Source organism: Dryobates pubescens, chromosome 12, assembly GCF_014839835.1.
Source record: "Dryobates pubescens isolate bDryPub1 chromosome 12, bDryPub1.pri, whole genome shotgun sequence".
In the NCBI taxonomy this organism is placed as follows: domain Eukaryota; kingdom Metazoa; phylum Chordata; class Aves; order Piciformes; family Picidae; genus Dryobates; species Dryobates pubescens.
Window position 1 is genome coordinate 2,064,956 of NC_071623.1, and position 139,344 is coordinate 2,204,299.

At 47.8% G+C, this 139,344-nt stretch overlaps 3 protein-coding genes across 3 annotated transcripts in view; 1 reads left to right on the plus strand and 2 right to left on the minus strand.

Moving 5' to 3' along the window:
* Positions 1–2,229, plus strand: part of CRYBG3 (crystallin beta-gamma domain containing 3) — a 43,457-nt gene extending 41,228 nt beyond the window's left edge. The window contains exons 15-16 of the mRNA XM_054166140.1: positions 1–58; positions 1,489–2,229. The exon at positions 1–58 is cut by the window's left edge and continues 102 nt beyond it. Of these exons, the coding sequence (XP_054022115.1) occupies positions 1–58; positions 1,489–1,577 (147 nt within the window). The 3' untranslated portion in view covers positions 1,578–2,229. The remainder of the gene's footprint in view (positions 59–1,488) is intronic.
* A 2,765-nt stretch (positions 2,230–4,994) lies between these two features.
* On the minus strand, positions 4,995–29,645 carry RIOX2 (ribosomal oxygenase 2). Its single transcript, XM_054165919.1, has 10 exons — positions 29,569–29,645; positions 24,242–24,677; positions 22,705–22,824; positions 20,809–20,937; positions 15,489–15,592; positions 12,697–12,799; positions 11,436–11,606; positions 9,982–10,089; positions 6,477–6,584; positions 4,995–5,233 (listed from the first exon to the last, which is right to left on the minus strand). Exons 2-10 carry the CDS (start codon positions 24,671–24,673, stop codon positions 5,075–5,077), a joined length of 1,434 nt encoding a protein of 477 aa, XP_054021894.1. The 5' UTR covers positions 24,674–24,677; positions 29,569–29,645; the 3' UTR covers positions 4,995–5,074.
* A 21,149-nt stretch (positions 29,646–50,794) lies between these two features.
* Positions 50,795–103,312, minus strand: GABRR3 (gamma-aminobutyric acid type A receptor subunit rho3). Its single transcript, XM_054165866.1, has 9 exons — positions 103,151–103,312; positions 93,341–93,453; positions 70,072–70,139; positions 68,211–68,434; positions 62,476–62,558; positions 61,443–61,583; positions 54,589–54,741; positions 52,393–52,589; positions 50,795–51,131 (listed from the first exon to the last, which is right to left on the minus strand). The coding sequence occupies exons 1-9, from the start codon at positions 103,273–103,275 to the stop codon at positions 50,829–50,831; spliced, it is 1,407 nt and encodes a 468-aa protein (XP_054021841.1). The 5' UTR covers positions 103,276–103,312; the 3' UTR covers positions 50,795–50,828.
* Between the last annotated feature and the right edge of the window lie 36,032 nt (positions 103,313–139,344).

Genomic DNA, 139,344 nt, shown 5'->3' on the forward strand with positions numbered 1-139,344 from the left:
AATGAGGATGGAACCATCAGTTCGTACCTCAGTGACCAGCTTGTGCTTGATATTAAAGGTATGGAAAAAACAAACTAACCAAAAAACCCCACTAAAAACAAGCACAACTAAGCCTTACATGTTCTAAGGGCATTTTTTGATTGAGGTTAATTCCTGTGTTCCAGTTCTTCTTGTACTTAGAGTTAAATACCAAGTCCTGTCTCTCTGGTTCAGTTTATGTCCAGCTGCTTGACAGCAGGACAAGAAATAACAGGGCAGGGCAGAACCTTACTCTCGATCCCAGGGTTTTGTTTTATTCTGCTTCAGGGAGTTCAGTAGTGCTGATGGCACGAAATTAAAGTTACAGAAGAGAAAATGGTGAAGAGAAAGCAACCAGGGAATATCTGTGGCTCAAGAGCTCATTCCTGACCTTTTCAGGCTACTGAAAATTATTATTGCTCAAGTGCTAGGCTTTCTAATTATCCATCATGGTAGAACGAGCTCTCTGAAGAGCAGCTACTCCTCACACACAGTTTGTTTAAGCCCTCCTGCTCCTAAGGTTTTATTCCTAGGAGAGGTAGTGGGGCAGTGGCTGGTTATGAGGTTGGGGGCTCCAAGGTGCTGTCTTCGCAGATGGAAATCTGAAGTAAATTAATTGATAGGCTAATGCACCTGCAGGGCTTGGGCACATCCCACAGGTGAAGTCATCAGCTTCTCCAACCAATGTCCTGTGGACCATGATGCATCTGACCTCTGCAGCTCAAACAGTGGCAATTAATCCTCAGCCCTGTGATGCTGAATTAATAGGGCATTCCTGCTTCTGGAACTTAGGATTTTATCTGCCATTACCAATTCTCACAAAGTTACTACAAAGCCATTAACTGCTACCTGGTGACACAGATGACAGCTATGGAGAGTATCCCAGAGCTGTGCTTCCTAGCTTACTGCAAAATACAATGTTAAAAGCTGGGGTGGCAAGATACCACTTGACAGCTCCTCATAAAACATTTCTTTGGGTTTCTATTTAGGGTCAAACAGGGCATTTTTTTATCATCACTGCAATGCCACATGTATTTGTAGGAGAGAAGTTTTCTTTCAAGGACTTCCTAAGTTTGTTGCTGAAATGGATATGCTGTGCCAAATAATCTCACATGTGTCTGTGAATCTGGGTATTTCTGCTGCAGCAATATGCTGCAGTAAAGATCCAGACACAGGCAGCTCAGTGCCTGCCAGACATAAAATCTCTTTAGAGTGCTGTTTCTGTGCCCCAAGGTACCTTTGAGGACTCTGGTTTGTGGTACACTCTGCTTCCAAACTAATGGAGCTCTTCAGGGCCTACGCTGACAAGTGATTGTGTGAAGGGGGCAGAGGGGCAGACACCAGCCTTCTGCCTCAGGGAATTTCAAGTTTTCTGTTAGTTTTCCCACTGAGTCACATTTCTTAAAGATTATGCAGAGGCTTTTCTGGGCATTTCTTTTTTAGAACTTTTTTCTTCTTTTCATTTTTAAGGAGGAAATCATTACGACAAGAATCACATCATTCTGAATCAGCAGACAGACGGCAAGCTGTCACAAAGATGGGACGTTGAAATATTGTGAGGAAGACCTGCTGCACAGATGGACCTCATATGGGTTACTAATATCTAGAGGGGGAAAAACAAACCTTCTGAAGTCTGCCTTCGGCAGCAGCTCCTCTCCACTTTCATTCATACCAAGCACCAACTCTTAAGCGATTGGATTTTGCACAGATCTGGAAGATGGGAAGCTGACCTTGGGTCTTCCTGCGGGGAAGCTGATTCTTTAGAGGCTGCTCCTATGAAAGCCACTATTTCTCTTCATCTGAAGTGTGAAAAAGGAAATGCAAGAACTAGAAGTAAGTTTTGCATGATGCAAACTGCAAGAGATAACATGGGAAAGGCTCTTGAGAAGCTTCCTCTCAAACTGGTGGAGGTTTACTGAAGAGTGAAGGCACTGTGTGTGAAAGAGGTTGAATTGGACTTTATGGCCCAAGCGAAACTGTGTAGGCTCCAAGCAGTCCTGCAGCTAATCATACCTCTTGCTAAAATGCAATTTATTTTGTTCATAAAGACAACTTTGAACTGGAATTACCAGCTCAGCTTGTGAAATGAGGCAATACACAAAGCCTGACTTCTGCTCCACTAACATTATTGGTAGACCTCTATCTTCATTTAACCGTACCAAATCTCCAGATTCAAGAACCGGTTTTGCACTGAGCCACAGCCCGTTTCCAACCCACAGGATTCTGAAGCATCACTGAAGATCACCTTTAACATGGAGCCCCATGTGCATGTATCAAAAGAAAATAACAGTCCTGGGTCAGGCTAGACTTCTCCAAGGGCTAGCTGCATTTAGAGCAGTAATGATTTTTAACTATTATGTCTCGATGTATATAGATTAATTTAATACAACGCAGTTTGGTCTTGAAATCGTGTCTTCCTTCAGAAAATAGCTCACTCCAAAGGTGCTAGCAGCCTGTATTTCAATGTGTTTAATGGTAAAAGAACAGCATAACTGCATGTTAATGTTGCTGTGGCTCATCAAAAAGATGCAATGTTTTAGCCCAAAGGCTAAGGACTTAGACTGCGGTCCAGACGTCGGCGTGCTGGTGCTTTGCTCACTTTTAGCACTGTGCAACCAGCCTACTTAGCTATTACTTGAGACAGAGCCAAGTAACTTCTTGGACTTCAGTTGTAGGCTTGAAAAGCATCTTCCTTACTCAACACTGCAAGTGCAGAAGGGCTGTGAACACCTGATGTGGAGGATGGTCCCTTAGATCACTGGTATTTGATTTCAGCATCACTGAATTCTTCTACTTTATTGAAAACCAGTTGGGATTGGGGGAATTGGGGGGGGGTTGTTTATATATTGAGGGCATGGATTTCTAGAACTATTTAAAGAGTTTAGGTTACCTAAGGAGTTTAGGTTACCACATGCTTCTTTAGGTTCCAAAACCTGTAAATATTGCAGGACTCAACCCCAAACAAACAAAACCACATAGCCCTAATTTTGCCACAGAATTAAAGTATATGGATGTCTATTTTTATATGAAATGGAGTTCTATAGAGTACTATTTAAAAGAGAAAATGACTTGCACTTACTATTTTACATTCTCAAGTTACCACAAATCTGCTGTTTAACTAACAGATCTTCAAATGTATGCATCTATTTTTCCAACTGCAGCACTTGTTTGGCTTTTTTGATGTCAGTGTTCTACACCTGGCTGGCTCTCCACATGGGATTGTAAAAGCCTGTGTAAAAAACTTTTGTCTTTCAGACCAAGGATGACTGCATCCTATTTGGCCTATCAGTGTTACACAACAGAGTAAAGCAGGCTTCTGCCCTGAAGAGGTCTTGAATGTAAAATGCTAAGCATGTATATTTTAATTGTATAAAGCCTTTTTGAGAGGAAACATTGTGCTTGTTTCTTTTGTAAAAGCTATTGCTCTGCTTAGCGTTGTACCAGGTGTCAAGCACGCTCCTGTAAAATGCTCTCTTTCAAATGAGCAAAAAAGAGAAGTGCACTTGAAAATGTGCCAGTGCTGCTGCATGAGTGACACTGACAGCCAAGTATGAAGATGCCTGCACTGCTCCCATGAAAACCCACTCCAGTGAGCAGTGATGTGTTTGAATAGAATAGAATAGAATAAACCAGGTTGGAAGAGACCTTCGAGATCATTGTGTCCAACCTATCATCCAACACCACCTAATCAACTAACCCATGGCACCAAGCACCCTGTCAAGCCTTGCCCTGAACACCCCCAGCGACGGCGACCCCACCACCTCCCCAGGCAGCCCATTCCAATGGGCAATCACTCTCTCTGTGTAAAACTTCCTCCTAACCTCCAGCCTAAACCTCCCCTGACGCAGCCTGAGACTGTGTCCTCTTGTTCTGGTACTGGCTGCCTGGGAGAAGAGACCAACCTCTGCCTGACTGCAACCTCCCTTCAGTTAGTTGTAGAGAGCAATAAGGTCACCCCTGAGTCTCCTCCTCTCCAGACTAAGCAACCCCAGCTCCCTCAGTCTCTCCTCACAGGGCTGTGTTCCAAGCCCCTCACCAACTTTGTTGCCCTTCTCTGGACACGCTCCAGCAAGTCAACCTCCTTCCTAAACTGAGGGGCCCAGAACTGGACACAGGACTCAAGGTGTGGCCTAACCAGTGCAGTGTACAGGGGCAGAATGACCTCCCTGCTCCTGCTGGCCACACTGTTCCTGATGCAGGCCAGGATGCCATTGGCCCTCCTGGCTGCCTGGGCACACTGCAGGCTCATGTTCAGCCTACCATCGACCAGCACCCCCAGGTCCCTCTCTGCCTGGCTGCTCTCAGCCACTCTGACCCCAGCCTGTAGCTCTGCATGGGGTTGTTGTGGCCAATGTGCAGAACCCGGCACTTGGATGTGTTCAATCTCCTGCCCTTGGACTCTGTCCATCTGCCCAGCCTGTCCAGGTCCCTCTGCAGAGCCTCTCTACCCTCCAGCAGATCAACTCCTGCCCCCAGCTTGGTGTCATCAGCAAATTTACTGATGATGGACTCGATGCCGTCATTGTTCACCTCATTGGTGCTGGGGGGAAGCAGAGCTGTGCAGCAATGTTGTTTGTGTAGTCTAGGGTTGGGAAAGAGATTTTTCTTGGGCAAAGTCTTACCCCTTGGGAAACAACACACACTGCTTTTACTGAGAAGCCTTTGTTCTCCCAGGGCAAACAGAACAAATGGATTTTCTTGCAGTGAAAACCCAAGTTAGTAGATTTCCCCCCAGTCCTGAGGCCTGCTCCATGCACACCACTGGATGTCCAGAGCAAAGGGGATGCCAGAATGCCGGAGTTACTGCAAGTGACCTCATCTGTCCAGACAGGCAGCTGTAGCTCACTGGACACGGAGCAGCTGTTTTCCCTAAGTGAAGGAAGCAAAGCACCACTTTGCACCAGGAAGTAGCAAAGTATGTATGTTACTGTGCTCTGCTAAACAGCAATACAAACCAAAGGCTGCATGATAGAAAAGTAATTTAATAAGCCTTTCTCTCCAGAGATTCTTAATGTCCAGAAATATTACTTACAGGAACAGCTCATTCATAAAAGCATCAAATAACTTCAATTAGACATTCGGTCCATAGGGACAAAGCAAGGTTTTCTTTCTCTTCATCTGAGATAAGGTTAAGCTCTTTAACATTAACTGTGCTGCCACTCCAGATCTGCTTCAGGGCATCCAAGTATGACAAAGGAAACCGCAGTCCATGAGTCTCCTGGGGGAGAGAAAAAGTGATTTACCAGCAGTCCTTCAGCTGAGTGCAGCATCCCTTATTACACAATCGTGCATGAGGCTATAGCAGCAGGGGTGTGCTCCTTTCTTCCATCACACTGCTATTTCTGAGAGCAGTGTCCAAAAGATGCAGTATTATTCCACCAGCTTTCTGACCAGAAAGCAAGCTGCAATCTCTCCTCTGTTGTAGCACACAGTATAAGGCAGGGAGATGTGTGGCTTCCACACTGAAGCATCAAATAACTTTGCATTTACACTCTTACATGACCTTCCAAAAATAAGGGGTTAGGAAAGTGGGGTTTTCTGTATGCCACACAGTCTCTGGACACATTGTCACAGAAGCACAGAGGGCTGCCATTTCCATGGCAGGAGTAGCTCAGGGCAGGCAAGTATCTTCTGGAACTTGCACATACTGTACATGTGCCCCCGTAGAGCCTCAGTTTGCTGTATTATCTGCTCTAGATGATGAATGAGGTTAGTACCTGCCAGACAAAAAGCCTTGCTCTTAATTACTGTGACAGGAACAGGCTCTGTTCTGTTTTGCCTCCACAGTGTGTTTGTGTAGGTGTGTATTCAAGTATTTTAAGTCACAGCCCTAAGATAAAGTGTCTTGCTATCAGAGTGGAACATAAGGTACCAAAACTTACAGCTTTGCAGGAGTACTTATGATTCAAGTGAAAGCACACTGTAGGTAATGAGTAAGAATGGAGAGCTGCAGCCTTATAAAAGTTCCCTCCTTAGATATCAGTGAGAGTTAACTCTTTACTGCCACTGCTGACCCAGTACCCTGAAACAAACACCCTTGTCCTGTGCTCATGGATCTAGAATCCTCAACGTGGCACAAACGTGGTACACTGATCCCTGCTGCCATGTGCTAGCATGCCAGTACCCAAATAAAGGATGTTCTACAGGACAGAGAAGTAGGAGACACTTCTAGCCCCTCCAGTAGCTTTGCTAGTTAGGACATAAAGCATGTGCAAGAAATGGCTTTCACCATCTCAAACATTTAATTAAACATGAGCTGACAGTACTTAGTTCTACTGTTAACTGCCTCTCTGTTGCAGCCTCAGTTCCTCTGGGTATTTGGGGATAAGCAGAAATGCTTTGGGTACTGAGCAGTACAGCACAACCCAGGCTCCTGCTACCATCTCAGTCAAGCTCATCTAATGCAGCAACACCCAGCATGGCAGTGTGGCTTTTGGTGTGTGTTTGTGGGAACAAACCTGTACTGTGCCTTCCTCACTAGTATCATCTTCTGTCCCCATCATGTGAGTTTCTCTCCTGTTTCTCAAAGAATGATACACATAAACCATCTCTCTGCGAATTTCATCCTGAAAGACAGGAGGAAGAGAACAGTTACTGCTGCTCCATACCCTTGAATTCATCTCACTCAAGCGACAGTTAATGCCAGCTCATTAAAAAGCTGTCAGAAAGTGCTGGGTGCTAGGTGCAGGTGGATGAGGGGGCTTTCTGGTAACAGGCAGCCATTGTCCAAGCACAGTCCTGCCAGGACTCAACAGCTCTCACAAGCAAGGCTGACACAGCACCAAGTGGGCATTGCCAAGAGAAACCATGGGCTATTGAATCACCAGCAGCCCTGAGCGCCACAAGCAGGGCACCAGGCAGACAAGGCCGGGCACAGCCATCTGCGTAGTGTTCCACACAGGCAGGACACTAAGACACAGCTAGGGACAGGTGGTAACCACCCAGCTGAAGCCATGGCCCCCCTGTGTTCTGCAGCCAGCAGGGCCCATGCCGCTTCCCAGACAGCGCTGCAGCCCGAGCGTGCTGCCAGCCAGCGTCACGCTGCAGGCTGCGCGCCGCTCTTGCGCCGGCAGCGGTGTGCACAGCTGCGGGGGGTGTGCACAGGCGAAGGAGCTCCTCTGCCTCCTAATGCAGCTCCAGGAAGAAGTCAGCTATCAGGGAGTGCAAGGAAGAGATGGACAACTGGAGACACAACCTGACCTCCCTGAAACAAACCCCTCAGGCAGCTCCCACCACAGAGGCCTCCCTATCCCTTCTCTGCCTGCCCAATCATGATAACTTAAGAGGATGGGGGGCAACAGCAACACGTCCCTGCCTGACACAGCCTCCCAAATCTCCTTGCAAACCAGGCACAGTACTCTGCAAGGGGACACAATGACAAATAGGTTGGCCTGGCTGAACAGAGAGCTTTGGTTGGCTCTCAAGAGGAACATCTCTGGGCTTTGGTAGAAGAGGCAGGCAGCACAGGATGACCACAAGGAGGAAGAGAGGTCATGCAGGGAGAAAAAGAGAAGGGCTGAAGCCCAACTAGAACTTAATTTGGCCAAGTCTGTGAGAGGTAATAAAAAATGTTTCTGTGAATGTATCAACAACAAAGGGAGGGCCAAGATAAACCTCCACCCTTCAGTGGACACAGGGGGAACCACAGTGACATAGGATGAGAGGTTCCTATTGCTTACTTTGCCTCAGTCTCCCTTTAATAGTAAGAGCCTTGAACACCCAGCCCTGGGTGCCAGAAGACACAGACGGGCAGCAGAACGAAGCTCCCATGATCCAGGAGGAAATGGCCAGGCACCTGCTTTGCTACTTACACACACACAGGTCTATGGGGCCACACAGGATCCACCCAAGGGTGCTGGCAGGGGTGACCTCCAAGCCCCCTTCCATCATCTGTCAGCACTCCTGGCTCACTGGGTGAGTTCCCCTTGCCTGGAGGGTGTAAACAGGTGCCGCGTTCGCCAAAAGCGGCCGTAGGAAGGATCCGGAAACTACCGAGCTGCCAGGCTGGCCGCGGTGCTGGGGAGGGTCAAGGAGCAGAGCCTCTCAAGAGCCATCATGCAGCACATCCAGGGGGATCAGGCCCAGTCAGCATGGGTTTATGCAAAGCAGGTCCTGCCTGATGAACCTGATCTGTAACAAGGTGACCTCTCAGTGGATGAGGGGAAGGCTGTGGATGTGTGGAGCAGGACTTTGACACGGCTCCCCACAGCATCCTTCCTGGATAAGGCTAAGTACTGGATCCTGCACTTTGCTCACAAAACCCCCATGCAGCCCTACAGGCCTGGGGAAGAGTGGCTTGAAAGTTACTTGGAGAGTTGACAGACAACTGAATATGAGCCAGCAGTGTGCTCAGGTGGCCAAGAAGGCAAACACATCCCGGCCTGTATCAGGAATAGTGTGGCCAGCAGGAGCAAGGAAGTGATTGCACCCCTGCACTTGCCACTGGTGAGGCTGCACCTTAGTTACTCCATCCAGTTTTGGGCCTCTCACTACAAGAAGGACATTGAGGTGCTGGAGTGTGTTCAGAAAAGGGCAACAAGGCTGGTGAGAGCTCTTGAACAAGAGTCCTGTGTAGAGCAGCTGAGGGACCTGGGGTTGTTCAGGCTGGAGAAGAGCAGGAGGTTGAGGAGAGACCTCCTGGCTCTCTACAACTACCTCAAAGGAGGTTGTAGCAAAGTAGGGGCTGGCCTCTTCTCCCAAGGCAGCAGGATGAGAGGAAGTGGCCTTAAGTTGTGCCATTTTTTACTGTTTTTTTAATTAAGCCAAGAAAAAGCACTTCTACAGATGCATACCAATACACCTTCAGAGACAAGAAGTAGTCTGAACACAACAGAATCCAGGATGCCAGCATCTATTTTGTAGAACAACTGAGCAGCACCACTGGCACCTGCTTAGGTATGACAACTAAATCCAATATACAGACTAAATGCAACCACAGCAAGCTGTAACCAACAGACTTCCCCCTCTTGGGGGAATGTCCTTTCATAATTTGGAGGCTGAGGGAGCTGGGGTTGCTTAGCCTGGAGAAGAGGAGGCTCAGGGAAGACCTCATTACTCTCTACAACTATTTGAAGGGAGATTGTAGCCAGGTGGGGGCTACAGGCACCACAACAAGAGGACACAGTCTCAAGCTGTGCCAGGGGAGGTTTAGGCTGGGTGTTAGGAAGAAGTTCTTCCCAGCAAGAGAGATTGGCCACTGGAATGTGCTGCCCAGGGAGGTGGTGGAGTCACCATCACCGGAGGAGTTTAGGAAGAGCCTGGATGAGGCACTTGGTGCCATGGTGTAGTTGATCAGATGGTGTTGGGTGATGGGTTGGACTTGATGATCTTGAAGGTCTTTTCCAACCTGGTTCATTCTATTCTATTCCATTCTAAAATGCTGGAACAGGTTGCCAGGGGATGTGGTTGAGGCCCCATCTCAAAGGTCCCCGAGCGAGTCATTCACCATTGGGATGTGCTGCCCAGGGAGGTGGTGGAGTCACCATCCCTGGTGGTGTTCAAGAGGGGACTGGATGTGGCACTTGGTGCTATGGTCTAGTTGTGAGGTCTGTGGTGGCAGGTTGGACTCTGTGATCCTCAAGGTCTCTTCCAACCTTGGTGATACTGTGGTACTATCTTTTCCAACCTGGTTAATTCTATTCTATTCCATTCCAAGAATAAAAGACTCCAGAGCTACAAAGGCCATTTAGCAACCAGAATGATCCAGCCACCTAACCACAGATGAAAGCCATCAAACCACCATGCAGAGTCACACAAACTTAGCTCTGTAGCTCTCCTCCAGAAGGAACCAGTGTGCCACAGTACTGCTCGACAGCAGCACCATGATCTCCTGACAACCCCTAATGGATTGCAGATCCCACTAAGTAAATCTGATGGATCCTTTCAGAGCAACAACTCACACACTGCCCACTTCCCGCTCCTACCCTGCGCTCCCACCCCCAGCCTACCAGAATTCATACTTACAGAACCCTCTTGATCTGGCTCCACTGTAATGATGGCATGGTCTCTAAACTGCAGCCTGATTTTGCTATCTATCTTTGGCAGCTTTCCACCTAAGAAAAGAAAAAAGTGCTCCATTAGAAAGGAAGGAAACCAGATGAAGAGAGCACCTTCAGCCCTCTGTGCACTGCCCACTTTCCTGTGGCCAGGCTTTGCTTGTTAACCAGTATTTGATCATGTTCTCAAACTTGAAGGGGTGGGAGGAAACAAAGATACTTTATAATTCTATCATAGAAACACAGAAGTAACCAGGCTGGAAATAGACCTCAGAGATCACCAAGTCCAACCTGTCACCCAGCAAACACCTCATGACTAACTAAACCATGGTGCCACGTCCAATCCCCCCCTGAACACCCCCAGGGATGGGGACTCCACCACCTCCCTGGGCAGCACATTCCAATGGCAAATTACTCTTTCTGGGAAGAACTTTCTCCTCACCTCCAGCCTAAACTTCCCCTGGCACATCTTAAGACTGTGTCCTCTTGTTCTGGTGCTGGTTGCCTGGGAGAAGAGACCAACCCCCACCTGGATACAACCTCCTGTCAGGTAGAGCAAGAAGGTCTCCCCTGAGCCTCCTCTTCTGCAGGCTAAGCAACCCCAGCTCCCTCAGCCTCTCCTCACAGGGGTGTGCTCCAGACCCCTCCCCAGCTTTGTTGCCCTTCTCTGGACACCTTCAAGTGTCTCAATGTCCTTCATAAACTGAGGGGCCCAGAACTGGACACAGGACTCAAGGTGTGGCCTAACCAGTGCTGAGTAACAGAGGCAGAATGACTTCCCTGTTCCTGCTGGCCACAATCTTCCTGATGCAGGCCAGGATGCCATTGGCCTTCTTGGCCACCTGGGCACACTGCTGGCTCATGTTGAGCCTCCTCTCAACCAGTACCCCCAGGCCCCTTTCTGCCTGGCTGCTCTCCAGCCACTCTGACCCCAGCCTGTAGCTCTGCATAGGGTTGTTGTGGCCAAAGTGCAGCACCTGGCACTTGGACTTGTTGAATGCCATCCTGTTGGACTCTGCCCATCTGCCCAGCCTGGCAAGGTCCCTCTGCAGGGCTCTCCTACCCTGTAACAGGTCAACACCTGCTCCCAGCTTGGTGTCATCTGCAAACCTTCACAGTCTACAACTAGCTGTAATAGCAAGCTAGAGCATAAGGGCAAATTCTGCCAGTTAAATATTCTCAGTGCACAGCAGTGTAGTAAAGCTGCCAGTTTCCATGTAAGAGACTTTTGAGAGACACCAACCCTTCTGCCAGACACAGGGAATTAACCAAAAGATGTGCCAATGCACACAGAGAAGCTAAGCACAACATGAGGGTGACACCACCTACCGTACCACAGCCTACCATAATACACCACAGTCATAAGAGGCAGAGCAAGCAACAGCTCTGCCATCACATCAGCCAGTTTGGTAGTTTCAACACTCTACCTGGAGTCAAATGCTCAGAGTGGGGTCCCAGGCAAGGCGGCAGGCGGTGCGTAATGAAGTCCTTCTTCATGTGCGACGCCCTCAGCTCTCTGCTGCTCTCCAGCCGGTCTGCAAGCCTTCGCAGGAGGCTGCTCAGTTTCTCTGTCGAGTCACCTACATCCACCTGCTAGATATTGACAGAGCTGCTCTCACATGAACTCAAGCTAAACATGCTAGCCTAGAGAGGTGCAGTAATGCAGTGAAAATCAGGACACTCCTCTTCTAGAATCATAGAATCAGTAAGGTTGGAAGAGACCTCAGAGATCAGCAAGTCCAAGCTGTCACCCAACACCTCATGACTAAACCATGGCTTCAAGTGCCACGTCCAGTCCCCTCCTGAACACCTCCAGGGATGGGGACTCCACCACCTCCCTGGGCAGCACATTCCAATGGCCAATTACTCCCTCTGGGAAGAACTTTCTCCTCACCTCCAGCCTAAACCTCCCCTGGCACAGCTTGAGACTGTGTCCTCTTGTTCTGCTGCTGGTTGCCTAGAAGAAGAGACCAACCCCCACCTGGCTACAGCCTCCCTTCAGGTAGTTGTAGACAGCAAGAAGGTCTGCCCCTGAGCCTCCTCTTCTCCAGGCTAAGCAACCCCAGTTCCCTCAGCCTCTCCTCACAGGGCTGTGCTCCAAACCCCTCCCCAGCCTCGCTGCCCTTCTCTGGTCACCTTCAAACAGACAGCAAGGGCAAAGGGCAACGTTTACTCTCAACAAACTGGGTTTCTTTTACATACTCTTCATGAGATGTTCACATACCAAAGCCAATGCTCACCTGCCCCCACTCTGGGACTACCTGCAACACGAAAGGACTTGCAAGTGTAGTTGAAAGAGAGCCTCCTCCCTTCTGCGTGCCCATGAGCTAATCAGCAGCACAACTCCACTACCATGAACAGGTCACAGAACAATTTACAGCTTTGCTAACTGTTAAAGATTCAAAAGTGTGGCCTGACAGGAACTGTGCCTGCCTGACAGCTCCAAAGCCAACACCAGTCCTTAGAGAATGAAATCAGCCATACCAGGACACTGTGATACGAAACAAAGGCAGCTCAGTGAACAAAGCAGTGCTTCAGGTGAAACAAACCTCTGAAGACTTCAAAGCAGTGTTTGTGCTGCAGACAAGACAGTGCCATTGCAGTGAACCTTCAGAGCAGAACAGGAGTTCCCACGCTTGCCTCTCAGTGCTGTGCAGTTACTCCCATAGTCCCAGCTACTTACCATAAGCAGCTGCCTTGGGATGCTTGTGCGCAGCGCCACATCTTCTTTTGCTGTCTCAAACACCAGGCCAGGAATTGCATCCAGCAAGAAATCTCCCCAAGAGCTGAGGGACAGGAAGTGAAAAAAGACCCTCTTATTAAAACAGTCACACTGAAACAAAACAGACATCTTAACTGATGTCAAGAGCTGGAAACATAGTGCTTCATTTCCACATCTTTATGCCTTTGGCCCTTCCATTACCACCCTGTAGCATCCTACAGCAGCTGACTCTCAGCTGTAATGGCACACCTACAGAAGAAGTAACTGACCTGAGAAGCATCCAGTTTGCTCTGCTCCAGGTGCTTGCCATTTATTATCTTAAAGCTGACCTCAGTGATGAAGAAATTCCCACTGGGGCCATTATCATCCAACTGCAGGTACACAGAGCCCCACTGCACACAATGAAGTGGAGCGGGCTGTGTAATTTAACATGCTTTTGAGACACTTGTATTGAAGGAGGAAATGTACCCAGGGTTACAGAATCCAACAGAGTATCAGTTTTTAGCTTTGCTACAAATTTAATGGTGACCCCAGAAACAAGATCACTTCATGTCATACAACCATAGAATGGTTTGAGTTGGAAGGGACCTTAAAGATTATCTAGTTCCAAACTGCCTGCCATTGGCAGGGACATCTTTCACCAGATCAGGTTGCTCAAAGCCCCATCCAACCTGGCCTTGAACACCTCCACCTCTTACACTTCAGTAACAACCACCTGAAGGGATGATGACTCCACTTTTTATCCTTAGAAGAACAGCACTTTTCAAACTTTTCCTTTTCCCTGTTCTTCATTCTGACACAAGGAGCATGGTCCCCTACAGCACCATGACTTACCACCACTGGAATGTGCTGCCCAGGGAGGTGGTGGAGTCACCATCACTGGAGGTGTTTAGGAAGAGACTGGATGGGGTGCTTGGTGCCATGCTTTAGTCGATCAGATGGTGTTGGGTGATAGGTTGGACTTGGTGATCTCAAAGGTCTCTTCCAACCTGGTTAATTCTATTCTATTCTACTGATGTAATACAGTGGGCTGGTGCTTGGCTTATGCTGTCACAGAGAAGCTACACTGACTCTACACAAGCCTGTCAGATCTCCAGCATCCTTGTTACAAGCAGCTGAATTCTTGACTCCCCAGCACCACTTGCCCACCAGCTCTTTCTGGATCAAGCAGGACAAACCCTGTCCTGTGAATTCAGAACTCCTAGTCAGTAAAACATCACTCCAGCCAAGCCTCCATCAACATGCCAAACACCCACTTCTAGCATCACTCTCGCACACAATTCACTGAACCAGGGATGAGAAGCACCACTTCAACACAGGGAAGTGGTGGAGCAAAGAAGGCAGGGCAAGAGGGGAGGAGCAGGATGTCCCTTTGAAGGTCACTCCCTGCTGGGCACTCTGAAATTTGCCCAAGCAGTTAACACCCATATTCCCTCCGGCACAACTCAATTGTTCTTTGCAGCAGCAGTCAGTGCTTCCAAACTCTTTTTTTCCCTTTCTGAACTTTTTTTTTCCCCTTCAGCCACTGGTGAGAGATTTTTGAAACACAGCTCTGGAGTTTGCAGCTGCAGCATTATCTCCCACATTGTAGTCTACAGCTAGTCAGTAATACAACGAGCCCTTAAAAAGCAGTCAAGCCTGCTGTATGAAAACAGGCTGCTTCAAACCACAAGGGTCTCACTCCCCTACTGCCCCCAAGCCCCAAAGTCTCAATTACTGTCACCTGAACAGTATCTTAGATTACAGCACTAACAGCAGGGCACACAGACAGTCACAGAATGCAGCTGGTGGGAAGAAGCCTCAAAGATCATCCAGTCCAACCACCGACCCAGACTGAAGGGGCAGCACTAAGCCGTGTGGAGTGCTTACATACACTCCAGGTCACCACATCTCCCAGGGGAGGTGACATGGCCTATCCCTCTGTTACAGAAACCAAGTCACACAAGGGCTAAGCAGAACACAGGAAAGAGCCAAACAGAGCTCATTACAAGGTAGTGTTTTTAAGGAACAGGACATCACTTCTTTGAGTACTGGTTTCATGTCTGTACACCAGACACCACAGAATCAGTAAGGTTGGAAAAGACCTCAGAGATCATCAAGAAGAGACCAACCCCCACCTGGCTACAACCTCCTTTCAGGTAGTTGTAGAGAGCAAGGTGGTCTCCTCTGAGCCTCCTCTTCTCCAGGCTAAGCAACCCCAGCTCCCTCAGCCTCTCCTCACAGGGCTGTGTTCCAGACCCCTCCCCAGCCTCGTTGCCCTTCTCTGGACATGTTCAAGAGTCTCAGTGTCCTTCTTCAATTGAGTGGCCCAAATGTGGACACAGGACTCCAGGTGTGGCCTAACCAGTGCTGAGTAACAGAGGCAGAATGACTTCCCTGCTCCTGCTGGCCACACTGTTCCTGATGCAGGCCAGGATGCCATTGGCCTTCTTGGCCACCTGGGCACACTGCTGGCTCCTGTTCAGCCTACTCTCAACCAGAACCCCCAGGTCCTTTTCTGCCTGGCTGCTCTCCAGCCACTCTGTCCCCAGCCTGTAGCACTGCATGGGGTTGTTGTGGCCAGTGTGTAGCACCCAGCACTTGGGCAGAGTCCAACAGGATGGCATTCAACAAGTCCATCTGTCCAGCCTGGCAAGGTCCCTCTGCAGAGCTCTCCTACCCTCTAACAGACCAACTCCTGCCCCCAGGATGGTGTCATCTGCAAATTTACTAAACATAGAAACAAAAAAAGGGAGAAGGTAAAGAATAATTACTTGTTCTGGTAGGTACTGATGGTCACATGTGTAGAATGGGATATCCCAAGTGGAGTGTCAGCTTGGTGAATAGTCCCTCTTGGGAAGTACAGTAAGTCACCTGGCTGCAAGAAAATTAAAGAGAGTTTATGTATTTAGGGCACCTGGACAAACCTTATGGTAGTCAAAACAGAAAAATCCTCTCTGAGCAGACAGACTGAAAGCGTGTTTCTGAAAGTCACAACACAGTGAGATGCTCCATTAGTTGAATAACATCAAGCACTCTAAGTCAGAAGCAGGATACCTTGCACTTCCCAACCTTCACCTTTCTGTCAGCATTGACTGTACACCTGTCTGAACAAGCAAAGCAAGCTTTCCCTATTAGAGAACATGAACACCCCAACTCAGCTGCATGAAGGGGACAAAGAAGCAGCCGAGATGGACCTGCTGACAATACCATGGGCTGGCAGAGGAACAGTGAATTTGGTGAGATCACACCCAAAGAAAAGACCAGTATTCCACCAGAAAAGACAAACCTTCCACAAAGACAATAACCTGTACAGCACTGTTTGAAATTTGCAGTTAAAATACTTTAAGAATAAATGCCACCTTTGTCTTTCTTCTCCCCTATCTAAATTAAATCTCCACACTGATAAAAACTTACATTAGGAAAGTCAAGATAAAAGAGAAGTGCAAAGCACCTGAAATGCACCCAAGAAGGAACAGCCAGTTCATTTATGGCTTCTCCTACAAACATCTCTGTAGGTGGACAGCACAGTCAAACAGAAAATTCATGAAGAGAGAGTGATGCAATTTGATTCCATTCTAATTTTACTGTTCCTTATAGGTCACATCACCTACCACAAGCCTACCAAACCACACTTCACACAGACATCTTTGAAAGAAATAGCGCTCACTTTTTCACCAAATTGAAAGGTCTTTTTTGATTATGAGGCTTCACAGGGCTTGACAAGATCAACTCTCTTCATGCATTTATAAGCTGCTTATAAATCAGCTACATACAACTCACTAGTTCTGAAGCAGGCCTCTCTCTGCCATTACTAAACTGCCTTCCTTACCAGTGTAGGAACACCTACATCTACACCAAAAGCATTAGGAGTTCTCTTCATTTATTACACTTCACATTCCCAGCAAGAAAACAAACTGCAGGAAGAGTTACACAGGGGAAGAGCCCTGAACACCTACCAGAGTGATGACAAACAAGTCTGCAAGCTACTTCATGCCCACCACTAAGAAGCTGGGACCATGATTTTTGAAAGCAGTCTCTTATTCACCTGATCTGCTCAGCACTCTCATCAACACCACACACAGGAGGCAGCAAACACAACACAGTATCACAGTATAACTAAGGTTGGAAGAGACCCCAAGGATTATCAAGGCCAACCTGTCCCAACAGACCTCACAACTAGACCATGGCACCAAGTGCCACGTCCAATCTCCCCTTGAACACCTCCAGGGACGGTGACTCCACCACCTCCCTGGGCAGCACATCCCAATGACGAATGACTCGCTCGGTGAAGAACTTCTTCCTCACCTCAAGTCTAAACCTCCCCTGGCACAGCTTGAGACTGTGTCCCCTTGTTCTGGTGCTGGTTGCCTGGGAGAAGAGACCAACCCCCTCCTGTCTACAACCACCTTTCAGGTAGTTGTAGAGGGCAATGAGATCACCTCTGATCCTTCTCTTCTCCAGGCTAAACAATCCCACACTGCAGTTAAAACAGACTCCAGATGGCAACAGCCATATAGGGGCAGGACAGAGCATCTGACAAGAGACAAGAGGGATATGATCACGCTACTGTCTTCTGAACTGGAGGAAGGAAAGGCAGACAAGGGAGGAACACCAGCAAATTAAATGGAAAATCATACCTGAAGAAGGCTGGATAGCCACCTAGCAAGTCAGCTCTGTGCTTGACATCAGGAACAAACCAGCCACAGCCTGCTGCAGTGGCACAAAAACACTCTGCAGCTTGGGACCTTACACACAAAACTGTATGCCTTGGTTGTCAGTCAGCTAGCAGTTCTTGGTGGGGAGAACACCACCAACATAGTCACTACCTGGTCAGTTTGCCTGAGGATGGCAGACTGCAGAGAGAAATGCAAAAACAACAAAGGAAATACTCTAGAAACATGTTTAGGGAGGAAACAGAGGTAATCATCTGCCAGTGTCCCTGTCACAGACAGCTCCACACAGGTAACCCGAATCTGACAGCGGTCACCCAAAGAAACGGGTCATGAGAAGTGAAGCTCATCAAACAGAAGACATTTTAAAGCAGTCCATCTTTAAATCCTTCAGAGCTCAGTATTTTCACTCCACTAGTATCAGTGGAATGGCTTGTGGAACTGTGGTGGGTTCAGGCTATGCCTTTAAAAGTGAGCTACAGATTCCAAGCAGAAAAGTAGAAAACTATAACCCAATCACTCTCGGGTGTGAAAAGGACAGCAAAAGATCACTCCAAACAAATTCACTGGGTATCACAGTATCACTAAGGTTGGAAGAGACCTCGAGGATCATCAAGTCTAACCTGTCACCACAGACCTCACAACTAGACCATGGCACCAAGTGCCACGTCCAATCCCCTCTTGAACACCTCCAGGGACGGTGACTCCACCACCTCCCTGGGCAGCACATCCCAATGACGAACGACTCGCTCAGTGAAGAACTTTCTCCTCACCTCAAGTCTAAACCTCCCCTGGCACAGCTTGAGACTGTGTCCCCTTGTTCTGGTGCTGGTTGCCTGGGAGAAGAGACCAACTCCCTCCTGTCTACAACCACCTTTCAGGTAGTTGTAGAGAGCAATAAGGTCTCCCCTGATCCTTCTCTTCTCCAGGCTAAACAACCCCAGCTCCCTCAGCCTCTCCTCACAGGGCTGTGCTCAAGGCCTCTCCCCAGCCTTGTTGCCCTTCTCTGGACACCTTCAAGTGTCTCAATGTCCTTCCTAAACTGAGGGGTAAATACCTGGAGTAAGAGGAGCTGCACCATAACAATTCTTCCATTTTCTCTTCTGAGCTCAGCTGGTTTTGCTTCACTCTAACCTGCATGCTTTGGCTGGCCTTGCCTAAGTCTAACCTGCTGCTTCTCTCTCAGGACAGTGTGGGGAGGACAGTGGAATGGCTTCCCTGGTCTCTGACCAGGGGGAGTTTCATGTTTGCTAATTGTAACTATCTGTACAATATTGTAACTCCTGTATGTTTTGTACACATTCATTGCATTCCATTGTAGAGTGTAGCTCTTGCTTGTAAATACAGCTCCATTGGCTTCTGAGTTGGTCTGGCAAAAGTTAAGGCTGGGGGGAAAACTTCAACCCACCACATGGCAGGAATGTATCCCTATTCAGTATAAAACAAAGGCACTGAAGTCCAGCCCAAAGGGTTCCAGAAACTAAAAAGGGAACTCTATTTTACTACCCTTTGTATCACACACACCCCCAGACTACTGAGCACAACCTTCTCTCGAACAACACAGCTGGTGGAACACAGCCCTGTGAGAAGAGGCTGAGGGAGCTGGGGTTGCTTAGCCTGGAGAAGAGGAGACTCAAGGGAGACCTTCTTGCTGTCTACAACTACCTGAAGGGAGGTTGTAACCAGGTGGGGGTTGGTCTCTTCTCCCAGGCAACCAGCACCAGAACAAGAGGACATAGTCTCAAGCTGTGCCATGGGAAGTTTAGGCTGGAGGTGAGGAGAAAGTTCTTCCCAGAAAGAGTAACTGGCCACTGGAATGTGCTGCCCAAGGAGGTGGTGGAGCCACCATCATTGGAGGTGTTCAGGAGACTGGACAGGATGCTTGGTTGCATGGTTTAGTTGATTAGGTGGTGTTGGATGATAGGTCGGACACGATGATCTTGAAGGTCTCTTCCAACCTGGTCTATTGTATTGAATTCCATGTGTCACAGCATTCCCAAGCTACCCACAGACAAAGGCAGGTGTGAACACTGGGAAGAGCAGAGACCTTGCAGAGAGAAGCCCTGTGACAGGCCACAAGGCAGGGAAATTAATGAGGCTTCCAACACAGCGCAGCGCTGTCTGTTGGATAAATAACATGCTTTGAAAGCACAGGCATGTAGAGGAGAACAAGACAAGCAGCAGAGGCCCTGCTGTCAAAGGGGCTGCACTCATTAATCTTCATGAAATGTTCTTTTTATTTCAAACAAAACAAATCAAGCAAACAAACCAAAAAAAAAGGGGGAAAGGGAAAAAGCCAGCCAAATACTTGATTCTCAGGCTTGAGTAAAGAAACAACAACTGGTACAGCAAATTCATACAGGGTTTAGTTCAGGCTTTTGTTTATCAGCCAAGGATAAATATTTAAATCTAATTCACCAGCACAGGGACAACCTGCAGTAATGCAATTAAGTCTTAGTGCTTAGAAGGATTAGCTTCACTGTTTATGGACAGCAGGTAAAAGCGGGAAACGTTTCATAGCCATATATAAACCAAACAGGTTCCCTGCACATGACTCCATGGGACAGCAACGTGCATTCCTGGCCAAGAAGGCCATGGTGTCCTGGGGTGCATTAAGAGTGTGGCCAGGAGGTTGAGGGAGGTTCTCCTCCTTCTCTACTCTGCCCTAGTGAGACCACTATGGAGTATGGTATCCAGCACTGGGCTCCCCGGGCCAAGAGGAACAGCAAAATACTAGAGAGAGTCCAAGAGGGCTACAAGGATGATTAAAGGACTGGAGCAGCTGTCTCATGAGGAAAGGCTTAGAGACCTGGGGCTGTTTAGTCTGGAGAAGAGGAGGCTGAGAGGGGATGTTTACAAACATCTGAAAGGTGGGTGTCAAGAAGGTGCCAGTCTCTTTTCAGGGGTGCCCAGTGATAGGTCAAGGGGCAACAGGTACAAACTAGATCACAGAAGTTCCAGCAAGGTGCCAGAGCACTGGAACAGGCTGCCCAGAGAGGTTGTGAAGTCTCCTTCTCTGAAGACCTTCAAGACCTACCTGGACATGTTCCTGTGTGGTCTGCCCTAAGTGATCTTGCTTTGGCAGCGGGGTTGGACTAGATGATCTCCAGACATCCCTTCCAACCCGTACCATTCTATGAGTCTAACTCCACAGCCATGAGCCAGGGTGTCCAACTTGGAGAATGTTGGAGAATTGCCAGAAATGACTGATTTCTAACAAAGGACACCTCTGAGAAAGGATAGGTTAGATGGCTATGACCCAAACTTCTCATGCTCACAGTGTTTTGTGCACCAATGCTCCCCTCAGTTTAACAACCACAATCATTCAAAGCACTTGTCTTCAAGAAATGGACCCTTTTAAACATTACTACTTTTCTGGCAGCCACACCCTAGACCACAGAAAGCCAATCCATTGCAATACCTTTAATGTGAATTCATGTGTGGGACTCCCAATCCTGTGTTCTGGTTCAACGCTATACTCCCGAGCTAAGGGCACCGTTGGTTTATAGAGTCGCCAATGCTTCTCTCCTTCTAGCTGAAGAACAAACACCTGCAAAAAGGCCACAAATCCAAAAGCATAAGGAACCCTTGCTGCACCTCATTCACCCACCTGATCAGAAATGAAGTCATCTTCTTTCTTGGTCTGTGGAACCATGCCAGAAATCAGGGATAGGAAGCAAACGGCTCATGTTCAGCTGCTGTCAACCACTACCCCCAGGTCCCTCTCTGCCTGGCTGCTCTCCAGCCACTCTTGACCCCAGCCTGTAGCTCTGCATGGGGTTGTTGTGGCCAATGTGTAGAACCTGGCACTTAGATGTGTTCAGTCTCATGCCCTTGGACTCTGCCCATCTGTCCAGCCTGGCAGGGTCCCTCTGCAGAGCTCTTCTAACCTCCAACAGATCAACTCCTGCCCCCAGCTTGGTGTCATCTGCAAATTTACTGATGATGGACTCAATCCCCTCATCCAGATCATCAATGAAGACATTAGAGAGCATGGGGCCCAGCACTGATCCCTGGGGCACACCACTGGTGCCTGGCTGCCAGCTGGCTGTGGCACCATTCACCACCACCCTCTGGGCTCAGCCTCCAGCCAGTTCCTAACCCAGCTCAGAGTGCTGCTGTCCAAGCCAGGGGCTGACAGCTTGGCCAGGAGTTTGCTGTGGGGGACGGTGTCCAAGGCCTTGCTGCAGTCCAGGCAGACTACATAGGATAGGAAGCAAACGGTAGCAACCTTGGTTGCTTTCCCAACAATGAAGAAACAGATTTCACCTTCCCTGCTCCCAGCTACTCCACTGCATGGCAAACAGGATTCCTCTCAAGTTACTTTTTGGATGTCTACTATGCAGAAATTTACATTACAGAGGCTCAACTTAGAGGCAGCAGAGAGAAGAGTTGTGAAGTGCAGTTAGTTTTATCTTAAGGTAGGCACCTGGAAATCCTTGTTTCTCTCCAGTCGCTTCAGTGCTAGAGAACAAACTCAAAAGTAACACCGTCACTGGAGGTGTTTAGGAAGAGCCTGGATGGGGCACTTGGTGCCATGGTTGAGTTGATGAGATGGTGCTGGGTGATAGGTTGGACTTGATGATCTCAAAGGTCTTTTCCAACCTGGCTAATTCTATTCTATTCTATCTGCCACAAACTCACTCAAAATGTCAGGTGAGAAAGGTCTTATCACCGTTTACCCACAAGCAGCCTCAGAAACATCTAGGGGATGCTGCGAGGGCTGACAACACACAGCAGACCATGCAGATTGTAGGGCTGTAGGGAATAGGAAACTCAGGTTTATTTAATGGAAATGAAAGTCATAAAAAGCAGAAAAACACATGTGAGGGGTTGAGTCCTCTTGGTTTGGTTTAAGTGGGACAGCCTTTAATGCAGTGTCTATTTGAGTGTTGCTTTCAGAAGCTATTTTAAAATGCATCTGGACTGCAGGGCTTGTAACAGCAGCTTCTTACAGACAGTAGGACCAACAAATGGGAAGCAGAACCACCAGCCTGTTTTCACTGCCCAACTGAAGAGCAGCAAGCGAAGGAAAAATGACTTCTACAATTTTGGGGTCTGAATGAAGTGAAAATGAATAAAAGGTGCCAGAAAGCTTCTGCAGCTGGGAACACACTCACACCTTGTCAGTAAATATCACAGAAGAAAAACAACTACAAAGAAACATTTGCAAACAAGTTTTCAGTGAGGAAAAAAACCCCCACATTTTTCTAGAGTAAGTTAATCTATGAGAGAGGGGGGAGAGAAGAGCACTCGCAGGCATTCACCACCACCGGCCCACACACACAGTTTCACAGGCAAGGTTGTGCAATCCTACCTCAACATCATCATAGTGAGGAGGAAGGCCCTGTGACCCCTGGGGAGTAATGTAAACATTGGACCCAACCAGAGACCCAAAGTAGCATTCCAGCTTCTCCTGAATCTTCCACAGCTCCTCCTTTAAAAAGAAATGATGCTGTTATTACTGAGGAGCTCAGCCAAGCCCGACTGCCACCGAGCCCACAACCCTCCCTCACCATCACTTGAGAGGTTCAGATGCTCTGTATGAGTGTTTCTCCTCAACACAAGCACCACAGACCCAAAACAGATCTGCCATGAAGGTAATCAGTAAGCCAAGAAGCCTGCTGCCCCAACAAGGCACTGGTATTTGTTCTCCTCCCTACACCATTTCTAGGTTGCAGAAACAGATAAACACAGCTAGGTCGATGAAGACAGACCACTCATCATCCCACAGACAAAACATCTTAAAACAATAACCACATGCAGGACTTGCATTATATGCCCTAGCATCGGAGTACACAAAGTTTCAGAGACCTTATTCCACTGACTCCAATTGCTTGGGCATATTAGAGAACAAACTCCATGTATCCACATCTGGTGCACCAAAGGGTATCAGATGATGCCAACCACCAGACCTGTGCAAGTGCAACTTCAACCAGAAGTTATTTAGGCTCAGCCCAAGCTCTAGATTTCAGCACAAGCCATGCAGCATTTCAATTGCACCTGCAGACCACACTGCTACTGGCCATTACGGCTGCATTCAATACTGAAATCAGCCAGGAGCTCTGTACCTGGAAGTGAGCTGTGCATTTCAGGCCACATGGGTCACTTCACAACCAAAATGTGTTGCCACCATGGGACAGAAAACTCCAAGCAAGCTGATGCAGTTGGAGATGTCCAAGCTTACTGCAAAGGCGTTGGACTAGAGGATCTCTAGAGGCCCCTTCAAATTCAGTGCATTCTACAACTCCCTAAATGCAGTACCTACAGTATCTGAGTCCTTTACTCAACAGTGTAGACACCACTACCTCATTCTGCATACATGAAGGGAGAAGAGGCATCAAAAGAACAAGACAGAGACACTCAGCTAAAAGGGGTGCTACACTTTCCTGGTGCAACTCCAAGACAGTCCATTGTCAAGAACAGTGGAGTGTCCTGGAAATATTGTTTCATGGTTTCACAGGTTTTTTTTCTTCATATCCATGGTTTCACACCATGCCCTCCAATACAGAAGAATGGTAAAGCCTCCACTGGCACAAGGAAACATCGAGGCAGAAGGGCTCACGAGCAGACACATGCATAGTCACCAACCTTGTGCATTTTTTGTGACAAAGTAATTTTAAAAGGAAAATACTTCATATTATAGCATTAAACAGATTTTGCTCTGATGGACAGCACCATCAGAAATAAACCATGGTTTAATGAATATAGTTATAGATTTCAGCAGGTCATCAGTGCCAGATACTTCCCCTGGATTTACTAAGGCTAGAGATGAAGCTGTGCCTAGCATCAGTCAAGCAATGTATACCACATTATAAAGCATGCATTAGTTATAGTCAATGAAAAGACCCAACCTTAAATCTCTGAGGTTGATGAAATTGTATTGTTGCCTTTTTCTGGTCAAAATCCTTCTTCAGCTGCATGTAATTCACTTTGCCTTCTTTATTTAAAACTTTCTTTTTCCCGCTCACACACCTGCAGACATTTACATCCCGGCCATAGTACAAACCCTGGAGGCACAGCTCCTTCAGATCTGACAGCTGAAACAGTGACTGGTAGTAAGCAGCCAGCAAAGGATCATTTCTCTGAACCAGCAGTGGCTTTTGCTCCCAATATTCCCTGAAAAAGGTGTCTGGTTTGACGGGAGAGATCAAGCTTCCGAAGAGGCAGTCTGGGCTCTGGAAACTCATGAGCGACGGAGAACAAGCTGCTTCCACCTTTGCTCGTTTACACTGCGCCTGCGTGTCCTTTCCCATGTCAGCATGCTTCCCTCCTTTCTTGGGCATTTTCCTGCTCAAGAGAAGAAAGAACCAAAGCAGTCATCCAGTAACACAGCCTCAAGAGCTCACAGGCCTAGCGCAGCTTCTCCTGCTGTATCCGACGGCACAGAGCAGCATGCTAGAAACGGCTCTGCTTTCAGATGCTTGCTATTAGTGCCAAGCCCTCCACAGGCCTCCAGCCCTGTCTCAGACCTCTGCAAACTCTGAAGAGCTCTACTTGGAGCCATTGTTCACACAACAAATCCCACAACTCAGTTTATACTAAAACATATGAAATGAAACCCAGTGGCTGCACAACAGATCTTTCAACGTGCAAGAATCCACCCACACAAGGAACCTGTGGGAGACTGCTCTTATGCATAAAGAGCTGCAAGCTAACGAAAAATTAACTCAGCTTTAAGAGACTTGATGACAGTCTGCAGAGAGGGGTGGAGAGAAGGGACAGGATCAGAAATTTGTGCCCATTTTCTTGAGATGCATTTACACTGGGGAGGAAAAAAAGCACAACGAATACTTCCCAGTGCCTTTCCAGCCAGAGCACCATGGTGGAGGATGTATGGTGGCATTTCAAGCGCAGAACCCAAACAGTTAAATGCAGTGGCTGGTGTGCTCTGTGTTGACATAAGCTTTCCTATCAAGTTGACTTACACCTTGAGTACTGTGTCCAGTTCTGGGCCCCTCGGTTCAAGAGAGATGCTGAGGTACTGGAACATGTCCAGAGAAGGGCGATGAAACTGGTGAGGAGCCTGGAACAGAAGCCCTATGAGGAGAGGCTGAGGGAGCTGGGGTTGTTTAGCCTGGAGAAGAGGAGGCTCAGGGGAGACCTCTTTGCTGTCTACAACTACCTGAAAGGAGGTTGTAGCCAGGTGGGGATCGGTCTGTTCTCCCAGGCAACCAGCCACAGAATGAGGAGACAGTCTCAAGTTGTGCCAGGGGAGGTTCAGGCTGGATATTAGGAAGAAGTTCTTCACAGAGGGAGTGATTTGCCATTGGAATGGGCTGCCCAGGGTGGTGTTGGAGTTGCCATCCCTGGAGATCTCCAAGAAAAGACTGGATCAGACACTTAGTGCCATGGTCTAGTTGATTGGATAGGGCTGGGTTATAGGTTGGACTGGATGATCTTGGAGGTCTCTTCCAACCTAGTTGATTCTATTCTATATCATAAACCCAGTGTCTACACAGCTGTACCTGCCACCCACTTACAGCTTCAGCAGGACCTACACAGAAGGCAGTTATGGCAGTGAGAGGAAACCGACACCAGCACAAAGGTATGCACTAAGGAGTAGGCAAGAATAGAGGGAACAGAAAACACAGAGAAACGGAGTAGGGAAAGAGGGAGGCAAAGTGAAAGAGAATAGATTGCTGTGAGGCAAGGACTATTCAACCAGTTTCAGGGGGCAAGGATGATTCAGTCGGCAGGAACATTAAAACTGCTTCCAAAGAAGCAGGAAAATCAAGAGCAGGTGAAGCAGATTTTAGAAACATGAAGGACCAATACCTGCTTAAGGTCTCAAGGCTCTCAGAACAATTTTTTGCTCAATGATGTGGAAGTGCCATATGTCTCTTTAGAAAAGATGTTGAGCTGCTGGAATGTGCCCAGAGAAGGGCAACGAGGCTGGGGAGGGGTCTGGAGCACAGCCCTGTGAGGAGAGGCTGAGGGGCTCCATCACTGGAGGTGTTTAGGAAGAGCCTGCATGAGGCACTTGGTGCCATGGTTTAGTTGATGAGATGGTGTTGGGTGATAGGTTGGACTGGATGATCTCCAAGGTCTTTTCCAACCTGGTTCATTCCATTCTAAAATGCTGGAACAGGTTGCCAGGGGATGTGGTTGAGGCCCCATCCCTGGAGGCATTCAAGATCAGACTTGATGTGGCCCTGCACAGCCTGCGGTAGCTGGAGCTGTCCCTGCTGACTGCAAGGAGGTTGGACAAGGTGACCTTTGAGGATCCTTTCCAACCTGATGCAATCTATGAATCTGTAAAGATTTCTTCCAGGGAGCCTCAGAGGAGTTCTGAAACAAGAGTTTGGTTCAGGAAAAAATAATGCAGCTACAGCCCAGGCACTTTGTGTGTGTGAAGTAAAATGGTGGTAGAGTCACCATCCCTGGAGGTGTTTAAGAAGAGCCTGGATGAGGCACTTGGTGCCATGGTTTAGTTGATTAGATGGTGTTGGGTGATGGGTTGGACTTGATGATCTCAAAGGTCTCTTCCAACCTGGTTAATTCTGTACTCTGTTTAGTGATGCTCACCACAAAGTGACAACACCTGACAGCCCAGCCTCTGTCAGGGTCTCCACCCTGTACCTTGCATAGCCAGGTTGAGCAAAACTAAGTTTACAAAAGACAAGAAACACTGTTTGGCCTCTGTTGATGCTATGCAATCACACCAAAAGCTAAGATTCTGCCTTAATTTCTGCAAATCTGTCAAGCTTTGTTGTTTATGTACAATAAAAAGTATTCTTTCACCCACTGTCTAGTTTTAAAGTTGGAAGTCTTTTACTTTTGTTTTTCCAGGTAGGTAATATGCTTGTCTAGCACCATGTAAAATTAAAACACATAATTCACAAAGGAATAGCTGCCAAGTTCCCAGGCAAATTAAAGCAAACATGAAGTAACAGTAGGTCTAACACCACAGTATGTGCAGACGTGCTTGCCTTGACTGGGTCTGCACCAGCATTTCCTGCACCGTGCTAGCCCAGAGCAGCAAGCAGCAGTAAAAGCCTGTCTGAGACAGTAAGTATCCTGACAATGAGCTAGTACCAAGCCCTCTAGCACCACAGCTTGCCTGCTAGGTCTGGGTTGACCAACTCAAACTGGCTCTGGGCACATCTGAGTACGTTTGTGAAGCCAATGCATGAGGAGTTAGAGCCTGCTTATGCTTTCATTTGTAAGTAAAAATGACAGCTTTACTCTCATAAGTAAATGCTCTCATTTATTAGGATGCTTTTATTTACACAGATGCCTTAGCATGAAACCTGAAGTCTAGTTCTAGTGTTTTCACACAGCTCTCCAGTGCTGCAGCAGGCATGACACCCTCACCGATACACTAACTCCTGGGACAAGTGTTTCACCAGCCCTCCCTGTAACAGCCCATAGCTCAGCTGTAACCCACAGCCACCTCAGCCCTGCAGGAGGGGATCCCCACCATGGATCCACACAGACATTCCAGGCTGCAGCAGCTGCAGCTCTCCATGAGGCAAGCAAATGTCTTCCTTTTTTAAAACACACCAAAAACACAACCAGTGCCCAACTGCTAGCAACATCTGAAGATGCTGCCAGCACCAAGATCTACAACTCACACCCCCAAATGCCAGCAACACAAATGCTGCAGGCAAGCCTGAAATTCTGGGTTTGAATTCCAGACCTAAATCCCTATCAACCTGTCAGCTCCCTGAAGTATGGAACAAAGATAAAACACTATTCAGAGAATGCATCTTCATTTGCCCAGAGTGCTGTTTGTAGTGTTTTGTAACTTATTACAGCACTTACAGGATGGCCAGGGGATCAGGCCCAGCCAGCATGGATTTAGGAAGGGCAGGTCCTGCCTCACCAACCTGATCTCCTTCCATGCCCAGGTGACTGCCTGACAGGCTGTGGATGTAGTCTGCCTGGATTCAACAAGGCCTTTGATACCATCCCCCACAGCAAACTGCTGGCCAAGCTGTCAGCCCCTGGCTTGGACAGCAGCACTCTGAGCTGGGTTAGGAACTGGCTGGAGGCTGAGCCCAGAGAGTGGTGGTGAATGGTGCCACAGCCAGCTGGCAGCCAGGCACCAGTGGTGTGCCCCAGGGATCAGTGCTGGGCCCCATGCTCTCTAATGTCTTCACTGATGATCTGGATGAGGGCATTGAGTCCATCATCAGTAAATTTGCAGATGACATCAAGCTGGGGGCAGGAGTTGATCTGTTGGAGGTTAGGAAAGCTCTGCAGAGGGACCCTGCCAGGCTGGACAGATGGGCAGAGTCCAAGGGCATGAGACTGAACACATCTAAGTGCCAGGTTCTACACGTTGGCCACAGCAACCCCATGCAGAGCTGCAGGCTGGGGTCAGAGTGGCTGGAGAGCAGCCAGGCAGAGAGGGACCTGGGGGTGCTGGTTGACAGCAGCTGAACATGAGCCAGCAGTGTGCCCAGATGGCCAAGAAGGCCAATGGCATCCTGGCCTGCATCAGGAACAGTGTGGCCAGCAGGAGCAGGGAGGTCATTCTGCCCTGTGCTCAGCACTGGTTAGGCCACACCTTGAGTCCTGTGTCCAGTTCTGGGCTCCTCAGGTTAGGAAAGATGTTGAGGTGCTGGAAGGTGTCCAGAGAAGGGCAACAAAGTTCCTGAACAGTCATTTCAGATCAGCACTTCTCAACTCGGACTCCAACTGGAGGTCTCTAAACTGGCCAAACGCTCATCTTCCTCCGAAGCTACGGGGAAGAAGGCAAACCGACCCCGGGGCCACGCAGCCCCGCCCGCCGCACGGCCCTTCCACAAGGGACAAACGCCGACACTCGTGTTCCTGCCCCCGCACCAGGGCGCAGCCGGCAGCCTTGCCCCCAGCCAGCCCCACGGGCGTGGCCGGGCTGCCGGGACCCCACTCCACTTGGACGGAGGCGCAGCGCCCAAGCCGCTCTAACTCCTCCGGTGCCCCGGGGGGTCGGCTCCGCACCCGCCGGGCCCGGCGCTGCCACGGCGTGCCCCGCACCCGCACAAGCCGGCGGCCCGGCGCTGCCACGGCGTGCCCCGCACCCGCCGGGCCCGGCGCTGCCACGGCGTGCCCCGCACCCGCCGGGCCCGGCGTCCCGGCGCGGCGAGCGGCTCCTTCCCCCCGCCGCCATCCGTCCAGCCCAGGCCTCCCTCTCCCGTACGCTCCCCCCAGGCCCCGCGCGCGCGGCCCCCTCCCCGCGGCACGCACTCACCCGAGCACGCGGGCTGCAGCGGGCGGGGCGGGGCCGGAGGAGGCGGTCGGCAGCCGGGAGGAAATGGCGGTGGAGCTGAGGGGGCGGTGCCCGAGCGGGAGGCGGTGCCCGAGCGGGAGGCGGTGCCCGAGCGGGAGGCGGTGCCCGAGCGGGAGGCGGTGCCCGAGCGGGAGGCGGTGCCCGAGCGGGAGGCGGTGCCCGAGCGGGAGGCGGTGCCCGAGCGGGAGGCGGTGCCCGAGCGGGAGGCGGTGCCCGAGCGGGAGGCGGTGCCCGAGCGGGAGGCGGTGCCCGAGCGGGAGGCGGTGCCCGAGCGGGAGGCGGTGCCCGAGCGGGAGGCGGTGCCCGAGCGGGCGGCCGGCGGGGCTGGCCGGTCAGCAGGCGGCCCAGTCGCTGCTGCGCCGGCGTAGGAGCGGGGGGTTGTTGCTGTCGTGTTGGCTGTCACGGGAGCCGCCAGTTCGGGCGCCCACAGGAGCCGTCCCGCGCCCTTGGCCGCGTCCCGGGCGAGCGGGGCGGAAGGGTCTGCTGCTGCCTGTCCGCCTGTGCGCCGGCCGCCACCGGGGGGTGGGTGCCGTGCTCCAGGTGGTGGAGAATCCTGATTTGCAGCGGTGAAGGTTTTGTGAGGGCTGCCGAGGATGAATCAAGAGACACGTGATAAGCGGTGGAGAAGCAGTAATGCCCGCGGGGGCTGGCGGCCACCGCCCCGGGCCGTTCAGCCTCATTTAACAGAGCCTCATTCCGGGCGAGGTCAACCATTTTTTAATCCCCACAGAGAAAGTTTTAAAGCAATCACCACTTAAAAACACAACCTGGGCAAGAATTATTTCTCCTTCAAGTATGTGTGAGGGGAAAATATTTTTTAAACCAGTAGGAAATCAGCAATACCCCCACCGAAGACACCACACTGCTTACATGAGAAGATACAACTCTGTGCTGATATTTGTGTAACATTTTACTTCACACACACAAAGTGCCTGGGCTGTAGCTGCATTATTATTTCCTGAACCAAACTCTTGTTTCAGAACTCCTCTGAGGCTCCCTGGAAGAAATCTTTACAGATTCACAGATTGCATCAGGTTGGAAAGGATCCTCAAAGGTCATCTTGTCCAACCTCCTTGCAGTCAGCAGGGACAGCTCCAGCTACCGCAGGCTGTGCAGGGCCACATCAACTGATCTTGAATGCCTCCAGGGATGGGGCCTCAACCACATCCCCTGGCAACCTGTTCCAGCATTTTAGAATGGAATAGAATAGAATGAACCAGGTTGGAAAAGACCTTGGAGATCATCCAGTCCAACCTATCACCCAACACCATCTCATCAACTAAACCATGGCACCAAGTGCCTCATCCAGGCTCTTCCTAAACACTTCCAGGGATGGTGACTCCACCACCTCCCTGGGCAGCACATTCCAATGGCCAGTCTCTCTTTCTGGGAAGAACTTCTTCCTGACATCCAGCCTAAACCTCCCCTGGTGCAGCTTGAGACTGTGTCCTCTTGATCTGGTGCTGGCTGCCTGGGAGAAGAGACCAACCCCCACCTGGCTACAACCTCCCTTCAGGGAGTTGTAGACAGCAAGAAGATCTCCCCTGAGCCTCCCCTTCTGCAGGCTAAGCAACCCCAGCTCCCTCAGCCTCTCCTCACAGGGCTGTGCTCCAGACCCCTCCCCAGCCTCATTGCCCTTCTCTGGACACCTTCCAGCAGCTCAACATCTTTCCTAACCTGAGGAGCCCAGAACTGGACACAGGACTCAAGGTGTGGCCTAACCAGTGCTGAGCACAGGGCACAATGACTTCCCTGCTCCTGCTGGCCACACTGTTCCTGGTGCAGGCCAGGATGCCATTGGCCTTCTTGGCCACCTGGGCACACTGCTGGCTCATGTTCAGCTGCTGTCAACCAGTACCCCCAGGTCCCTCTCTGCCTGGCTGCTCTCCAGCCAGTCTGACCCCAGCCTGTAGCACTGCATGGGGTTGTTGTGGCCAATGTGTAGAACCTGGCACTTGGATGTGTTCAGTCTCATGCCCTTGGACTCTGCCCATCTGTCCAGCCTGGCAAGGTCCCTCTGCAGAGCTCTCCTAACCTCTAACAGATCAACTCCTGACCCCAGTTTTGTGTCATATGCAAATTTACTGATGATGGACTCAATTCCCTCATCCAGCTCCTCAATGAAGACATTAGAGAGCATGGGGCCCAGCACTGATCCCTGGGGCACATCACTGGTGCCTGGCTGCCAGCTGGCTGTGGCACCATTCACCACCACTCTCTGGGCTCAGCCTCCAGCCAGTTCCTAACCCAGCTCAGAGTGCTGCTGTCCAAGCCAGGGGCTGACAGCTTGGCCAGGAGTTTGCTGTGGGGGACGGTGTCCAAGGCCTTGCTGCAGTCCAGGCAGACTACATCCACAGCCTGCCCCACATCCACCAGGCAGTCACCTGGGCATGGAAGGAGATCAGGTTGGTGAGGCAGGACCTGCCCTTCCTAAATCCATGCTGGCTTGGCCTGATCCCTTGGCCATCCTGTAACTGCTGTGAGATTGCACTCAGGATGACCTGTTCCATAATCTTGCCTGGCTCTGAGGTCAGGATGGCAGGCCTGGAGTTTTCTGGTTCCTCCTTTCAGCCCTCACCTTTATCACTCTCATTGTAAAGAACTTTTTCCTTATGTCTAACCTTAATCTACTCTGCTCCAGTTTAAAACCATTGCTCCTCATCCTATCACTACAGTCCCTCCTGAGCTTTCCTGGAGTTCCCCTTCAGATACTGAAATGTAGCTATAAAGTCTCCCCAGAGTTTTCTCTTCTCCAGGCTGAACCGTCCAAATGCTTTCAGCCTGTCTTCATAGGAGAGGTGCTCCAGTCATCCTTGTGGCCCTCCTCTGCACCTGCTTCAGCATCTACATCTCTCGTGATGGGGGCCTGAGAGCTGGACACAGTATTGCAGGTGAGGTCTCACCAGAGCAGAGGAATGGGAGCATCACCTCTCTTGACCTGCCGGCCATGCTTTTGCGATTGGCCTTCTGAGCTGCAAGTGTGCATGGTTGGCTCATGTCCAGCTTCTTGTCCACCAGTACCTGCAAGTCTTTTTCTGCAGGGCTGCTCTCAATTTCATCATCTCCCAGCCTGTATTGATAATGAGGATTGCCCTGACCTAGGTGCAGGACCTTACACTTTGCCTTATTGAACCTCATGAGATTCTCCTCAGCCCACCTCTCTAGCCTGTCCAGGTCCTTGTGGTTCACATTCCATCCTTCAGCCTTATCAACCACACCACTCAGCCTCATACCATCTGCAAATCTGAGGGTGCACTCAGTCTTGACCTCTATATCTTTGTGCTGGGTTAACACAGCCCGCTCTCACTGCCCCCCTTCTCTCCACACTGATGGGAAGGAGAATAACAAAAAATCCTCTGGGTTGAGATAAAGAGTTGAGATAAGGAATTTTACTGGAAATGAGGTAACACAATGCACAATTACCTTAGCCTATTTGATGAAAATCACAGCAAAATGCAGAAGCAGCAGCAGAAAGCAGGAACCTGCCTCCTATCCCATCCCAGCCTGCAGCCATCCCAGTGGAAAAGAAGCAACAACCCAAACCCAGAAAGTGAAAGCAGCAACTGGAACAGGAAGCCTCTCCTGTTACAATCAACTTCAAGCCCCATAATGCTTTGCCCCAGCCAGCACTTTCATTTTGAAGCTGACACGACACAGCATAGTATCAATGTCAGCAGCAGATTCAACTCAACCCATGACAACCATTGATGAAGATACTGAACAGCACTGCTCCCAGTACAGACCCTTGAGGGACACCACTTGTCACCATTCTCCATCTGGACATTGAGTCATTGACCACTCCTCTTTGTATGCAATCCCAACTAGTATCTTACCCACTGGTCAGTCCACCCATTAAATCCATAACTCTCCAGCTTAGAGAGAAGAATGTTGTGGGGGACTGTGTCAAATGCTTCGCAGAAGTCCAGACAGATGACATCTGTTGGTCTTCCCATGTGCACTGATGTAGCTACACCATTGTAGAAAGCCACCAGGCTGGTCAGGCAGGACTTGCCCTTTGTGAAGCCATGCTGGCTGTCTTGAAACATTTCCCTGTCCTCCATCTGTTCCAGTATAGCTTACAGGGGAATCTGTTTCATGATCTTCCTAGACACAGAGGTGACACCAGCTCTCCATTCTCACTCCTCAGAGGGAGAATGCTTACTTTGGCCTTTCTTTGTTGGCTAATGTACCTGTAGCAGCCTTTCTTGTTGTTCTTTGTGTCCCTTGCCAGGCTCAGCTCTAGCTGTGCCTTATCCTTCCTGACCTCTCTACACAGCTGGTCAGTGTTCCTATACTCCTCTCAGGTTACCTGTCCCTGCTTCCACTGTCTGTGCAGTTCTTTATTTTGACCAGCTGGTTTTTATTCAGCCATGTGTAGTGGTTTGAGCCTTAGCTGGGAGTTAAAAGCCCAGATAGGGGAAAGGCTGAGAATCTCTCCCCCACTTCCCCTCCTCCCCACAAACAGAGAGGGGGGGAAAAAAAAGGGTAAGAAGCAGATCCACTAAACAATAATCTGGAGTCGGCTTGGAAGTAGAGAGGTGAAGAATTTTCTTTAAACTATATATATATAACAATAACAGGAAAGGTTCACAAGGGCAAGGAACAAGGATGGATGGGAGGGGGACAAGAGAAAAATAATACAAAACCAGTCTTTTCTCTGAGGAGGTGTGGAGGCAGCAGGGAGAAGGATCAGGTCCGGCCACGTGGCTGAGGAGCAGGAGGGCAGCTGCAGTAGCTCTCATCCAGCAGAAGCAGGAGCCAAAAGGAGCCCCAACAGCTATGATGTCCTGCTTTTGATACCCTAGCTGGGCAGGGAAGGGGGAGTGGAACAGACTCAGCTTCCCAGGGGAAAACGCCCTGCAGGGGAGGGTAAAGTAGCCCAAGCCCTCCACCCAGCTTTATTTTTCAGAAAAGGGCATTAACCCACCACAATCCACCCCCTCTGTTCCACTTCCTCTCTCCTGCCACAGCCCCTTCATGCAATCTTGACACGTGGTATTTGAATCCTTGGCCCAAGTCCCTTGTTATCCCGGCTTGCTCTCTCCCAGGGCAGTCTCTCTCTCCGGTGATGGTCAGTGTAGGTGTGCTTGAACTGGGCAGGCATGTGGAGAAGAATCAGTGATCAGTCTGTCTTTGAAAGGGAAATTAAAACATCAGGAACAGTCCACTGCTGTAGGGACATCAGGAATAGTCCAATGCTGCAAGGATATCAGGAACAGGTGAGGTGAGATGATGCAGGAGCTCTCTGGGTTGGTGTGCTGTGTGTACGTCGAGTCCTGGATGCTAGGCCAGTATTAAGCTAGGAGGGGGAAACTTAGAACAAGTTATAATTATTTACACAATGACTATGATACATTGATGAGTATTGCCCCCTCTGAGTTCATCCCCTCTCAGCTAGAGTCATGTTCCTCTGTGGGATGCATTGAATGTCCCCAGTTTCTAACATAACCCAGTAGGTGTGACCAGGACCCTCAGCTGAGACCACCCCTCGGGTTGGTTTGCCCCCACCAGCAGCAGGGAAAACCCACACTGACTTCCCCAGCAGGTTCTTCTCAGCAATCACAGGAACTCCATCTCCATCCACTGTTTGCAGCAGGTCAGACTGGGCAGGACCAGCTGGGTTCACAGATCCTCTGCTGTTCACTAACCAAGTGGCTTGAGCTAGGTGCTTTTCCCAGTTCCTGAAGGTCCCACCCCCATGGCTTTTAGGGTGGTCTTTAGCAAGCCATTGTAGCGCTCGACCTTCCCTGCAGCTGGTGCATGGTATGGGATGTGGTAGATCCACTCAATCCCATGTTCCTTTGCCCAGCCCCTTAGGAGATGGTTCCTGAAGTGGGTTCCCTTGTCCGATTCAATCCTCCCAGGGGTGCCGTGTCTCCACAGGACATGTCTCTCTAGGCCCAGGATGGTGATGCGAGCGGTGGCATGAGGTACTGGGTAGGTTTCCAGCCACCCTGTGCTTGCCTCCACCATGGTCAGTACGTACTGCTTGCCGCTGTGAGACCGAGGCAGGGTGATGTAGTCGATCTGCCAGGCCTCTCCATACTTATATTTTGACCATCTCCCCCCATCCCACAGAGGCTTCATGTGCTTGGCCTGCTTGCTGGCAGCACAGATGTCACACTCATGGATGACCTGTGAGATGGCCTCCATAGAGATGTCCACTGATCTGTCCCGAGCCCACCGGTATGTGGCATCTCTCCCTTGGTGGCCAGAAGTGTCATGGGCCCAGCGAGCTAAGAACAGCTCGCCCGTGTGTTCCCAGGCCAAGTCTGTTTGGGAGATGTTAGCAGCCCGATCTGCTTGGTGGTTGTGCTGGTGTTCTTCATTGGCTCTGCTCTTGGGGATGTGTGCATCGATGTGCCGTACCTTGGTTGGCAGCCTGTCCAGGTGGGCAGCGATGTCTTGCCACAGGTCAGCAGCCCAAAGAGGCTTCCCTTTTCTCTGCCACCCTTTCCCCCTCCATTCCTTCAGCCACCCCCACAAGGCATTGGCTACCATCCAGGAGTCAGTGTAGAGGTACAGCACTGGCCAGTTCTCTTGTTCCGCTATATCCAGGGCCAGCTGGACAGCTTTTACCTGTGCGTACTGACTGGATTCACCTTCTCCATCCCTTGCTTCTGCCACTTGCCTTGTCGGGCTCCAGACAGCTTCCTTCCATCTCCGCTTGCTGCCTACAAGCTGGCAGGACCCATCTGTAAATAGAGCATAGCCCTTCTCATTATCAGGGAGATCATTGTATGGGGGAGCCTCCTCAGCACGGGTCACTGTCTGCTCTGGTGGCATTCCCAAGTCAGCACCCTCTGGCCAATTGGTGACCACTTCCATTATGCCAGGGCATTCGAAGCTCCCCATCCGAGCTCGCTGAGTTATCAGGGCCATCCACTTACTCCAGGTAGCATCTGTGGCATGATGTGGGGTTGAGCCTCTTCCTTTGAACATCCAGGTCAGGACTGGGAACCTTGGAGCTAGAAATAGAGGCGTCTCAGTCCCAATTACCTCAGAGGCAGCCCAGACACCCTCATAGGCAGCTAGGATTTCCTTCTCTGTCGCGGTGTAGTTGGCCTCGGAGCCTTTGTACCCCTTACTCCAGAAACCTAGGGGCCTGCCCCTGGCTTCACCAGGGGCCTTCTGCCACAAGCTCCACATAGGACCACTCTCACTGGCCACAGTGTGCAGCACATTCTTGATCTCTGGCCCAGTTCGAACAGGTCCCAGAGCCATAGCCTGGACCACCTCTCGTTTGATCTGCTCGAATGCCACTTGCTGCTCAGGTTCCCACACAAAATCATTTCTCTTCCTTGTTACATGGAAGAGAGGCTTCACAATTTGGCTGTACCCAGGAATGTGCATTTTCCAGAAGCCCACAAGCCCCAAAAAGGACTGTGTCTCCTTTTTGTTCGTGGGCTGCACCATAGTGGCTACCCTGTTCACCACCTCCTGAGGGATGTGGCGACGGCCATCCTGCCATTGAACACCCAGGAACTGGATCTCCCTTGCAGGCCCTTTTACCTTACTTCTCTTGATGGCAAAGCCAGCCTCCAGCAGGATATTGATTATCCTTTTACCCTTCTGGTAGACTTCCTCTGCTGTCTCACCCCATACAATGATGTCATCGATGAACTGCAGGTGCTCAGGGGCTCCACCTTTCTCTAAGGCAGTCTGGATCACCTCATGGCAGATGGTTGAGCTATGGACCCAGCCCTGAGGCAACCCATTCCATTGATACTGTACCCCCCTCCAGGTGAAAGCCAGCTGTGGCCTGCATTCTTCTGCAATGGGAATGGAGCAAAAGGCATTAGCAATGTCAATTGTGGCATACCACTTGGCTGCCTTCGATTCCAGCTCGTACTGCAGCTCCAGCATGTCCGGCACGGCAGCGCTGATCGGAGGAGTCACTTCATTCAGGCCAGGGTAGTCCACGGTCAGTCTCCATTCCCCATTTGCCTTCCGCACTGGCCATATCAGGCTGTGGAAGGGGGAGTGAGCCTTGCTGATCACCTTCTGGCTCTCCAGTCGTCGAATCAATTGGTGTATGGGGTGCAGAGAGTCTCTGTTGGTCCTGTATTGCCTACAATGTACTATGCAAGAGGCAAGAGGTAACTTCAAATCCTGCACCTTATGGCTGCCCACTACGGAGGGTCATCCAACAGCTCGGGCATGGTGGGCAGCTGTTCTTTGCCTGCAGTCTCCACAGCTGCCACCCCAAACGCCCACTTGTGCCCCCTGGGGTCCTTGAAGCATCCCTCCCGCAGAAAGTCAATGCCAAGAATGCAAGGTGCATCTGGACCAGTCACTATGTTGTGCTTTCCCCATTCATTCCCGGTCAGGCTTATCTCAGCCTGCAGTACAGTCAGGTCTTGTGAGCCCCCTGTGACTCCCTGAATGCTTATGGGCTCAGCTCCTTTGTACCTCGATGGTATCAGGGTGCATTGGGCCCCTGTGTCCACCAGAGCTCGGTACTTCAGGGCTTCTGAAGTGCCAGGCCATTTCACACACACATCCCAGTATACTCTGTTGTCCCTGGCCTCCACCTGGCTGGAGGTAGGGCACCTCTAATGCTGGCGGCGATGCCCACACTTGTCACAGGGTCCTGTGTGACTAGGGGAAGGGTCTCTTGAGCGAGAAGGACCACTCTGGGAAACTGGGGCAGCCCTTCTCCTGGATGACTTATCCCCATGGTGCCCACCTTGCAGTTCCCACACTCTGTTCCAGAGGGCAGAGGTGGGTTGGCCATGCCAGGTGTCCATGTCCTCTCCATGGTCACAGAGGAACCTCCACAGAGACACCCTTGACATCCCCCGACTGGCTTGGGGTGATCTCCTAGGGGAAGGTCGCCTGTTCCTGATTGCCGAAACCTGGACCCATTCTGAAGGAGAAGGGGCAAAGGAGGCATCGCTCCCCTTTTTCAGTTCAGACATGGAGGTCTTGATCTCTTTGACAATGTCTTTAGCCATAGTTTCTATGGCTGAGATCAGGGGTTTCTGATTTACGCTGTCCTCATATTCCCTTAAATCACAGGGAAACTCACAGACAGTTTTAGGGCTCCCATCCTGTCCAGTCAGGAGTATCCCTCCTAATGTGGGAGTATATTTCTGAGGAGCACCCTGGGTGAGTTTCTTTACGAAGGGCCGTCTCATGGGCACTTCATCTGGGTCTGAAGGGAGCTGGCCATCCCCATAAATTATTTCCAGCACAGCCATCTGCCTCAGATACCGAATGCCCTGTTCCATAGTTGTCCATCTAACTGGGGCCCAGGGCAGGTCATCTCTTGAGCAGTACCGGCTCTTGATGGCATTAAGTATCCGGGCCCAGAGAGTGTGTATTCCATCAAGTTTGGCTAACTCTTTGTCCAGACCAGCATCACGAGTCAGGGAGCCTAAAAGCTTCACCTCCCTCTTATCCAGGTCCACTGTGTCCACCCCCTTGTCCCAGCATCTCAGGGCCCAGCTTAGTATTGGCTCACCCGCTCTCCTTGCGTAGTCCAGACGAGTTTGCCTTAGTTCCTTTCTGGGCAGCGATGTAACAGTTATTTCCTGGTCTGACTCATCTTCATCCACCGCTGGGTTCTGTGAGGTGCTGGGGCCTGCTGAGGTTCCTTCCTCACCATCTGTGCTAGGTGATGATTTTTGACTTCTTTTCCTGCGTGTGGTGACCGGTGCTAGAGAGACTGCATTGGCAGGAGCATCAGGGGTTAAGTGTGGAGCTGCTGGTGGTGGGGCAAACCCTTGTGCCTGGGGCTCAGGCTGAGATCTGGCACACTCATTACAACCTGACCCCTCCCTCTTTCCGTTTACAGAGTGCTTACAATGCCCACAGCAGACACGCCCCCAGTCGTTAAAGAGTGCAAAGGAGTGTGTTATCACCCTCCAAAGAGCTCTTAATGGGTTAGCTCCTCCCCCACCCAACACGGTCACAGCAAATGCCCCTATAAGGATTACATTTAAGCATATGGAGTATATTGCAATGTAAAGCAACTTTCCATCACAGGCACCTTTATCTACACCATTGGCTTCATAGCCTGCTTCAGGAAAATTTCCTATGTTAGAAAAGTTACCACTGGCAGTGAAATTCCACGAATTCAAGAGGTACATGCCCAGCTTCATTGGTAAAGTTTTTATCCAGTTGAGTAGCATCTCTATCATTAACCACACCACATGGTAAGTTATTAATTTGTAGATGTGGGTCCAAAAGATCCAGCCAAACACCCATGCAAAGGCTTGGGCTATCAGGTTCTTTTAAATTGCCGTCTCTACTTCCAGTCCCTTTTTCAGGCAAAGTATTGCTCTCCCAATGCAAGATTAATTTCCAAACCCCACGTTGGAGGCGCCAAAAATTGTGGTGGTTTGAGCCTTAGCTGGGAGTTAAAAGCCCAGACAGGGAAAGGCTGAGAATCTCTCCCCCACTTCCCCTCCTCCCCACAAACAGAGAGGGGGGGGAAAAAACGGTAAGGAGCAAATCCACTAAACAATAATCTGGAGTCGGCTTGGAAGTAGAGAGGTGAAGAATTTTCTTTAAACTATATATATATATATAAAACAATAACAGGAAAGGTTCACAAGGGACAAGGAACAAGGATGGATGGGAGGGGGACAAGAAAGAATAATACAAAACCAGTCTTTTCTCTGAGGAGGTGCAGAGGCAGCAGGGAGAAGGATCAGGTCCGGCCACGTGGCTCAGGAGCAGGAGGGCAGCTGCAGTAGCTCTCATCCAGCAGAGGCAGGAGCCAAAAGGAGCCCCAACAGCTATGACGTCCTGCTTGTTATACCCTAGCTGGGCAGGGAGGGGGGAGTGGAACAGACTCAGCTCCCCAGGGGAAGACGCCCCGCAGGGAGGGTAAAGTACCCCAAGCCCTCCACACTGCTTTGTTTTTCAGAAAAGGGCACTAACCCACCACACTATGTCAGCCTCTTCTCTTCCTTACCTGATTTCTTACATGCAGGAATTGAGAGGTCTTGCACTCTAAAGAGAAATGTCCTTAAAGATCTGCCAGCTCTGCTCTGCTCCCCTGTCCTTGAGAACCTTTTCCTACGGGGCCCTACTGACTAACTCCCTAAGGAGATGGAAGTTTGCCTTCCTAAAACAGAAGAGTCCTGACTCTGCTGCTTGCCTGTCCTATATCTCTTAGGACTGCAGACTCCACCACTGCATGATCACTGCAGCCCAGGCTACCCCCAGGCTTGATGTCACTTGATGAGTTCACTTGCACTTGTGATCATCATGTCCGGTACTGCATTCCCTTGGGTAGAGCTATTATCTGGTTCAGGAAGTTATCATCAAGGCAAAGCAGGAATCTCCTTGCTTGCCTACAGCTTGCTGTGCTATTTTGTCAGAGTAGTTAAAGGCCCCCCAGCAAGACAGGAGCCTGTGAGTGCAAAGCCTCTTGTACCCAGAGTAGGAGGGTTGGTGGGCTCCCCTTGATCAGGTGTCTGTAGTGGATGCCAACCACCTTTGTTGCCCTTGTCTCTAACTCTTATCCATAAGCTGTTCTTGACAGCTCTTAAGGAACAATTCTTCTCACTCTATCCATTTCCTGACATAGAGGGCAACACCTCCACCACTCCTTCCTCACCTGTCCCTTCTGAAGTCTGTAGGCATCAATAGCCACACTCCAATCATAGGACTCAGCCCCCCAAGTCTCAGTGAAAGTTATCAAGTCATAGTTTCCTAGCTGCACCACAGCTTCCAACTCCTCTTCATTGCCTGTGCTGTGTGTGTTTGTGTAGAGGCACTTCAGCTGGGCAGTTGGCTGCCTCACTTTCTTGATTCCCTTTAGGTATTTCACTGGAGTTTCCTTGCTGACTTTTACTGTCTCAGGAGCTCCCAGTGAGTTTATCACAGGCAAGCCTGATTTCTTCCCACTTCCCCTTCACATCCCCATGACACTTTGAATCTAGTTTAAAGCTGTTCCTATAAGCCCTGCTAATTCTTGTCCCAGGTTTCTTTTCCCACTTTGAGACAAGTTGACACCATCTGTTGCTAGCAGGCCTGGTGTCTTATAGACCAGCCCATGCTCAAAGAACCCAAAGTTCTGCCAGTGACACCAGGCTCAAAGCTGATCAAAGACCATCTGGTGGCCCATCTTGTCAAAGCCCTCATCACCCCCTGCAATCTGTGTGACACAGAATACTACTTGCACTCCTAGTCCCTTCAACAGCTGTCCCAGGGACCTGAAGTCTCTCTTCATTTCCCATGGACTTCTTGATTTCAGTTCATCACTACCTACAAGAAAAATTAGTAATGGGCAATAATCTGGGGGCTGAGCCAGGGTGGGAAGTTTTCTTTTTATGTCTTTGACCCTTGCCCTGAGGAGGCAGCAGACTTCCCTAAAATGGGGGGCAGGTCTGCAGGTCTGTCCCCTTCAAAAGTGAATCCCCTATGACAAGGGGGTACTCTTTCTTTACTGAGGAAGTTTTGATACAAGGCTTAGTCCAACTTAGTACTGGCAACTCCAGTAAGTCAGCTGAATCTTCACCCTCGTTGGTACTTGCTGAGCGGTGCATCTATTTTACAAGGGCATCTGTGGAGCTGTGGTAGGAACTGAGGTGACATGCCCATAACACGTGGCAAGAACTTGTTGCCACTTGCCCTTATCCTCTAAGTCAGCCTGTGCAAGTGAGCTGGAGAGAGGATGGGGAACCCTCTGCTTCCTTAGCTCTCTGTGCCAGTTGGGACCATTTCAAGGAAGGTAGAGTCTGGCTCCGCCAGTATATCTCCCTCTCACACTCCCTTATAACCTTCATCCTTTTGACCTCCTGTTTCAGCTCAGCCACCAGGCAGAGCAGGTAATTTACCTGCTCACAGCAAACATAAGTGTTGTCTCTGCAGTCCACCACTGCAAGTGAAAGACTGTCACTCTCTGCAGCCAGGGGCCTGGACAACTACCTCTATGTGCAAGACCATTGGCTAGCTTGCCACATTTCTTTTACCACCAGCTATTGGCAGGGTTGCCAACACAGCTGTTCCTTCTCATATGAGTAACTGTGCAAACTGCCACAAAACACCCAGATGACCACTTCTTCAACCTTGATCTCTGTCTGCCAAGCTCTGCCACTCAGCCAAAATGCCTCGGGGACAGTTTGACTCCCGAGGCTGATCTCAGTGGCTGATCTCTGCTCCCTGACCACTACAATCAGTTTAGAGGCCATTTAAAGAGCCCACTGAAGCTCTGGCTCCATGCAGAACTCATCCAACTGTTTCTCAAGAGCTGCCTGCTTGCTGGTGAGGCGTTGCTCTGCTCACCACCTGTAACCCAGCTTTGGGAAAACAAAAGACAAAAGAGGAGACAAATCAAAAAACAAACAACCCCCCCAGTCCTGTCTGCCTGTTTCTGCCACTCTGCCGATCTCCAGGCAGTTCAGCTCCGGAGGCTGTGGTCAGAGGCTGATTGCTGGTACCTACCTGATCACCACAATCAGTTCAGAGGCCATTTAAATTGCCTGCTGAGGCTGCAGCTGCGTAGACATCACCCACCTACCTCGCGAGAGCAGCCAGTTGATGAGGAAGGGTTGCTCCACTCGCCACATGGGAAAAGAGGCCCTGTCTGCTGAGGTCTGTTGCCTGCTGAGGTCTGTCGCCTGCTGAAGTCTGTCTTCTGCTAAGGTCTGTCACTCTGCCATACAGTTGTGGGGACGCTGTGGCTCCAGAGGCTGATCTTGGAGGATAATCCCTGCAATCTGACCACTACAATCAGTGTAAGGAGCATTTAAACAGTGTGCTGAGGCTGCAGCTCTGCCCACACCTCAACCACATCCCTCATGGGAGTGGCTGGCTTGGTGATGGGTTGCTCCCACTTGACTCCTGTAACCCAACTTCAGGAATAAAAAAGACCCTATCCAGTGAGCTCTACCGAGCTGGTACATGGATGGCTCAGCTCTGAAGGCTGATCTCTTGAGACTGACCACTACCATCCGTGCAGAGGCCATTCAAACAGCGCGCCAGGGCTGCGGCTCCACTCACGCCTCGGTTGCTTCTCTTGCGAGGTCAGCCAGCTGGGTGACTGGGTGTTCCTCCACTTGCCACCTGTAACCCAGCTTCGGGGGGAAGAAAAGACACCATCTGCTGAGCTCTGCCACTCTACCAAACTGGTGTGGGGACAGTTTGGCTCCAGAGGCTGATCTCTGTAATCTGATCACTTACAATCAGTTTAGAGAGCACCTCTCCTATGTAGACAGACTGAGAGAGTTGGGGCTATTCAGTGTGGAGAGGAGAAGGCTCCGAGGAGACTTTATTGTAGCCTACAAGAAAGCTGGTGAGAGACAATTTAGGATGTTGGGTAGTGACAGGACTAGGGGAAATGGAACAAAACTAGAACTGGGTAGACTCAGATTGGATGTTAGGAAAAAGTTCTTCACCATGAGGGTGGTCAGACACCAGAACAGGTTGTCTAAGGAGGTGGTAGGAGCCCCATCCCTGGAAGTTTTTAAGGCCAGGGTGGATGGGCTCTGAGCTAGCTGATTTAGTGTGAGGTATCCCTGCCCATGGCAGGGGATCTGGAAGTAGATGATCCTCAAGCTCCTTTCCAACCCTGACAATTCTATTATTCTAAATAGCCTGCCAGAGCTGTGGCTCTCCCAGTGCCTCACCCACATCTTTCACGTTAGCAGCTGGATAGGTGATGGGGTGTTAGTCTGCTTGCAATGTGTCAGAAGACCCTGTCTGCCAAACTCTGCCACTCTGCTTAACTGCCACTGGGACAGTTCGGCTCCAGAGACAGATCTCTGCAACCTGACCATTACACAACACACAGAATAGAATTAACCAGGTTGGAAAAGACCTTCAACCAGCACCAGAGCAAGAGGACACAGTCTCAAGCTGTGCCAGGGGAGGTTTAGGCTGGATGTTAGGAAGAAATTCTTCACAGAAAGAGAGATTGGCCATTGGAATGTGCTGCCCAGGGAGGTGGTGGAGTCACCATCCCTGGAGGTGTTTAAGAAGAGCCTGGATGAGGCACTTGGTGCCATGGTTTAGGTGATTAGATGGTGTTGGGTGATGGGTTGGACTTGATCTCAAAGGTCTTTTCCAACCTGGTTAATTCTATTCTATTCTATTCTATTCTATTCTATTCTATTCTATTCTATTCTATTCTATTCTATTCTATTCTATTCTATTCTATTCTATTCTATTCTATTCTATTCTATTCCATTCTATTCTACTCCATTCCATTCCATTCCATTCCATTCCATTCCATTCCATTCCATTCCAAGCAGAACTACTAGTAAAAGGTGAATTTTAGAAATCTCAGCAGCCTTTGAGTGCATGATGAATGCAAGCAGAAGGTTATATTTGGCATGTTAGCTACTAGAAGGACCTTTCAGTGACAGATAAGAGGGGTGACTGTATTCTATCAACAACTTATAAAGGGTAATAATAATGGAGCCTCTCACATTAAAATACTGGTTTAAATCCCTTTACAGAAAGTGGTTATGCAGTGCTGTGCCTCCTTGCGTTGTGGCTGTTACTCACACAGTAGTGACTCCTGCTTCCTTGGCACTAGCTGGGTATCACAAACATGTGATTCCAGTGGGTCTAGTGTTCATGAGTGCATCCAGCAAACTCCTGTTTGCTGAGCAGAGAAACTGGCAAAATGTAGGGTAAAAGGGTGTGGAGGAGAGAAAAAGGCAAATACTGCTCATCCAGTGCAGGCCTTCTGCCTTTATCACCTGGGTCACTTTCGTCATGAGCTGACAAAACCCTTGTGGCCACTTGATGATGAAGTACAGATTAATCAGCATGTTTCTCCATCAAGTATTTTTCTTTTCTTTTGAAGAAAAAAGACATTTTCTACATTCTCACATTTTCTACATTCTCACATTTTCTACTTTCTCACATTTTCTACTGTCTCACTCGCTTGTGGCTCCTCCTGGTGTCGCTCAGCATTCTGGACACTGCACAGTTTATTAAACGCTGAGTGTTTTAGTGTAGACACCCAGCAATAGTTGGGGTGTTCAAAGGCATGCATTTTTTGGCTCTCAAAAAAAGATCACAGAATGGAAATTCTGCTTACTTTTTTTTAACATGAGAATTGTGAAGCTTAGTAGAATGAAGTAGTTCTCCAGATGTAAAAGCTTGTATTTACCTGCATGAGCACTTACAGGATGTTTTCTTACTGCCAATGGGTGTAGCAGCAGATGCTATAAATAGGGAAGCTACATCCTGCACTTCAGCTGACCACAGAAATCATTGCAAGCTGTTACTTCTGTTCCAAAAATCCACAAAGTACTCTCAGCACAATTGCCTGAATACCACTGAGATGAATACTCAAAGAGGTATTTACAACATGGCTGTGGTATTTTAACTTTTAGTAAATGCTGTGGGAAGTAAGCTCCACACATTTAACTGGCTGCAAAACCAGCCACAAATAACAGCAGGAGCAGGGAGGTCATTCTGCCTCTGTACACTGCGCTGGTGAGGCCACACCTTGAGTCCTGTGTCCACTTCTGGGCCCCTCAGGTTAGGAAAGATGTTGAGTTGCTGGAAGGTGTCCAGAGAAGGGCAACAAAGCTGGGGAGGGGTTTGAAACACAAGCCCTATGAGGAGAGACTGAGGGAGCTGGGGTTGCTTAGCCTGGAGAAGAGGAGGCTCAGGGGAAACCTTCTTGCTCTCTACAACTACCTGAAGGGAGGGGACGAGGGGACAAGGGGACACAGTCTCAAGCTGTGCCAGGGGAGGTTTAGACTCGAGGTGAGGAAAAAGTTCTTCACTGAGCAAGTCGTTCGTCATTGGAATGTGCTGCCCAGGGAGGTGGTGGAGTCACCGTCCCTGGAGGTGTTCAAGGGGAGATTGGACATGGCACTTGGTGCCATGGTCTAGTTGTGAGGTCTGTTGGGACAGGTTGGACTTGATGATCCTTGGGGTCTCTTCCAACCTTGGTTATACTGTGATATTGTGATACTGTGTAGCCAGGTGGGGGTTGGTCTCTTCTCCCAGGCAACCAGCACCAGAACAAGAGGACACAGTCTCAAGCTGTGCCAGGGGAGGTTTAGACTGGATGTTAGGAAGAAATTCAAGAGAGAGAGAGGGAGGTGGTGGAGTTGCCATCATTGGAGGTGTTCAGGAGGAGACTTGATGGGGTGCTTGGTGCCATGGGTTAGTTGATTAGATGGTGTTGGGTGATGGGTTGGATATGATGATCTTAAAGGTCTCTTCCAACCTGGTCTATTCTATTCTATTCTATTCTACTCTACTCTACTCTACTCTACTCTATTCTATTCTATTCCATTCTATTTATTACCATCCCTTTCTGGAAGACAAGACAAGCTTCAGATGGGGATCATGTGAGTTTTAGTCAGCCCTCTAGCATTAAGCAATAAATGTTTGTTTTTAATACTGTTTATTTTTCACTTGTTTATACATAAAATAGATTATGTTTCTTTTAAGTAATAATTGATCCTGATATCATCCCTGTCCACTGGATTAAGGAAATAAAAATGATCAGCTTTGCTGTAAAGGCATGCAGTTGAGTTTCATCATTCTAACATGCATTCTTACTCATTATCATAATACCTAATGCTATGTAGTACTCCCCAGGGGAGACAGTTTGTCAGTGGGTATCACAGTATCACAGTATCACCGAGGTTGGAAGAGACCTCAAAGATCATCGAGTCCAACCTGTCACCACAGACCTCATGACTAAACCAATCTCCTCTTAAACACCTCCAGGGACGGTGACTCCACCACCTCCCTGGGCAGCACATTCCAATGGCGAACGACTCGCTCAGTGAAGAACTTTCTCCTCACCTCGAGTCTAAACCTCCCCTGGTGCAGCTTGAGACTGTGTCCTCTTGTTCTGGTGCTGGTTGCTAGAGAGAAGAGGCCAACTGCCTCCTGGCTACAACCACCTTTCAAGTAGTTATAGAAAGCAATGAGGTCTCCCCTGAGAGCCTCCTCTTCTCCAGGCTAAGCAACCCCAGCTCCCTCAGCCTCTCCTCACAGGGCTGTGCTCAAGGCCTCTCCCCAGCCTTGTTGCCCTTCTCTGGACACGTTCAAGTGTCTCGATGTCCTTCCTAAACTGAGGAGCCCAGAACTGGACGCAGTTGAAGGTGACTGTTTCCTCAGTCAAAGCAAGCTGTACAGCTTTCAGGCACCTGTATGGGACATGCCCATAAGGTAATTGTAGGCAAGAATCTCTTTTCCTCCTGTGATAGTTTCAGGCTATGCCTTTAAAAGTTAGCAGAAGAGTAGAAAAAGTATAACTAATTCACTCTTGGGTGTGAAAATGAAAACAAAAGATGATTCTAAACAAATGTCACTGGCCAGAATGTGTGGGATGGACACAGAGGTACCCTAACAATCTTGCACATTTCACTTCTTTCCCATTCCTTTTCCTCTAGCTGCTTAGCTGTTCTGCTTTGCTGGGGAGAACATAATCACTTTTAACTGGCCTTGGGAAACAGTTAAGATTAACACTGATATTCTTCCAGCTTCTCTCTCTTTTTTTTTGGTACAAGGAGGGTTTGGGAGGTTTGGGGGGCGGGAGACACACAGTGGAGCAGCTTCCCTGGTCGTTTTGACCAGGGGGCTTTCTGTGCTATCTTCTGATTGCAAATATCTGTATATTTTCACAGTATCACAGTATCACCAAGGTTGGAAGAGACCTCAAGGATCATCGAGTCCAACCTGTCACCACAGACCTCATGACTAGACCATGGCGCCAAGTGCCACATCCAATCCCCTCTTGAACACCTCCAGGGATGGTGACTCCACCACCTCCCTGGGCAGCACATTCCAATGACGAACGATTCGCTCGGTGAAGAACTTTCTCCTCACCTCGAGTCTAAACCTCCCCTGGCACACTTGAGACTGTGTCCCCTTGTTCTGGTGCTGGTTGCCTGGGAGAAGAGACCAACCCCTTCCTGGCTACAACCACCTTTCAGGTAGTTGTAGAGGGCAATGAGGTCACCCCTGAGCCTCCTCTTCTGCAGGCTAAACAATCCCAGCTCCCTCAGCCTCTCCTCACAGGGCTTGTAATTTTGTACATATTTTGTACATATTCATTGCATTCCATTGTAGTTTTTGCTTTGTAAATACAGCTTCCATTTGCTTCCAGCTGAGCTGGTCGTGCTTAGTTAATGTGAGTGGGAAGCTTTAACCCACCACACCTCCACACTTCCACACGTGGGTCTGTTTGCTGCGCTGTGGGGCTTCTGCTGCAGATCCCGTAAGAAATGGAGAAGTGTGAACTGGTTTGGGTCAGGAAGCACATGGGTATTTTTTTCTGTTGGAGGCTGAGGATTTGTTGTTGGCTACACAACAAAATACTTCTTCCTGTAAGGTGGATTAAAAAATTGCACGAAAACAAGGGTGTTGTGTTAGCTCGTGTGGAAAGTTTAGGACGCACACATCTGGAGCAGTTATTAGATGGGATCTTCTCAGGCAATCTGGAACATCTGTGCAGGGTGCCTCCATAATGGCAGTGCAATAAAGAGGCTCTCATGGTCATATTTTATGCATCTGTATTACATATTTCCTCAGCTTGATGTCTAGTGTGATGCTGCTGTTGCCAAAGCTGCACGTCCTTTGGTTTTCCCAGTACTGTCATTCCTAGCACAGCTCTGCTTTCCATGACAGGATTTCATGGCAGAGTATCAAAGCCATCTTAGCTCTGATCATTTGTTTGGCAGTGAACTGGCTTCCAAATGTTCCACTCACTTCATCAGCTTTCAGTTAGCTGGCATGCAGTGTGTGAACATCTTCTCCAGCTCTGTCACTGTGAGCTTGAAAAACACAACTTTTTGAAAGAGACATCACCATGCTGTGAGCAAACAGTATGGGCTGGAGCAGGAAAATCAAATAAACCAGGGAGTGGTTCAGGCTTCCAAATTTATTCCCATTTCCTCATCTTGACCAAGCAGTGACCAAGCATTTGCCTTGTGACATTTGTGCCACCACACATTATCATTTTGAATTGACTTTGTACATGTAAACTCACTGAATTAAATGACAGACAAACCCAAGGAATTTAAGTGGGAAATGCTCCTTATTGTGGGAAGGTGACAAAAGTAATCTTGATTCTCTTCTAGAGCTGTGAACACTTTCTCTGTGTGTCCCTGAACATCTTTAATTCATCCTCCTTAGTCTGAACCTAAGGCTGTTTCCATGGAGGATTCATGTGGGACCAACACAATTCCTGTATTTGGGTCTGCTTTGGCACATCTGCTTCCTTTTGTTTCCTGTGATATCCTGAACTGTGCACAGGATCACTGCTGCAAGCAGGCATCTGTAGCTTCTCCACACTGTAACATTTGATCTTAAAAGCCACAGGGAAAGGGAGGGGGCAAAATCCTACACTGGTGCATGCAGTGCACAGCAGAAGCAGCGGATTCTGATGAAGACAAAGTTTATTTTCTTGACAAAGTTGTCTAAAATCCCTTCCTCAGAGCCTGTGTTTCTGAAATGAACAAGTATATGGAAAGCAGCTTGCTACAGCAGTCTACATGAGGCACAAGTGTGTAGATGTGCAGGTGGTGTTAGTCATCTACCTGGGAGGTGGCTGTGAAACACTGCCTGCATAGGGTCTGGGACATTGTTTCTGTGCTGACTCAGGGATTAGTGAGCGAGATTTCTTCAAAGTTGAGGCCCTTACCAATTGTCCTGTGGAAAGTCAGGCACAGCTAAACAGGCTAAGGGGATTTCTTGAGGTGTGGATGGTGTGCAACGTACAAAGTCTCATCAGCTTTGCTTCCTGCTTTCTGCTGGCCCCTACCTCACTGATAAGCTGTAATCGCTTTCCTCCTACTTACCATCTGAGGACAAATGCTGCTGAGGTGACTGGCAAATTCAAAATGCAACAAGTGAAATAAGGGTAGGAGATATTTGAAGGTGATTGGTGCTGCCTACTAAAATGGACTACAAGTGGAGAGCAACCAGAAAGGCTGATCACAGAGGAATGGTTAGAATGTAGATAAAAACTGGATGATACCTGAGGTGGCAGCTGCTGTTTAGGTGGGTGACAAAGGGCTCCTTTAGTGAGCAACCACTTCTACGCTACTGTAGTAGTCCTATGTGCATTAGATTGCCCCTTTGAAGCATTGCACAGTCCAATTGAAAAGGAAATCAAACTTTTTTTCATTAAATAATTGTGCTGCTAACCAAACAAGTCCTGGTATGATGCAGAAGTCAGTTTCAGAAACTTTTCACCTTCTCCTCCACTGCTGTTGCATTCCTTTGGAGCACGATGCTACCCTCATACACAAGTAGTGTCTAGCTTACGGTGGCTTTGTTCATATGTACAAACCCCAGTAAAAAACATTGAACACAATATACACACTGGGAAATATAATCCTGGAATATGTGTCTATAACATGATTGTTCTGCAAAATAATCCTGCCCACATTTCCCTTCAGAGACCTCTTCCTCTTTATGCGCGTTGTGTCCGTACTGGAGACACCTGCTGCGTGTGCCCGACTCTCATCCTGCTCACAGCGCTCTGAGAAAGCAGCCAGCTCCATGTCCACATCCGTGTCGTGAAAGCAGCCATCGAAAGCCATTGCTTGCACTGCATCAATACTATACATTCCTGAAGCCTGGCAACAAAGAACAGTTATTCTGTGTCTAGCAGGAGCCATCTGAGTAAGTTATAAGTAAATAAAACAGACAATAAAGAAAGGTTACTCTTCGGTGTTGGTCGCTCTGTGGAGAGCAAATGGGGAACAAGGCTACCTCACAGTTTTGCTCCCTTGGGCAGGCCAAGAGCAAGGAAAGGGGATGCATATGATAAAACACTCTTGTCTGACTAGTTATTGCCAGATTCTGGCTGGCAATATGTGCCCCAGTTTCTGAAGCAGGAAAAATCAAACTCTGCCTGTCCTGTAGGTCTCTGGGCTGCCCAGGGAGGTGGTGGAGTCACCATCTAAGGGGAGACTGGATGAGGCACTTGGTGCCATGGTTTAGTTGATTAGATGGTGTTGGGTGAGAGGTTGGGCTCAATGATCTCAAAGGTCTTTTCCTACCTGGTTTATTCTATTCTATCCTATCCTATCCTATCCTATCCTATCCTATCCTATCCTATCCTATCCTATCCTATCTTACTTCAAACATTTCCATGAGTAGTTTTTAAATGGAATTATCAAATCATGTGAGCAACACAGGCACCATTTTTCTGTTTCCCCTCTTGTGATTTTTCAAGAAATGATTTTACATGGCAGATATTCTTGAAGCAGAGGTTTTAAGTGAGTGCTTCATAGAAGGCAAATATTTAATGTGGCTATTTCTGCTTCAGAGAAACTTTTCTTAAAATGATCATTCATCTGATCTTGGGAGAAAAGGCATCATTAAACCCATCTTCCTAACGGAAAATGGTGAAGCAGGAGAAGGAGAAATAGACTCAGGAAGGAATCCTTCATAAATGTTTCAGAGAGAGAAAAAATACCTTGATCAATAAATATTTGAGAATAGAATGAATGTTGCCTTCCTCTGGGCAAAAAGAGAAAAAAGGGGGAGAATAAATAAAGCAGGAAGTGTACTCCCTAATCTCTGCCACAGGAAAATGAAGGGAGGGAAAGCACAGACCTTTTCAAGAGGATGATATATTTCCTCCCTTCAGCCAAGTGAGATATAGAGTGGAGTCACAGAGATGGTTACTGTATTGTTATCACAGCATGTATCGGGATTATTGTATTGGGGTGCTCGGTGCCATGGGTTAGTTGTTTGGGTGGTGTTGGATTGGTTGATGGGTTGGACGTGATGATCTTGAAGGTCTCTTCCAACCTGGTTTATTCTATGTATTCTATGTATTACTCTGGTTTCTGTGCTGCTTTCTGAAGGCAATAAAACAGAGCATTGTACCTTGCCCCTCTTTTGGAGTTGATTTCGCTCTTCAATTGTGGTGAGATAGTTCACTGCTGCATATTCGATGACAGACAGGAAGACAAAAAGGAAGCTGGTCCATAAATACACATCCACAGCCTTTATGTAAGACACTTGAGGCATTGAGGCACTTACTCCTGTCATGATAGTTGACATTGTCAGCACTGTAGTTATACCTGCCAAAGAAAAAGGGGAGGTTACCACAATGCTGGCCAGCTGCTTCTGTTTAGCTCATCATCATTGCTTGGAAGGCACAGCTATGTGAGGGCATATGATTGACACTGCCTTTAACTTCATTGCACATGCTCTGCAAAGTGGAGTGAACCATGAAGGACTTATCACATACAATACTGAAACCAGTTAATCATCCTTCTGCTCAGTGAGTGCAGTTAGAGCTGTGCCACACCAGGTTCTAACAGGAGGGAGACAACACTGGTGGTTCTGCAGCGTAAGGAACACAGTTAGAAAGGGATCTGAGGTAGCTACAGTCCTATTTTTTTCTGGATTGTTACAGGCACAGGCAAACACTGAAGCTCTCTCAGTACACACAAGTGTGTTTCTTACACAAGTTCCTCAAGTTTTCACTTGTCTGAGAAATGAAGCAACATAGAGTTTGCTTCTCAGCATCAGTGAGAAGAAAGAACAGAAGCTTTTTTGTTAAGTCTTAAGTCAATGGTTCAGGACTGAGCTGCATTATATTTCCATTAGATAACAAACTTCCATCAGATCTTGACAGAGGTGCTAATTAACCTTTTTCTCCTGAGCTGTGGTGTTCTAAGCTAGATGTGTGAGAGCAGAAACATGCCCAATTTACTCTTTAGTTTCCACAGGTGCCTGTCTGCCTTACAGAGATAAGACACCAAAGCAAATATTTTCCAGGTGCCTAGCAAAGAAAGACTTTGCTGCATGGGACAAATCAGGAAATGGTTTCAGGTTGGTAGGAAGATATCAAATGTTTGTGGAGAAGAAGCAGAGCTGCAAAGCTTTTAGATAGATTGTGCTGCACCTGTTAAGTCTCTCGCACAACCATGGATGCAGGGAGGATGACTTGTTAGTACCTGTTAACTGCTGATCAAACATCTCATTTCCAAATCCTGACATTGACTAAAGAGGTTTGTGGTAGTGACAACAGTGGCACTAGCAGTGTTGTTCAGGCAATTGCCTGATAAACTTCATAGAATCATAGAATCAACAAGGTTGGAAAAGACCTCAGAGATCATCAAGTCCAACACCTCATGACTAACTAAACCATGGCTTCAAGTGCCACATCCAGTCCCCCTCTGAACACCTCCAGGGATGGGGACTCCACCACCTCCCTGGGCAGCACATTCCAACGGCCAATCTCTCTTTCTGGGAAGAACTTTCTCCTCACCTCCAGCCTAAACTTCCCCTGGTGCAGTGTGAGACTGTGTCCTCTTGTTCTGCTGCTGATGCCTGGGAGAAGAGACCAACCCCCACTTGGCTACAACCTCCCTTCAGGTAATTGTAGACAGCAAGAAGGTCTCCCCTGAGCCTCCTCTTCTCCAGGCTAAACAACCCCAGCTCCCTCAGCCTCTCCTCACAGGGCTGTGCTCCAGGCCCCTCCCGAGCCTCGTTGCCCTTCTCTGGACACATTCAAGAGTCTCAATGTTCTTCTTAAATTGAGGGGCCCAAAACTGGACACAGGACTCAAGGTGTGGCCTAACCAGTGCTGAGTACAGGGCAGAATGACTTCCCTGCTCCTGCTGGCCACACTATTCCTGATACAGGCCAGGATGCCACTGGCCTTCTTGGTCACCTGGGTACACTGCTGGCTCATGTTCAGCTGGCTGTCAACCAGTATCCCCAGGTCCCTTTCTGCCTAGCTGCCCTCCAGCCACTCTGACCCCAGCCTTTAGCAAATGAACAGCAGCTGCTCATCATAAGGCAAACTCCTTTTCCATTTTCCCTGTAAACAGAAACCATGGCATAGAGAGCAGAGAGGTGTGGCATGTGCCCATATTACTAAAACACTGGATTAAAGCACAGACAAGATCTACAGTCAGATCTAGCAATTCAGGCTGCCCTCCAACCACTCTGACCCCAGCCTGTAGCACTAACTTCTCTCGCCCTGTCTAAGTAAGTAGCTGTGGTAACTGCAAAACCTCTCCCCTACCCGTTCTCTAGTTCCCAAAAGAATATACATTAACGGTTTACCTAGTGACACCCTGGCAGGAACAGCTCTTCTGTCAATCCAAAATGAAACCCAAGACAGCATCACCATCAGCATGGCAGGGAAATAGGACTGTAGCAGAAAAAAGAAAATGTGTCTCCGGAGCGCAAAGTTTATAAAAAGCCGATTGTACCAACCTGCGCGAGAGAGAGAGAGAGAGAATGGGCTGGGGAGGAGGAGGGCTGTGTCAGCTGTGAGCTCTTTGCACTGGCACCCTGCCTCCAGTACAAATGGGGTATCCACATCTCTAATACTAAATGCCTAAGATGTATTGCCACCACCTTGGTTTTACATACTGCTTTACAAACTGTCCCACCTCATTGAAATAGCACTGCCTTGGGAAGGGAGCATCACGACTGCAGAAACAACATACTACCTTATTACTGAGGTTAGAGAATTAGAGGAGAGGAGAGGTTCGGAGAGGTTCGGAGAGGTTCGGAGAGGAGAGGTTTGGAGAGGTTCGGAGAGGAGAGGAGAGGAGAGGAGAGGAGAAAAGAAAGGAAAAGAAAAGAGAAGAAATGAAAAGAGAAGAAAAAAGAAAAGAGGGAAGGGAAGGGAAGGGAAGGGAAGGGAAGGGAAGGGAAGGGAAGGGAAGGGAAGGGAAGGGAAGGGAAGGGAAGGGAAGGGAAGGGAAGGGAAGGGAAGGGAAGGGAAGGGAAGGGAAGGGAAGGGAAGGGAAGGGAAGGGAAGGGAAGGGAAGGGAAGGGAAGGGAAGGGAAGGGAAGGGAAGGGAAGGGAAGGGAAGGGAAGGGAAGGGAAGGGAAGGGAAGGGAAGGGAAGGGAAGGGAAGGGAAGGGAAGGGAAGGGAAGGGAAGGGAAGGGAAGGGAAGGGAAGGGAAGGGAAGGGGAAAAAAATAGAGAAGAGTAAAGAGACTGCAAATTAAATCCCCAGGAGAATACAGACAGTATGTAATTGTCCAGTCCAGCTAGGATAGTGAAGCCATCTCCCTGCCTCCCTTAAAAAGAATAGCCTGCCTTCTCTCAAGCTACAAATCCCAAGGGACAAGCTGCACGTCTTTCCTGGCCGTCAGGCGTGTTTGCCTGCTCAGCGGTGACTTTAGAGGAGCGGCTGCCATCTAGTGAGCTGTTCGGCATGCTCTGCCTGTGCGCTACACCTGCTGCCACGGGAGAGAAATCAGTTTACAGTGAAGTGAGAAGAAGACAAAAGTGGCCGGTTGGGCAGCATCTGCCTGTCCAGCACAAAGCCAGACATTGATGAGCCTGTGCTGAAGCTGTCATGCTATCACAAAGAGAGACTTTGTAAGAAAGACTATCTCAACAATTACTCTATCAAATGTTTAACCTGCACTAAGTGTTTTCAGTTGTGGACAGCATTTTTTGCTTAAAAAATTATTGTCTTAAAAACAGATTGACATTATTGTTCCTTTGGATGCCAAAGAACTCCAAAAGCCTAAATGCTACGCTTGTGCAGTCCACAGAGATTCACAGGAAAGGATATGCAGAACCTAAAATGTAGAGAGCTGCTTTGTGATCATCATTTTTATGCCTTTTTGCTCAAGACTCATCAGGAGGATATGTATTCCATTAGAGTTGAGCTGATTGATCCCCACTGTTACTTCAGAAGGCAGGGTCTGTGTGTAATTGTTTTCTTCCAATAAGAAGCAAAATAAAAGAACAAGAGAAAGTGGAGTGTCCTAGATCATAGAATCATGGAACCAATAAGGTTGGAAAAGACCTCAGAGATGATCAAGTCCAACCTATCACCCAACATCTCATGAATGACTAAACCATGGCTCCAAGTGCCACATCCAATCCCCTCTTGAACACCTCCATGGACAGGGACTCCACCACCTCCCTGGGCAGCACATTCCAATGGCCACTTACTCTTTCTGGGAAGAGCTTTCTCCTCACCTCCAGCCTAAACCTCCCCTGGCACACTTGAGACTGTGTCCTCTTGTTCTGGTGCTGGTTGCCTAGGAGAAGAGACCAACCCCCACCTGGCTACAGCCTCCCTTCAGGTAGTTGTAGAGAGCAACTAGATGAAACAAAACCTCCAAGACAAATAAAAGTGTGTGTCTATGAAGGGCATTGCTCTAATTAACAACCATGGCACACACAATTATTCTGGTACTTCCCAGTGGGACTTTAAAGAATCTTTCCTCTTACTTTTACCTTACTGGGTAAACTCATCATCAAAATATCTGCACATACATTTTAAGCAGTTAAACTTTGCAAAGACAAAGGTGCTATGAAGGTGCTGCCAAAGGCTGGACAGGGGGTGGCATGAGGTTCCCCTCTTGTGCCCTAGGCTGTATTTGCTTACATAAGTGTTGGGGCTTTGTTAAGGAGAATAGCAAGGCAGACAGAAGTCAGCTGAGTTCCCAGGACCCAATTTCAACAAAGTGATGGCAATTTGGTGGAAAATATCCCAGTCTCCTTCTTGCAACAAGGACAAATTTGATGTAGCTCTCAGCATGGCAGTTCTGGGCCCCTCAGTTTAGGAAGGAGGTTGACTTGCTGGAGCGTGTCCAGAGAAGAGCAACAAAGTTGGTGAGGGGTTTGGAACACAGCCCTGTGAGGAGAGGCTGAGGGAGCTGGGGTTGCTTAGCCTGGAGAGGAGGAGACTCAGGGGTGACCTTATTGCTCTCTGCAATTATCTTAAGGGAGGTTGTAGCCAGGTGGGGGTTGGTCTCTTCTCCCAGGCAGCCAGCACCAGAACAAGAGCACACAGTCTCAAGCCGTGCCAGGGGAGGTTTAGGCTGGAGGTTAGGAGGAAGTTCTACACAGAGAGAGTGATTGCCCATTGGAATGGGCTGCCCAAGGAGGTGGTGGAGTCACCATCATTGGAGGTGTTCAGGAGGAGACTTGATGGGGTGCTTGGTGCCATGGGTTAGTTGATTAGGTGGTGTTGGATTAGTTGATAGGTTGGACACGATGATCTTGAAGGTCTCTTCCAACCTGATCTATTCTATTCTATTCTATTCTATTCTATTCTATTCTATTCTATTCTATTCTATTCTATTCTATTCTATTCTATTCCATTCCATTCCATTCCATTCCATTCCATTCTATGATAGTAAGGTATCACTCTCTCTCCTCTCATATGACAGTGGCTCTTGAAAGCTGGAGCTGTTCTTAGATCATACACCAGCAAGAGATAAGCATGAAGAACATGATCAAGCTGTGAATTCCTCACTGCTTAGACTGCACCATAAGTTAAACTGGGATTTCTGCACTCATATCAGGCACTGAAAACATGAGTGGCTCTTTTTAAAATGCAAAAAGAAGCTATTCTGTACATAAGATACAGTCAATAACTCTATCTACAGCTTCCCTGGATGTCTTAAAGGCTTTTTTAAAGAGTGATATGCATGCCACTGTATTATATGGGATAATTGCTATTCTGTTAATCCACCCTGACATAGAGGGCAATATCCACACTGAAATGAGTCAACTCAGGACAACAGCAAACATGCTATTTTATCTGGTTAAAAGTATATGTTCTCTTTAATATCTTTATTAATGATCTGGATGAGTAGATTGAGTGCTGGTTGGGTGTGTCAATCTGCTGGAGGGTAGGGAAGCTTTGCAGTAGGATGGGGATACATTAGACAGATGGGCCAAAGATAATTGTATGAGGTTCAATAAGACCAAGTGCCAGGTCCTGCACCTGGGTCACAACAAATCCATGGGTAAGCTACAGACCTTGGGATGTGTGGTTGGAAAGCTGAAACTTGGAAAGGGTCTTGGGAGTATTGGTTGATAGTCAGCTGAATCAGCAGTGTACCCATGGAGGTGATTGTCCCCCTGTACTCAGCACTGGTGAGGCCACACCTTGAATATTGTGTATTGTGTTCAGGTCTGGGCCCCTTGCTATAAGAAGGACATAGAAGTGCTGGAGCATGTCCAGAGAAGGGCAGTGAGGCTTGTGAAAGGCCTAGAGCACAAGTGCCCAGCTGAGGAAATTGGGGTTGTTCAGCCTGGAGAAAAAGAGGCTGAGGGCAAACCTTATTGCTCCCTACAGCTATCTGAAAGGAAGCTGGAGCAAGGGGGCCAGCACCTACTCCCTAGAAGGAAGCAACAGGACTAGAGGAAATGGATACAAGCTGTGCCAGGGGAGGTTTAGGCTGGATATTGGTCAATATTTATTCACTGAAAGCATTATCAAACATGGAAATAGTCTGGCCAGAGCAGTGGTGGAGTCATCATCCCTGGCACTTAGGGACATGGATTATTGTTGACCCTGCTGTGCTGGGGCAAATGGTGGAATAGATGGCCTTGAAGTATGTTCTGTGATTCTGTATGGTTAGACTACTTTCAGAGAGAAGTATTTCAAAATTAACAATTGCATGTACAAATACAAAGAAAATAAAGGCCACCTGGAAGGAAGTTGAACTATGATAAACTCCTCAGGCCTTGGGCAGTTTGCCAGAAAGTAGAGTTAAGGATCTACAGGGGGAAATAACAACCTGTCTGGGGAAGATACCTGTGTTTAAACAGTGCAGCACTGACATCATGGGATTTCTTTCCTGCAGCTTTGTGTATAAACATGGAGCATCAAGCAAACCATGGGTTAGAGCTCGATAGGTTATAAAGGATCTTATTGTCACTAGACTTTTAATGACATCTTACAACTCCAAAAATGAGGAGATTTTAGACAATAAACCAAGCTGGAGTTCCTGTTGTTTGCTTCCTAGTACTTCATCCTTTGCATTTTCAAGCTTTTCTATATAACTCAACACTCCAGTGGCCTTCAGAGAACTGTAATTTTGCAGGAGCTCACAACAGCACATATTTGGTTGTTGTACCTTTTTTCTCCCCCCCTCCCCTCCAGGTTCTTATTGTCAGACAGACCTCATTGTAACAGATCTCTCTGCAGTAATGAATACATAGAATACATAGAATAGACTAGGTTGGAAGAGACCTTCAAGATCATCGCGTCCAACCCATCAACCAATCCAACACCACCTAAACAACTAACCCATGGCACCAAGCACCTCATCAAGTCTCCTCCTGAACACCTCCAATGATGGTGACTCCACCACCTCCCCAGGCAGCCCATTCCAATGTGCAATCACTCTCTCTGTATAGAACTTCTTCCTAACATCCAGCCTGAACCTCCCCTGGTGCAGCCTGAGACTGTGTCCTCTTGTTCTGGTACTGGCTGCCTGGGAGAAGAGACCAACATCCATCTGTCTACAACCTCCCTTCAGGTAGTTGTAGAGAGCAATAAGGTCACCCCTGAGTCTCCTCTTCTCCAGGCTGAGCAACCCCAGCTCCCTCAGCCTCTCCTCACAGGGCTGTGTTCCAAGCCCCTCACCAACTTTGTTGCCCTTCTCTGGACTCGTTCCAGCAAGTCAACCTCCTTCCTAAACTGAGTGTGGTCGTTTGAGGCTGTGCCTTTAAGAACAAACACTGCTGGAACACACTGGCTAATGTTTTTGGTACTAGAACCAAAACATTCTGATATTCTAAACGAATTTCATTGGTTGATAAACAAAAATGCAGCTTTAGATTGTGAAGCAGTTGGAAATTTTTTTTTCCTCAGGTCAGTTCGGTTTGGGAGTTGGAGTTGGAGGTTTCAGCCTGTTCTCCCTGCCTGCTTCTTCTGCGAACTGCTGGAGTTGGCCTTCAGATAAGCAAACACTAATCCTGCATGGGCTTTGGAAGCTTGCTAACAACTCTTCTCCTTAGTAACTTGCCTTTCTCTCTCTCTAACCCCTTTTTGGGGAAAAAGGGAGGTAGGGGGGGGAGAGAGGGGGTTCCAAGGAGGAGATCCCTCCCTCGGGGAGGGATTTTTGTTGTGTTATTTGTCTTTGCTGTGTATTTCTGTGTATATATTGTACATACCTGTATATATTGTGTTATATATAACCTGCTTCCCATATATGCTTGTAAATATATAGCTTTTGCTCTTCGACTGAGTTAGCTGTGGTTTCTTACTCTGTGGAGGAGGGAGAGCTAAGCCCTCTCTCAACCTACCACACTGAGGGGCCCAGAACTGGACACAGGACTCGAGGTGCGGCCTAACCAGTGCAGTGTACAGGGGCACAATGACCTCCCTGCTCCTGCTGGCCACACTGTTCCTGATGCAGGCCAGGATGCCATTGGCCCTCCTGGCTGCCTGGGCACACTGCAGGCTCATGTTCAGTCTACCATCGAGCAGCACCCCCAGGTCCCATTCTGCCTGGCTGCTCTCCAGCCACTCTGGCCCCAGCCTGTAGCTCTGCATGGGGTTGCTGTGGCCAACGTGCAGAACCTGGCACTTGGATGTGTTCAATCTCCTGCCCTTGGACTCTGCCCATCTGCCCAGCCTGTCGAGGTCCCTCTGCAGAGCCTCTCTACCCTCCAGCAGATCAACTCCTGCCCCCAGCTTGGTGTCATCTGCAAATTTACTGATGATGGACTCAATGCCCTCGTCCAGATCATCAATAAAGATGTTAAAGAGCATGGGGCCCAGCACTGCTCCCTGGGGCACACCACTGGTGCCTGGCTGCCAGCTGGCTGTGGCACCATTCACCACCACTCTGGGCTCAGCCTCCAGCCAGTTCCTAACCCATCGCAGTGTGCTCCCATCCAAGCCATGGGTTGACAGCTTGGCCAGGAGTTTGCTGTGGGGAACGGTGTCAAAGGCCTTGCTGAGGTCCAGGCAGACTACATCCACAGCCTGCCCCACATCCACCAGGCAGTCACCTGATCATAGAAGGAGATCAGGTTGGTCAGGCAGGACCTGCCCTTCCTAAACCCATGCTGGCTGGGCCTGATCCCTTGGCCATCCTCTAAGTGCTGTGTGATTGCTGTGTGAATTTGGATGTGAAAGACATTCTGCATTATTGCCTCCTGTGCTCCTCTTTCTAAGGACAGAGGCTTACTATACCAGTGCTGCTGTAAAAGGCTAGGCCGCTGGAAGCACTGAATTCTTCGATGAAAAACTGCGAGAGGGAGATGTGCTCATCTGTGCTCAGGGACTTGTTTCCATGTTTCCAGTACAACATCAGATCATCTTCATTGTATGCATCTATGAGAAAGTAAAAGCTTAATCACCTGCTGGAATAATGCTCCTGTTTTCCTTACTTTCCCTCCTTTGTTTCCTTCTTTCCCCTCCTTTCTTTCCTTTCTTTCTTAAGTCTCTTAGGGATAAGAGACCACTACAGCAATTTAGGAAAACCCCAAAGAAATATTTTTTTCACAGCAATTTGCCATTTAGTTGACATAGGAAAAATGGCCAGAGCCATATTCCATCTTGGCCCAAATGGAGGCCAGTCCTGTGCCCTGCCACCTGCTTACCTGACAGATGGAGGACATGGGCGTGCTCAGGGTCATAGGGCACATGGGACCAGAACTCTGGAGCTGCTGTATCGAGCAGACTGCCCAAGTGCTTGGGATTTGTTCTCTTTTCCAAGACTAAACAACAAGCCAGCATCCTAGTTTCACTCACAATCCAAGTAAGAATATAGTTTAAGACATTAAGAGGCTTTGCAAACAGAATTACCTTTTGTTGTCCTGCTTTACAGTTTACTACAAAGAGCTGAGTCAGGGCTGAGAAAGCAGGCATTTCACAGTACCACAAGCACTCATTCTTGTTTTTCATGAGGTCAAATATCAACATTTGACTTTTAACTTGCACTTTCTCCCCCCACCCCCTGAAAGAAAGCCATGATTTCTGACAATGGAAGCATTTTCAGATTAGGCCTTGGAATATCAACCCAGTAAAACAAAGCAGGGTGCATCATGGGTTTTCTGTCCTCCCAAAGCTCATCAAGCTGTGGAAAGATCCCAAACAAGCCACAGTTTAATATGCAGAGGTTGAATGGTTCAGGTCACACACCAAAGTAAGTGCAAAAGGTATGATGAACAAGATGGAGTGCTGGTAAGAATGCATGTGAAGAACAGGAATGAATTGAACTTACAGCTCTCCAGCTCTAAAGAACAGTTTTGAGTGTCCAGAGGAAACCTACTGAAATCCATGAAACACATAGCAGAGACTGTTATTCTGCAGAGAGGATCAGAAAAACAGGCATTAAGTCAAAACATTCACACTTTCTTGGGGCTGTGCAGACCACTCCCCAAACAAGCTGCTGTTTAGAATCCTAATGACTGAGTTTTTCTACTTCGTTTCAGATGCTTCTAAAATTACTTCAAGATAGTGAGATAAATCTACATCAGTAAGAAAGCAAACCTTGTTAAACATAACTGGTCTTTCTTGTTCAGTACATTGCTTTCCATTTTTAAACCTTTTACTGGCCTGATCCTTCATTAGGCTTTCACACATTTTGCTTTGAAAGGCTACACTTAAATCGGTTAACAAACACAGTTCACATGTCGTGACTGGGTTTTTCATAGATTGAGGTAGATAATACTCCAGGGTAGAGCAAATATTACTCCAAGTGTTATTTTCCCAGCTAGAATGGTTATGAGATTTAATTGCATAAAAAATATAAACTGCAATCTCTGGAAGCCTTTGCTCCTCTTCAACATCATGGAAATGCCTTTTATTCTAAAAAGCTTGAGGAAGTATAGGTAAAGATGTTATTTTTCATCCCACCTGCTTCCCCACAAGTGTTCAGAAGATAAATAGCCCTTGACATTTTAACCAACACACAAAAGTAAGACTAGAGGCAGGAACTGAAACACAGAAAATACTGGCAAATGTCCCTCTCCTATCCCAGCTTGCATGTCATTGCAATTTTCAGTCCGAATTTTCAGCTTTCCCCAAACTGAGTGATTTAAGTGACAAGAGATGCAAGTGGGTATGTAAGTGTTCCTTGAAAACTTGTGATCAGTAATGGGCAGAGTCCAACAGGATGGCATTCAACAAGTCCAAGTGCCAAGTGCTGCACATTGGCCACAACAACCCCAGGCAGTGCTACAGGCTGGGGGCAGAGTGGCTGGAGAGCAGCCAGGCAGAAAGGGACCTGGGGGTACTGGTTGACAGTAGGCTGAACACAAGCCAGCAGTGTGCCCAGGTGGCCAAGAAGGCCAATGGCATCCTGGCCTGCATCAGGAATAGTGTGGCCAGCAGGAGCAGGGAAGTCATTGTGCCCTGTATTCAGCACTGGTCACACCTTGAGTCCTGTGTCCAGTTCTGGGCCCCTCAGTTTAAGAAGGACATTGAGACACTTGAATGTGTCCAGAGAAGGGCAACAAGGCTGGGGAGAGGCCTTGAGCACAGCCCTGTGAGGAGAGGCTGAGGGAGCTGGGGTTGCTTAGCCTGGAGAAGAGGAGGCTCAGGGGAGACCTTCTTGCTGTCTACAACTCCCTGAAGAGAGGTTGTAGCCAGGTGGGGGTTGGTCTCTTCTCCCAGGCAACTAGCACCAGAACAAGAGGACACAGTCTCACACTGTGCCAGGGGAAGTTTAGGCTGGAGGTGAGGAGAAAGTTCTTCCCAGAAAGAGTAATTTGCCATTGGGATGTGCTGCCCAGGGAAGTGGTGGAGTCACCATCCCTGGAGGTGTTCAAGAGGGGATTGGACGTGGCACTTGAAGCCATGGTTTAATCAGTCATGAGGTCTTGGGTAATAGGTTGGACTTGATGATCTGTGAGGCCTTTTCCAACCTTATTGATTGATTCTGTGACTCTGTAATTGAATTTTTACAAGTATAAGATTTTACTGGCTTAAAATGAGACTGTAAGAGTGCTACATCTTCAAAATTATGCATAGGACTTCCATCTATGCAAGTTGTTTCTATCTTCAGGCTATTGACTGAAGGGTTAGGGAAACAAGAAAATGTTGACTGAAAAAAAAAGGAGAAAGGCTATTTTAGCAACAAATCTGAATGTTCATTCCATTTAATAAACCCCTGGATTCTAAGCACTGAATCACAACTGTGGACTATGCAGATTTCTTGGACATAAGCATTTAGACTGTAGGTCAAACTGACAGTACAAAAAGGATATTTTCATGAACATCTGATTCTTTGAGAACACACACATTAACTCGGGGGTCCTGGCAGATAAGAAGCTGCCACTGTACACATGCAACCCAGAAGGCCAACCATATCCTGGGTTGCATCAAGAGAAATGTAGCCAGGAGGTCAAGAGAGGTCATTCTTCCCCTCTACACTGCTCTCATGAGACCCCACCCTGGAGTACTGTGTCCAGTTCTGGCACCCCTATTACAAGAAGGATCTGGATGTGCTGGAAGGTGTCCAGACAAGGGCCACGGGGATGATGGGAGGGCTGGAGCTGCTTGCCTATGAGGACAGACTGAGAGAGTTGGGGTTGTTCAGTTTGAAGAGAAGGCTCCAAGGAGACCTTATTGTGGCCTTCCAATATCTGAAGGGGATGTACCAGAAAGTTGGCAAAGGACTCTTTAGGGTGTTGGGTAGCAATAGGACTAGGAGGACTGGATCCAAGGTAGAGGAAGGTAGATTTAGATTAGATGTTAGGAAGAAGTTATTCCCCATGAGGGTGGTAAGACACTGGCACAGGCTGCCCAGGGAGGTGGTGGAAGCCTCATCCCTGGATGTTTTTAAGGCCAGGTTGAATGTGGCCCTGAGTAACCTGATCTAGTGGAAGGTGTCCCTGCCCATGGCAGGGGGGTTGGAACTGGATGAGGCTCCTTCCAACCCTGACTATGCTGTGATTCTGTGATTAACATGACTCAGGCTAGAAACACCTTGTTTCACTAATCATTTTAAAATCTGGCTTCAGCAGCCTTTAGGTCACTCCTTTCCCTGCTTCTCAGTTTGATAAGGACTGATAGAGAAGGAAAGGAAGAGGATATGACACCTGCCCTTTTTGCTTTTATTGAGGAAGAAATCCACAAGTTTGGGAGGAACTTTGGGGCTCTGCTATTCACTGGCACAGGAAGGTGGGTCTGGCTGCAATTTAACCTGTCCAAGCAAGGAAGAGTCATCCAGTACACACATCAGGGCTAGGGAAAGATAACTGTGAAAGCAGAGAGGCCAAGGGCACGGAGAAAAGTGGAGCACTAACTTGCAAACATGATGCATGCCACTCAGCAAGGGATGCCATCACAGAGGGGGCTCCATGCAACAAGAAAACTTAGCAAATTGATTCACACTGTATCTGCCCCTTGTCCCTACTTCCCTCCTTCCTATCCTTTCCATCTCACTTTTCCCATTCTCTCCATTTCTGTCCTTACCATCGCATCCTCCCTTTGGTTTATAACTATTTGTGCACATTTTTTTTACTGTTAATTTTGAGGACACTTTACCTCTCCAGCAAGCTGACAGAATGTGTTCACCTATCTCACGTCTCAGTGCCACTCTTCCTTCCCCTTGCTGATTGTGCATCATACCCCTCACATGGAGAGCCACTGCTCTAAGCCTCAGGGTAACAATGTAGGTCCTCTGTTCCCTTCCTCTCTCTCATGAAGCATGGAAATGAATACAGCAAGAAAATACATATGTCACCCAGTTGCTTCTTACTGGTCAGTGTGATTTTTGACCATCCACTGTTCTAAAGTGGTGTGCAGCTGTTGTGAGGGTTTCTGCATGACTTCATGACCAGCAGATAAATTCATTACTTTTTGGAACCATAGCCAGATTTTCAACTACTTGCATAAATATTCAAACTATCCAGAGGAGGTGAATTATTCACCTCTGTGCACAGGCCTGCTTAGTAAGAAACTGGAGAGCCCTAATTTCTGCAATGCCCAGGCCTCAGGGCCTTGACCCTAGGGCAAAAAAATCCTCCATAAAAACTAATCCTGATACATTATCCAAATGTGTTCATAAAGAAAAGAAATAGCATAGGGAGACATATTGGATGACCTTGCTCCAGTCCTGGAATTGCTGTTTGGCTATCCAGTTCCTTGCAGTAACACAATGCCCCTGTCCAACACTGCTGGTATCATCAGCAACAGTCTGCTCTCCATGTCTATCTGAAGCCTCAGTTAACACCAATGCTGTGTTTTTCAGGAGTATCCCAGGTGCAGTGGGCTGACTTTGCCTGGGCTCTGGGTGCCTACCCAAGCCACTCTATTCCGTCCTCCGCTGGACAGGGGAAAGAAAATGCAATGAAAGGCTCATAGCTCAAGATAAGGAAAGGAAGATCACTCACCAACTACCATCATGGGCAGAACAGGCTCAACTTGGGGAAAATAAATTTATTACCAATCAAATCAGAGTAGGATAATGAGACATAAACTCAAATCATAAAACATCTTTCCCTCACCCACTCCTTTTTCCTGGACTGAACTTTCCCCCCGAATTCTTTACCTCCTCTCCCCTAGTGGCAGTGGGGGGACAGGGAATGGGGGTTGCAGTCAGTTCATCACACATTTTTTTCTGCTGCTCCTTCCTCCTCACAGGGAGGACTCTTCACACCACTCCAGCATGGGGTCTTCCACAACATTCTCCAGCATGAGAGTCCTTCCCACGGGCTACAATTCCTCATGCACTGCTCCAGTATGGGTGCTTTCCGTGGGGCACAGACCTTCAGGAACAGACTGTTCCAGTGTGAATCTCTCACAAGGTGACAAGTCCTGCCAGCAAACCTGCTCCCATATGGATTCCTCTCCTCACAGGTCCACAGGTTCTATTTAGGAGCCTGCTCAAGCATGGGATGCCTGTGAGGCCACAACTTCCTTCAGGCATTTATCTTCTTTGTCACAGGATGCTCCACAGGCTGCACATAGGTATTTGCTCCACTGTTAAACTCCAAGGGGAGCAAGGGAGCAGCCTGCTGCCTCACCAGAGCTGCCAGGGAATCTCTGCTCTGGCACCTGGAGCACTTCCTCCCACTCCTTCACCAACCTTGGTGTCTGCAGAGTTTCTCTCATGTATTCATATGCCTCTCTCCAGCTGCTGTTGTGCAGATTTGCTTCCCCTTATGAAATACATTATCACAGAGGTGCTACCACCATTAGTGATGGTCTCAGCCTTGGCTAGTCGTGGGTCCATCTGGGAGATGACTGACAGTGGATATGGGGGAAGCTGCTAGCAGCTTCTCACAGAAACCACCCCTGTAGTTCTCCCACTGCTAAAACCTTGCCATGCAAACCCAACACAGCAGATTTGAAAGGCTGTATTAGGACAGGTTAACGTGGCAGGTATTGGTATGGGTGAACTGGGAAACGGTCCGTGGTTGGCCCATGAATATTTTTGACTGCACAGGCAGAACACACTGCTCTGAGATAAGGAACTGGCAGGAGGGAGTCTTGAAGGCAAGGCTGATTAAGAAAGCATGCAGCTGGAACTTTACAATGACCCCCACTGGTGCCTGTGGCCCCCCAAAGCTAGCAGATGCACCTGCAGGATCCTTCACTCTGAGGTAGGTGGAGGTGGGGTTTGGCATCTCTCCCTGCACGTTCTGGCCACACATGCAGGGAGAGGGGCTGGACCACCACTCAATAAAAGGGGGGACTTCTCCCCTGCTAAAATCACTGGCAATGAATCAATCTTGACAAGCTTCAGTGCCATTTGCAACAGATGAAAGAATGCCATTAACCTGTGACAGGAACCAGTATGTGAAGGATGTTATCTAGATGTTACCAATCCAAAATTTATCTTCCCACTAGTAGGCTGGTAACCAGTTTCTGCTATCAGATACCAGGGGATTAATGCCAGTTCAGCATCAGAATCTTAACTGCAGGTATTTCCAGTGATTTCTCACTGCACACACTCTTGGTCCACAACTGTTAAGTGATATATTTCCTTATCAAAGGTACTGTTCTTACCGTAGACTGAAGAGGACGTTGCCGTCAGGGTATACTCGCAGCATGACGTTTTCCACAGTTGTATCGTGGATGAAAGATCTTTTGGAGTGTACAAAAAACACATCAGGTACCCAGATCTTTTTTATCAGTCTTCCATCAAAAGTCATACTTTTGTTTTTGTTACTAGGAAACGAAAGTCTCTCATCCTTCCAGTAATGTCTGAGGTATAAAGTCATTGTGAAGTCCTTTGTTTAATTAAAAATAAAAGAAGACAATGCTTGTTTTATTCACATGCAGGAGGGAACAGCACAATGTCATCAACTCATGCAAAGGATCATTTTGTTTCCTCTGGACATCATCTGCTAGATCCTCAAAGAGAGGAATCAAATGCCACTAAATACAGACTAGAACTCTCTCTGAGATACTGGCTGCTTGTCTTGTCACTGCTGTCTAAGTCTGAGCTTTATACTTCATTGATGTTCAGATAAAACTTGCACAGATTTCAGTGGCCTGATTGGGCCATCAGGGAAGTGATAAAGAAGCTTGAAGATTAACCAAAGGCAAAGGGAAACAGATTTCCTTGGAATCTCTTCACAAGCTTTTCCCAGAATCAGCTGTGGTTTCCTTACAAAGAGAGCCATTTAAGTTCCTCTTGAGCGCTTGGTCAGTCTGTAAAATCCACTACTTGCTGTGCTTTGTGCACAGGGTTTTAGATTAGTATATTCATGAAAGAAATGCACCATGAAGAAACAATATTATTAATAGCACAGGAGCCTAGAATTGTTTCACTTGGAAAATGTTAGAGAAACAACATGGCTGCAAGTACACATGTGGAAAGAGATGGAGAGGATGCTGCAGCCCAGCCTGAGCTTCTGCACGTACTGACTGCTCTGTACTCACCCACAGAACTTTGCATCATTAGGCAGACATCTTTTATCTCAGTAGAAGAATTGCTTCTGGTGAGAGGATTGGGAAGACATTTAGGTCTTCCCCTGCAACGGGGTTTTTCTAATTTGGGTGTGTTTGCAGGGGAACACAAGGGTTCATACTGTGGTGGGTTTAGGCTGTGCCTTCAAAATTTGGCTGCAGATTTTGAGCAGAAAAGTAGAAAAATATAAATCAATCACTACTGGGTGTGAAAAGGAAAACAAAAGATCATTCTAAACAAATTCATTGGGTACATGTCTGGAATAAGAGGAGCTTCATTTGCTTCTAACTGAGTTGGTCTGGCTAGAGTTAATGCTGGGGGGAGATTTCAACCCTCCACAATACTGATGTTGCAAAATCAACACTTGAAGAGGAGCTACAGTCACTCTGAAACGACATTGTAAATGAGAGCTGTTTGCAAAGTTAACATGCCCTGGTGCTCTAGGATGGAGAAACCTGGCACTGATGTCTGGGTGGGTTTATTAGCGGCAATTTTGGCTGAGGAATGAAAAGTTTATGTTGCAGTGCCACACACCTTTGGTTGCAGTGCCTTGTGCCTAGAACCGTTTCTGGAACTCAGTCTGTTTATTTCCATTTGCTATGGCCACAGCTCCACCCACGACAGAAGCTGTGGGGATATTCAGCCCTGCAAAGGCAAAGGACGTGAGGCCTCATCATCTCATGTGGAAGCCTATGGGGCTTACTGAATGCTTGACATCTTAAAACCAGAGCACTGCCCATTCGAATCTGTTCATCATGCCCAGAGAGAGATTCAACCTGTGCTCTCATATGACACTAGTTTAAATGAAATAACTTGCATGCTTCGAGGCAAGGTTTTGCTCTTTAAGGGTTTGCTTTCTTTTAAGTGTATGATTGTAGATCATCCAGCTGGAGGTTTTTTTAGCCCCTGAATTTTGGCTGAAATTCCTTATTCCAGTTCTACTAACCAACTTACCATGTCGACTTCGGATATGCTGTCAATGCTTTCTACCTGCACATCAATGCCCACAGGAATTGGAGACCCTTTAATGTAACAGAGTGAAAGACTGATGAGGAACATAAATCCTTTTTTTCAAAGGAAAGACTGTTTAGTAACAACATACAGAGGACCCCATCCCAGCAGTCACTATGGTCCATCAGCTTTAGTGCACTGAATGAGAAAATCCATCATAAAAAAGTAGAATAGAATAGAATAGAATAGAATAGAATAGAATAGAATAGAATAGAATAGAATAGAATAGAATAGAATAAACCAGGTTGGAAGAGACCTTCAAGATCATCGTGTCCAACCTATCATCCAACACCACCTAATCAACTAAACCATGGTACCAAGCACCCTGTCAAGCCTCGTCCTGAACACCCCCAGCGACGGTGGCCCCACCACCTCCTCGGGCAGCCCAAGACTGTGTCCTCTGGTGCTGGTTGCCTGGGAGAAGAGACCAACCTCTGCCTAACTACAACCTCCCTTCAGTTGTAGACAGCAATAAGGTCACCTCTGAGTCTCCTCTTCTCCAGGCTAAGCAACCCCAGCTCCCTCAGCCTCTCCTCACAGGGCTGTGTTCCAAGCCCCTCACCAACTTTGTTGCCCTTCTCTGGACACACTCCAGCAAGTCAACCTCCTTCCTATACTGAGGGGCCCAGAACTGGACACAGGACTCAAGGTGTGGCCTGACCAGTGCAGTGTACAGGGGCAGAATGACCTCCTTGCTCCTGCTGGCCACACTGTTCCTGATGCAGGCCAGGATGCCATTGGCCCTCCTGGCTGCCTGGGCACACTGCAGTGTAAAAGTAAAACCCAATGCTAAACTGTTGCAAAAATAAGTACGAATTTTTCAGCTCCTTTTGCAGCCAGGCTGGCTGTTGTTGGCACTGCAGTCTGGGCAGCAACGACAGCTTCCCAATGGACTGCTCGGAGTGCTGCTTAGAACTGTGACAGGCAAAAGCTAAGCTAACATATCAAATACAGCAAAGACTGCAGAGCTTTCTTACCAGCTCCAATGCTTATTCCCACGCTTACAGACAAAGTATCTATTACAGCCCATGACCATCTTTAGTTGCTTCTCTGTGTAGAGTTTGGAGTAGAAAATGGTGAAAAAGGATTGATCAGTACCTCATGTGGGGAAAGCTGTACACTTGCTAAGCATGTTCTGTGTGCTGTGTATTACCGCCTACATAATGTATTAACAAGTGCAACACATACTGGACTGCACTAGGTGACTTTGTTTTATATGGTACCCCACTACTTCATGCTACTGAAAAAGGCAAGGAGTTTATAACACAGTGGGATCTGAATGAGAACCCAGCGCGTGGCTGAGGAGAGAGGAGGCAGCGGCGAGCAGCTCAGCACTGGGAGCTTGGCTTGGCTTGGCTTTGCTTGCCTTGCTTTCCAGGCACCAAGGCCTTGGTGGCTCCAGACCTCCGGAAGAGGGGAGGGGAGGCAGCAGGCTCGGGTTGCCTACGGGCCTGAGGGCAGCAGGGGGAAGGGTTACCGTGGAAACTGCACGACAACCAAACAGAGCAGCTAGGCACTGGGTGCTCACTCAGAACTGGGTGCTCAGCACTGGGTGCTCGCTCAGCACTTGGTGCTCACTCAACAATGTGTGCTCAGCACTGGGTGCTTGCTCAGCACTGGGTAATCAGCACTGGGTGCTCAGCCAGCACTGGGTGCTCAGCACTGGGAGCTCTCTCAGCACTGTGTGCTCAGCACTGGGTGCTCACTCAGCACTGGGTAATCAGCACTGGGTGCTCAGCCAGCACTGGGTGCTCAGCACTGGGAGCTCTCTCAGCACTGTGTGCTCAGCACTGGGTGCTCACTCAGCACTGGGTAATCAGCACTGGGTGCTCAGCCAGCACTGGGTGCTCAGCACTGGGAGCTCTCTCAGCACTGTGTGCTCAGCACTGGGTGCTCACTCAACAATGTGTGCTCAGCACTGGGTGCTCACTCAGCACTGGGTAATCAGCACTGGGTGCTCAGCCACTGGGTGCTCACTCAACAATGTGTGCTCAGCACTGGGTGCTCACTCAGCACTGGGTGCCCAGCACTGGGTGCTCGCTCAGCACTGCATAATCAGCACTGGGTGCTCAGCACTGGGTGCTCACTCAGCACTGGGTGCTCAGCACTGGGTGCTCACTCAGCACTGGGTAATCAGCACTGGGTGCTCACTCAGCACTGCGTGCTCAGCACTGGGTGCTCAGCACTGGGTGCTCACTCAGCACTGGGTAATCAGCACTGGGTGCTCACTCAGCACTGGGTAATCAGCACTGGGTGCTCAGCACTGGGTGCTTGCTCAGCACTGGGTAATCAGCACTGGGTGCTCACTCAGCACTGGGTAATCAGCACTGGGTGCTCAGCACTGGGTGCTTGCTCAGCACTGGGTAATCAGCACTGGGTGCTCGCTCAGCACTGGGTAATCAGCACTGGGTGCTCGCTCAGCACTGGGTAATCAGCACTGGGTGCTCAGCACTGGGTGCTTGCTCAGCACTGGGTAATCAGCACTGGGTGCTCACTCAGCACTGGGTAATCAGCACTGGGTGCTCAGCACTGGGTGCTTGCTCAGCACTGGGTAATCAGCACTGGGTGCTCGCTCAGCACTGGGTAATCAGCACTGGGTGCTCAGCACTGGGTGCTCGCTCAGCACTGGGTAATCAGCACTGGGTGCTCAGCACTGGGTGCTTGCTCAGCACTGGGTAATCAGCACTGGGTGCTCACTCAGCACTGGGTAATCAGCACTGGGTGCTCGCTCAGCACTGGGTAATCAGCACTGGGTGCTCAGCACTGGGTGCTCGCTCAGCACTGGGTAATCAGCACTGGGTGCTCAGCACTGGGTGCTTGCTCAGCACTGGGTAATCAGCACTGGGTGCTCAGCACTGGGTGCTCGCTCAGCACTGGGTAATCAGCACTGGGTGCTCACTCAAAAATGTGTGCTCAGCACTGGGTGCTCAACACTGGGTGCTCACTCAACAATGTGTGCTCAGCACTGGGTGCTCAGCACTGGGTGCTCACCCAACAATGTGTGCTCAGCACTGGGTGCTCAACACTGGGTGCTCACTCAACAATGTGTGCTCAGCACTGGGTGCTCAGCACTGGGTGCTCATCTAGGCCTGCTCACTGACGGGTCAAAAAACCCCAAACCAACCAAAACAAAGGGTGCGGGGTGTAGAGGGTGGCTCCTGAAAGCTGGTTACTGCTGAAACAAAGGCCAGTAGAAGAACAGTGGGCACCCAAACAGACCACACACAAGCATGCAGATGTTCAGGCAGGTGGCTGCAGTGAGTGCCAGAACCTAGCACTTGATATGGAGGATGGAAGGAACAGCTCCTGTGTTAGGTGGGAGCAGATCAGGGATCTGATGAGCATGGTGGCTGAGCTAAAAGAAGAGGTGGAAAGGCTAAGAACTATAAGAGACTGCAAAAGGAAAATTGACTATTGCCATAATCTAACCTCTACAAAACCAGAATAGGAGGTAACTCTGAGTGGAACAGGGAGTGTGAGACCCTCCCATCAGCAAGCCTCTCAGCCTCCCTGCAGTAACCCACATGAGCAGGGCCAATGGGAACAGGGCTCTGCCCGAGAGAAGAAATGCAAACGGAGAAAGCCTGCTACTTTGAGCAGCACACTGCCTGCAGGGCACCTACAGAACAGGGATGAGGCTGTGCAGGAGGAGCAGGTCATAGGTGAGGATGAGGACTCAAGAAGGTCAGAAGCTGCACCAGTGACAGGGATGAGGCTCTGCAGGAGGAACAGGTCATCGGTGAGAATGAGGACTCAAGAGGGTCAGAAGCTGCACCAGTGACAGGTATGAGGCTCTGCAGGAGGAGCAGGTCTTTGGTGAGGATGAGGACTCAAGAAGGTCAGAAGCTGCACCAGTGACAGGGATGAGGCTCTGCAGGAGGAACAGGTCATTGGTGAGGATGAGGACTCAAGAAGGTCAGAAGCTGCACCAGTGACAGGGATGAGGCTCTGCAGGAGGAACAGGTCATAGGTGAGGTTGAGGACTGAAGAGGGTCAGAAGCTGCACCAGTGACAGGGATGAGGCTCTGCAGGAGGAACAGGTCATCGGTGAGGATGAGGACTCAAGAAGGTCAGAAGCTGCACCAGTGACAGGGATGAGGCTCTGCAGGAGGAACAGGTCATTGGTGAGGATGAGGACTCAAGAAGGTCAGAAGCTGCACCAGTGACAGGGATGAGGCTCTGCAGGAGGAACAGGTCATCGGTGAGGATGAGGACTCAAGAAGGTCAGAAGCTGCACCAGTGACAGGGATGAGGCTCTGCAGGAGGAACAGGTCATAGGTGAGGATGAGGACTCAAGAGGGTCAGAAGCTGCACCAGTGACAGGTATGAGGTTCTGCAGGAGGAACAGGTCATCGGTGAGGATGAGGACTCAAGAAGGTCAGAAGCTGCACCAGTGACAGGGATGAGGCTCTGCAGGAGGAACAGGTCATTGGTGAGGATGAGGACTCAAGAAGGTCAGAAGCTGCACCAGTGACAGGGATGAGGCTCTGCAGGAGGAACAGGTCATTGGTGAGGATGAGGGCTCAAGAGGGTCAGAAGCTGCACCAGTGACAGGGATGAGGCTCTGCAGGAGGAACAGGTCATTGGTGAGGATGAGGGCTCAAGAGGGTCAGAAGCTGCACCAGTGACAGGTTGGCTCAGGCCAGCCATCCAAACTAATCCCGAAAAGAAACCTCGTAGGGTCATCGTTATAGGAGACTCCCTACTGAAGGGAGCAGAGGGCCCAACATGCAGACCAGACCCATTCCATAGAGAGGTCTGCTGCCTCCCTGGTGCCCAAGTAAAGGACATTGTAGGTAAAATTCCCAACCTCATGAGTCCTTCAGACTACCACCCACTTCTGGTCTTTCAGGTGGGCAGTGATGATGCAACAATGAGAGGCTCACAATCAATTAAAAGAGATTTCAGAACCTTAGGGCAACTGCTAAAGGGATCAGGAGCTCAAGTTGTGTTCTCTGCTATCCCTCTAACATCAGCAATGGATGAGAGAACATTGAGGAAGAGCCAACAGGTCAATTCATGGCTCCGGGGCTGGTGCCATCAACAGGGCTTTGGGTTCCACAATCATGGCTTGGTTTACAAGGCACCAGAGCTGAAAACAACTTATGGGACACACTTGTCCCAGAGGGGGAAAAGGATCCTGGGTCAGGAATTGGCAGTGCTCATTGATAGGGCTTTAAACTAGATTTGAAGGGGGAAGGGGTTAATAGTCTCCTGCTGGCCTGTGACAAACAGAGGGACAGCTCACCAGAGGCAGAGGGATGGAGAGCTGGTGAGGGCTCTCAACTTGCTGCCCTGAGGCAAGCCACAAATGACACACCAGGACACTCTGTGGAAACCAAGGGGAATTGGCACAAGAGGACAACAGGGCCAGCCCAGCTGAAGTGCCTCTGTGCACATGCACACAGCTTGGGCAACAAACAGGATGAATTAAGGGCCACTGTGCTGCTGGGATGCCATGACATAGTGGCTATTACTGAAACCTGGTGGGATGATTCCCATGACTGGGATGTAGGGATAGACTGGTATAAGCTCTTTAGGAAGGACAGGCAGGGAAGGAGAGGAGCAGGTGCTGCCCTCTGTCAATAACCAGCTGGAATCAGTGGAGCTCCACCTGAGGAGGGATGATGAGCTGGTTGAGAGTGTATGGGTTAAAATTAAAGGCAAGACAGGGGAAGGAGATATTACTGTGGGAGTCTCCTACAGGCCACCTGACCAGCAGAACCAAGCAGATGAGGTCCTGAACAGGCAAACAGAAGCAGCTGTCAGCTCGTGGCTTGGACAGCAACACTCTGCGCTGGGTTAGGAACTGGCTGGAGGCTGAGCCCAGAGAGTGGTGGTGAATGGTGCCACAGCCAGCTGGCAGCCAGGCACCAGTGGTGTGCCCCAGGGATCAGTGCTGGGCCCCATGCTCTTTAACATCTTCATTGATGATCTGGATGAGGGGGTTGAGTCAGTCATCAGCAAATTAGCAGATGACACCAAGCTGGGAGCAGATGTTGGTCAGTTAGAGGGTGGAAGGGCTCTGCAGAGGGACCTCGACCGACTGGACAGATGGGCAGAGTCCAACGGGATAGCATTCAACAAGTCCAAGTGCCAGGTGCTGCACTTTGGCCACAGCAACCCCATGCAGAGCTACAGGCTGGGGTCAGGGTGGCTGGAGAGCTCCCAAACAGAGAGGGACCTGGGGGTGCTGATTGACAGCTGCCTAAACATGAGGCAGCAGTGTGACCAGGTGGCCAAGAAGGCCAATGGCATCCTGGCCTACATTAGGAATAGTGTGGCCAGCAGGAGCAGGGAGGTCATTGTGCCCCTGGACTCTGCATTGGTTAGGCCACACCTTGAGTCCTGTGTCCAGTTCTGGGCCCCTCAGTTTAAGAAGGACATCGAGACACTTGAAGGTGTCCAGAGAAGGGCAACAAGGCTGGGGAGAGGCCTTGAGCACAGCCCTGTGAGGAGAGGCTGAGGGAGCTGGGATTGTTTAGCCTGGAGAAGAGGAGGCTCAGGGGTGACCTCATTGCCCTCTACAACTACCTGAAAGGTGGTTGTAGCCAGGAAGGGGTTGGTCTCTTCTCCCAGGCAACCAGCACCAGAACAAGGGGACACAGTCTCAAGCTGCGCCAGGGGAGGTTTAGACTCGAGGTGAGGAGAAAGTTCTTCACCGAGCGAGTCGTTCGTCATTAGGATGTGCTGTCCAGGGAGGTGGTGGAGTCACCGTCCCTGGAGGTGTTCAAGAGGGGATTGGATGTGGCACTTGGTGCCATGGTTTATTCATGAGGTCTGTGGAGACAGGTTGGACTCGATGATCCTTGAGGTCTCTTCCAACCTTAGTTATACTGTGATACTGTGATTTCAACCACCCTGACATCTGCTGGAGGGACAACACAGCAAGGCACCAGCAACCCAGGATGTTCCTGGATTGCATAGAGGACAACTTCCTCCTCCAAATGGTAGAGGAACCAACAAGAACAGGTGCTATGCTGGACCTTGTTCTCACCAACAGGGAAGTGCTGGTAACCAATGTGAGGCTCAGAGACAGCCTTGGCTGCAGTGACCATGAAGCAGTTGCATTTAATCTCCTCAGGGCAATCAGGAGGAAGTATTCTAAGCTTATGACCCCAGACTTTAGGCGTGCAGACTTTGATTGCTTCAGGGATCTGATAACCAAAGTGTCCTGGGACAAAGCCCTGGAGGGAAGAGGGACCCAGGACAGCTGGTCAGTATTCAAGGACCACCTCCTCTGTGCCAAGGAGCTATGTATACCAACAAAGAGAAAAGCAGGAAAGAATGCTAGGAGGCCTGACTGGATGAGCAAGGAGCTGCTGGACACACTATTACTTAAAAAGAAACTCTACAGGCAGTGGAGGGAAGGACAGCTAGAACAGGGGGGATGTAAGGAAGCTGCCCGAGCAGCAGGAGACCTGGTTAGGAAAGCCAAAGCAGAGTTTGAATTGAATCTAGCCAGGGAGGTTAAAGGGAACACTGAGAACTTCTACAGGTATATGAATGGGAAAAAGAAGCCTAGGGAAGTTGTGGAGGAAACTGGTGACATGGCCACAAGTGATGAGGAAAAGGCTGAGGTACTCAATAACTTCTTTACCTCAGTCTTCACTGCAAGGGCCTCTAGCCACACTCCTGGTGTCATGGAAGACAATGCCAGGGACGGGGAGGAAGAACTGCACATCGTAAGTGAAGATCAGGTTGGTGATCACCTGAAGAACCTGAAAGTGTTCAAGTCCATGGGACCCCATGGGGTACACCCACGGGTGCTGAGGGAACTGGCAGATGAGGCTGCTAAACCCCTCTCTATTCTATTCCAAAAGTCATGGCAGTCTGGGGAAGCCCACACAGACTGGAAAAGGGGAAACATTACCCCCATTTGCAAACAGGGTAAGAAGGAGGAACCAGGGAACTCCAGGCCAGTCACTCATCTCTGTGCCCAGAAAGATCATGGAGCAGATCCTCCTGGGGGCACTACTGACTCAGAAGAATAGTGAAGAGGTGACTGGGAACAGTCAGCATGGCTTCACCAAGGGCAAATCCTGCCTCACCAAGGGCAAATCCTGCCTGACAAACCTGGTGGCCTTCTCTGAACAGGTGACAGCATTCATAGATGAGGGGCGAGCAACTGATGTCATTTGCCTGGCCCTGAGCAAAGCCTTCGACACTGTCCCGCACCACATCCTGGTCTCCAGGCTGGTGACACATGGGTTTGATGGGTGACCACTAGATGGATACAGAACTAGCTTGATGGCTTCACCCAAAGAGTGGCTATCCATGGGTCCATGTCCCAGTGGAGGCCAGGGACAAGCAGAGTCCCTCAGGGATCAGTCCTGGGACCAGGCTTGTTCAACATCTTTGTGGGTGCCATGGACAGTGGCATTGAGTGCACCCTCAGCAAGTTTGCTGATGGCACCAAGCTGTGTGGTGCAGAAGACAGCTGGAGGGAAGGGATCCATCCAGAGGGACCTGAACAGGGTGGAGAGGTGGACACAAGCCAACCTCAGGAGGTTCAACAAGGCCAAGGGCAGGGTCCTGCATCTGGGTCGAGGCAGTCCCAGGCAGAAATCCAGGCTGGGCAGTGACTGGCTGGAAGGCAGCCCTGAGGAGAGAGACCTGGGGGTGCTGGTGGACAAGAAACTCAACAGGAGCTCTCAGTGTGCACTTGCAGCCCAGAAAGCCAATCAGATCCTGGGCTGCAGCAAGAGAAGTGTGGCCAGCAGGGCAAGGGAGGTGATTCTCCCCCTCTGCTCAGCTCTGGTGAGGCCCCATCTGGAGTACTGCCTCCAGTTCTGGAGCCCCTATTACAAGAGGGATCTGGAGGTGCTGGAAGGTGTCCAGAGAAGGGCCAGGAGGATGAGCAGAGGGCTGAAGCACCTCTCCTATGAGGACAGACTGAAGGAGTTGGGGCTGTTCAGTCTGGAGAAGAGAAGGCTCCCAGGTGACCTCATTGTGGCCTTCCAGTATCTGAAGGGGGCTACAAGAAGGCTGGGGAGGGACTGCTCAGGATCTCAGGCAGTGATAGGACTAGGGGGAATGGAATGAAGCTGTAGGTGGGGAGATTCAGGCTGGATGTGAGGAGGAAGTTCTTCCCCATGAGAGTGGTGAAGCCCTGGAATGGGTTGTCCAGGGAGGTGGTTGGGGCCCCATCCCTGGAGGTGTTTAAGCCCAGGCTGGATGAGGCTCTGGCCAGGCTGATGTAGTGTGAGGTGTCCCTGCCCATGGCAGGGGGGTTGGAACTAGATGATCCTTGTGGTCCCTTCCAACCCTGACTGATACTATGATACTATGAATGAACAAATTACAGAACCATATTTGCATTTTTACAATAAAGTAATTAAAAAATAAATTTACAAATGAAAACAACAACAACAAACAGCAAACAACCTTGCTTCCAGTTATTTCCATGTACAGTAGCTAGAGTGAAGGATTCAGTTCTATACATACCCATACATATACATGCCCATTTCTATAAATGCTCATTTAATTGTCATCAAGCAAGTCATTCCATTAAAGCAACTCACTAATCACTGCCTTATGGAGCTGGGAGAGAGATGAATACATTTATGGCCTTGGTTAAGTCTAACTTCTCTGCTCCTTTCTCTTGTCCTTTTTTTTACAGGGGGGTGAGGGGAAGGCAGGCAGGGAGAAGCTGGTAGCTTCCCCTGGTGCTTGGCCAGGAGTGTCCTTGTGCTGTTTATTAATTGTAAATACCTGTATATTACTGTAGCTCCTGTATGTTTTGTACACATTCATTGCATTCCATTGCAGAGTGTAGATTGTGCTTGCAAATACAGCTCCATTTTCTTCTAACTGATTTGGTCTGGCAAAATTATTGTTGGGGGGGAACTTAACCCACCGGACTCAGAAATCTTGTCTCTTCCTGAGAGGGATGCACCTCAGTCTGTTAGCCAGCGCTCAAAACACAGCTCAGGGCTCGAGATAGCAACGTTCAGTCAGTTTATTAGTGAAACACTCGCCAGCACTTGCTAAAATGCTGCTTCTTTTGGATAATAGAGATAGCAGGTGATATCTTCCCTAGAGGCTGACTGTGGTAGGTTGAGAGAGGGCCTAGCTCTCTCTCTCCCCCACAGAGTGAGAAACCACAGCTAACCCAGTCGGAGGAGCAAAGCTATGTATTTACAAGCATATATGGAAAGCAGGTTATATATAGCACAATATATACAGGTATTTACAATATATACACAGAAATACACAGCAAAGAGAAATAACACAACAAAAATCCCTCCCCGAGGAGGGATCCCTTCCCTGTAACCCCCTCTCCCTCCCCCTACCTCCCTTTTTCCCCAGAAAGGGGTTAGAGAGAAAGAAAGGCAAGTTATCAAGGAAAAGAGTTGTTAGTAAGCTTTCAAAAGCCCATGCAGGATTAGTTTTTGCTTATCTCAAAGCCAACTCCAGCAGTTCGCAGAGAAGCAGGCAGGGAGAACAGGCTGAAACCCAAACTCCCCAACTCCCAAACCAAACTCAGAAAAAATTCCAACTGCTCTACAATTTAAAGTTGCATTTTGTCCATCCACCAATGAAATTCGTTTAGAATATCAGAATGTTTTTGTTCTAGTACCGAAAACATTTAGCCAGGGTCCCAGTACTGTCCCTTTTCTTAAAGGCACAGCCTCAAACGGTCACACTGACACACAGGAGTAGCAAGGTATATATCCAGCCAGGCTTCTTCACACAAAACAATAAAAAACATGTTGTGTCTCTCCTAAGCCAGTTTTGACCACTTCTTATCTTTCTTTTGACCACGCTACACCACACAAATAGTTTGCTTATGCTAAATACCAGATTGTATCAAGTACTGGAACAAGACTGCCTGGCTATAATCTGAATGGAGTCATCTTCCCCATATTGCATTGCAATGTAACCTATCTTCTGAAGACATACTTAGCCTAAATGGAAGTAATTTGGGGATTTATACATGATGTGAAGTTTGCTCACAAATTACATTACACATCATATAAATGCATGTGACACAGTAGGATGAGGAGTTCTCTATCAAGCTCCCCATTTGCATATTGAAATAGATCAAGCCTATGTTTCAGAGCTGACACCTGAGCTAGCAGTAGACAAGGCAGGGTGGCTTGGGGAGCAGGCACAGCCCTCTGGGATAGGAACACGATCAGTAGGAAAGCTGAATAATAAGTTGTGGTGGTTTGGGCATGCCCCAGGGGGGTCCAACCCAGTGGGCAGGCACAGGAAGCCAGGTATTTCATTCCATAATGCCCTGCTCCCCTATGAAACACCAGCAGGGGGTCCTCACTTCCTCTTCCTTCCTTCCCACTGCCTGGCTAGGCCCAAGGCTGGGGCAGGGGGAGAAAGAGCCCTGGGGGGTGTACCCCCAGGTGGGGGTGGGATGTTCTTGGGTATGGTTTGGGATCTCTCTCTCTTCTGTCATGGTGCTTGTGGTTTTCTGTAAAACTGTCATTGTTTTTGTTCCATTTAAACTTTGGGGAACTATTTGCACAACTATCAGTGAACTTAGTCCTACTTATGTAGGATTCTGTGAGTTGAAGGGGAAGAAATGGGAGCTGCTCTCTGCCTAAAACAATGACTTTACTAGCTCCCAAGTGAAGGACAAATCTAAAGTAAATTAAGATTAATATCTACCATCAACACTCTTCAAACAGGCAAGGAGCTACTCACAAGTCGTATCATGGGATCAATAGGATGACTGGCTTTCTAAGCCATGAGCCATAGGCAGTGAGGGAAAGGTTTTTCTTCATGACAGCTGCTTGAAGTGTGAAAATGGCAGTTCTAATAACTGTCTTGGGATTTGCAAAAATCACAGACAATTTCCTGCCCTAACAAGCACTGTCCCAGTGTGGGCACAATTTCTTTCAATAGTTAACCTTATCTGGGCAGACAAAAAGGAGCTGATCACAGAACTAGAAAGCAGTGGCAACTTCTGATTACATTGGTTGCCTGCACACAAACTGCAGCGCCAGTTACACATAGATGCACACCGAGGCACTTGGTTCTCTGAAAGGACAGCTTGCACAAAACCAAGTCACTGAGGACACTGGGTAGCATAAAAGAGATCAACAGCTGTGGCCAGGAGAAATACAGGATATGGTTCTAAAGTGAATGAAATAAAAGGGAAACTGTTACAATGAGATGTGTTCCATTTAAGGTAGAAATGCCAGAACTGTGAAACAGACTCCTAAAAAGAGATTTCTGTTCTCTGTCTGGGGAGAGGACAAAGACTATACTCATGCTGCTTAATGAGAAAATACTGTTCGGTCCAGCATTCACCACAGGCAATTATTAAACCATATCCTAGTCCTGACCTGTTATTGACAGATCATAGCATCTGCAAATGTTTTCTTCCTGTTTTGACTCTACCTTGGCAACAAATGTGAGCAGATGAAGAAGGCACTGCACACTGCACATAGATGCAATCCCAGTCACTTCAGTGGGCTCTTCACTTTTCTAACCTGAAGCATTATTAGATTGTTATCACTAACTCCACCACCCCCATAAGATAAATATTGTCCTTTCTCTGGTCTAGGCCTTCTGAGCTTTGTAGTTTTCTGGGAAACTTTCTGTTTATGATTACAATCAACTCCACTAGAAAAAGTAATAATTAACATCTGGGAACAAGTTGCTGAGAACCGAAATTTCTTCAACACAGAGTCATAGAATGATAGGGGTTGGAAGGGACCTCTGGAGACATCCCAGAGGACTGGAGGCTGGCCACCGTGGTGCCCATCCACAAGAAGGGCTGGTTGGATGAGCCAGGGAATTATAGACCTGTCAGCCTGACCTCAGTGCCAGGCAAGATTATGGAACAGGTCATCCTGAGTGCAGTCACACAGCACTTAGAGGATGGCCAAGGGATCAGGCCCAGCCAGCATGGGTTTAGGAAGGGCAGGTCTTGCCTGACCAACCTGATCTCCTTCTATGATCAGGTGACCCGCCTGGTGGATGTGGGGCAGGCTGTGGATGTAGTCTACCTGGACCTCAGCAAGGCCTTTGACACGGTCCCCCATGGCAGACTCCTGGCCAAGCTGTCAGCCCATGGCTTGGATGGGAGCACACTGCGATGGGTTAGGAACTGGCTGGAGGGCCGAGCCCAGAGAGTGGTGGTGAATGGTGCCACAGCCAGCTGGCAGCCAGGCACCAGTGGTGTGCCCCAGGGATCAGTACTGGGCCCCATGCTCTTTAACATCTTTATTGATGATCTGCATGAGGACATTGAGTCCATCATCAGTAAATTTGCTGACAACACCAAGCTGGGGGCAGGAGTTGATCTGCTGGAGGGTAGAGAGGCTCTGCAGAGGGACCTCGACAGGCTGGACAGATGGGCAGAGTCCAAGGGCAGGAGATTGAACACATCCAAGTGCCGGGTTCTGCACATTGGCCACAGCAACCCCATGCAGAGCTACAGGCTGGGGTCAGAGTGGCTGAGAGCAGCCAGGCAGAGAGGGACCTGGGGGTGCTGGTCGACGGTAGGCTGAACATGAGCCTGCAGTGTGCCCAGGCAGACAGGAGGACCGATGGCATCCTGGCCTACATCAAGAACAGTGTGGCCAGCAGGAGCAGGGAGGTCATTGTGCCCCTGTACACTGCACTGGTTAGGCCACACCTCGAGTCCTGTGTCCAGTTCTGGGCCCCTCAGTTTAGGAAGGAGGTTGACTTGCTGGAACGAGTCCAGAGGAGAGCAACAAAGTTGGTGAGGGGCTTGGAACACAGCCCTGTGAGGAGAGGCTGAGGGAGCTGGGGTTGCTTAGCCTGGAGAGGAGGAGACTCAGGGGTGACCTTATTGCTGTCTACAACTACCTGAAGGGGGGTTGTAGTCAGGCAGAGGTTGGTCTCTTTTCCCAGGCAACCAGTACCAGAACAAGAGGACACAGTCTCAGGCTGTGCCAGGGGAGGTTTAGGCTGGAGGTTAGGAGGAAGTTTTACACAGAGAGAGTGATTGCCCATTGGAATGGGCTGCCTGAGGAGGTGGTGGGGTCGCCATCGCTGGGGGTGTTCAGGGCGAGGCTTGACAGGATGCTTGGTGCCATGGGTTAGTTGATTAGGTGGTGTTGGATGATAGGTTGGACACGATGATCTTGAAGGTCTCTTCCAACCTGGTTTGTTCTGTTCTATTCTATTCTATTCTATTCTATTCTATTCTATTCTATTCTATTCTATTCTATTCTATTCTATTCTATTCTATTCTATATCAGCTAGTCCAGTCCCCCTGCAGAGGAGGCTCATGCAGAGCAGACTGCACATCACTTGGATTTGGTTTACCACTATTGTGTGCTCGGTTTTGTTCTGGTTTATTTTAAAAAAGGCCTTTCAAAAAGCATTGGAAAGAATTCTTAACCAGCCAGAACAGTGATTTGTCTACTTCTATGTCTGCTAGCAGGCTGAGAATTTCAATCTCTGGCTGACCATCACACAAGAACAGCAAATGCACTAGGAAAAAAACCAAGCAACCAGAGCAAAGCTGTGTGTTTTTATTTCCCAGTTTGACAAAACTGGGGAGAGCAGAGGGGATTTAGTTATTAAATTGAGCAGCCTCAGTTGTTTCTGTAGCATTCCTGCAAATCATGATTCTAGGTGGATTAGTGATTTTCACAATGGAGGCTCCAGGGATTTTCAAGATAATTACTCCTCAGAAGAAAAAATAGAATTGTTTTCAGATCGGTTTATCTTCACACAAGCCATTTCCAGCCTTTCATTTCAGAGGTTTAAACATAGCAAAAGAATTCCTAGATGAACATGGAATTTTTTTAACAGCTAGCACAGCAGACACATTCTATAATACCCTTTTTAGAGCAGGTATTACATAAAAAGGGTGTCCCTTTGGCAATTTGCAGCCAACCTCCACAGTAATAATTGACTGGTTTCATGAATTCTGTAGTATTTTCTTAACCAGCAGACCTTTGAACAGGTAGTGGACCTCACCAGAAATTTATCTGGGGGATAAATGTTTAATTTAGAAAACACAGCCACCATATCCCAATTGGCTTTGGAATGGAATGGAATGGAATGGAATGGAATGGAATGGAATGGAATGGAATGGAATAAGAATAGAATAGAATAAGAGTAGAATGGAATGGAATGGAATGGAATGGAATGGAATGGAATGGAATGGAATGGAATGGAATGGAATAGAATAGAATAGAATAGAATAGAATAGAATAGAATAGAATAGAATAGAATAGAATAGAATAGAATAGAATGGAATAGGAATAGAATAGAATAAGAATAGAATAGAATAGACCAGGTTGGAAAAGACCTTCAAGATCATCGCATCCAACCTATCAACTAATCCAACCCACCTAAACAACTAAACCATGCAACCTCTGTAACAGCATATGCTGGGAAAAAATAAAAGAGGTGGGGGAAAAAAGCAGAAAGCTCCCAGTAAGAGACAGAGAGCAGGGCAGAATGAAGTTCTATAGGAGTACTTTTTACTTTGTAAGACTTGTGGGCCAGTAGAGGAAGAAAGTTTGGCTAGCCATGTGAACAGGCCCCAGCAAAGTGAAGCTGCATGGATGTACTTGCTTGCTCTGGTGATGACTGGAACAGAAGGATTATTAGCAATGGCATTTTCTTCTTGTTACTGTTCTGTTGGGTTCTAATTTATATGAGAAATGAAGGTAGACTGCTATTAGCAGTAGCCAAGTCTTGGAATGGAAAAATTAGTAATGCAAAAGGAAAAATCCAGAAGGAGCCTCTAAGTTGTCCTGCAAATTATGATTTGCCTCCTGTTCTGGACTCCTGTTATTCTTTCCAGCAGCACAAGAGAAAACAGCCATTCCCCTTTTGTCAGCATGAATCTTCAGCACAGTGAGAAGGTATTTCTGACCGTTCAGGGTGGGATGGAGTACAGAAAAGAACTTGGGAATAGTGTGGCCAGCAGGAGCAGGGAAGTCATTGTGCCCTGTACTCAGCACTGGTTAGGCCACACCTTGAGTCCTGTGTCCAGTTCTGGGCCCCTCAGTTTAGGAAAGATGTTGAGCTGCTGGAAGGTATCCAGAGAAGGGCAACAAAGCTGGGGAGGGGTCTGGAGCACAGCCCTGTGAGGAGAGGCTGAGGGAGCTGGGATTGCTCTGCCTGGAGAAGAGAAGGATCAGAGGTGACCTCATTGCCCTCTACAGCTACCTGAAAGGTGGTTGTAGCCAGGAAGGGGTTGGTCTCTTCTCCCAAGCAATCAGCACCAGAACAAGAGGACACAGTCTCAAGCTGCACCAGGGGAGGTTTAGACTCAAGGTGAGGAGAAAGCTCCTTACTGAGCGAGTCGTTGGTCATTGGAATGTGCTGCCCAGGGAGGTGGTGGAGTCACCGTCCCTGGAGGTGTTCAAGAGGGGATTGGACGTGGCACTTGGTGCCATGGTGTAGTCATGAGGTCTGTGGAGACAGGTTGGACTCGGTGATCCTTGAGGTCTCTTCCAACCTTAGTTATACTGTGATACTGTAACTGCAGCATTGAACATTTACTGAGCTCTGTTTTTCTTTCCTTTTCCCATCCTTTTCCCTTCAGAAGAATATAGAATAGAATAGGATAGAATAGAATAGAATAGAATAGAATAGAATAGAATAGAATAGAATAGAATAGAATAGAACAAACCAGGTTGGAAAAGAACTCCAAGATCATCGTGTCCAACCTATCATCCAACACCACCTAATCAACTAACCCATGGCACCAAGCATCCTGTCAAGCCTCGTCCTGAACACCCCCAGCGACGGCGACCCCACCACCTCCCCAGGCAGCCCATTCCAGTGGGCAATCACTCTCTCTGTGTAAAACTTCCTCCTAACCTCCAGCCTAAACCTCCCCTGGCGCAGCCTGAGACTGTGTCCTCTTGTTCTGGTACTGGCTGCCTGGGAGAAGAGACCAACCTCTGCCTGACTACAACCCCCCTTCAGGCAGTTGTAGACAGATAGGATATAGATAAGATATAGATAAGATATATGTCTCTTATAGATATAGGATAAGATAGATATAGATATAGATACAGATATATAGATATAGATGTTACCCATTTAGATTGAGGAGGGAGAAGGCATAAAGGAGAGTGAGCTAGTGGCATTTCTGATCCCCTGAAATTTTGGAATTATGATTATGCTTAATTGCAGGTTGAGATGCAAATTGTCTAAAAACACTACTCAGTTATTTACAACTTCTTTAACTAACATTTACCACAGGAAATTAGAAGTCCTTAAGGGAAAAATGTAAAGGAAAAATAAGTCATAATTATTTTTACCAGTTCTGAAATAAGGTAGTTCAGGAAATAATAGGTTATAGGTAAATAGAGGAGAAGAAAGTAACTTTAAAGGATTTGCACACTTTTAAAGAGTGTACATAGGTTTGGCTGCCAAGGCAGCCTGCATTGTGGCCCTCAGATCCAAGCTGCTAGAAGTCTCAGCTCATTGTTTGATACTGGCCCATGCCCACTCTTTCTCACTGAGTTTAAAACATGGGATAACCATTCCAAGAAGAGCTGGCAACATAAGTTAATGTCTCCAGTCCAAACTTAAGATATCTTCTCACAGATAATCAATTTATTGGGCTACTAAAAAAAAACCCCAAACCAGTTTAGGACACAGAGTCTGGTGACAGTCTTTTGTTTCCTTTGGCAGGACCTATACAGACAGACTTACCAGAACTGGCAGGCATTGTTGTACCACTGCAGGACCCCTCACAGACCCATGCCTGGCCTCTATCAGTGTTTCTGGAAGTAGCAAGGGCTAAACTTAATTCTTACAATGATGCAGCTGGTGAAGGTGTTCCAGCAAAGGGAACAGCCATGCACCTAGTCCAATGCCTAGTGGAATTACTCAAATCATTATGCTTGCCCACATCTGTTGGTATCAGCAGGTATTCATCTACTGCAGACTTCCAAACAAAAGAGGACCATGGCATTACACAGAAGGCAATAACAAAACAAACCAAAAAATCCAGGAAAGAAAAAACCAAAACAAAACACCCAAACCAACCAAACAAATTAAAAACAAACAAAAAACCCAAACAAAACCAACTAACCAAACCAAAAACCCCAACCGAAAAGCCACCACCAACAACAAAACAACCTCTCACAAACAACAACCCAGGAGCCTGCCTTAGAGAATAAGTGCAATGTAGACTAGAATAGAATGGAATTAACCAGGTTGGAAAAGATCTTCGATATCATCAAGTCCAACCTATCACCCAAAAGCATCTGATCAACTAAACCATGGCACCAAGTGCCTCATTCAGGCTCTTCTTAAACACCTGCAGGGATGGTGACTCCACCACCTCCCTGGGCAGCACATTCCAATGGCTGGTCTCTCTGGGGAGAATTTCTTCCGCACATCCAGCCTAAACCTCCCCTGCCACAGCTTGAGACTGTGTTCTCTTGTTCTGTCACAGGTTGTCACTGGTTGCCTGGGAGAAGAGACCAACCCCCACCTGGCTGCAACCTCCCTTCAGGGAGTTGTAGAGAGCAAGAAGGTCTCCCCTGAGCCTCCTCTTCTCCAGGCTAAGCAACCCCAGCTCCCTCAGCCTCTCCTCACAGGGCTGTGCTCCAGACCCCTCCCCAGCCTCATTGCCCTTCTCTGGACACCTTCCAGCAGCTCAACCTCTTTCCTAACCTGAGGGGCCCAGAACTGGACACAGGACTCAAGGTGTGGCCTAACCAGTGCTGAGCACAGGGCACAATGACTTCCCTGCTCCTGCTGGCCACACTATTTCTGATCCAGGCCGGGATGCCATTGGCCTTCTTGGTCACCTGGGCACACTGCTGGCTCATGTTCAGTCTACTATCAACCAGTACCACCAGGTCCCTTTCTGCCTGGCTGCTCTCCAGCCAGTCTGACCCCAGCCTGTAGCACTGCCTGGGGTTGTCGTGGCCAATGTGTAGAACTTAGCACTTAGATGTGTTCAATCTCCTGCCCTTGGCCTCTGCCCATCTGTCCAGCCTGGCAAGGGTCCTCTGCAGAGCTCTCCTACCCTCTAACAGATCAACTCCTGCCCCCACCTGGGTGTCATCTGCAAATTTACTGATGATGGACTCAATCCCCTCATCCAGATCATCAATAAAGATATTAAAGAGGATGGGGCCCAGCACTGATCCCTGGGGCACACCACTGGTGCCTGGCTGCCAGCTGGCTGTGGCACCATTCACCACCACTCTCTGGGCTCAGCCTCCAGCCAGTTCCTAACCCAGCTCAGAGTGCTGCTGTCCAAACCTGGGGCTGACAGCTTGGCCAGGTGCTGCTGGGGATGGTATCATTGCCACAGGAGTCAGAACATAGCCCTGAGCTGCATAAAAACTTGCAGCACTGTGGCTTTATGCACTTAAAGTAGGTGAAATTTTGGGTTTGTTATCACATGCAACGAAATACCAAAATTAAACCCAAATAGTTTAAAACTATTCTTTACCTTTAGAAGAGGGACACATTTTTGCCCTCTTCTATACCCCCATTGTGATTTTCTGAGTATGTCAGGGAGCTGGAATGAAAAATTTTGTTTATCTGGCTTCACCGTGCCCCTTTCCCCCAGGAGGTAAATCATCCTCTGTGCCAATCTGGGAGGAAAAGCAACTGGAAAATCCACGCTGTGTTGGACCTGCTGGAGATCACTCAGTTCAGAGAACTCTTAAGTAAATGAGGCAGACCACAGGACCCAGAACTCTTAGTCTTTATAGTAAAGTACCAAAGGAAGAAGTGAGAGAGCACATCCTGAGTTGAAATGTGTAACCTGAGCAAACGTGCACAGGAAAAAACCTGGGGGAAATGAGTTGAGGGCTGTTAAATGGTGATGCTACCACCTGCAGTGTTACTGGAAATAATTGTGACTTAGTTGGCATGACTGACTGTGGCATCCTCATGAAAACGTATCGTTGCATGTGAAAGTCAGAGCGCCTGGGTTTGACCAAATGAGCACAACTCTGCTGCCATTTACATGAATACATTTTGGCACTTTTCCTTTGATTGCAATGCCATTTCAGCTGCACTCCAGTCAAACCAGAACTTGACTCTCTGACTTTTGATCTTAACCTTTAGTCCCATCACTGCCCACTTACTATGCAACTAGAGATCAAAGGCTGAGAAGCATACTGTGTCAAGATGAAGCAAAGCCAGTGAGCTGCTAGCAAGCTGTTTCTGCATTTTTGCTACAGACATGTTGCTTTGTCTGCAGTTCATTTTACAGTGAGGTTGAGTGAGGTAAACCAATAACTTGGTACACCTAAAGCTTCCAAAAAGTAAACTTACATTGTCACACATTGGCCACAACAAGCCCATGCAGCACTACAGGCTAGGGGCAGAGTGGCTGGAGAGCAGCCAGGCAGAAAGGGACCTGGGGGAAATGGTTGACAGTAGGCTGAACATGAGCCAGCAGTGTGCCCAGGTTCAGAAATAGAGTGGCCAGCAGGAGCAGGGAAGTCATTGTGCCCTCTACTCAGCACTGGTTAGGCCACACTTTGAGTCCTGTGTCCACTTCTGGGCCCCTCAGTTTAGGAAAGATGTTGAGATGCTGGAACATGTCCAGAGAAGGGCAAGGAGGCTGGGGAGGGGTTTGGAGCACAGCCCTGTGAGGAGAGGCTGAGGGAGCTGGGGTTGCTTAGCCTGGAGAAGAGGAGGCTCAGGGGAGACCTTCTTGCTCTCTACAACTCCCTGAAGGGAGGTTGTAGCCAGGAGGGGGTTGGTCTCTTCTCAAAGACAACCTGTGACAGAATGAGAGGACACAGTCTCAAGCTGTGCCAGGGGAGTTTCAGGCTGGGTTTTAGGAAGAAGTTCTTCCCAGAAAGAGAGATTGGCCATTGGAATGTGCTGCCCAGGGAGGTGGTGGAGTCACCATGACTGGAGGTGTTTAAGAGGAGCCTGGATGAGGCACTTGGTGCCATGGTTTAGTTGATTAGATGGTATTGGGTGCTAGGTTGGACTCAATCATCTCAAAGGTCTTTTCCAACCTGGCTTATTCTATTCTATTCTATTCTATTCTATTCTATTCTATTCTAATGACTAGCAGTGGTATCTCTAACTTCACATTTTCCTCTAGTTAAGTTTCTGTCTGCTGCACACTTCTTAATCAGCATTCTTCAGAGAAACCCATACCCTGTCTCTGCTGTTGTACAATAAATCTGGGCATATTATTTGGATTCATGTTTCAGTTGGTGAGCTTTGTCCTCTGACCAGGTCCCACTTTTGAAAAGCAAACCATTCTTTATTACTGTACCATCACTGCAAACTATGGTAAGAAAGAAATAAGGGAAGGAGTAATTGGGATTGACATTCATTTCACTGAGGGTTTTTTTAATTGTTTGCTGTAAAATTGTTACTGGATCCATGTTTTAGCCTTAGAGAGATTCAAGCTTAAGTATTCAACATATTAAGAGTGTTCTGGAAAATTTGGAAGTGTAGGAACTGTTGGATGTCACAGGGAAAAGTGCCTTGCTTGCCTCATGGATGATTGAAGAGAGGCAAAGCTGATGCACTCTTCTGCTGGAAGTTGTTTCTGAAAGACAGGAGTACAGCTAAGATCACACCCTTGGCAATGTGATCATTGAGAGGCTTGTGCAATGAAGTTGGTGGAAAAGCTACAGCTGGCTCCCATAGGAATTGAATGGACTCTATGGAAATAAAAGGACAAGAGGAAAAAGCCTAGTAGAGAACTGCTGGGTGGAAAACAGCTCCCAGTGCCTGTGGAAAATTACAACTGCCAGATCACAGGGTATATTCTGAAAGCTGCCTTTATGGACATAAGTGTTGTTTTCTGGGATGATCCAGTGATAAAGTACATCACAGAATGTCCTTTGCTTTCAGGGAAATGCTGCTTCCTTTCTCAGCTGACACTCAAAAATTTAAATTCCTTGTGTGGCAAAGCCGGTGGCAACAAGATGTCCAGGCTGGAAGACATTAGACTAGAGAGGTATTGTGCAAGAGCCAGTCCTAAATTTGCTTGTCAGAAAACAGATGTATCTCAACTATTGTTCAAAATCTGACAAGACTTCTGCTTTCTAACAAGACAGAACTCCTACGGTAAAAATAAATCCTTTCACATCCTCTCCAGAGCAGCACTTCTTATCTCAGGTCTCCTTCCTAGAATGCTTGCCAGGCCCAAGGTCCCAACAGCAGGTGTCAGCAAGAACAGCTCCACATACTTCAGCTGGTCTCCCAGATTTATGTTTTACACTGCTGATTACTGCTCCTCATATATTTCATTTTGCCTTCATAATCCAGAGCAGTTCAGTCTATTTCATGCATCATGAACACGGAACTGGTGACGCAAAGGCTCAGACAAAGCTTATTAGCGAGGCAGCTTTCCCATTTTGCATTTCATGAAGGAGAGTCAAAATGGAATCCAAACTGTGAACATCCCATTGAATGCTCCCTTTATCCTCATGCAATTTAGTTAAATGAACATATAACCAAAGTCCCCAACAACACCAACCCAACATGATAACAAACTGAAGGCCTGCGGGTAGTTTTGTACCGAGCAAACAGATTTAGGAACTGAATGTTCATTTCAATCACTCAAACCAGATTTGGTCAATGAGCAATTTGCTAATTGCTACTGGACTAGGCAGTTTACAGGAGTACCTTAATCACTGCTCTCAAAGAATCTTAGTCTATTTTTTTTAACTAGCTGTGAAAAAGAGACAATTTGAACAGTCTCCCTACTGATATGCTAAACACAAGAAAAGTCTTTTGCCTGCAACTGTTTCTGGATTTCTTTCATTATTTCCTGGAGTACAACATAGCACATAAGACCCTTAATGGGAACATTGTGAGTTCAAGCCTGCAGTGGGCAGTAGTGTCCTCCCTACTCTAGTCATGAGGTCTGTGGTGACAGGTTGGACTCGATGATCTTTGAGGTCTCTTCCAACCTTAGTGATACTGAAAGAGAATACTGAAAACAGGTGAGCTGCCATTCAGGCTGCCATTCCCTTTGGGGTGGCATTGGAGGACAGCTGAAGTAAACATCCAGAAAGAGAATAAACTATTAACCAGCACAGGGCACACATACATAGAATACATACATAGAATAAACCATGTTGGAAGAGACCTTCAAGATCATTGCATCCAACCCATCAATCAATCCAACACCACCTAAACAACTAACCCATGGCACCCAGCACCCCATCAAGTCTTCTCCTGAAAACCTCCAATGATGGTGACTCCACCACCTCCCCAGGCAGCCCATTCCAATGGGCAATCACTCTCTCTGTATAGAACTTTTTCCTAACATCCAGCCTGCTCTGCTTACCTCCAAATCCAGGTCTCAGTGCAAAGTCATGGTCCTGTATGTGAAGAAGCTGCTCAGATTTAAGCGGCCGTACTTTTGTGCTGTCAAGTTTCCTCATCTTAATTTCCCGTTTGCTATGTTAGCAAAAAAAACAGAAGAAGGAGAAAAAAAGTAAGAAAGTTTTGTTTGTTTGTGTGTGGGGTTTTTTTTCTGCCTTACATTCAGAATGCTAGTGAAACATCAAAAAATACTGGACAGCAGAATCTGGTAAGACAAGGGAAACAAGCATGCTAATAAAGTTGGAGGAAAAAAATGTATCGGAAAAGGCAGGGAAATCAGGTAAGAGTGTGCTCTGTGAGGAGCATCCCAGCAAGAATATGTAGCTCCTTGGTTTGTATCTACCACTATATAAGAGAGTATAGCTGTCTGAAAAAAATGCAGAATACAGAATTAACCAGGTTGGAAAAGACCTGTGAGATCATTGAGTCCAACCTCTCACCCAACACCATCTAATCAACTAAACCATGGCTACAAGTGCCTCATCCAGCCTCTTCTTAAACACCTCCAGTGATGGTGACTCCACCACCTCCCTGGGCAGCACATTCCAATGGCCAATCTCTCTTTCTGGGAAGAATTTCTTCCTCACATCCAGCCTAAACCTCCCCTGCCACAGCTTGAGACTGTGTCCTCTTGTTCTGGTGCTGGTTGCCTGGGAGAAGAGACCAACACCCATCTGGCTACAACCTCCCTTCAGGTAGCTGTAGACAGCAAGAAGGTCTCCCCTGAGCCTCCTCTTCTGCAGGCTAAGCAACCCCAGCTCCCTCAGCCTCTTCTCACAGGGCTGTGCTCCAAAACGCTCCCCAGCTTTATTGCCCTTCTCTGGACACCTTCCAGCATCTCAACATCTTTTCTAAACTGAGGGGGCCAGAGCTGGGCACAGAACTCAAGGTGTGGCCTAACCAGTGCTGAGTACAGGGCACAATGACCTCTCTGCTCTGCTGGCCACACTATTCCTGATGCAGGCCAGGATGCCATTGGCCTTCTTGGCCACCTGGGCACACTGCTGGCTCATGTTCAGCTGCTGTCAGCCAGTACCCCCAGGTCCCTTTCTGCTTGGCTGCTCTCCAGCCACTCTGACCCCAGCCTGTAGCAAATGAACAGCAGCTGCTCATCATAAGGCAAACTCCTTTTCCATTTTTCCTGTAAAGAGAAACCATGGCATAGAGAGCAGAGAGGTGTGGCACGTGCCCATATTACTAAGACACTGGATTAAAGCACAGACAAGATCTACAGTCAGATCTAGCAATTCAGGGTACAGGTTTTAGAAAGAATCCATTCCATTATTTGGGTCTTCTACACAGAAAATGCTATGGGGTCTCCTTACATTTCCACCCCTTGTAGCATGGGTGCCCTGCTTTTTAAGTGGCTGGCCCCAAGTAATAAGAGAACTAACCATACCTTAGCTACAGAATTATGCCTAGCTTTAGGACCCCCATTTCCAGAAAGGCATGGGAAGATTGTGTGAATCTGTGTAGTTTAATTTACAAGACAACAACTAAGGGAACACATGACTCTTCAGAATACATGATGAGCTTTTACAGGGCTCCAAGTCACAACACTGCCCAGCAGGATAAGCAGCAGCAACAAGGAAGATTTATGGTATTCCTTGGGTACACCTTTCTCATGGTGAGGATAGTTGAAACATGGGAACATACTGCTTGGGCAAGTTTTGAGACTCCTTTCACTGAGGTTCTTTCAGATTAGGTTAGACATATCTATCTAGGATTCACTTCAATGCAGTTGCTCTGTCACAGGCAAGGGGCTCTCGCTAGACATCGCTTCTTTCGTGTCTTCTGTGATTCTCTGGGACTGCACTGCCAGCAACTCTATTACTTTAGACTGAATGACAGAAATCTGTTCTGCAGCTTTGTCCTGCAGTCAAACAGTGCTTAGGCTGAGGTATTGAATGCCTTAGGATAACTTATGTGCCTACATTTATTTATTTTATTTTTCTCCTTTCCCCCTTTTTGTCTTAATTATGAAGCCCAAGAAGTTACTGTTTAAAGTTCCCTTGCAGGAATGATGAAGTGGCTGTTGGGCTACTCAGAACCATTGGGCTTGAACAAATTTGCCTTAGTGATCTTGAATGTCTCTGGCAGAGCTGTCTGAACCAAACTATCAGGGCAATTAGAATACCCAGCAGGCATTTCCAACACAGACTTTAGCTTTCTAAGTATGAAAATGATGTGAATGCTAAAATGAACCCCCATGCTTCAGAGAACTAAAATCACCACAGAACAAGCCTGTACCAGAGCAGAATGAGCAGCACAACTGAGCATCTGCAGCAGAGAAATTCTGCTGCTTGGGAACTGGCATAAGAGAAAATGAGGAGTCATGCTCAGAATGCCATGGCACAGCTAATGCAATTTAGGGTCATTAAGTTAGTGGTTATCTGATGTGCCAAGGAAGATACCTGTTTGATGCTCTATTGATTTAATTGGAAGAAGCAAGCTAAAACTATCACACATCTATTACAACTTTTTAGTAGAAGCAAGTATTGTGACTAAGGAAGAATGTCCTCCCTAGTCATGGGAGGTAAAAAAGTAAGTTTCTGGGGCAGGAATATTTTTCCTAAATGAGCTAAGGAGATGTTTAGGCTGTGAATACTCATTTCATTATCCTGGATGGGGGCAAACTAAGCAGAAATGCTGCCCCCATGCAAAACATCTTTTGTGCCCACTTGCTTGAACAGATGACGTTTTATATACAAATGGTGAAGTAGCTATAATTATTTCTAGCAGCTATTGCAAGTGGTTGTTCAACCTAGGTGGCATGGTAGGGCCAAACAGCCCCAGCACAAACCCAGACAGACACTAAGGTGTGTAGACATGGGGTTCCTGTCTCCCCCCTCCTTCCTGCAGAAAGCCAGGGTAATGCAGGAAAAGGAACAAAGGGACCATGCATGTCTGGTAAACAACCCTGTATCTAAGGTAAGGGCATGTGTTCTGGCCACAGCCTGGCAGAACCCCTTCCCATTGGGGTACCATGTGCTGGTTTCATGCCCTATTGGTCCAATCAATCTTGGGCAAGACTTATGTACAGGCTGCTTTCTAGTTGCCTGTGCCTCGCTTTTTCCTGCTCAAGCCTTGCTCAAGCCTTGCTTAGCCTTGCCTTTGCCTTGCCCAAGCCTTGTGTGCTTGAACCTGCTTGAACCTGCTTGGACCTTGTCTGGCTTAAAACTTCCTCGAGTTTCACAGCCTCGAGTTGCCCAGTCCAGTGCCTGGGCTATAGCCGTGAGCATACACACCACATGCTACCAGAGAAGCCATGAGCTTAAGAGTCAGAGCCAAGCCTGCTGCCCCTTGTGACCAGGATCTTGCTGTGCCTCAATTCACCAGGACAAAGCCAGTGCCCATCGCGATAGCGTCGTTAACAGCCTGCTGTCTGCTGCAGCCAGACCAGCCATCGACGACCGCGTGGCATTCCTGCCGTGCCTGCTGCATGAGAGCTCCCCAAAGCCTCTAACACATAGCAGCAGCACTCCCTACCTGGGTACCACCAGCTGTGAGTAATTAATTCATTGCCTCTTTGGCATAAAGGTTCTGGCTGAGTCTCCCCCCCGCAGTGTGGTCGATGCCATTTCTCTCCCAGGGTATTCTCTTCCTGCTCTACTCCTCCTGGTTTGCATAAAACAGTTAAACTGTTGTAGTTGCCCAAATCCTGCATATTCCCACTGTAAATATATTCTAACCATACATCCAACCTTGTGACACATTTTGGCAATTTTCATATTAATGAAGGTTATTAATGTTTTGATTAGTATTGCCACATCGTTTATCATAAAGGAAATATTCTATTCCCTTTCAACACCAGGTAAGTTCTCACAGGGCTCAGAATAGCACTTAGGTAAGTTCTCACAGGGCTCAGAATAGCACTTAGGTAAGCTCTCACAGGGCTCAGAATAGCATTTCCATTACAAACATGGCACAGTCTCTTTTTTATTTTTGATCTCTTCCTTTGGCAAAATACATTTTAATTGGAAAGGAAAATAGGCTTCCATGTAGCCACTTATGCTTACGGTACTTGGAATTAATTTCACAGAGAGTGGTAAAATGGTGTGTCTAGAGGCACAAAACCTTAGGAAAAAAGCCATTAACATTTCCAAAATAATTAAAAAAAAATTACACTTCTTCACATTTTTCCTTCTTCTTGACTGCTTCCTCCACCCAAGGCTGAGAACTGTTCTCCAGCAGATATTCCTTTAACATCAGCATCTGGACTACAGATGTTGCTCCCTGGTTGAGAGTTACAGTATTGTATTTTCCCCACTGCACCATTATAATTACTTCACTGATGAGTCAAAGGAAGTTGCATGTGTGTATTTGTTTACTCCCAAGATATCTTAGACAGGTATCTATTGATCAGCAACACAGCATTGTGAAATCATCAGTAGATGTCTTCTTTCCATGGTACCAAGTCCATTAAAAAGCAGGAGGAGGCACATCTAGCTATCCCAGGTCTCAGAAAAGCTTCCCAAGGTCAGTCAAGATAATACTTTTCATTCTCACAGAAGCACAGCCAAGGCACAGATTATATTTTGGGGGCCTAGCTCCCTGGTCTCTATCACACAGCTTTGGCTGTAACCTAGAAGTCTAAATGCAGTTATTGATTCTGCACATTCGTCGTATGGCAGCTGTCAGGCTACGGTGTTTGAGAGAAAAGTCCACACAGAAGCAGAGAATCTTACAAACATTTAGGCTGAAAAAGACATTCGAGTTCAGCCATAAACCTAACCCTGCCAAGTTCACCACCAAACAACTTCCTAAGCACCACATCTACACCTCTTTTACATATTTCCAGGGATGGTGACACAACCACTTCCTTGAATAGCCCTTTCAGTGAAGGAAGTTTTGTGAAATCATCAGCAGGTGCATGTACCTAAGGAAAGGAAATCTTTCTCTACCCACCTAGGGTACTAGTAATAAAGAGAACTCTGACAGATGGCTTACTGTTGGCATAGATCTGGGCAATTCTAAACACAAGTGTGCTGGTCTCAGTGAGGCACATGCTGAAGAAAGTACTGCTTCCAGCTATAATCACTCTTTTCCACAGCTGCATAAAAGACAGCATGTTACATTATGCAGATGGAATGGTAGCCTACAATTAAATCCCAATAGAGGTCATAAAAAGCACTTGAAGCATTTCAGATCACACAGGAAAGACCCCCCTGCTGGTGGAGGCACTAGCTCTTTGGATGAAAAAAAGTGAGACACGCACCTTGGACACTTCACTACCCAATACTATTATATGGACTCTTGGCTCAGTACCTTGGTATCTGATCTCAGAAAGCAGTTAGTCACTGCCTGCAAAACCAAAGCAATTCAGAATTCCTTAAAAATGGACAAATATGTGGCAGGCTTTTAAAAACAAATGTAGTTGTGCCTCCATGACCTTGAATAGCTAATATCCTATGGAATGTCAAAGTTCTGCTCAAGGATACTTGAGCAGCTTCTGGGGTTAAAGCATTTAAATCAGCATAGTTCTGTTTCCAGTGGCATCCATGGGATTCACATGGTTATTATCACCTCTGGATGTCTTTAACTTATAACATTATAACAGTTCATGCTGGCTCAAGGAGAAATCAGACAAGTGCATGGAAATTAAATCCACCGAGGTTCACTAAATCTGCATAAGTCACACTGAACACAGGAAGTATAGGGGAAATCTGGTATCTGGACTTGGATGGTAGTATTAGGGGGGAATATCCAATTTATTTGCCTTGTCCATCTTTTTCCAAAGCTGTGCATACATCCTTTCATTGAAACACGTCACTATAGTGCATGGACCTTGGGTAAGACCCTGTATGTCTGTCCTTCTCTTTTAATGCCCTGCGTAACTAATGATACGGTACAAGTTCTCGGTAGGAGACTGCAGGAAGGCTGAAGCACTTCTGGGTACTTGGAAAGACATAAACACATTTCCAGCACCATCCTCATCATGACAGATTTTGAAACTGATGTCTTAGGAAGTATAGTTAGGAAGTGTTTTGGTTTCAGTTACATTAACCCACCTAAACATGAGCCAGCAGTGTGCCCAGGTGGCCAAGAGGGCCAATGGCATCCTGGCCTGTATTAGGAATAGTGTGGCCAGCAGGAGCAGGGAGGTCATTGTGCCCCTGTACTCTGCATTGGTTAGGCCACACCTTGAGTCCTGTGTCCAGTTCTGGGCCCCTCAGTTTAAGAAGGACATCGAGACACTTGAAGGTGTCCAGAGAAGGGCAACAAGGCTGGGGAGAGGCCTTGAGCACAGCCCTGTGAGGAGAGGCTGAGGGAGCTGGGGTTGTTTAGCCTGGAGAGGAGAAGGATCAGAGGTGACCTCATTGCCCTCTACAACTACCTGAAAGGTGGTTGTAGACAGGAGGGGGTTGGTCTCTTCTCCCAGGCAACCAGCACCAGAACAAGGGGACACAGTCTCAAGCTGTGCCAGGGGAGGTTTAGACTCGAGGTGAGGAGAAAGTTCTTCACTGAGCGAGTCGTTCATCATTGGGATGTGCTGCCCAGGGAGGTGGTGGAGTCACCGTCCCTGGAGGTGTTCAAGAGGGGATTGGACGTGGCACTTGGTGCCATGGTCTAGTTGTGAGGTCTGTTGAGACAGGTTGGACTTGATGATCCTTGGGGTCTCTTCCAACCTTAGTTATACTGTGATACTGTGACAAGAATACCCTGGATTTAATAGCCATCAGCTTCTTTACAGTGTTATGTCCCCAAAATATGCTAGTTACCCCCAAATCAAAGTCATCCAAAAGGCAGAAGTCACAGAAATCTTACTCCCAACAGACTGTGGAGTTATATAGCAGTACGGTCTCTTCAATGTTTTAACATCTTTATCAAATCTTGAAGTCTAGATAAATATAATCAAAACTGCACAGTTCTCACATAAGTCTGGATTTCTAAATGTTCAGTAGCATCAGCAACATGCACCATTTTTGACAGAATGCCTAAGTATTTTGGCAGTCAAATATTTTGTGCTTTGCTGTCAGAAATGGACCATGAGAATAATCTCTTTCTCATGTACTTTTAGTTAATGCTTTAAAATCTTCTTTGCAAGAGAATGCAGACAAATAGCTTTGGAGGGAGAATTGGGTTATTCTATTAAAACAGTGGAAGTTGTAGGTTAAGTAACATTTTCACATGGAATTCTTTTTAAAAGGCCCCCCATTTAACCAAGGCCATCTGTCAACCATGTCCCTAATCACCCTAGTGCTCGCTGAAAGGTTTTTCCCCAGAAAGGAAAAGGCTGGTGGGAAGTCAGACCCTGTTGCAGATACTGGGGGACAACGCTGCCTTTAAAACAAAACCAAAAAATCAGACAAAGAAACAGTAAATGTATTTGGATCCTTCCCACAGAAAAGCTGATTTGCAGCTGTCAAGCTTTGGGATCTTCTGTGGCTCTGATTCTACAGTCTCCTTTCCAGCTCCAAATCTCTCAGACCTAGGAAATGAAGGCCAAAGCACCGCCTTGTGTAAAGAAAACTGCCACACCAGTCAGCATCAGCTGAGAATGCAGTCCTGGCATTCCTCTTTGTTCTATTCTTCCTTTCTCTTAGCACTCTTCTGCCTGTTTCACAGGACTGTTGTATTTGTATTTATTAGCAGAGAGCTGTGAAGATGGAGAAGACACTGTGCAAGTATTGCTACTGCTGTCCTGTGGCAAGTGGTCAGCAAAGGATGTCCAGCAGAAAGGCACAAAATACATTGTCTGCCACTAGCCTTCTCTCCTGCTGTGTGATTTTTTTGTGTCAGTGATGGAGCAACTCTTCTCAGTTATTGCAGAACAGAATAAATGCAAACAGCACTAGCATATGCTTCCCTTTTACCACTGACAAACAACTATCATCTGAGCTTAAAATAGACCTTCCTTACCACTACAGCAATAAGATTGTATTCTGTTTGTTTGATTCTGAACTGGTTCCTGAGATTAGCAAAGCACCAGATTAGACCTTATGTAGGTATTGAGACTAGTTCTGTTTGGTTTGTTTTGTTATTACAAATAATCATGCACGAGCACTCACTCCACATCCATCAGTGAGTTTGAAATACTCTGCTGAATAATCATTCTTTTCGTGAGGTTTTTGGACATAGGTTCAAGTTTGGACTAAATCTTAAACTGAAATCCAGAAGCCCTAAGAGATACAGCATCTCCAGGCACCTCCACTGTGTCACTGGGATGTGTTCTGTTGCCTTGAATTGCTTAAACATTATTTTATCAAGACCTGAAGGGACTCAGAGATGTCACTGCTGGATTATCAAGCGATATAGAAGGTAAACAGCTTCACACCTGTGCCCTGGTTTTGGCTGGGATAGAGTTAATTCCTTTCCTAGTAGGTGGTACAGTGATGTTGTTTGGATTTAATGTGAGAATAACATTAATAACACACTGATGTTTTAGTTGTTGTCAAATAGTGCTTGTCCTACATTAAGGATTTTTCAGTTTCCCATGCTCTGCCGGTAAGCAGGTGCACAACAAGCTGGGAAGAAGCATGGTCAGAGCAGCTGATCTGAACTACCCAAAGGGATATTCTTTACCATAGAACATCATGCTCGGTGTATGAACTCAGGGGAGCTGCCAAGGGAGATGGATATTATTATCATTGTCATCATAATCAATATTGTTATCAATATTGTGTTTTGCATAAACTGTCCTTAGCTCACCCCATGAGTTGTACTGCCCCTCCAAAACTTAATTCCCTTCCCTGTCCCATTGCAGAAGGAGGAGTGAGCAAGCTGCTGCATAGGTGCCAGCTGGGTTTAAACCATGACCACCTGCTACAAAGCATGCAACTTGAAAAGACAGCTCAAACACATCAGGAGCCCACTCATGTTACTTTTCCACAAGAGAAGATACTATATGAATAAGCTGTGAGTTCCCTTGCTTATTTTAATAGGGGGGCTAATGTGTAGAAAAATGTTACAGTTGTATTCCTTCACCTTCCTTAAATGGAGCTACTTATTAAAATTTCTACTGCTTCCTAACAGAGAGAGATTGTGCTTGGATTGTCACTGGGAGTCATTGGTCTGTTTACATACTGTTAATCTGCAAACACATTTAGAGATCTCACAAGGAAGATTTAAAATTGCATGTTTACAAAATATTCAGCCAGAGTGTCCCAGCACTGTCCCTTTCTTAAAGGCACAGCCTCAAACGGTCACAGTGGGGAAAATCACTAACACTTTGCACAGAAACTTCTTTATTACTATTCATTTTAAACCAGCTACTTGATTGGAATGACTAAGAATAGAGACAATTCTCACTATCTCAGAACATAAGTATAACCCACATATGCAACACACTATATCATCACTACAAATAAGGTACAGTTTACCTGATTTAGTGGCATAAAAATGCCTCTTGTATCTTGATATCCTACCCACTGTGCTGTTCTCTTAATGGGAATTACTTCATAACATTGGCAGAGAACTTTGGAAGGCATTTCAGCTTCTTGTAAAGGGAGTGAGAAGGACAGGACGAGACTACTTGGTACAACACAATAGTAGGCTGGTACCACAATGGTAGCCTGGTATCACACGAGTTAAGACTTGTGTGTGTGTGTACAGACCTGCATCTATACAAAGCATTCATGAAATCACAATATGAAATGTCTAGTTATGAAAAATTAACAGCACACCATTTTTGTTTTGGGAATATCCCATCAGTACTTTACATATTTCTAATCCAGAAACTGACAAAAGAGGACAATGAACCAAAAGGGTGCACCGAAAGGTTGCTGACGGCAGCCAGTTTGTCAGGGAACAGACACAGTATCTTGCTTACCTGTTGTGCTTTCTCAGGAATGAGAAGTTTTGCTGATGAAGATGGTGATGCTGACTTTGAGAACTGTGTAGCATTGCTGTTGGCCACAGGCAGGTGAGGAACAGAAGTTTCATAACCAGGACCATCTCTTCCAAAAACAGAGAAATGCAGGTGATCAGCCAATCCACCTTGCTGACTTGTTTTTAGCGTTTTTAACGTTTAGAAACAACATAGCATACAAAGGATGAACGTGAAGCAAGGCATCACCAGACACAGAAGACAGGGGCATCACAGTTCTGATGCCCTCACTGAGTTCCCCTCATAAAAAATCCTTCAGCTCTACATCCCTGCAGTATCTGCTGTCAAACCAGAAGCATCTTGCTTTTAGTAATGTAGTAGATACAGCAATTTGTTTGTCCAGGCTGTGGTCTGATCCATTGCTTCCAGTCTTTCAGCACGGGCACATACTTGAATTCTCCATCATGCGTGCAGTAACCTCTTCAACATAGTCTGTGCAGGCAAAGTGATGTCAAACATTTAATCCCCCTTAAATCCCACACAAAACCATACAAAAATCTGCTTTAATGACAAAGGTCTCTAAATTAATCTTGCTTTCTATATGTGTATCTGCTCAAAATAATTTTCTGTACAGATGAAGCTCTTTCATTAACTGGCTACATTGTATTCCCTTCCCAATCATTAATGCCATTGCTGTTTCTGCAACCTTCAGCAGCAAGTGTCCTGTCTGCAGATACAGAACTGCTTTGGGGCAGCACAGTATTGTGGAATAGGCCCAAACTGGAAATGAAGTTTTATTTCAGTATTCCTCAATAACACTTGGAAATACCAATGAATTTCCCCCCCTTTTACTAAGCTCTGCAGATATTCATTGCATTTGCCCTAAATTTACATTGCACGTGCATGTCTAAGGTCTAGCATCCTCCCACCACTCCTAATTTTACCTGTGTCTGCCTGTCCAACAGCAGATTGAATTGCAAAATATGTTATCAACAAAACGTTGCTTCAGCAACAACTTGAACAAACCTGCTTCTCCTATGAAAGGTGATAAGGTTTCTGTGGGCTTGAAACGATGCAACACCAGGCACACCACCTTAGATGGCAATCACCTTTATCCTTTCCAAGCCATCAGCAATTGAGCAGTTATCAAAGCTGATAGGATATGCTTACTTTAATTTGTCTAGAAAATTAGAGACACAAGACTGAAGGTTAGGGAATTTTAAATACTCAACAATATCTAACAAATGTAGAAGCAATTTAGGTCTCCCAGCAGTAGGCTGCTTCTTGTGTAAGACAGAGGAATGAAAGGGAATTCAACACCATGTCTGCTGAGACTGTTAACACCCAAGTACTCTGGGATAATAATTCTGTGATGTGGGCCTCTGCCTCCTCAGGAGGTCCTGAGATTCCCACCTAAATTCATTCAGGCAAAGAAATAATTCTCAGATGCAAATTATTTTCAGTAGGAGGTTACCATAGTATCATAGTGTCAGTCAGGGTTGGAAGGGACCACAAGGATCATCTAGTTCCAACCCCTCTGCCATGGGCAGGGACACCCCACACTAGATCAGGATGGCCAGAGCCTTCTCCAGCCTGGTTTTAAACAGCTCCAGGGATGGCACCCCAACCACCTGTCTCAGTCCGGAGAGGGAAGGAGACACAGTTCTTTTGAATATTCCCGAGAGAGAGAGAAGAGGAAAGGAGTTATATTACCACACCCCTCACCCACCCCAAGACAGTTTGAGTCTGTGGAGGAAAGGTGCTGCATGAGGTGCTGGGTTTGTGCTGGAGATGCGATGTGATCCCTCTGGGCAGCCTGGGTTGTAGAGAAAGGGTGCTGAGGCTTTGGCTGGAGAATAGATGAGGTCCCTCTGGGCAGCGTGGGTCAGCTCCATGAGTGGCAGCAAGCAGGACTTAGGACACAGAGAGAGGGTTCAGTCTGCTTCCTTCCTTCTCAGCGGCATGGTCCTCCTTCAGCGTTTTTCTCTCTGCGTTTTTCTTCCCTCCATTGCGGTTTTCTTCCCCTGCGGTTTTCTTCCCCTGCGGTTTTCTTCCCGCTAAGCCAGTAGTGGTCAAGCCTTTTATACAGTTTTTAGTCCTTAGGTATGTGTCCGAGCATTGTCCCTCAGGAATTCAGGAGCCAGGAAATCATAAGTATCCAGATATCGTTCCCCAGGAAGTCTTTCTGTGTATTCATGTGAGTTTGGACAGTGGTCTGGATGGAGTGTGGGGGGGGCCTCCGCCTCCTTCCTCTCCATCTCCCTGCCTACCCACTTATCACACATCAGGAGACAGGTGGAGAGTCCATTGACTCATCACCTTCCCTTCCTGGGGGTATCTGATAGCTGTCTTGAAGGCGTGATGGCTGGGTCCTTGGGTCATTGTTATAGGCCAGCTGCTGTCCAGTGTTATCACGATGCAATCGCAAGGTGATTTGCATCCAGGATTGGTACTGTCTGGGCAAGCAGCAAGTGATTTTATCTTTGTTGAGTCACACCAGGAGTAGACTCTTACACCACCTCCCTGGACAACCCATTGCAGGGCTTCACCACTCTCATGGGGAAGAACTTCTTCCTCACATCCAGCCTGAATCTCCCCACCTCCAGCTTCATTCCATTCCCCCTAGTCCTATCACTCCCTGAGAGCCTGAGCAGTCCCTCCCCAGCCTTCTTGTAGCCCCCTTCAGATACTGGAAGGCCACAATTAGGTCACCTCTGAGCCTTCTCTTCTCCAGACTGAACAGCCCCAACTCCTTCAGTCTGTCCTCACAGGAGAGGTGCTCCAGCCCTCTGCTCATCCTTGTGGCCCTTGATCATCCTTGTGGCCCTTACCAAAGGACAGCTAATTTCCAGTGCTTTTTCCATTTGGAGTTGATCTGCCCTATAATTAAAAATAAAAAGAGGTACTTCCCAACCATGCATAAAACTTTATCAGTACTAAACTGAACTCAGTGGCCTATATCAAAAAGGCTTTCACCCTTGTTACACTCATTCTACAGTAAACCTAGCTCAATCCCTTCCTGTTCAGCAGACTTATAGAAGATTCATAGCCTGACCCAGGGATAGTCAGAGAGTGTTTCCAGCAGATGGGTTAGGAACTGGCTGGAGGGCCGAGCCCAGAGAGTGGTAGTGAATGGTGCCACATCCAGCTGGCAGCCAGGCACCAGTGGTGTGCCCCAGGGATCAGTGCTGGGCCCCATGCTCTTTAACATCTTTATTGATGATCTGGATGAAGGCATTGAGTCCATCATCAGTAAATTTGCTGACGACACCAAGCTGGGGGCAGGAGTTGATCTGCTGGAGGGTAGAGAGGCTCTGCAGAGGGACCTCGACAGGCTGGGCAGATGGGCAGAGGCCAAGGGCAGGAGATTGAACACATCCAAATGCCAGGTTCTGCACATTGGCCACAACAACCCCATGCAGTGCTACAGGCTGGAGAGCAGTCAGATGGAAAGGGACCTGGGGGTGCTGGTTGATGGTAGGCTGAACATGAGCCTGCAATGTGCCCAGGCAGCCAGGAGGGCCAATGGCATCCTGGCCTGCATCAGGAACAGTGTGGCCAGCAGGAGCAGGGAGGTCATTCTGCCCCTGTACACTGCACTGGTTAGGCTGCACCTCGAGTCCTGTGTCCAGTTCTGTGCCCCTCAGTTTAGGAAGGAGGTTGACTTGCTGGAGTGTGTCCAGAGAAGGACAACAAGGTTGGTGAGGGGCTTGGAGCATAAGCCCTATGAGGAGAGACTGAGGGAGCTGGGGTTGCTTAGCCTGGAGAAGAGGAGACTCAGGGGTGACCTTATTGCTGTCTACAACTACCTGAAGGGAGGTTGTAGTCAGGCAGAGATTGGTCTCTTCTCCCAGGCAACCAGTACTAGAACAAGAGGACACAGTCTCAGGCTGTGCCAGGGGAGGTTTAGGCTGGAGGTTAGGAGGAAGTTTTACACAGAGAGAGTGATTGCCCACTGGAATGGCCTGCCTGAGGAGGTGGTGGGGTCGCCATCGCTGGGGGTGTTCAGCGTGAGGCTTGACAGGATGCTTGGTGCCATGGGTTAGTTGACTAGGTGGTGTTGGATGATAGGTTGGACACGATGATCTTGAAGGTCTCTTCCAACCTGGTTTGTTCTATTTTATTCTATATTCTATTCAAAGGTCTGATGTATTTGCAGGGTGTTTCTGGAGAAAGCAAACACAAGACAGAGTTAATAAGTCCATTATAACAAGGTTCATTAATTTGCACTATCATTTGGGTGGAGAAGGGAAAATAAACAATAACCTTAATGATAAGTTATTCCAGGTAGAGATACTCATTCCTGAGCCAGTCTGATTAAGCTGTCTAGTCCTGCCCAGCCTATATGCTGCAGTGTTACAATTCATTCTCACTCATAGGCTGCTTGCTACAGTACGTGACTGTTCTCCCTGCGCCGTGAAACGATCCATTGGAAAAGACAAATGCAGACTGCGAAAGGCAGTGTCCCAGAGTATTTAGGTGCCACCTCAACAGCCCTGGCTCCTGCCTCCCCCATTCTCTGGGGACCACAAGGACAATTATGATCAGTTGACCCTTTTACAACTGGTTCATTTGAGTTGTGGCCTGAAGAGGGGTTATCAGGACCCCAATACACAGCAAGTTTGGGGCATAAGCAAGCAACACAAAACCTTAAAATCTAACAAGTTCTGGACGTATGCAAATCAGAATATTACATCACTTGAGTTAGGCCGAAGTGAAAAAGTATCTGACAATAGACAATCACTTTGGACCTTGCAAAAAATTATCCCCTTGCCCAGGGATGAGCTGGAGTCCCATCTTTGGAGATATTTGAGTCATGTAGATGCAGTGTGTAGGGATGTGGTTTAGTCAAGGACTTCTCAGTGTTAGGCTCATGATTAGACTCAGTGATCTTAAAGGTCTTTTCCAATCCAAGTGATTCTGTGAAAATTATACACTTTGAGCTCTCCTTAATCACACTGGGCTGCATCCAGCATCTCCTCAAGTTGGGATGCCTCTCAGGACTGTCTATTGGCAGAGTTGATACAAGGTCTGTGCAAGACCATCTTCTCAAGTCTCAACTCTCACCTATTGAGACATGCCTGTTGTGGTGGCTTGGCCCTGGCCAAATGCCCACCAAAGCTGTTCTATCACTCCCCTTCTTAGATGAACAGGGGAGAGGGGAAAATATGACAAAAGCCAGCAATAAGATAGGAGCAATTTCATCATCATCATCTGTGGCAATGCCAGCGAGGAGCAGTGTGAGCAATCTGGCAGTGCAGGCCTGGAGCCTGACATGGTGCTAGGCCATGCTCAGCATAAGTGCAGAGCCAGCTAGCAGTGTACCAAACAGTGCTGTGCCTGCAGCGTGTAACTAAAGCAAGGCACTGGTAGCTATAACCACAGCAAGTTATCTTGGGACAACAGGACATGCACCTGCATCACCAAACCTCACGTGTCATCAGTAGTTGGACCAATAATCTATACTAGTGTGATGTGTGGTCACTCATAGGGAACCAATGAGTCCATGCCAACAAGGCACTCCCAGTTTATATAAGTTGTAGCAGTTCCCTTGCTAGGCACTTCTGCATTTCCTGTCCCTTCTTCTTCCATGCTTTACTTTACTGTGCTATACTCTCACCATAGGCCTGTGCCATAGGCCTGCAATACTGGAACAATAAAGGAACGATACGAGATCATACTGATCAGCTGTATTGATTCCAACCTCCGTCATCCAATAATCATCATCATCATAAGCAAAAGCCACATGCAGAAAGCAAAAGTGAAAAGAAATGTTAATTTCTACTTCCCATCATCAGATGGTGGTCGGTCTCAGGAAGCAGGGCTCCTCACACAATGGTTAGTCTAAAGGACACCATGGGCAAATATCCCCACTATCCCTTCTTTCACTTCATTCATATATCTGAGCTGACATCATATGGCATGGAATATCTTCTCTGTGGCCATTTTGGGTCAGCTGGCTAGGCTGTGTCCCCTCCCAAGATCTTGCCCACCCCTCAGCATACTCTTGAGGCAGGGAAATGTTAGAAAAGTCTAGATGCTTGTTCAGCAGTAGCCAAAACACTGGTGTGTCATCAGCTACAGCACTGCAAAACACAGCACTGGACAGATGCTTTGAGGAGAATTAACTTCAGCTCAGCCAAACCATATACACCTATGAACTGTATTTAGCCTAAAGTCCAAGGGCACAATGGTGACTACAGGCTAGCCTCTTTTCCCCACCTGTCAACTTATCTAGGTGTTTGATTTTATGCATTTATTTAAGAATGTTGGCATCTACCTACTTCACTGGCCAAGTACTTTTGTGTCTGTATGTTTTGTATTTATGTGCATACACACACTTTGGTTTGAGATACCTTGCAGTAAGTTATCATGAACCTTGTCATCAAATTAAGTCACTGTTTTACTAAATCACTTCTTATGCTAAGTGTTGCTGAAGTCAGCCTTTGCTTTGTCTCATTTTATTAATAAAGCTTAAATTGCTGAAAAATCAGATTGTGCCAAACATTCATCCACAACACGCACCAAAGTATCAGCAGACCTGGTTAAACCACACAAGAAAGAATCCAAGAGCCATTGGACTCTTCTCTTTCCCCTTCGGGCACAGGCCCAGCAGTAGCAGCAACAATAGCAAACCATACAAAAAGCTAACCACACTGCAGGCTGCCTGATAAATGTTACCACATTTCTGCATGCTCAGCTATCTGCACATTGAACAGTGCTAACTAATTTCCAACCATTTTGCTCAACTACAAAGAAATAACAATATGCATTTATACTGTCTGCTAACAGCAATCATCCATATTATTTCCAGTAACATTTGGGGAAGCTGTAATTTAGACATTGACATCATACATAGCTGAAACTGCTAGCTGTTTTCTTCCTTAAGCAGGGGCCACAGAATGATGGAGGAGAGGATGTTTCAGGTTCTGAGGTTATTCACCAAGAGCTCTGAAGGGGACATGGCTTAGCTGTTTAGGTGGGTTGGATTGGTTGATGGGTTGGACGCAATGAGCTTGAAGGTCTCTTCCAACCTGGTCTATTCTATTCTATTCTATTCTATTCTATTCTATTCTATTCTATTCTATTCTATTCTATTCTATTCTATTCTAATAATGTTACTTCATCTCATGTGAATACATAGATGTGTTGATTATGTGTGCTGAGCTCAATGAAGTCTAAAGAATCCACTAAAAATAAGCAGAAGTTGCTTTGTGCATGTGTTTCCCAGCTGCAAAAGGGAGCGGTTAGAACCTCTGCTCAAGGGCTATGTCAAAGACAAACAGGTTGCCTTCACAGAGTGACTGCTGGGCCCCTGACCAAGCTGCATGTGGACATCCCAACCTCCAGAAGGACATCAGCAAAGAGGGGAGTCTTTAAAACAAAGCAGCAGTTATGTGCTGCTTTCATTCAGCTATCAGCACCCTGGGGTTTTATTATTACTGGCTGTAGCAAGAACTTTACTACTGACCCCTGTTGCTGGGACTACTAAAATCAGCTTTAACCTAAAGAACTGGATGCACTGACATGTTCCACCACCTTCACATCATTGATGTCATAACACTACATATTCCCTTAAGAAGCCTTGCCTAAGTAAACTGAACAACCATGCACTACAATTTGGTGGCTGTTTCCAGAAACTAATGGTCTAGCACACAGAGTTCAAGTTGAACTGTGGCAGAGGGGAGTAGTGAACACTTCCATTCATGGGTGTGTAGTATCAGTGAAGGCAGCTAGGCACCACCCAGAGCAATGGTGTTTCTTCACAACAGAGTTGTTTTCATTTCTGAGGGGGGTGGGGGTGGGCATGTAACAGAGCATTACAAAAGCAGATTATAGTATCATTATGAATGACCATTAAGAAAACAGGTTAATCTCCCCTGCATTTGTCAATAAAAACATCCATCTCTGCAGCAGAATAAAAACAAGCTAATACACTTTGCTTGCACTGTGGAAGTCCTCATTTAAATGCAAGACATGTTCTCTTTGATATTTTCTTTTAATTATCCCTTCTCTGGAGCCCATGAAAGTGTTGTAATGCTGATCTCTCGAGCCCAGTGCATGGTGATCTGCAGAAAGGAACCCCACAGCTCCAGGGAGTTATGGAGCAGGCATGTTGATTGTGGTGCTGGGTACAGGGGGGCATCTTCCCACCAGGCCTCCACACCCTATGCCAGTACACACAGGTATTGATGTGATAACAACATACATACTCATTAGCTTTCCAAGAATAGGTGAAGTTCAAGTAAACTTTTTACAGGAACTCATTAATATAGCAGTCCTGGCTCACTGGAGAGGTCCCAGAGGACTGAAAGCTGGCCAGCGTGGTGCCCATCCACAAGAAGGGCTGGTTGGATGAGCCAGGGAATTATAGACCTGTCAGCCTGACCTCAGTGCCAGGCAAGGTTATGGAGCAGGTCACACAGCATGGGTTAGTCGTTTAGGTGGTGTTGGATTGGTTGATGGGTTGGACGCGATGATCTTGAAGGTCTCTTCCAACCTGGTTTATTCTATGTATTCTATGTGTTCTATTTGCTATAGGTACCCCTTTGAGGAGGAACCTGTGTCTGGTCTCGTGCAGCCCAGTGTTTGCAATGTATAGTTACACATTACCTCCTTTGATCAATAATGGGTCTCTGGTATATGGTTAGAAAATTAAAGGCCCTTTCTCAAATACAGGATTAGAAAATTAAAGGTCCCTCCACCAGTGTTCTTTGATTTTATATTTCTCCTTCATCAATGGTAGCAGTGCATAAGCTCATAGGAACAGTTTACTGACAGCCAAACAAGCTAAACAAAGAAGAGTTAAATACATCACATAGTAGGGGGGAAAAAAGAGACGACGACAACGACCCCTTTTTTTAGTAACCAAAATGAAACTATTTCAGGTAATTACAGTCTGCAACTACAGGTCTCTCTCTGCCCCAGACCACAAAGCAAAGTAAATTGACCCCAGGTATTATAAAAACAAGAACATAAAAACACTAGGGCTGAAGACATGTTTCAGAGGCTGGAGTTTTGCAGAAAATCTCAAGGCACATCTGAAGGACATTATAGACAAAAAGAGCTGGAAGGGTCACAGCACACTGGTACTTAACCACCTGTAAAGTAGCTGTAGTGAGGAGAGAGATGATGTGGAACAGGCAGCACAGTTTCACCTGGCATGTATTTTTATCTCTCCAGATAAAACACAGGCAAAACAAACAAACAAAAAACAAACTATATATATATATATATATATATATATCCAAATCTCATTTATAAAAGCCAGAAAACCACAGAGCAGTGACTGCAAGAGTGTGAATGCAATAATACAGCACTCAAACAGGAAGCATTTTTCTTTTCCATGGTAACAGACTCAGCATGTAGAATGTAACCATTTATATTGTGATGTCTACATTTAGTCTGTGTCTGGGGCTAAACTAGGAAAGATGTTGAGATGCTGGAAGGTGTCCAGAGAAGGGCAACAAAGCTGGGGAGGGGTCTGGAGCACAGCCCTGTGAGGAGAGGCTGAGGGAGCTGGGGTTGCTTAGACTGCAGAAGAGGAGGCTCAGGGGAGACCTCATTGCTGTCTACAACTACCTGAAGGGAGGTTGTAGCCAGGTGGGGGTTGGTCTCTTCTCCCAGGTGGCCAGCACCAGAACAAGAGGACACAGTCTCAAGCTGCACCAGGGGAAGTTTAGGTTGGATGTTAGGAAGAAATTCTTCCCAGAAAGAGAGATTGGCCATTGGAATGTGCTGCCCAGGGAGCTGGTGGAGTCATCATCACTGGAGGTGTTTAAGAAGAGGCTGGATGAGGCACTTTGTGCCATGATTGAGTTGATGAGATGGTGTTGGATGATAGATTGGACTCAAAGGTTTTTCCAACCTGTCAATTCAATTCAATTCAATTCAATTCAATTCAATTCAATTCAATTCAATTCAACTCAATTCAACTCTACTCTATTCTATTCTATTCTATTCTATTCTATTCTATTCTATTCTATAGTAATTACTTTATCACCCAAAGACCCCTCCCCAGCTGAGAAGAGGAAAATCAGAAAATGAAAACCAAAAGGCTGAAATTAAAACAGACTTAATGAAATGGCCAAATTAATACCAATGCAAATAACATACACAGAAAGCTATACTCAGTCCATCAAAAGTACATCAATGATGATGGCCAGAAAGGCAGCCCTCAAGAACAGGAAAGGGTAAGGATGTGTCCAAACAAGACTCCTCTAACCTCAGCAAAATTCCTGTGACAGTTTAGGCTGTGCCTTTAAGAAAGGATAGCTGCAGAATTCTCTAGCTGAATGCTTGGGTGTAAAAAGGAAACCAAAAGGAAGATAATTCTAAATGAATTTCATTGGTGGATGAATAGAATACATAGAATACATAGAATAAACCAGGTTGGAAGAGACCTTCAAGATCATCGTGTCCAACCCACCAACCAATCCAACACCACCTAAACAACTAACCCATGGCACCAAGCACCCCATCAAGTCTCCTCCTGAACACCTCCAATGATGGCGACTCCACCACCTCCTCGGGCAGCCCATTCCAATGGGCAATCACTCTCTCTGTATAGAACTTCTTCCTAACATCTAACCTAAACCTCCCCTGGCACAACCTGAGACTGTGTCCTCTTGTTCTGGTGCTGGCTGCCTGGGAGAAGAGACCAACCTCTGCCTGTCTACAACCTCCCTTCAGGTAGTTGTAGAGAGCAATAAGGTCACCCCTGAGTCTCCTCTTCTGCAGGCTAAGCAACCCCAGCTCCCTCAGCCTCTCCTCACAGGGCTGTGCTCCAAACCCCTCCCCAGCCTTGTAGCCCTTCTCTGGACACGTTCAAGTGTCTTGATGTCCTTCTTAAACAGAGAGGCCCAGGACTGAACACAGTACTCACGGCACAGCCTAACCAGTGCAGAGTACAGGAGCTTGTGTTCCAAACCCCTCACCAACTTCGTTGCCCTTCTCTGGACACCTTCCAGCAAGTCAACCTCCTTCCTAAACTGAGGGGCCCAGAACTGGACACAGGACTCAAGGTGTGGCTTAACCAGTGCAGTGTACAGGGGCAGAATGACCTCCCTGCTCCTGCTGGCCACACTGTTCCTGATGCAGGCCACGATGCCATTGGCCCTCCTGGCTGCCTGGGCACACTGCAGGCTCATGTTCAGCCTACCATCAACCAGCACCCCCAGGTCCTGGCTGCTCTCCAGCCACTCTGACCCCAGCCTGTAGCTCTGCATGGGGTTGCTGTGGCCAATGTGCAGAACCTGGCACTTGGATGTGTTCAATCTCCTGCCCTTGGCCTCTGCCCATCTGCCCAGCCTGTCGAGGTCCCTCTGCAGAGCCTCTCAACCCTCCAGCAGATCAACTCCTGCCCCCAGCTTGGTGTCTTCAGCAAATTTACTGATTATGGACTCAATGGCCTCATCCAGATCATCAATAAAGATGTTAAAGAGCATGGGGCCCAGCACTGATCCTTGGGGGACACCACTGGTGCCTGGCTGCCAGCTGGATGTGGCACCATTCACCACCACTCTCTGGGCTCGGCCCTCCAGCCAGTTCCTAACCCATCGCAGTGTGCTCCCATCCAAGCCATGGGCTGACAGCTTGGCCAGGAGTTTGCTGTGGGGGACGGTGTCAAAGGCCTTGCTGAGGTCCAGGTAGACTACATCCACAGCCTGCCCCACATCCACCAGGCAGTCACCTGATCATAGAAGGAGATCAGGTTGGTCAGGCAGGACCTGCCCTTCCTAAACCCATGCTGGCTGGGCCTGATCCCTTGGCCATCCTGTAAGTGCTGTGTGACTGCACTCAGGATGACCTGTTCCATAATCTTGCCTGGCACTGAGGTCAGGCTGACAGGTCTATAATTCCCTGGCTCATCCAACCGGCCCTTCTTGTGGATGGGCACCACGCTGGCCAGCTTCCAGTCTTCTGGAATTCTTGTTTAATGGTGTAAATCCTGTATATTCTGTATAGATTCATTGCCTTCCATTATTGCTTGTAAAATACAGCTTCATTCTCTTCTCTGGCTGACTTCAGCTGTGCTTTTGTTGATGTGGTTGGCCTAAACCATCACACTACAACAATTCCTAACTTATGCTGAGTGTGATGCTCGTGATATGGGGTACAGCTGTGAGCCAACTTGAGTCAGCTGTCCTGTCTGACTTGGAACCACTGGTGGCCTGCAGCCCATGGCTGCTCTGTGATTCTGTCCCAGGAAAACCAGGACAGGTGACTTGCAAAAATACTATTCAGAATTAAGGACAGTTTGTCCAGCTTATATTAACACAGATGGCAAACTAAGTTACCAGAAATAAGGTAGCAATTCACATTTCCTAACAAGACAAAGAGACAGGAAAGCAGAAACTAGGTATTATGACTCCACTTTGCATATCTCAAACAGATGAAGTGCTTTACTTAACACTTCTAGTGGGATCCAGCTCTTAAAATTCTCAGTCATAGAATCATAGAATCAATAAGGTTGGAAAAGACCTCAGAGATCATCAAGTCCAACCTGTCACCCAACACCTCATGACTAACTAAACCATGGCACCAAGTGCCACATCCAATCCCCTCTTGAACACCTCCAGGGATGGGGACTCCACCACCTCCCTAGGCAGCACATTCCAATGGCTAACAACTCTTTCTGGGAAGAAGTTTCTCCTCACCTTGATTCTAAACCTCCCCTGGTGCAGCTTGAGACTATGTCCTCTTGTGGTGCTGGTTGCCTGGGAGAAGAGACCAACCCCTTCCTGGCTACAACCTCCCTTCAGCGAGTTGTAGACAGCAAGAAGGTCTCCCCTGAGCCTCCTCGTGTCCTAGGTGTAAGTGAGCATTCATCACTGCCCTAAATAGTCTGAGGCACAAAACTGGGCACATAAGGACTGCAAAGTACTAAAAGAGGAAATAATTACAAGCCATCAAAACCCACTGCTCAGCTCAAAATCTATGCAAAATTTTAGTGTGGTGCTTACTGAGATGGACTGTCTGGGGTTTGACAACCAGCTTAAAGAGAGCTAGCAGGACACAGATGAAACACTGTCCCCCCCTTTTACCCCTGTAGTGCTCTAGTACTTGCTGCCCTTTCTTCACCATCATCAACTGCTAAATCAGTCGTTAAAGGAATGGGCAATGGGGGAGGCAGGACCAGCCCCCTCTCTTTGGCTAGTCTGGTTTAATTCAACCTTGAAACTGTACACTGGGTTTCTGCTAGGCAATATGAAAAATAGCAATAATATTGAAGTAAGCACAATATTTTCTGATGTGTTCTACTGCAAGAAGAAAATCCTGATTGTTTCCCTTCTCCCTTTTATGGGATATAAAATTGTGATGGCCTGAGTACAAATTTCCTGTGAAATTATGATTCTGGACTTACTGTTTCTTATATTTTCTTATATCACTGTCTGTGGAATTCTCCTATCATTAAAGGGAGCATTCCTGACAGCAGACAAAGTGTACTGCAAAGGCAAATGACCATCTACAACTGCACAGTCACCAGCTGCAGCCTGCACATACAGATCACCTGGATCCAGTTTGGTCTTGCTTCTGATGTCCTGTGAAGTCTGCCCCACTTCACAACTGCTTTAGCACGTTGATCACAGAGCCTTGAGCATGTTTTCCTAACAGTTCCTTCTGCCATGGATCTGAATGTAATCCACTATTCTAACCCCTCCAACATTCCCATTATCAGTAAAGCTAAATCTCAAATATGTGATCTAGACTCTGAAGCACAACTGGGAAATAACACAAATTCAGAAGCCAGCATGAGAAATACAAAATATCTGGCTTCTTACTGGCTTCATTGGCAACTGAATGGTCAATATACCTTAAAATTTGTACTCTGAAAACTGTCAAGTCAGAAACACATGTTGATGAGCAGTCAAAATTCTAGAAATCAAATGTAACTTCAGCAGCCTGACTTTTCTTCTTATTAGAGAATTGCTGTCAAGTTCTTTTAGAATCACAGAATCAATGAGGTTGGAAAAGACCTCAGAGGTCACCAAGTCCAACCTGTCACCCAACACCTCATGACTAACTAAACCATGGCTTCAAGTGCCACGCACAGTCCTTTCTGAACACCTCCAGGGATGGTGACTCCACCACCTCTCTGGGCAGCACATCCCAATGGCTAACAACTCTCTCTGGGAAGAACTTTCTCCTCACCTCCAGCCTAAACCTCCCTTGGCACAGTGTGAGACTGTGTCCTCTTGTTCTGGTGCTGGTTGCCTGGGAGAAGACCAACCCTCACCTGTCTACAGCCTCCCTTCAGGTAGTTGCAGACAGCAATAAGGTCTCCCCTGAGCCTCCTTTTCTCCAGGCTAAGCAACCCCAGCTCCCTCAGCCTCTCCTCACAGGGCTGTGCTCGAGGCCTCTCCCCAGCCTCGTTGCCCTTCTCTGGACACATTCAAGTGTCTCAATGTCCTTGTTAAGTTGAGGGGCCCAGAACTGGACACAGTACAGGCTCACTTTCCTCCACAGACTGAAACAAAAGTATTCAGCAATTGTATTTCCCCTCTTCTTGCTGCCACACTGATGCTTATTAAGCATTCTCTAAAAAAGGGACATCAGCACATTCTCAGTTTGTTGTCCCAGAGTCACCAACACTTCCAATGGGAAGTAATTTATGCAATTCATTGCACCTCTTCTAAAAGAATTTGCTGTCACCAGTGACACATAGTGGAAAAAATGTGCCTTTCAGCTTTGGCACTGCAAACTTTTGTCATCTTACAGTCAAAACAGGGACAGATTTATTGATTAAAGCCTGATCTCTATTGGTGAAAAAACCATTTCAGAAGGCATCAAACAATTCAGAGTGGCTGCTTTCCAGGATTTCCTTTCCCTTGCATAACTGCCAGATAAACATATGCTGACATCACAGAGCAGGTGCTCATTTCAAACTGGGAAGCCCATTTTAATTATCTTAATTTTACTCTTAAATTTTATTTACTTAAGACTTAGCAAGGGGAAGCCATATTTAGGTATGCTAAGGTTTTACAGCCTCTGTTTTCCTGGTGGTTGCCAAAAGAATGTAGTACTAAATCAATTAACATTTGAACAACTCATGTTTCCTGTCAATGACTGAAAAAGCACTAATTTTTTTTTCTACACATGTGCATACCTTGCAAAGTAGAATGAGCAAAGGACTCAGCCAGAAATGGAGGAAATCAGCAATATTTTAAGTGAAGCAACTGCTAAAAATTAATAAATTCATCTTGGCATGTGGCAGAAACAATAGTTCCAAGAGGAAGCATCCAAGTGTACAACAGGAATATTTCCCCTGAGAATTTACAGGTAATGCTACTGCTAGGCTTCTTCCATGGGCAGAGTCCAACGGCATGAGATTTAACACATCCAAGTGCCGGGTTCTGCACATTGGCCACAGCAACCCCATGCAGAGCTACAGGCTGGGGTCAGAGTGGCTGGAGAGCAGTCAGGTTGAGAGGGACCTGGGGGTGCTGGTCGACGGTAGACTGAACATGAGCCTGCAGTGTGCCCAGGCAGCTAAGAGGGCCAATGGCATCCTGGCCTGCATCAGGAACAGTGTGGCCAGCAGGAGCAGGGAGGTCATTCTGCTCCTGTACACTGCACTGGTTAGGCCGCACCTCGAGTACTGTGTCCAGTTCTGGGCCCCTCAGGTTTAGGAAGGAGGTTGACTTGCTGGAACGAGTCCAGAGAAGGGCAACAAAGTTGGTGAGGGGTTTGGAACATAAGCCCTACGAGGAGAGGCTGAGGGAGCTGGGGTTGCTTAGCCTGGAGAAGAGGAGACTCAGGGGTGACCTTATTACTCTCTACAACTACCTGAAGGGAGGTTGTAGACAGACGGATGTTGGTCTCTTCTCCCAGGCAAGCAGTACCAGAACAAGAGGACACAGTCTCAGGCTGCGCCAGGGGAGATTCAGGCTGGATGTTAGAAAAAAGTTCTATACAGAGAGAGTGATTGCCCATTGGAATGGGCTGCCTGGGGAGGTGGTGGAGTCACCATCATTGGAGGTTTTTAGGAGAAGACTTGACGGGGTGCTTGGTGCTGTGGGTTAGTTGCTTGGGCAGTGTTGGATTGGTTGATGGGTTGGACGCGATGATCTTGAAGGTCTCTTCCAACCTGGTTTATTCTATGTATTCTATGTATTCTATGTATTTCTCTTTCACACATGCTTTTAACAGTTGGGCATTAACAAAAAACCTTGGAGGGAGAAACTAAGTAATGAACAGTAGCAGTGAAGGTTGGTTTCAAATGGCATCCTGGCCTGCATCAGGAACAGTGTGGCCAGCAGGAACAGGGAGGTCATTCTGCCCCTGTACACTGCACTGGTTAGGCCACACTTCGAGTCCTCTGTCCAGTTCTGGGCCCCTCAAGTTTAGGAAGGAGGTTGACTTGCTGGAACGTGTCCAGAGAAGGGCAACAAAGTTGGTGAGGGGTTTGGAACACAGCCCTGTGAGGAGAGACTGAGGGAGCTGGGGTTGCTTAGCCTGGAGAAGAGACTTAGGGGTGACCTTATTGCTGTCTACAACTACCTTAAGGGAAGTTGTAGACAGGCAGAGGTTGGTCTCTTCTCCCAGGCAACCAGCACCAGAACAAGAGGACACAGTCTTGAGCTGCATCAGTGGTGGTTTAGGCTGGAGGTTAGGAAGAAGTTCTACACAGAGAGAGTGATTGCCCACTGGAATGGGCTGCCTGGGGAGGTGGTGGAGTTGCCATCATTGGAGGTGTTCAGGAGGAGACTTGATGGGGTGCTTGGTGCCATGGGTTAGTTGATTAGGTGGTGTTGGATGATAGGTTGGAGGTGATGATCTGGAAGTTATTTTCCAACCTGGTTAATTCCATTCTATTCTATTCTATTCTATTCTATTCTATTCTATTCTATTCTATTCTATTCTATTCTATTCTGTTCTGTTCTGTTCCGTTCTGTTCCGTTCCATTCCATTCCATTCCATTCCATTCCAATCTGCTCAATGTCTGAGAGTGCATGTTCCCAGCAGGAGCTGTTCCTTCCCATAACGTCAATAAAAATTTCTCAAATCAAGGCAGATATAGTGAGGATGGACGTGAGAGGAGGAAAAGTTTTAGGCTATCTGCTGAAAACTTCCATGTACTGGCAAGTGAATCCTCCAATCACCAGACCCTCACACCAAGCGGTCCCACAAAATGGCAAGATGGTTACACTGCTCATTGCACTCTTCAGTGTCCTAGTGTCTCACAGTGTCTTTTGAAAGATAAGGTGATGTAGGCATTTGTAAGAGTCTACTCCTGGTGTGACTCAACAAAGATAAAATCACTTGCTGCTTGCCCAGACAGTACCAATCCTGGATGCAAATCACCTTGCGATTGCATCGTGATAACACTGGACTGCAGCTGGCCTATAACAATGGCCGAAGGACCCAGCCATCACGCCTTCAGGACAAGATCCTTTCCAGGAAGGGAGGACGGCGAGACAATGGGTGTAATGGGTGTGTGGGCAGAGTGGATGGAGAAAGGGGAAGGTGGAGGCCCTCCCCCACCTCCATCTAGACCCCTGCCTAAACACACAGGATTACACAGAAAGATTTCCTGGGGAACGATACCTGGATATTTACAGGAGGATTTCCTGGCTCCTGAATTCCTGAGGGACAATGCTTGGACACATACCTAAGGACTAAAAACTGTATAAAAGACTTGACCACTGCTGGCTCAGGAGGAAGAAAAATGCGGGGGAAGAAAAACGCAGAGAGAGAAAAACGCTGAAGGAAGGAAGCGAAGAAGGAAGGAAGCTGAGAAGGAAGGAAGCAGACTGAACCCTCTCTCCGTGTCCTAAGTCCCGCTTGCTGCCACTCATGGAGCTGACCCACGCTGCCCAGAGGGACCTCATCTATTCTCCAGCCAAAGCCTCAGCACCCTTTCTCTACAGACCCAGGCTGCCCAGAGGGATCACATCGCATCTCCAGCCAAAGCCTCAGCACCATTTCTCTACAGACTCAAACTGCCTTGGGGGGGGGGTGAGGGGTGTGGTAATATAACTCCTTTCCTCTTCTATCTCTCTCCTCTCTCTCCCTCTCTATCTTCTCCCTCTCCCCTTCTTATTTCCATTTTATTTATGTAATAAATAGTCTAGCTGTTGATATTTTAGCTTCACTTATGCCTTTAATTTCACAACACGGGAATAATAAAAAGAACTAGTCTCCTTCCCTCTCCAGACCGAGACAGCATTCAACAGGTCTGTCACCTTTCTGTGACTTACAGGTGAGGCCAACAGGATTATTATATCAAACCTGGCTTATGAGGCCTTGCCCAAGCTCTGGTTCACCTGTTCATTATTTCCCTGTTGATATAAAGGTAATGCCATACAAAAGTTCGGGCTGTGAGCTACAATACTGGTGTCCCAGCTCTGCCATGTTTCATCTGTAAAAGATATGCAAAGTATAGCTGAGATCACAAACAAAATGGAACACCTTCCCTGCAAGATCAGCCCTGCTGTGATGCCTTCAACACAGAAATGTTGAATGGTAATTGCCCTTAATAGCAGGAAAATCTATGAAGGATACCAGAATGTGTGCACATAGTTTCCTTAAGAGCTATGAGGGTCTGTCTTGTTGCAAAAGAAGAGACAGACAGATGCCTACAGGCAAAAAGAGCAAGGCATCAGCTCTTCAAAGCCAAGACAGACCAGAGATATATCCCTTCATATCTCTATAAAGATGTTCCAGGATCAATGGAAGTTTCTACAGGCTGTCAGTGCTCGGAGGATTACTTGCATGTAATATAAGAAAAAGTAGTGCAATCACTCACAAATGTGCACACATAAAATGTAGAAAAGGCATCAGGTAACTGTAAGGAAAACTTTTGTCACTAGGGGTTAATGTCACAAAGGAGAGAGAGGAGTCTTGCAAGACTTTACTTGAACAATGGTAGATTCCACAGGGCATATCCCTGTGGGGTCTCTCACATTGCTAGAGGACACAGCCTGCTTTTATCCTAAATTCCCAGATGCATGTAATGCTTTTCCTTTCCCCATTAGCTGAGGTACTTGAAATGTACAGACTTCCCAGTCTGCCTACTACATGTTCCCCCCTCCCTTACATGTACACCCCTCTGCATCATACACAGTATCACACAATATCACAGTATCGCCAAGGCTGGAAGAGACCTTGAGGATCATCGAGTCCAACCTGACACCACAAACCCCATGACTAGACCATGGCACCAAGTGCCATTTCCAATCTCCTCTTGAAGACCTCAAGGAACGGTGACTCCACCACCTCACACGTTCATTAAAATAAGGCTTTACACTTCCTGGAGTGGAGAAATTAATATTCATTAGCCTATTAAGCCTGCACACTATGCTAAAAGTTCAAAAGTTCAGGTGGTATCTAGTTACTCCTGTTTTTTGCTGTCTTCAAAGGACATATTATTAGTTTAGAGAAAGATCCATGAAGAGGCTTCAGTGATAAAGAGTGCAAAGACTCTTTGTAAGATACAGGCAACAAAGATAAGGCCAAATTTACGAGATAACCCAAGTAGTCCTAGCCTGGTCCTCTCTTAGAATCATAGAATTGTTAGGGTTGGAAGGGACCTCAAGGATCATCCAGTTCCACCACCCCTGCCATGGGCAGGGACACTACATCAGGTTGCTCAGAGCCACATCCAGCCTGGCCTTCAAAACCTCCAGGGATGAGGCTTCCACCACCTCCCTGGGCAACCTGTGCCAGTGTCTCACCACAAGTTTCCTATACTATCATCTTCATTTGTAAAGACACATTCTATCTCAATTCCATTGCAACAGAGGAACTGACTGAGAGAGAAGCAGACAAAAGAGCATGCTGAGAAATTAGTTCCCTCTTCCAGCTCTTCCCTCTTCGGCACCGGATGCTGACAGGGAACCCAAGAGAGATGAACTCTCCCTTTTTCCTCATTTAATTTTTGATATTCTGAGATTGTCATTTTCATTCTGGAGGCATCTTGGCAAAACCCTGAGTATGTTAGTTTATTCCACACAAGCATCGTTCCCTTTCGAGGCCAGAAGGTAAACGGCCAGCAAGCAGCAGCAGCGCGCTGCGGCTCGGCGGCGACAGGAGCTGAGCGCGGCATGGCCTCGGGCGGCGGTGCACGCCGGCGCAGCGGCCGCGCAGCAGCCGCCGCTCCCTGCGAACAGCCGCAAGGTGGCAGCCTCAGCCCCGCCCGCGGAGCGCTCCTCGCCAAGCGGCCGCCGCGGCCCCGCCGTTCTCCGGTGCCCGGGGTTCGAACCCCAGCTAACAGCGGCGCGGGTTCGGCGCCCGCTGGCGTGCGGGGGGTCCGCGGCTCGGCCGTTGTGCAGCCTCCCTTCCCTTCCCGCGGCTGCGGCGGGGAAGGTTGTGGGGCGAGAAGGGCTGGGGAGGGGGGAAGGAGGAAAAAATGTCCTCTGCCGGTGGCAAGCGGAGCAGGGGGCGAGGCTGCTGGAGGGTGAGGGCGGTGTTTGAGCAGGGTCCTAAGCGCGACGTGAGGGGAAAGCCTGATGAAGCAGCAGGCGGTCTGAGCTGGGCATTTTCTGAACGCACAAGCAGAGGGAATGAGACAGCAAGCGGAGAAGGGCAAGCGGTGAAGCGGCTGGCCCCGTGTCCTCGCTTGGCCACAAGGCTCTGTTCACACAAGGCTCTGCTAGGCATCTGGTTTTCTTCAGCAGCCTTTTGACACAGCTTGCCCGTAGCAACTTCTGTGACATTCCTTACAGAGACTGATTGCCAAACCTATAGCACAAGACTAAAATATGCTCTGGTGACTATAACCTTAATTCCTTCAGTGCTCAGAGAATTACAAAATCATAGGGCTGAGCCCAGAGAGTGGTGGTGAATGGTGCCACAGCCAGCTGGCAGCCAGGCACCAGTGGTGTGCCCCAGGGATCAGTGCTGGGCCCTGTGCTCTTTAACATCTTTATTGATGATCTGGATGAGGGCATTGAGTCCATCATCAGTAAATTTGCAGATGACAGCCAGCTGGGGGCAGGAGTTGATCTGTTAGAGGGTGGGAGAGCTCTGCAGAGGGACCTTGCCAGGCTGGGCAGATGGGCAGAGTCCAAGGGCAGGAGATTGAACAAGTCCAAGATTGAACACATCTAAGTTTCAGGTTCTACACATTGGCCACAACAACCCCAGGCAGTGCTACAGGCTGGGGGCAGAGTGGCTGGAGAGCAGCCAGGCAGAGAGGGACCTGGGGGTGCTAATTGACAGGAGGCTGAACATGAGTCAGCAGTGTGCCCAGGGGGCCAAGAAGGCCAATGGCATCCTGGCCTGCATCAGGAACAGTGTGGCCAGCAGGAGCAGGGAGGTCATTGTGCCCTGTGCTCAGCACTGGTTAGGCCACACCTTGAGTCCTGTGTCCAGTTCTGGGCTCCTCAGTTTAGGAAAGATGTTGAGCTGCTGGAAGGTGTCCAGAGAAGGGCAACAAAGCTGGGGAGGGGTCTGGAGCACAGCCCTGTGAGGAGAGGCTGAGGGAACTGGAGTTGCTTAGCCTGCAGAAGAGGAGGCTCAGGGGAGACCTTCTTGCTGTCTACAACTACCTGAAGGGAGGTTGTAGCCAGGTGGGGGTTGGTCTCTTCTCCCAGGCAACCAGCACCAGAACAAGGGGACACAGTCTCAAGGTGCACAAGGGGAGGTTTAGGCTGGAGGTTAGGAAGAAGTTCTTCCCAGAGAGATTGGCCATTGGAATGTGCTGCCCAGGGAGGTGGTGGAGTCCCCATCACTGGAGGTGTTTAGGAAGAGCCTGGATGAGGCACTTGGTGCCATGGTTTAGTTGATTAGATGGTGTTGGGTGATAGGTTGGACTTAATGATCTCGCAGGTGTTTTCCAACCTGGTTAATTCTAAACATATAGGATCTACTCCAACCTCCCTGCTATGGCTCGGGACACCTCAACTAGACTTAGCTGCTCAAGGCTTATCCAATGTGGCCTTGAACACCCCCAGGGAGGAGGCAGCCACAACCTCCCTGGGCAGCATGTTCCAGAGTCCACCCACCTCATCCTTGGTGTATGTCATGGTACCAGAGATCATTAGAAGTAATTCAAAATAGAGGCAGCAGATTCTTAAAGTATGATAAAAAAAAGTGTAGATGAACAAATGAAGAAAGGCTGAGAGACCTGGGCCTTTTTTATCTAGAGAGAAGATTGAGAGGGGATCTAATGTATATAAATATCTGAGGGCTGGGTGTTAGGAAGGAAGGGACAGGCTCTTCTCAGCTGTACCCTGTGATAGGACCAGGGACAATGGATATAAACTACAGCACAGGAAGTTCCACCTCAACATGAGGAAAAACCTCTTTACTGTAAGGGTCACAGAGCACTGGAACAGGCTCCCCAGAGAGGTGATGGAGTCTTCTTGTCTGAAGACTTGCAAGACCCATCTGGATGCATTCCTGTGCAACCTATGCTGGATTCTGTGGCCCTGCTCTGGCAGAGGGGCTGGGCTCGAAGGTCTCCAGGCATCCCCTTCAACCCCAAACATCCTGTGAGCCTGTGAAATGAGCCTTTGCCAGACTGATAGGAAGTGACACCACCAGGAAAAGGTGAAAGGTGTTCATTAGTGTGAGATGAGCACACCTCTCCACAAATCACATAGCATTGGTAATAGCCCTAATGACCTTACGTGGATTAGGAATATTTTAGTTAATGATAGTACACAGGAGAAACCTGCTGAGAAATTAGGTTCTTAGCTACAGAGACCTAGTCTAAAGCATCAGCTTCTGCAACAGCCTGCTTCAAGGAGGCAGCCTTATTACCCAGCCCAGGGTACTTGTACTGCCACCACCTTTTACTGTCATTCTTCATGCATTGTTTTGTTCTTTATTTGCTTGTGGTTACTCACATTGGTGATCCGAAGTAAAATATTGTAATCTATTTTGACATTAAATAGAGGTCCTGGATTCTTGTAATTTGTGTTGCATGTAGAGGGACACACCCCCCAGTCCAGATGCTGGTTCAATGCTATCAGACTCAAACAGACACTCTGTTGTATAACCTCACCCAGACAGAGTGTTCTACTATTGTCTGGTCCCTGCCAGATTACATAAGGTGACACGCCATCTGCCCTGACATCTGTCACCTGATGCAGGTGGCATCAGCCTGTAGCACGTTAAGGAGGGGAAGAGGGCAGAGGCTCCTTACAGCCCACATCCTTTTTTGACTTTTAATCTGATCACATTGGCACAAGGCATTCCTAGGGACTAAGCAAATGTATAGCACAAATAAATGCCACGGATTTGCTGGTGTGGAAGTAATTTGGGGGCATTTTGCCCCCAAACTTCACAATCTGTCAAGAGCCAAAATTCAGGGTGGCTTGAAGATTAGTGGTTTTAAACAGCAGACATGAGAGGCAGTTTCATTTGCCTTCTGCTTTGTTAGTCCTGAGCGGTCACACTTGAAAGCTTTTCTACTAACAAGAGCCAACAAAGGTTGGTTTTACGTGGAGTGTGGGTCTGCAGAGTATCACAGTATCGCCAAGGCTGGAAGAGACCTCGAGGATCACCGAGTCCAACCTGTCACCACAGACCTCACGACTACACCATGGCACCAAGTGCCACGTCCAATCTCCTCTTGAAGACCTTGAGGAACAGTGACTCCACCACCTCCCTGGGCAGCACATTCCAATGGCTAACGACTCTCTGGGTGAAGAACTTTCTCCTCACCTCCAGCCTAAACTTCCCCTGGTGCAGCTTGAGTCTGTGTCCCCTTTTTACATTACAACCTTTCCTAGATGTGTAGTATTCAGGAAATGCCATAGAAGGGTGAGTGCTAGGTACAGCTGTGGAGGTTAATCCATAGTGCATGGACTTGGAGAATACGAAGGAAAAAAATGTTATGCTTGGAAATGCAGAGAAACTCCAGCACCCTAAGATGGCAGGAGTGTGATTAGTACGGTGTGGATGGGGGAGTGTGCACACAAACTCTGGCTGAGTCATTTCCAGAAGTATGAGCTAGGTGAGACTTGACCTTGAGGCTTAGTCAAAAATAAGGGTGATTTTTAGGAGCACTAGATTTTTGCCTCTTTCTGGATAAAGGCCAAGTTGATTAAAACCTGTAGCAAAGCAGTGGGTTTCACAGGCTTGGGGACTTGGCACCTTAGACTTGCTGCAGTATTCTCTCTGGTATTCCTGAAGTGGATTTTTTCCCTTCCTTCAACAAAGAAGCTTTGCTCAGCATGTGGAGGGCCACGTGCAGCTGTTACCAGTGCACACCATTGTGTAACTGGGTAGGGCATAATCACTCCCAAAGAGTGTGACCCTCCTGCAGGTATCACCCAGTCCCAGCGCAGGCAGGCTCAAACACACATAGAATACATACATGGAATAAACCAGGTTGGAAGAGACCTTCAAGATCATCACGTCCAACCCATCAACCAATCCAACACCACCTAAACAACTAACCCATGGCACCAAGCACCCCATCAAGTCTCCTCCTGAAAACCTCCAGTGATGGCGACTCCACCACCTCCCCAGGCAGCCCATTCCAATGGGCAATCACTCTCTCTGTATAGAACTTCTTCCTAACATCCAACCTAAACCTCCCCTGGCACAGCCTGAGACTGTGTCCTCTTGTTCTGGTACTGGCCGCCTGGGAGAAGAGACCAACATCCATCTGTCTACAACCTCCCTTCAGGTAGTTGTAGAGAGTAATAAGGTCACCCCTGAGTCTCCTCTTCTCCTGGGCTTCCAGACTTAGAGTCGTTGGCCTCAGCCAACACCCAGCTCCCAGCCTTGTCAGCTTCCATCCAGCACAGATCTGTATGCCCTGGAGGGTACGTGGGTGCCTCCCACCAGTGCTAATAGGGATTTTATTCATAGCATGTTTTTTTAAATCACACTGAAAATACATGTGATAACATCCCCATTTGCATCAGCTGAGGCTCTTCCCACTGCATCAAGAGAGCACTGAGTAAAAGCAAGGGATTCAGGGCTCTAAAAATCACAATCTGTGAAAGGCCAGGGAAAAAGAAACTCATTCAGATTGTTTCACTGAAAAACTGTTTCTCTCTTTCCTGCTTTTCACAAGGCTTCTTCTACCTGCAGATCAAGGAGTTCAGCAATAAAGAGAAGAACGGTCTGCAGGATACAGAGTGCAGCATACCGTGATTCAATGCAACAGGAAGGCAGGGTCAGTTATTAAACCATCTGCAGCCTGCAGGGGTTTCAGCATTTTGTAAGGAAAAGGGTTTGAAAAGCTACTTTCAGTCCTGCAGCATTAAATGTACATGCCTACTTTGGTATTTTTTATCATACTTAGTTGAAAGCATTGGGCAGGCACCCACTGCTCAGTGTCTGTAGAGTTTCTATTCCTCTACTCCTGATCCTGCACAAGCTGAATTCCAGCCTGTATAAAACTAGTATAAAAATATACATTAATACAAATGTTACTACAGCCATGAGTGAGGAAGGCAGCTAAAGATTTTTGCTTGTTAAACACTGGATCAGCAATGCTTTGATATGAAGCCTTACCTACAGAAGGAAAATGTAGTGTTTAGAAAGATTGTACCTAGTCACCTAGAGTCATGGAAATGCAGCTGTGCAAGCTGAAGTAAAAAGTACTCACAAAGCTCTACACCCACTGGCAATGATTCACATTTTTATTGACATAGAATAGAATAGAGTAGAATAGAATAGAATAGAATAGAATAGGCCAGGTTGGAAAACACCTGCAAGATCATTGAGTCCAACCTATCACCCAGCACCTTTCAATCAACTAAACCATGGCACCAAGCACCCCATCCAGTCTCTTCCTAAACACCTCCAGTGATGGTGACTCCACCACCTCCTTGGGCAGCACATTTCAATGGCCAATCTCTCTGGGAAGAACTTCTTCCTAACATCCAGCCTTGGCACAGCTTCAGACTGTGTCCTCTTGTTCTGGTGCTGGTTGCCTGGGAGAAGAGACCAACCCCCACCTGGCTACAACCTCCCTTCAGGGAGTTGTAGAGAACAGTAAGGTCTCCCCTGAGCCTCCTCTTCTCCAGACCAAGCAACCCCAGCTCCCTCAGCCTCTCCTCACAGTGCTGTGCTCCAGACCCCTCCCCAGCTTTGCTGCCCTTCTCTGGACACCTTCCAGCAGCTCAACATCTTTCCTAAACTGAGGGGCCCAGAACTGGACACAGGACTCAAGGTGTGGCCTAACCAGTGCTGAGCACAGGGCACAATGACCTCCCTGCTCCTGCTGGCCACACTGTTCCTAATGCAGGCCAGGATGCCATTGGCCTTCTTGGCCCCCTGGGCACACTGCTGACTCATGTTCAGCCTCCTGTCAATTAGCACCCCCAGGTCCCTCTCTGCCTGGCTGCTCTCCAGCCACTCTGCCCCCAGCCTGTAGCACTGCCTGGGGTTGTTGTGGCCAATGTGTAGAACCCTGAAAATCCTCTTTGCTTTAAAGTTTCTCTTGGGGACCTGTGTTTTCATGAGACAATTTCTTACTTTTATCTTCTCCTGCCCAGGATACAGCCAGTCAAATAAAGGCTGTAACTCTCAGCAAACCCTACCAAGTATATAACAGAATTAGTTAAAGGTGTTGTTATTGGCTTTATCATCAGTGAAAATAATGCATTTTCAGTGCACAGGGATATCCTTCTGTTTCTAAGATCTTACAGAAGACAAAGTGATAATATGTTGGTAGCACATAAGACCCTTAATGGGAAGGTTGTGAGTTCAAGCCTGCAGTGGGCACTAATGTCCTCCCTACTCTAGTCACGAGGTCTGTGGTGACAGGTTGGACTCGATGATCTTTGAGGTCTCTTCCAACCTTAGTGATACTGATACTTCTGAGAATTCAGATCATGATGTAGCTATGGTAATTCTAATGAGAGCTATAGGTCATGAGAGTCATACTGAAGTAAAAGCTCATGAATCATCTCCAGCATGGTTCACTCGGTGTCAAACATCTCTATTCATTTATTTTATGTTGTTATTTGCGTTTTTTAATGTGAAGGCAGAGCACTCTGTTGTCAGTGAAAAAAACTCAAGAGAAAAACAGGAGATCATCACAAATCCATTTTACCCATTTTGGTGCTGGTGGTGGTGAGACTTTAAAATGGTCCAAAAGGGCCATCCAGTGTTTTGGCCACTGGCTTTCATTTCCCAACCGAGGTAAGGTTCCACTTGCTCTGTTTTACATAAGCCAGTGGGTTGATGAGCAGCCAGTGAGGAAAAAGAGAACCAATGCAAGCACACCTCATTGAAACAGCACAGTACACAAACATGGCAGGCTCAACACAATTCCTGTTTCTGTAGTAGTGAATTTTAGAGCTAAACCAAATGGCTCCCAGCATTTGTTAGCAGCAAGTCATTTTTATCAGCCACCTGAATGTATTTTTTAAATCTTAATAAAAATGAGTATTTTTAACCTAGGCAAGTGTCTAAAGTCTTGAGTCAAGAGGCAGCAGGAGCTCAAGATCTTATGGGTGGATATAAAAAGTTTTAAATCTCAAAAAAAACCAACCCCACACAGTATAAGGCAGAGTCTTTATGTGATAGCACAGCCCTTCAGCATCATCTGCAACCACAGGAAGTTAAAGAGCTAAAATTGAAGCTGACAGGCAGAGCTAAGCATAGTGCTGCCTGCAGCACGTTATTTCTTCAGTGTCATTGCCTACAGACCCATGATGCCTGTGGTCCATCCAGCTATAGGTCTGCTGCCAGCTTACAGGCAATCTAAAACTACTTTGATGTTGCAGACCTTGAAACACAGAGATTTGCAAGCACTGTCAGTGAGGTTGGTTACCAGGAGCAGCCTGGCAGCTCAGGCAGAGCTCAGCACAGGCAGAGCAGTAGAAATTAGCTGCCATCAAGCTCCTTGCTGCTGTGGTTTTTGGACCAGCTTTAGTGTGCCATGGGAATGAGGTTGTGCAGAATCCTTGTCCATTCATAAGAATAATGAAAGGGGAACCTAATTTCCCTCCCCCTGCAATCTCCTCTGTCATTTTTACATCAAATACTTTGCAAAGCCTGATTCATGCAGTTGTTTCCTAATCCAGGTCCAAGAGCAGTCTGGATGCAGGGGATGAGCAGGAAGGGGATCACAGCTGTCTTAACACCTGGTGTGCAAGTAAGCTATGCTGCTGTTACTGGCGGGCAGGGTTTATATGCATTTTCCCAGCACAGAGGACAGCAATGAATCCAACAGCAGGGAGGGCAAGGAGAAAGAGCAGACCGTCATCAAGCAGACATGCTTCATGTGCTGCCCTTAGCTCAAAGCTGAAGTCAGCACACTCATGACTGCATAAATCTACATCAACACTGTACAGGCAGGCCATTGGCAGAGAGGTACCACTCTGGAGAACAGAACAAAGCATGTAGTTTCAGAGCCTCCCACCCTCCTCAAGTTCTTAGGGATTTAAAAAGGCAATGGTGTAAATAGGCAGTCCCTCTACTGCTCTAGAAGACCAATTAGAGTTGCTGCCACAGATGATGTCCTAGCCTCCACATCCAGAACTTTCCCCATGACCCCCAGCTTACACTTTTTTCCTTGCCCTATAGATCTTAGTTCAGAGAATACTCAGGTATTTTCTACACTTTAGGAAGACTAGCCTAAAAGTAAACTACCATGTTAACACCTGAGATAAAACAGGGGAAGGAGACAAGCCATGTGGAGTGGAATTTTGGTGCTGGATATTGCCTGGATCCTTGTGTCTTTTCCCTGTGGGCTGGGGCTGCCCAAGGCCACTTGCTGCAGCAGCATCAGAACCTTGGAGGAGTCTCTGTGAAAAATCCTGCTATAAGACTTGCCAAGTATGGGAGTTTTAGGCTATGCCTTTAAAAAGTTTTTACAGATCTTGAACAGAAAGTAGTAAAATGTAAATAAATCACTATTAGGTGTAAAAAGGAAAATAATGATGGTTCTAAACAACCTCACTGGAAAGATAATGGACTTTAGCTAGAAATGTGAACAATTTCTCTCTCACTTCCTAGGCCTAGGAGATACTAACTTGCTTCTGCTTGACCTTGGCTGCACTGCTTTGTTGTGACTGGTATTAACTTCTCTGCTTCTGTCTCTTATCTCTTTTGTACAGGGGGGTAAGGGGGAGGCAGGGAGGGAGAAGCTATTAGCTTCCCCTGGTCCTTGGCCAGGGAGGTTCCTGTGCTGTTTATTAATTGTAAATATCTGTAAATATTGTAAATATTTGTGCATTTCATTGTAGGTTGTAGTTTTGCTTGTAAATAAAGCTTTCATTGGCTTCCAACTGAGCTGGTCTGGCAAATTCAATGTTGGCGGGGGGGGCGAGTTTTCAACCCACTATGCCAAGATAGAACAAATAGAACAAACCAGGCTGGAAGAGACCTTCAAGATCATCGTGTCCAACCTATCATCCAACACCGCCTAATCAGCCAAACCATGCAACCAAGCATCCTGTCAAGCCTCGCCCTGAACACCCCCAGCGACGGCGACCCCACCACCTCCCCAGGCAGCCCATTCCAATGGGTAATCACTCTCTCTGTGTAAAACTTCCTCCTAACCTCCAGCCTAAACCTCCCCTGACGCAGCCTGAGACTGTGTCCTCTTGTTCTGGTACTGGTTGCCTGGGAGAAGAGACCAACCTCTGCCTGTCTACAACCCCCCCTCAGGTAGTTGTAGAGAGCAATAAGGTCACCCCTGAGTCTCCTCTTCTCCAGGCTAAGCAACCCCAGCTCCCTCAGCCTCTCCTCATAGGGCTTATGCTCCAAGCCCCTCACCAACCTTGTTGCCCTTCTCTGGACACGCTCCAGCAAGTCAACCTCCTTCCTAAACTGAGGGGAATAAACTGCAGATAAACTGCTGTTCACCTCTTGCTTGAATCTCAGCAGTTCTGCCTCTTGGCCCCACTGTAGACCATTACTGACCATTGCATAAGAAAAAAAGACCATAACTGACCCAGCAAGGCTCAGAAAATGTTTGATGTCTGGGCAAACCTCACAGGATGATAGCAGACATGCCCTGCATCTGAACAGCAGGCAGTCAAAAGCGTTGAGGAAGCACAAGAGTACGGCAGGGCAAGGAGATCAGCTCAAATGCAGGATGGAACATACTGGAGAAGTTGAGTACATGACTGCTTGGTTAGACTGGGGGAGACTAGGAGAGACAGAACTGCAGAGAAATGTCATACACAAATGGCTGGAATTGCAGCTATTTTGCACAGATCACTTTTGAGAACATTTTAATTCCCTAGTTTAAAGAAGTGTATTTCTCCTTTCTTCTGCCCATGGAGCAATGCTGCCAGCTTCCGTGAGAGTGAGCGTAGGGGGCTATTGCTCACTCCTAGCCATATGTTTCTGTCAGACTTTTATTTGCACAAGTGACAAATCATTCTGAGCTTTTGAAAAGCTACAGGAGGCATTGCCATTTTTCACTCCTACCTTATGCAGTCACAGCCTGCGCTGCTGTCAAAGAGCAGGCAGCTCCCAGGCAGGCAAGGGAGAAGGAACAAGACCCACAGAGCAAGGAGATGTGGGCTGTGGAACAGTACCCTTAAATTGCAGAGGGAAATGCTGTGGAAGTGACCCTTCAGTAGTTACCAGGAGTGCCAGTCGCTCTGGAGAGGAAGATGTTCCTTTCTGAAAAGGAAAACAGTGAAACAGTGTCCCTCTACAACTACCTGAAAGGTGGTTGTAGCCAGGAAGGGGTTGGTCTCTTCTCCCAGGCAACCAGCACCAGAACAAGGGGACACAGTCTCAAGCTGCACCAGGGGAGGTTTAGACTCGAGGTGAGGAGAAAGTTCTTCACCAAGCGAGTTGTTTGTCATTGGGATGTGCTGCCCAGGGAGGTGGTGGAGTCACCGTCCCTGGAGGTGCTCAAGAGGAGATTGGATGTGGCACTTGGTGCCATGGTCTAGTCATGAGGTCTGTGGTGACAGGTTGGACTCGATGATCCTTGAGGTCTCTTCCAACCTTAGTGATACTCTGATACTGTGAAACAGAAGACTGGCATCTCTGCCACTGCCTCCCTCTGTTGAACTATCAAAGGATCCTTAAACCTCTGTAGTTTAAACTTGGTGTCTTCTTAGCGCCATTATTCTTAGCCACAGTGAGGGAAATGAGCAAATGAAGCTTAAAAGTAATGCTTCAGGTTTCTCTGTGTCTCTTTTTAAAGAGTAAAGGTCCTGTATTCATGCCCATGTTACTTACTGGCAAGTTTGGATGTGCACAAGATGTTGAAAGAAAGAAATCCTGTGCCACAAGCAGAAGAGGAAAAGGAGCATTCCTCAGAGCAGCTGATGAAAGGCACAGCTGTAAGGTGAAGACTTGGAGGTTATCACAGAATTAAATGTTCACTTTAAGATATATCCTTGGTATGAGATGGTAACAGTGGCTCTTTTTTGAAGCGTGTTTAACTGAAACTAACCTTGGTAGCTCTTAATTAATCAGAGGCTGGTCCTACCCACCAGCATCACCATGCAAAGGAAGCAGAGAAAATTTGCTTTTCTGTGCAGAATTTCTCCCCCTTCCAAGGAAAACCACAGGTTTTTGCTTTTCTCTATTGCAAAGAGCAGATGGAGGCTCCATTATCTTAAGGGAGTTGGGGGTGGTAGGAAGTAGAATAGATCCCTTTGCTGGTCTGGTCATCACAGCATCCATATGCTAGAATATTGCTAGTTAATCTTGAGCCCCACTAATGCAGCTATTTCCCAGCAGCTTGTGATTTGCTAGGCTGTCAGCTTTCAGGAGGCTCAGATTTCTACAAAGATGGCAGCTGTGCTAAAAGCTTGGTCCTTGCAACACCTCAGGGGCAGCCAATCCATTTTGCACGCTTCTTAAACTGCCCCTTCGTTTCCTTTTCTTTTCATGTCCCAGTGTTCCTTCCGTTATTTTCATCTGCTTTGTCCTCTTTGCTTACAAGTGCTGTGCTACTCTAATCTCGGGGGAAATGCCCTTCCTCCCACTACTTTTCTGACTTCCAGTAAGCTAGCTGGTGCCTCTATGACAACAAAACTGATCACATCTCCTCAAGCTGTCAGCGTAGGTCTCAGGCAGGCTGTCTTTTCATGGGACCTTGTCTTCTCTCTTGACAGCTTGCTCCCTGGTTTTCCTCCAGTGCACTTCAACAGTAACTGCTAAGTTAAAGGAGACATTTCTGGTGCTGTTTTACCTGATTGTTCTGCCACTTCAATGAACATTTCCTTCCCTGGCTGTCAATGATTGCTCTCTTTTTCATCCTGTCTGCTTCACAGACTATTTTGACTAAACTTCTGCGATTTGCTGTTTGTATATCAGCCAGAGTGTTTCCCCTATCTTCTCACATTTCCTCACTGGAGCCCTCTAACTTTTTGACTTCACCTAGCAGCTCTGTGCTGCTGACTGCAAAATTAAATGCTCCTTTACCCCAGCTCTACAACCTGGCTAGCTTTGTACCTCCAGCCATTTGCTTAACATCTTCTCATCTGTTTCTCCCACAAAATTAGATGAAAAAGTCCTCACTTTACACATCCAGTTAAAATGCAAGTGGTAATTCACTCCTTGCAGTTTAAGCAGCTCAACAGAGTCAGACAACAGATTTCATATCAAATGTTGTAGATTATTGCTTATTTTTCTAGTTATACCAGGTGAGAAAGATTGCTTCTCATCTCTTCCACCATCACTTAAAGTCTTTAACTGTATCTGAAAACAAGCTGAGTGTCTAGCTGCAAACCTGTGGTAAGAGTAGAAGAGCAGCCATTCCTAATATTCAGCTCTTCACCCAAACCAGCACTTTGAGAAGGCTTAAAGAATATATTGTTATTGCTGCTGTTGTTAGTAACAGTAGTAGTAGCGGCAGCATTATTTGGTAGGAGAAAAAATGAAGGTGAGCAGACTCCAAAATACCTGATTAGCTTCCACCACTATCAAGTTATGGCTGGAATGATTTCTGTAATAATGTGGCCACTAGTGGTGTCCCCCAGGGATCAGTGCTGGGCCCCAGCCTGCTCAATATCTTTACTGATGATCTGGGTGAGGGGATTGAGTCCATCATCAGTAAATTTGCAGATGACACCAAGCTGGGGGCAGGAGTTGATCTGTTAGAGGGTAGGAGAGCTCTGCAGAGGGACCTTGCCAGGCTGCACAGATGGGCAGAGCCCAAGGGCATGAGATTGAACACATCCAAGTGCCAGGTTCTACACATTGGCCACAACAACCCCATGCAGTGCTACAGGCTGGGGGCAGAGTGGCTGGAGAGCAGCCAGGCAGAGAGGGACCTGGGGGTAGTGGTTGATGGTAGGCTGAACATGAGTCAGCAGTGTGCCCAGGTGGCCAAGAAGGCCAATGGCATCCTGGCCTGCATCAGGAAGAGTGTGGCCAGCAGGAGCAGGGAAGTCATTGTGCCCTGTGCTCAGCACTTGTTAGGCCACACCTTGAGTCCTGTGTCCAGTTCTGGGCCCCTCAGTTTAGGAAAGATGTTGAGCTGCTGGAAGGTGTCCAGAGAAGGGCAGCAAAGCTGGGGAGAGGTCTGGAGCACAGCCCTGTGAGGAGAGGCTGAGGGAGCTGGGGTTCTTAGGCTGGAGAAGGGAGACCTTCTTGCTGTCTACAACTCCCTGAAGGGAGGTTGTAGCCAGGTGGGGGTTGGTCTCTTCTCCCAGGCAACCAGCACCAGAACAAGAGGACACAGTCTCAAGCTGTGCCAAGGGAGGTTTAGGCTGGATGTTAGGAAGAATTTCTTCCCAGAAAGAGAGATTGGCCATTGGAATGTGCTGCCCAGGGAGGTGGTGGAGTCACTGTCCCATCATCCCTGGAAGTGTTTAAAATAAGGCTGGATGAGGCACTTGGTGCCATGGTTTGGTTGATGAGATGGTGTTGGGTGATAGGTTGGGCTTGATGATCTCGAAGGTCTTTTCCAACCTGGTTAATTCTGTATTCTGTAAAGCTCTGGGAGGCCTGTAAAACATTATTAACTGCCTTCTTAATTGCCTGGCCCATAGGGATATCTGTCCTTTCAGAAAGAGGTGTTCTGTTGCTGCATTTCTGCAGATGGTCGGCATCTAATACTAACATCCAATCTCAGACTAAAATGAGGGACACTTGGGTGGAGGTCAAGGAGAACAAGCTTCATGCTGTCCAAATAGAGGCTAGAGATTGAACAGATTTTCTCAGCCTAGAGGATATAGGCTTAGCTCCTGCAAAAAGTCTTTGATATATAGTTAAAAAAAAAAAGCCCTGGCCAACAAAGCTCTGTCTCCCTGTGGACCAATACATCCTCTAATCCCACATATATGTATGGGGGACAAAAGAAAAAGGCAATCAAAACCCAAATCACACCAACAAAAAACCACTGCAATTTATCAGTGATTTTTCTGGGCAGCAGGCTGGGATTTTCTCTTTGCTCAGCTGTCAATCCCCTTTCCAGCTCTAATCTCATTTGTTCTCAGCTTCTGGAGAGCATATTTCTGTCCTAAACATCTTTTGATAACACTGAGGAGCACCTGTTGAATAAGAGGGAAAAAATATGTGCAGAGAGGCTAACTCAAGGCCAACAGAGATACCCTCACTGGGTGGGGAGGAAACCATTAGCAGGTCTGCGCTGATGCCCTCCCCTGCTTCAGTACCTTTCACCTCAGGCACCAGTTGTGTCCTTGCTCCTGAATGGATTGCAGCTTGCTCTGAATTTCTGTTTGTAATCAGCTTAGCAATATTCTGCCTGCTCCACACACAGAGTGATTTTCATCCACAGCCACATGGCAAATTCCTTGCTGCTAGCTGTGCAGCTATCAGCTTCTTAGTGCTCTAAATAGCTCCCGTGCGTCACATACTGAGTGGCTTCCCTGCTCCCAGCTGACATGGGCAGCCCATAGGAAATGATATTCCTGCATAGCTCCTCACTTTGGGAAACCTGGAAAGAAGTTTATTACTTATTTCTCTGCAAGTTTTGACTTGCAGATCTTCCAGAGGTAGTAAAAACAGGAGAAAACGTCTGCATGCACAGCACTCCACCAATACATGACTCTGCTTTTTAACTGCTTCGTGGCCACATTTGCTGCTCTGAGGATAGTTTCTTGCCTTGCGTAAGAGGAGCCTAGATAATTTGTCTGCAGCCTTAGAAAGGTGGCTCTAATTTCAGCTAAAAATACATTTGCATTCCTTCTGCCTTATTCTTAACCACACAGCTTCCCTCTCCTAGAGGCGCAGCCCCTGTACACTGCTTTTTCCCTTGTCCAAGCTGTCTTTACTCACCGCCGCTCCTCAACAGGACACAGTCCTGTGTGCATCCTTCCCTGCTCAAACTTTCAAGCTCCATCTTTCTCTCAGGTGAAAAAGATTTAGATTTAACCTCCTCAAAACTCAACTTGATTTCTCCTTGTTTAGGCAAAGACAGGAAGGATTTCTGAACTTCAAGATTATGTCATGTAAAGTGCATCAGTAGCTAAGATGTTACATTAAAACAAGGTCGGAGGGTAGAGAGGCTCTGCAGAGGGACCTCGACAGGCTGGACAGATGGGCAGAGTCCAAGGGCAGGAGATTGAACACATCCAAGTGCCAGGTTCTGCACATTGGCCACAGCAACCCCATGCAGAGCTACAAGCTGGGGGCAGAGTGCCTGGAGAGCAGCCAGGCAGAGAGGGACCTGGGGGTGCTGATTGACAGGAGGCTGAACATGAGCCTGCAGTGTGCCCAGGCAGCTAAGAGGGCCAATGGCATCCTGACCTGCATCAGGAACAGTGTGGCCAGCAGGAGCAGGGAGGTCATTCTGCCCCTGTACACTGCACTGGTTAGGCCACACCTCGAGTCCTGTGTCCAGTTCTGGGCCCCTCAGTTTAGGAAGGAGGTTGACTTGCTGGAGTGAGTCCAGAGAAGGGCAACAAAGTTGATGAGGGGTTTGGAACATAAGCCCTATGAGGAGAGGCTGAGGGAGCTGGGGTTGCTTAGCCTGGAGAAGAGGAGACTCAGGGGTGACCTTATTGCTCTCTACAACTACCTGAAGGGAGGTTGTAGACAGATGGATGTTGGTCTCTTCTCCCAGGCGGCCAGCACCAGAACAAGAGGACACAGTCTCAGGCTGTGCCAGGGGAGGTTCAAGCTGGATGTTAGGAAGAAGTTCTACACAGAGAGAGTGATTGCCCATTGGAATGGGCTGCCTGGGGAGATGGTGGAGTCACCATCATTGGAGGTTTTCAGGAGACGACTTGATGGGGTGCTTGGTGCCATGGGTTAGTTGTTTAGGTGGTGTTGGATTGGTTGATGGGTTGGACACGATGATCTTGAAGGTCTCTTCCAACCTGCTTTATTCTATGTATTCTATGTATTCTATGTTTTCTATTCCATTTGCACCAAGGCTGACAACTGTTTTG

Bases quoted from the DNA above. Each gene is read 5' to 3' on its own strand.
- RIOX2 (XM_054165919.1), bottom strand. From the start codon at position 24,673: ATGCCCAAGAAAGGAGGGAAGCATGCTGACATGGGAAAGGACACGCAG. The intron at 20,938-22,704 runs GTAGGATTGCAC...GCCTTTTTGCAG, and splicing joins CTCACTATGATGATGTTGAG to GTGTTTGTTCTTCAGCTAGA. The intron at 12,800-15,488 runs GTAATTATTCTT...CCTGTCCCTCAG, and splicing joins ATCAGTACCTACCAGAACAA to CTCTTGGGGAGATTTCTTGC.
- GABRR3 (XM_054165866.1), bottom strand. From the start codon at position 103,275: ATGGTCCTGGTTATGAAACTTCTGTTCCTCACCTGCCTGTGGCCAACA. The intron at 93,454-103,150 runs GTAAGCAAGATA...TTGCTAACATAG, and splicing joins TTCCTGAGAAAGCACAACAG to CAAACGGGAAATTAAGATGA. The intron at 68,435-70,071 runs GTAAGTTGGTTA...AATTAAACAAAG, and splicing joins GCATATCCGAAGTCGACATG to GACTTCACAATGACTTTATA.